The following is a 123,631-nucleotide window of genomic DNA, read 5'->3' on the forward strand; positions in this document are numbered from 1 at the left end:
TGTATAGAGAATGTGATGGAAAATTACTGGCACGTGGTAAAAAAGAAACTGAAAACATTATGCAGCCCATTTGCTGCATAAGAAGAAACAGTAAGTGAAGAGTTTTTATATCCTTCAGTGGTCAGTTTGGTGTATTGAATTAATTCCATATCTTTCTAAGATGACTTCTTTATAAATGTTTTGTACAGGAGAAGAAAATAAATATAACGGTAAAATGTTGTTTGAAAACTACATGCCACTTAGAAACTTTGTAATGCAAATGCTAAAAAATGTCTGGTCAAACAAAGCATGATTTAATGCAGATTTTATAAACACAATGTAACAAGAGGCATGCAACACACTATTGCGGTCCACAATGCACTCTGCTTGTTTAGCAAAGTGCTGAATGGCTGCATCCCTTTGTGTTTGTTGATGAATTAGTTCCTGGTGAGCATGCAGGCAAACAATAAAAAGGCATTGATAAATTGGAGGATATATTAACCATGCATACGAAATTGCTGTGTAGTTGCATAGAAAGGTAACACAAAAGTAAACATGGAAGTGAAACAATTTCAAATGTCATTCTGTTTATATAAAATGTCACATTCCCTAAACTTGAATAAAAAAAGAAGCCCTCATGAAAAACAAATGTCAACACTGTTCTGATAATAGTGAAACCAGTAAACATGCTCATAAGATCAAGCTGGCAAAGATGTATGTTAACCTTTCCGAAATGTCCAGGCGGTCACTGTGATCAAGCAGCATGGTAGCAATACTTCAAAAGTCGTTATGGATGGAGTATGAAAATATAATGCAAATAATAAAAATCTGATGCCATCAATGCAGTTTAAAGTCTTACATCAGTCTCTGTATTCCAGTGTGCTATAAGAAGCATTAATACTGAAATGAACATAATGAGGAGCTGATGGGGGGGAAAAAGAAATTCTGTCTTTTCAAAATAGTGTAGAAATGAGTGCTGTTACTGAGTTAAGTGTAAACTTTTGACCGGTATTCTGTGAACAAGTAACACAGTTTTAACTTATTTTCTTTCTTTTTTGCTAAATGGTATGCTTTCCCTGCAGAGAGAAGGGCTGGATATTTAGGAAAACAGAATTCCTAAAACATAACAAAGAATGAGGCAAATGAAAAATCACACTACTAGGAAGGAAATTACCCAAACCTAGCATACGGAATGCTGCTGCTGAGTCAAGCGTTCTGGCTAACTGTAACTAGAGATGTGCATTTCCAGTCTTGGTTGCTGAGTGATGGAAAATATTTGCTCTGTAGAGAGGGCTTTTCCATTTGAAATTTCTTTTTGAAACTGACTCAAGGAAATACATGGAATTCCTCTCCTCATCTATAGAATTTATTTTTTTGTTTAGATTGACTCATAGAAACTCTTGTTCCCTGTGCATTGTCATGATGAAATTGCAGAATTAAAGATCAGTTTGTCAAGTAGAATTACTTCAAATGCAGATTGGCTGTGTTCTGATCTCACCCAGTCAAAACACATTTCCTGTTTGTTTTTTTTCTTTTGCAGGCAAAACAGTTTCCTTCTCTACTTAGGATTCTGTTGTTACTGTTTATATAAAACATTAATGCAGACCTTGGATTGAAATTATTAAAATCAATCTACACTTTAAATACTGAAAATCTCTCTAAACATTTTGAAACAATGATCACTGTTTTTCAACAGTTTAAGGCTGCCAGAATGCTTTGGGGCAGAGACAGATATGATCCTGAAAGCAGATTATGTCAGCCAAGTTCAAGGACAGGTCAAGAATATGTGTATGCATAGCATTCCAGGTCAGGTTTTTCCAAACATAACTGTATTTTTCCACTCAGAAGTATTCTATTGGGTAGAAGCTGCTGCATTCTGCCTTTCTGAAAGTACTACCCAAGAAGCATGCATGAAACAAGAAGTGAAATAGGACTACATAGTTATTCCATGCATTCAACAATTTTGTTTTGATCTGAAAACATAGTGGCCACAAAGAAACCAGCTGTGTGAGGATAAAAACAATGGCTGGTTAAAAATTAGTGCAGTTTAAGTAGTCTTCTGATAGAGAAGAAAAAATATTTTCTAATTTATTAAATGATTGTATTGTCCTTTCAAGAGCTTTTATGAAGACTCTATCAGTAAATGAGTTTACAAGGGAAGTGGAAGTGGAACAAAGAAAGATCAATACTGTCAGCATCTGCAGAGCAGCCTGCTTTTATATCTGCCCCTGAGCGAGTATCTCCCTTTCACTTGACCTGGCAAGGATGTAGTTAAGAGCAGAACATGTACCTAATAAGTTTAAAATGAAGAAAAACAAATGTATGCAACATTATTCTGTATAAATTAGTTAAAAAATCCTTCTTTTTTTCAATTAGCCGCACTACTTTTTTGACGGTCAATAAAACAGGGGCCATAAGCCATTTCAACACTCAGTTTCTGTGGACGCATTTTCTTGCCTAGCTTTCTGCTCTTCTGTTGCACTGCCAAATGCTACTACTAAGTTAGTTACACTAGTGGCATGTCCTGGTCTGTTTAATTTGTCCTTTATAGACTTGGCTTTCCGAGAATGGCTGTGCAAACTCTTCGATCGTACTGATGGGAACCCAGAAGTCCTTTCTGGCTTTACTGATAACAAGTTCTCTGTCTGAGTTTTGACAGCAGCAGGCATAGAGGCGTAAGAGGCACTAATACCTGCTTCACCAACATCACTGTCATCATCTGTGTCCATTTGTAATTGTTTCTGTTCTGCTTGCCTCTCTGCTTCAGAGATAATACCTGGGTATTCCGGAGGACGTTCTTGAGAAAGTTGCTGCTGAACTTCATATTTCCACTCTGTAGCCCACTGCTCAATTGTTGAAGGGCACACCTGATCCATGATGGTACTATATTCTGTTGTCCAGTTGTTTACCCCTCCAACCAGCTTCCCACCCTGTGCAAATATAAAGCTCCTTGACTTCATCATAGTAGTTTGACAAGCACTGAATGTTTCAGGAGGAAAATAGCGCATTGCTTTAGATTTGTCCAAGGGATAAGAGATGGTTGCCTCTAACTTGGTACGTTCTACTTTCAGCTGAGTGTTCCGAAAATCTGATCTTGGTACCGATTGTCTGTTCATAACAACATCCATCTGGTTTAAACTTTGAGGAGCCATTTCATCCTTCTTGAAAATTCCTTGGTTTTCATCCCCTAAACCACCTGAGCCAGAATGGGGACTGGAAATATTCTGTGCAATATCTAATGCAGATCTACTGCAATCTGCTGGGGTCACTGCATTAGCATTAGAGGTATAATGGAGACTGGTATGGTGCTCTGGAACCAGCATCCTTGGGTCTGCTCCATCTTCTTTTGTACCAACAGAATGAGCTTTTTTACGTGATCCTATGGCTGGTGACATTGGAGCTGTGCTGTCATCATATGCTAACTCATCGCCACCAACATGATATCTGTACATGCTGTAGCCATCCGAGCTGTTGACACTGCTTTGCCTTAGGAGATACGCAGCATCACATTCAGATGAAGCCCGTGAACGTGTATACGTTAGCTCAGATTTGTCAACACCTGCCAGCTTCTCAAGAGCATTCACCATCCGACCAGATAGTTCTTCTAACTGAGAGAGTCGAAGGTCAACTGTTTGAAGAGAAGCTTTCATGAAATGTTCTCTTTCATTCACTTCTTCTAGCCTCATTGACATATTTTCAACTCTGTTGGATATAAAAGAGGAAGCATAAAACACACAATGGGGTGGTGCAGTAACCCATTATAGACACCAGCTACCAATTTCTTCTTATGGCAGAAATCTGTGCTATGTATAACTCATTACTTGTTCCTGTTTGTAGCACAGTGCTTGTGCATTTACTTTTTACCTGTGCTTTCCTCACACTATATTGGAGGGCTATTGGAGGGCACTTTGCCTTTATTTACATGCCAGGACAGTACAAGAGTTGCAGCCCTTTGTTAGAGCCTACTATTAAATTCCTCTCTGAGTGTGCCACCTGCTTCACATTCAGTTATCCTCTTTCACTGTGAAGCACCAGTTAATAATATGGAAAATACTTCTAAAGGCATGTTCACAGGATGACTTAAAATAGCATCAAGGCATGTTGTAAAGCAGGTTTTGTGGCTGTACAAAGAGAACACACGCTACTGTTTACAGAATTACTTTATGCCTTGAAATACCTTCCAATTACGGATCAGAGCAAAGGGGAGCAGAATTTATTTTCTTTTCCTTTATTTATTTTATCATTTAGTTCGTAATGGACTTGATGGTACTAGAAGAATGCATATAAAAGCCAGGCATTAGGATGTGACTTAGAGAACATACAGTACTAAATCAACTGTGGAAATTAAATTAACATTCTTTCTCTCTCGCACACAAAAGATGATGATGCATTTGGAGCAAGAAGCCATGAGAATTATGCAAATCTGGTTTGTGGCTACAAGATCATAGTGAATCAGTGAGGCTTACCAACCTTGCTTTATTCTCTCATACAATACCTAGGATTTTGACAAATTACCATAGATAGCGTAATAGAAATGAGTTGATGACACATAGCAGATTTCATTTACTTCTCTGTTCTCAAACTCCACATATAATATTGCAAGATGTTTACTGCTTCCCTTCAACAGAAAGATATTTATCTGCTTGGGAATTGAACGGCTTATGGAACAGCCTCATTAGAAATGTTAAAAGGAAGTGAGATACGTACATAGAGAGTGGTTCATAATTAAAGAAGAATACTGCAAGGAAGATTAAGGCAAAAATGTTTGAACTATCTACCATTTCCATTATAGGTATAGGAGAATTATGGGAGAATTATAAGGAGAATTATTCATCATTTCAAGGAGGTGATAAGAGACCTCATCTCCTGAGTTACCAGAATAGGCAGAGCCTTTGGGAACAGTTCTGCCAAATCATATGACACAAAAGTGCTGCTGCCATTGTAACTATTTGATTTCACATCAATATGCAAACATTACCCAGTCCTCAGAATAGGATTATCCCTCATTATTTGCACTTGACTATTCCCTGTCTTTTAGATGAGGAAGTCCATATAGAAAAGCTCAATGCCTTGTTCAGATCTTCTAAGAGACTATCTGGCAGAGGATCAAATTTGGCTGTTCTGAATGCTGGACTGTAGTCTGAATCATAGGTATCAGTGAAGAACTCCCAGTACTTTTGTTATTAAGCTCCACCATGTTTATTACAATTGAATGAGCTGCTGGAATCTGAACATGTACTGTTTTGCTCAAGCAGATAAGCAGCATAACTGTGATCTTAGCTGGGTGAGAGGGAAAAAATAACTCTGAACAAAAATGTTCTTACACCGAAGATACCCAAACCAGCAGCCTTAGTGGTATGCCATCAGGAGCAACAAAAAGCTTGATTTTGTGAGAGATGCATCTGCACTGACATTTACCTGGGATTATGATTCTGAAATAGTGGTGGTTTTCTTAAAGATCTGAAGCCATTTGCACTTTAGGTGAACTTTGCTTATAACGAGGTTCAAAAAAGCAATATATTGTTCCAGACACGGTCGGGCTTTTTGTTTGTTTGTTTGTTTTAAATAGGTACCTTTCAGAGGTAACTCTGATGCGTTCATCATTAGATGATTGCTGCTCATCCTCTTTTTCCTGAAAGTATTCTTCTACACACTGCTCTTCAAACTCGTACAGCTTTTTTAGCTCTTCATCATTTAGAAATAACTCTGTGAAACAGAAGAAAAAAATACTAATTTTCTTTTCCTGAAAATCTGTCAGTCAATTTAAATCCAATGTAATTGGCTATTTCAGACAGATGGATACTGCAGGTTCCACTCCTGCACTAACTGAATAGGTGATTTTGTAGATATGAAATGAGTACTTGGCCAAAATGGCTGTGGCTCTGAAAGCAGTGTGATGCATTGTGACTATAATCTTCTTCTATGACCATCCACTCTGCTATATTTTCTCACAGACCTTTGAACTGTTTAATAGTAGTGCTACATTTTGAACAAACTGAGCAGATTTTACTGGGTAAGGCAATCTTTGCCAGCTTGATTGTTCCTTAATTCAAATATTGCTCATAAAGCATGCCAGTTACAGGCAAAAGATAATCCGATGTAACAGTTTCCCAGACATTCTTTGGATAAGACATTCAAAAAGTTAAAATTGAGTTAAGAAAATCCAAGGGAAACATAAGCTCTTAGGAACATTTTATCCTTGTCTTGGATTAGTCTCTTTTTATTTGTAGGAACTGTTATATTTACATTTCTTTCCTCAGTTTTTTTCCCTTTTTTAAAACCAAAAGCATATTGTGCAAACATATAATTAATTACAAGGTGTATTTCCTGTGAAATGCAGAAATATAGGAGTCATTGTGAGCGTCTGATTATCTCAATGAGGTACATAATGAAAAAACAATAATTGCAGAGAATGTTAGCAGTAGAATGCTCACATCCTCACAGTTCTGTGAAATGACAGATAAGTCTGTAATATGGAGAAATGAAAGTGGTGCTACACAGATTGCTCACAATCACAAGGTTGAATGTAGAGATGACATTTGAAACTGTGGCCTCTTCTTTTCAGGTTCCTATTTGCCTCCTACGGTGTATGAACTTTACAAGCACTTGTTGAAAATGGATTAAGTGGCTGCCATGTCATTATTGAAAAGAAAGTGTTCATTAGCAGCACAGCATCACATATACCTAAGGAAGAGGTCAACAGCTGTTAACCTGATATAAAAATTGTCCCATGCTTCCTCTGCAAATACATCGGAGCATAAATGTGAAGGAAATTAATACTTGTCATTGGAATAGCTACTCCTTTCTGCTATCATGTGCAAAAAGCTCTATTCAGAGAAGATTCACTGCATACTCAGCCCCCTGTCACGCTCATCCTGGTCTCCTTCACGCTTCTTGCAGCGACAGCAGACTCGCTTGATGATTATGTAGAGGTGGCTGAAGATAATCATTGGTGGTGGGAGGACAGGTCTGTCATGGAATGTCATGATCAGCTGGTACCGCTGGAACTTCCAGACTTGGTTGGATATTGATTTTACTTCAAAGAAGGTATTGCTGAAAGAGGACAGGTGTAATTTCCATTAGGCCTCCAAGTTTACTTAACATTTAACAAGAACTACATTGAAAAAAGAAGAAAGTAAATAGCAAAATGATGCCACACAACTTGCTTGGTTCAACTCTTCGTCAAGGCAGCTGAACTTGCTGAAGATTAAGCTAAACTCATTATTTTACTACTCCTTTTGAAGGCAGCACAGCAGGTGCTCCGCATCCCTTATGCACCACCCAAAAGAGTCCTCTTCATTTTCTTCTACCATATAAAGCATTTTAGCTGTCAGTTAAGACAAACATGCACAATTTATAGTCAGATAACTAGTATTTTGGAGCTTGGTTATAAAGTACTTCTTCTATTAATATATACTCATATTTGATATCACAGAAAGTATTAAATCCATGAAAGATATTTTCCACTCTAAACCCAGAAGAGTCATATCTTTTTCTTTTAACATGTTAATCTGCTTGACCTATACAAAACACTTCTCAAGTTTTTAAACAAAATGCCCTAAATTTAAACTTTGTTCATTTAGACTTCTAATTTGAAAATATTGCATATTCTTTTAAAAGGAGTTGTTTGTGGGAGTTACAGTTTCATCATTTCTACATCAGAATGAGTTTTACTATAAAGACAACCTATTAGCAATTCAGTGAAGGAATAGAGAACTGCATCCAATCCAGAGACAACAATATTCAACGTTACAAAATGCAAACTAAGAAAATTTGGAAGTTCTGTCTTAGATAATGTTTTTCAAGCTATTTTAAAATATGCTAGGACAGTTCTCTTCTATGATGATTCTGACACTTCCTCTTCTTATCTTTTCTATTTCTTTTCTAACTTTCTGTGCTTTGGAATATTCACAAAACCAGACATGACACTTCTTCAAAAACGGAGAATTCTTGATTGCACAAAGCACTCCATTTCTTTTGGCTAAGAATATGAGATAACTTACACTGATAAATGACAATCTGACTTCATTATGTGTCTCCTGCACAGCAAGAATTCCCCAGCTCCAAGTCGCCCCGCTGCAACCGTGCTAGGATAGCAGGAGTTAACAGCATGACCTACTTCTCAAACTGCTGATTCCTTCCTCTCTTCAGCCAATAATAGTTACCATTGTAAGATGCTTCCCCTTCCCCCTAGCAATGTGACTGGCATTTGGGTACTTTAAAATTCATGACCTTTTAAGCTAAATACATCAAATGAAAGACAGGCTTTGTGAGCTGTAGCTTTCTGGGCACAAAATGAACTATTTTTGTGGTTGTGATGCCCATTACCTATGCCAGCAAGCCCTGCAACGCTGCATATTTATGGGAATCAAAATGGAATCACCTGCTTTTCTCAATAGGTGTTTTGGGAAAATTTTACTAGCAAAGAGATGTATTAATTGTTCCTATTTGTATTTTCCAGTACCTAGGTCATTATAGGAAATGCATGTGGCATAACTGTTGCATATAACTGTTGGCAGAAAGTACAAGCAGTAGCAATGCATTTAGGTTTACTCCAGAAAATTCTAAGCATGGATTTATGGAATGATGTTATGAATTTGCACAGTTGCACGTTGGTTGCACTGCCATAAATGCAGCCACAGATTTTGGTAAAATGTACCTATCTTTTCTCTTGGTTCCAGGTAATATACACTCCTTTCCTGGGAGATATAGGAACTCTGCAAGGCTTTCATTTCTTTTTCTCTAAATTAGAAGCAAAGTAAGAAGAAAACAAAGGAAAAGAAGCAGATGATGCATGGATGCAGCGGAAACATCTCTTATTTTTTATGTTCAGATTTTCATTCTGCAGATCTACGGTAGAATCATGTTTGCCTGTGGTTGCAAGAGTTCTATCACATATGTAGGTTTAGTGGATTCAGTTTCATCTTTACAAAACAATCTTGAAGCCTGTCAGTAACCATTAGACCCTAATTGTAAGTACTCATTCTCTCATACACATCACTGCAAATCTGTACCAAATTTTCTTCTGCTCTTTCAGAGTGTGTAGACCATTCCAAATATTTACTAGTCATGTTCATAGAGAAATTTTGAGTGTGAATGCAAGGCATTGCAAAATTAGTTGACGGACTCTCATCGAAACTTTATCTTGACAATAAGAAATTAGTGCATGATTTACATACTTGAAGACTGCAATCAGCAGGTTTACCAGCAGAATATTTGCTACCAAGAGGTAACAAGCCATAATAGCGGGAGTGAGCCAGGCCCCTGGTATGCACGGAGGGAGACGTTTACCATCCTCATCGTAAAGATTGTCTCCACAAGGAGCTGAAAAAAGAGAGGAAAGGTATTTACATTTCCTGACACTTGAGAACAGACTCACTTACTGATGACGCACATGTAAAGTCTACCAAACCAAATAAATTTTGTCAGTTTATTTCCACTGGAGAGTATGTATAATTTCTAGTCCAAATTCTGCTTCTAACAACACCATGCAAAAATTATTTCACATAATAATGAATGGTTACATGGCTTGAGATTTAGCGCACAATGTATCTTCCTCTTCAAATTGACAAGGCTTTTTTTTTTCCACAGTGACATTATAGGACAAGATCTTGATGTGCACATGTATAATTTCATACCAGCATTTTAAAAACATCTCCGACTAAACTTGCGTGCGTATCTTTTCAAATGCATAAATGGATTTATTTTGTGGTTCAAGATTGCTGAATGTGTATCAGGCCTTCATCAGAGCTCTGAGTGTTTAAGTAGGCCCTAACTACCCTAAACAGCTTCTCTGAGGTCTACACCTACACGCCCTACACATATCTGTCCTTGCCCAAGCTGCATCAGATGTGCAGGCATCAGATTTTTCTCATGGATGGACTTTGGACCTATACTTGTCTCCTGGATAAAACCTTTTGTTTCAACCCTGTCTTCTCTCACTGCAACCTGAACTCCCTACCGAGGCCCTGGATTATTACTTGCCTCATCTTGTTAGCAATTAGCAGCAGTCATCTCTGAGAGACCAGGTCGCCCTGGAGAGGGCATTGCTCACCCTGGGTCCCTGCTCTTTCTTACCTTAGGGCCAGCCCTGCTCCTGTTGCTTCCTGGCAGATCTAAGCTGCAAATCTGCCCTGAATACCGAGTACTGCTACACAGACAGAAATTGTTTATGATTAAAAAACCCTTTATTTTTTCACTTGAAAAAAGTCGTGAAGTTGTATGCAGTTATTAACTTGTTCTTGAGTAGAAAACCTCAGTTTCTCATCTTTTTATGCCCACTTTCTTTATTATTCACAATCATAATTTTATCTTAAGGAGAGTATAAAAGGGAAGTCAAATGAATCATAATATTACTCATGTGGACCAATGAAAGTAATACTAAAAAGCCACCAATACAATACCTGGATAACCGGAAGGAATTATTTATAACATGACAATCATGCATGATAATTTTTAAAAATGATTACCTTACTGGCAATCCACTAGAAACAAATCATAGCAATCACATAAGCTTGACTAAAACTTTTGATGTGCAACATATATTACGACAGTTTTCCCCTTCTTTTCAGATAAAACTATTTTGGTAGCAAAACAACTCACACATGAATATCAGATGAATCCTATAATTAAAATGTCTAGTGAAGATCTAGCATCTAGTGAAAAGATTAATGAACACATTCAGCTAAATGAGATAATCAGCTCCCCAAATAGACTTACGATTGATTTCCATGGCATAGACTGAATTGCAGCATTCCAATGGAAGAAATGAAAAAGGAAGCAAGGAGAGAAAGAAAACAATAGAATAATATAGGGGGGAAAAAAAAAAAAGAAAAAAAAAACAACAAAGAAGATGATTGAAAATATAGTTTTGCTGCCAAGAAAGTATAAAAAACTCAAATGTCAAAACAGTAGAGACATATATTTAGAAAGAATGTCTATGTTAAAACTACCTGTATATTGTAATTTCCTTTTCATTTTGTGTTCCCCAAATGTTACACATGGCAGCAAATTCATGACATTAAAATAAACCACAAAATGCTGATGGCAGATGATCATTTAAACACACAAAATATTTCAGGCAACCAAACAAAATTGATAGTCACCACAAACACAAAACAACTCAAAGTTACCACATGAAAACATTGTTTCAGCTATTAAGGAAACATTTCTCACTTTTATTATTGTTATTTGAAGGACCATCTTAGCTTTGAGTTCATTAGCTGTTTCTGTTGAATAGCTAAGTTTCCATTAATAGTCATGAAACTGATGTCATTACAGTACAATATCGCTAAAGCTCATTTAGATGGCAGTATGGATACTTGCTCCCCAGCCCCTAAATAGTGACTGTAAAAAGAATCACAGCATTCGAAGACTCCCAACTCAGAATATGTTGCTGTTGAATAACACTAACTTGTTGATCATGGACATCTTCTGAATGGAGTGAATCAGACTGAAGGCAGCATTAAGAAAAGCATTACCAGCAAGTGGAGGGAGGTAGTTAGTCCCCTCTATCTACCTTGGTGAAACCACATCCATACTAGCATATGGACATTACAAAGAATGTAGAGAATATCCTGTGTACACTGTTCAGAATATACGCAGCTCATTGAAACAGTGCTGGAATTGCAGCTTGTATTGTTTCAGATAAAGTGCAAAGTGCATTATGCACACTAAAGAAGGCCACCTGCATGTCTGAGTGTACAAATTTCAAACACTAACACAGAACTATCAGTAACATGACAGTGGCAATGTCCATCTCCTCAAAAACAGACCTTTTTTTTTCTTTTTAAACTGTGCAGCTTTTGTACATAAAATGCTATTTCCACAGCTGAAGCTGATCAAGCTGATTATTTATTTATTTATTTATTCTCTTCCACAGAGAAACATGATTGATTTGTGAAACTGAAACATTTCTGGAAAAATTGGTACATGTACCCATGCTAATACAATTGTGGACTCTCATTGCTTGTGCTACCAGCTGGAGATGAAAAACCATGTTACCTATTTATCATATCTGTTTTTGGCTCCTGTGCAAGGTATTCATTTTTTTCATTTTAGGTGGGAACAGTTTCTTAGTAAAATATTAGTTCAAGAGAAAGTTTAAGAATGATCTCTGCTTATTTCTGCAAGTAAACAGAACATTTAATACTGTTGCCCACCAGATAGGCAAATATTCCAGACTATATCACATTCAGTGTGAACTGAACTGGAATTTTTGGTTAGAGGCAGGACATGCATGTGGGAAATAAAAAATTCATTAGTCTCTGGAGTCTGTCACAAGAAAACCCTCAAATGGACAAATACACTCTAATTCCAAATTAAAAGCAAACATTAATTTGGGTCTGATCATCTGCCTCATAAACAGGAAACAGAATCTTACTATGAATTCTACTCTTACGGTCTATCTGGTCTGCGAACACCTCTCCATAGATCATCCAGTAGGGCATATAGAAGATGTTCCGAGCTAGTCTCCAAGAAGGCTCCTCATCTGGGTGCAGGATTGCTTGGCGTGCTACTCCAAAACTCATCAGAACCACAAGCATGATGACCACAAAGTAGAGCATGTCAATCATCTGCACAAAGAGACCATACAGATGTTCCTATCATCACCAGTTAGTACAGCGACATCAACGTATCTGTTTGCCAAAGTGCTGTAAAGTGAGCAAGAAAAGTATCACACATTTTCCTGGATAATTTTCCTGATGTTGATCTTCAAATTTAACTACTGCTCATGAGATAAAAATACGTAAGAAGGCAAAAAGAAGTCATTTAAAGAAATAAAGGTTCTGTATTTTTATAAAAGACTTAACAAGGTAAAAAAAATTTGTTATCCCTATTCTCTTTTCTATCAAGTGCACTTTGCTCTGCTTTCAGCACAGTTTTTCTGTGGTGATAAGGAGGTGGCAGTCTTTGCTGTATAATTTACTAACCATCTTTCCAATCATCATGACGTAAGGTCCCAGATATTTGTTCACACCGAAGATATCTAGTACTCTAATGTACCAGAAAATTATATCTACACAGTAAATTACTCTTCCATAACCCATGTAAGGCTGGTTCTGTAGGCGAAGAACTGCTCCTATCATAAATACTGAAATAGCCACCAGATCAGTAATATTCCAGTATTCCTGGAGCCAAACTTTCACTTTTTGACTCAGCTTTCCAGGCTCTGACATGAGAATCTGAAATAAAAATTAAGAAAGACATAATTAAGAAAAATGTGAAATAACATTTCTGAAGTCATAAAAAAAAAATAAAAAATCAATCAATCTTGTCACATTCTTCTCTGTCATTAGAGACCTCCCCTATTTGCAGCAAAATTTGCCTTATTCTGAAAAGAATCCTCCAGAGGGCTACAAAGACAACTAGAGGTGTGGAGGATCTCCCTTATGAGGAAAGGCTGAGATATCTGGAACTGTTTATGCCAGAGAAGAGAAGACAGAGAAGATCTTATTAACACTTAAATATCTAAAGGGCAGGAGACAAGTGCATTGGGCCAGACCATTTTCAGTGGTGCCCAGAAAGAGAAGGGGCAATGGGCACAAACTGGAACACAAGAAGTTCCATTTGAACATGAGAAAAAGTCGTCAATTTGGGGGTTACAGAGCACTGGAAAAAGCTGCCCAGAGAGGTGGTGAAGTCTCTGGAGATATTCAAAACTCACATGGACTATTTCCTGTGAAACCTACTGTAGGGATCCTGCTTTAGCAAGGGTGTTGGACTGGATAATTCTTTTCAAGGACTAAGAGATGTAAGTATGACTATACTTTACCTCTCTTACTTTCTCTAAAGCCAATGTCACAATGTAGGAGATGACAATCCATTCCTGGACAGATGGCCACCGTTCCATCCGCACCAGGATGATATAGTTAAATAGCATCAAGTAACCCAGGTATGATATCTATAAAAAAGAAATCCTTTTTAGACTTTTGTGGCATCCACATGAACGCATAGGCTATGCATGACAGTTTCAGGTGCTGAAGGCCTACTTGTGAAAGGAAAAAGTTTTTCTTCTCTGAAGAAAGCGTGCTTACTGCAGTGCTCTTGCTACTACAGCTGGCATGCAAACTGGTAGAGGCCATGGGCCTCCAGCAGCGTGGTATGATTCAGGCAGCTGCTTATTCGTTGAAATAAGCAGTACAATGCCAAAACATTCTAAATCAGGCCCCTTTTCCCTGGGGCATTTTTGATATACTACAATGTAATTTCTTTACTCCATGAAATCGTGTTTAATACTTTCATTTGAAATTCAGTAGGAATTTATATTTTGAATTATTATCACTGACTTCAGAAAAATAGATAATTATTCAGTGTGCTAAAACAAAAGAACCCGTACATAATACAATGACATACAAGATACCACAAGTGCTAACTTAGCATAAAATGAAAACAGTATCCTTCATGTAGGGCACACACAAAATTCAGCAGTAGCAAGAATATTTAGTTTTTATTAAAATGGAAATATTTCTTGATGTGCTAAAAAGAAAATGAGATGATTGTAGTTCAGATTGGCTTTAATTACTTAAACAGGAGAAAAGAATTCATTAAGCCTTAGGGACCTAAGGCTAAGTGCTTCCATCAAGATTGTATTTGACAGAGTGAATGGCAAGCACTGATACTGCAGCATTGTTTGTTGGGTTCTACAGTATATTTTAAAGCAGAACAGGATCCAAAGCCTTTAGAAAGCAAGAGGATCTAAACTAGCTTGGAGTGAGTGACTGAACCGTGCAGCCTCCTTTAAAGTGTGTTAGAGCTTTAGGAGCTGACAGCATAAGCTACAGTTATTTGTTCTATTTCACTCTATTTTTCTCTAAATAAAGAGAGTGCTTTACTCATCAGATTCCATGAAAATCACTGTTATTTATGTTTTATGTGGTTATTATTTCTACATCGCTATTAAAACTTTAACTTTCATAGGCGTGAGAAAAGTGATCACTATCAGTTTAATCACCAGACTTACTGTGTAGAACCAAAATTTGACAATAGGAGCATTATAGAATTCATAGATCTTTGTTCCAATTGGAAGGCTGTTTTGCTTTTTATTTGCATTCTCTTCATCCCCTTTCCGGGAACCTGTGTCCACGTTTGCATCCTAGAAGACCACAGTTGTCAGTTTACACCAATACACACATCAAACACAGTAGCTTTTCTCATTTATAATATCAACCACTAATTACCAAATGCTTCCTCTGAGCAACAGATCTCCTGTTGACTTTTTAAAAATACAAAAACTATGAACTATAGTAAATCTGCAAATATGCAGATAATTTGCACCCTGGGAATCCAACCTATATACTCTTTGCAGAACCAGTTGACATTTTATCCAAAATGACCCACAGCACAGAGAAACTTAGGAAACTTAGCATTCTTACAACCAGGAGTTACAACCTCCTGATAAACTCCAGTACTGACCACATTTTCCTCCTCCTTTTCTTTGCCTTCTTCATTTTCTCGTGATGTCTGGTAAGAATAATCATCATAACTGCGGAACTCTAGGAAAAGGATGGTTGGAGGGAAGAGAATCCCCATTATAACCTGTTCAATAAGAAAGAATTCAACTCAGACTGCAATATTTATTTAAAAACTAATAGATTTCACAAAAAGGCAAATCTGATAACCAATTTTTTCTTTTGCATAGCATTCAAGATACTCTCCTATCTCCAAACCTACAAAAATAACATAGGTAGTAGCAGTAGTTAAGAAGCATAATCAATAACCTGTCAATTGAAAGACTCCATTTTCATGAATCCACTGCACATAAGAAATTGTGCTCCAGAATTAGAGTTGACCAGAGAAATGAAACAGTAGCAGTTGACAAAACGTTTCATGTTTCTTACTGGACTTCACAGTTACTTTAGTCAACTGCTGTAATCATAATTTTTAAAGGTAAAAAAACTTGTGAAAGTATAAGGAGCTGTGCAGATAGCACCCAGAGAGTTCTACTTTATGAGAACAGAGATATAAAAACACAGGCATAATTACAGAAAAAGAGTTAAAGAACAGAGGAATGCAGGTAACAAAACTAGAACATCAGCAGATGATAGCACTGTCATGGTAGGTCTTTACCAGGATGACAGCAGCTACCTTATAGAACAAAGAAGAGTATATTCACATACAAAGTCTCACACATAACAAACACTGCTCTGCTTCCATAACAATGGCTCACTCATATTTGTATTTTGTGACAGACTTCTCATATTACTCTTTTCTAAATTTTTTCTGCAGATCCACTGATCAGGAAATACAAAAATCAGTACAAGGTGCAAAGTAATTGAATCACAGAAGAGAATAAAAATCACACGATTTCACACATCGTGATTTCACACATTTCATTCTTATCAAAACTGAATCTTAATTTTGGTCTTCTGGAGCAATATTAAGCAACACTCAGAAGAATCTGTCCAAGTACAGATTCTTTTCTCTCTAACCCCACTGTGCATATCCATAGAGACGATACTTTTGCTTCTACTAATTAATTTTTAATTAGTTTCATGTTTTTAATGAACAGATTTTATCATTCATTGAAAGCTACAACTTTGCTTTCAGATCCAATCATATTAAGCTTTTCATAGATCTTTTTCATAGGTCATTTTCCTTTGTCCTGGTATGTTGTTCCTTAGACTTCCTGAGCTTGGGAAAAAAAAAAAAAAAAAAAAAAAAAAAAAAAAAAAAGGAGATTCAAAACAGAAAAGATTCTTAAAGCACCTTTAATTAATAAGCCATTTTTTCTATGCATACACTATATATAATATAGCGTTAAGTGCAACAAAGTGTGTCTTTGAAAGTAAATGCAGAACAGAAATACCTTAAGGCCTGGGTTTTTTCGCATACGTAGTCGCCCCATCCACATATCTGTTAAGAGCATCTGGCTGCACGTGTGAGCAATGAAGTCCCTGTGTTTAGCTGCCACAGCCAGCTTCAGGCAGGTAGAATTACTCCAGTTTTTTAGTTCGTAGGTCAGTAGTTTCATGGCAATCTGCTCATCGTGTTTGTAGGACTGATCCAAGAGTTCAACAGCTAGCTGGCCAAAATCTCTGTAACATGCAAGATAAGTCGGTGAAGTTTGATTTGGAAATCTGTGTTTGCTTACAGTTGGGATTTTCATTCCGTTCATATGGGGTTATGTTTTTCTGTACACAAGGACAAGAGCAATAGAATCTCAGGCTTGATTTGGGATAGTTTACAAAAGTTCCAAACAAATTTGGAACTAGAGAGAATTAGCTTAGACCAAACAACATCTTAAGACCAGTTTACCTAGATCATCAGATGGCCCTTAATTCATATGAGCACACCCTCAAAATAACATCGTGAAGTAAAACTAGCTAGTTTTATAGAGAGAAAAGGTGAAGAAAGAATATGCACTGCCAGAAAAACACAACACAAATCTTCTTGCTAGCATTACCTTTAGACACTGAGCCAAAAGTTTGGTTTGTTTACTGTTGATAAACATGCTCCAGACTGCATTCTTTGAACCTGCAGTCTGGAAATTAACTGTAATCTACTAAAAATCAAGCTTCTCAGCAGGTCAGACCATTTCCTGTGTCAGGTAGACATGTACTCTGTACTCTGTACTCTGTAACTACTAACTTTGAGTTGTTGTCCAGATCCTGAGAGATGTCATCCACCAGTTCACTTTCAGAAGACTCATGCGCCATAGATTTGTACAGCTTACAAGCAACAAGTGCTTTGGCCATAGTTTCCTCCCCTCGTTGCCAAAGGAAGAGTGCCATCTTTTGCCTTTTCATCAGCACGGCCCATAACATCAGTTCATGAAATGGATACTGAAAGCGGCTCACTTCTGGGTCGTCCACATCAATATCAATCTCTTCCTCTTTTTTCTTCTTCTTCTTCTTTCCTTTCATAGGAGGCTCATCATCCTGGGAAGAAAACAAGAAAAATTCTTAATACCAATCTTTATCATCTGATTTGATGACACCATGGACTAAATGCATATCGAGAGGTTATGACATTAATAGTTGCGCCTTTTTTGTTGCTTGCTTTTATGCCAGTGGAAATAAAAATATGACAAACATGTGACCAAGCATACTTAACACAGGTTAATGTTTTATTCAGAGAACCATTTTTTACAGACTTAATTAGAAGTTACTTCTCCTAGATACGTACAGTAGAACTTTATTGTTCTGAAGCCTTCACTTCACACTGCATTGCAAGCGGATCTCTACTGCATGTGTAATTGCATCAGTGGAGTGATAAGGAATTAGTATTTAATGAATTCTTCTGCAGTGCAAATGGAGCTTTACCAAACCTGAATTCACTATAAAGGTTCTACTCTTAAGTTTTTATTTGATATATCTGTATCCATTCTTGAAGAATAGTTCTGCATATCTTACAGGTATCAAAGCAGTATTCAGACTGACACGCAGGTAGAGAGAGTGGTTAACATGCAAAGGGAAAAAGGCAGGCAGACAGCATTCTTAAGAACAACAAGATACTTAAGGGAGTGTTCACCTTTGAATAAGCAATCTCCTCTTATGTATGCTGTGCAAACAGAAGGTAAAGTATCCTGTTTCTTAAAGGGATAGAGAGGATGGGCCATTACTACAGGAACCAACATGGGAGTAACTGAAGGGAAGTACTGACAATGAAGCAGGATCCTGAAGGGAGAAAAACCATGATTGGGTAAGTAAGGGTTTAAATTATGTAGGAAGAACATTGCATTTATAGGTGTAGAGAGAGAGCTGATCACCATTGTAGGCCTTGATTCTGATCTCAGAAGAGGACTGCAATTAAATCCCATCCTACAGAACTAGATGATCTTAAAGATCCCTTCCAACCCAAACCATTCTTCAATTCTACAATTCTATGGATCAGTTTTTGTTCATATAAGTAATCTCAGCCTAATAGTCTCAGCACTGTTTTATTACAACGAACAAACTTAAACCCAAATTTAGGCTTCAGCCTTACTCCTCTGGTTTCCGAACAAAACTCTTCAGCTCAACATTTAAATAAGCGTTTCTCTTTCAGCATTTCTAAGAACTGCAAATGTTGACCTCTATTTCTTACAAAAAATTTAGGGGGTCCTAAACTGCATGCAAGTGAATAAAGTGAAGAAGAACAGAACATAAAATCTCAAATGAAGGGCCAAAAATGAGGTCCTCCCCACACTAGGAATATCAAGTCAAAAGGAAACCCTGGGTGGGAAGGACAAAGTACTAATGAGTCTAAACTTCCTGTTTTAAAGCTTTTAACTCTGGAACCAAAAAACAAAAAAATGGAGATGCATCAAATTACTGACCTCTTCAACAACAGAAAAATTGATTTTTCATTTCAACTTTTCTTCCTCTTGGAAGAAGGGAGTAAGCTACACCCACTATCAAATGGAGAGAGTGCTTCAATTTGTGCCATATACAGTATTGCCCACTGGAAGAAACAGGAAAAATCAAAATGTGCCTTTAGGGAAGCACTAAGTAGCCTACTTGTGATCAATACTAATCAAACAGGTCTGCACTACAGAGGTGCTGAGCTTTTGACTTTCATCTGTCAGACAATAGGAAGTTGATCACAGAGATTAAATACAGCTTGGACTTTGTAGAGAAGAAAGCTGCTTATCTGCTTGGGGAAATAGAGGCTTTTGTGTGCAGGTAGAGTACATGTTGAAGGTAACACAAGCAGTATGTACATATATTGAGTTCAAACGCTATGAAAGCATTAATATATGCTTTATGTGCTGTATACTTCATAGAGAAAAGTCCCTGGACTCTGTATGCAAGTACCCTCCCACTGTATATTAATACATTTTTCAGAAAAAATAGAAGCATCTGCCTCGGTGATGAGCTTTGAGGCATCATCTCAGAGTTGATCTTGATCAATTCAAAATTTCTGCAGGCACACAGGTAATTGAGGCAGGGTTTTGGTTCAGTTCCATCTCATATTTGCAAAGCACAGTGCCATCACTGCTAGCAAAGACCTTTTTTTAGTGGAAAAGAGCATTTAACATGCTACAACACAACACACAACTTTTTTTTTTTTTACTCCACTTAAATGTTGTCTCTATGATAAAACCTCATTTGTGTATTAATTATTACTTCGTGGTTAAAGGAGATTTGCCTACAGATAGTACTGCTGGGAAATACTCTTCCTTCAATTTCACCAATGTTCATGTTTGAATTGTTTAATCTACAGTACATTCCAGCAAATAACGTGTTATTATATAATAGTGCTGAAAACTGCCTACAGATTACTAAGCAAAGCTTTAAGCAGCTCTGAGGACCATACCAACAAAAAAAAGTCAGAAATACTTCATAGGCTGCTTGCAAAACAGCTCCTCTCTAGCTGCAATTTACTTTAAGCCACAGCAACACTGAAGAAGCTAAGAGCAAGAGCACAATTGTACCAAGAAACACACTGATAAAACCAGTATTTTACAATAAAACCAACTTACCTCCATCCCTAGTAGTTTAAGAGCTTTTGGCTAAATATTAAAATAGAAAAGAAAATTAGTTAGGAGGGAAAATTCAAAGACTAAAAAATGCAAAGGAAAAACACATTTTGATTAAACTTACTATTCTAAATAACTGTATCAATAATGGTACAATTAACTAATCTTCTCCTTAATTGTATTTGCTGGAAGACAATGGGTTAGAAATTTTTTTCCATCCTGCACTCAGTTGAAATCTTTTGATTAAGTTGGAAGAGTTAAATGAGAACAGAAGTCATTAAATTTTCACAAAAAGTAAAAAATAAAATAAAAATGATGCTTCTGAACAGGGTAAATGTACTCATGGGAAACATGAAAAAAAAAAAGAAAAATACAACACATCTTCAAATCTTTTCCATAAAAATATTTCCTCTGTTCTATAATGGAATCTCTGATTTACATTTTCCGTAAAAGGCTTAATTGTATGGTCAATTAGGTAGTACTATATATATACATATATATATATACACACATACAGTATTCTGACTACAGAATAGATTACTTTGGGGTTTGAGTAGCCTTCTGATCATTTCAAGCAGTTGCTTTTTGTAAGCAAGCTTCACTTGATCTCCAAAAACCCCCAATTCAAACAAAAAAAAAAATTAAGTAAGTTAATGAAGAGAATTATTCTAATTGCATAGAATAAAATGTTTAACAAGGGTCCATGCTTGGTATTCTCATAATTGGTCTATGACTCTGAAATGTTTACTGAGATTGCAGTGGTTTCTGTAGAATAAGGTTTATGTTCATAGCAGTTCCTTATAGGGACTTACTTAATTATTTGGAAAACAAACCTGATGCAACCAATAGAATTTACAGTTCAAGTTATAACATCAAGCTACAACTTAAAGAAGGAAGAAGTAAATACACAGGCAAGGCGGTTAGAAATAGTTGGGTAGTAAACTACTTAAATAGAAGGCAGTTCACCTCCAGATCAAAGTATTTACCATCTGCTGGCTGCTTCTATTAACTAAAGTGTTTTATGGGATCCTTACATAACTGTACTACTAGAAGTTCAACATCAGTCTTACAGCATTTCTTTAGCATTGGACATGTAGTATTTCACAATCATGAAGGAACAGAGCACTGGTTGTTTTTACCATCAGCATGATGGCCACATCCAGAATTAACTCATTCTTACCCTCTTTGGTCCAAATAAATTATTATAAAGAGTCCGAAAACTTTTTCTAGTATAGTTGCAGCGATAAGCTCCACCCATGAGATATTCAAGTACAAGACCAATATCTATTAGGCTGATATGATAATCTGGTGGAAGATTGCCCTACCAAGAGCAAGGAAACAAACAAAAGAACAAAATAAGAATTTAGAGCAAGAAAAAATAACATACATGAAATTTATATTGGTGCAGCAGTAATATTTATAGATACTTGTCTCAGTCTCTGATTATTTATACAAAATTAATGAGAACCAATTCAAATGATAGATGTTTGGGGAACAGATTGAATTTTTGGAAGTATTTATAATTGAGGACAATTTTTCATTTGTAATTTACTTGTACATTGTATCAGTATCAATACATGTCCCAGTTGTTTGCAAGAGCTAAGAGATTGGTGAAGTCAATCTTTATGTCACTCTTTATACTGACCATTATTAATCCAACATAAAAGTATGATTTGCTTAATTTCATAATGAAGATCAGACACACTCTACAATTTATAAAAATTTGCATTTTGCCACAATATTACCTACAGAGTTAAGAATACAATTCAGATAATGATTTAGATTTATACGTAGCCCAGAATTAAAGAGAAAAGCCTGTAACTTCCACAATCACGTATAAGAGCTAGATAGTTGCATTAACTCTTCTAGAAGCATAAGCTGAAAACTGCTTTGTTGTTTGATCTATATCCTACAACAGGAACTCATTCTACAACACCACTGAGCAGTAGCTACAATGAAAGAACCATATCCTAAGCAAACACATCACCTCCATGTTAACCCAACTGAATCCCCGAGACTGCCGCTGAATGAGTGAGCCATGAAAATGCAGTGAAGAGACAGACAGAAAGCAGAATGCAGAAAAGCATTAGTGACAATCAAAAAGACAAACACCAAATGAGGTAAGTTTAACTGTGTAGTGTGTCAATACGAATTATGCATCAACTCAGTACTGCATTGATTCCCACATTTAAATCTCCATGGATAAATGGGAGTTTCCTTTCAAAAAAAAAAAAAAAAAAAAGGAAGACTATTCCTTGCAGTTAAATTTTATGAAATAAAAGCTCCAAAACCTCAATGAGAGTAAATATATAATCCTGTCATAGATAATGAACTAATGAGCATGTAGTGGAAACAAACAACATATTTAGGTTTTGTAGCACTGAGACAAGACAGTTTTTCCCAAGTAAAAGTAGGATTGCTCGGGAGCAAACTAAAAAACATGCAATGCAACATACAAAAGGGAAGAAATTCTTTGCTGGGGAGTGCAGCTTCTACTAAACCTAGCAGGTCTTTCAGTTCTCCTTTGTAGTACTCAATTTGGAGTCTACTGTGAAGAAGAAATAATATCTAAATCTTAAATAATACAACACACTACTAGCAGCTTTTCAACTACAAAAATTAGACTGATATCATTATTTACCTCAAGTGAAAAGTCATTTGACTTTCCTGTTTTTAATAACTATCATCTAATTTCACTCATGCTGTGCTTGCTTTTATTGTTGACTCATATTATTAGTGCAATAATGCAAATGCAGCTTTTAAGCTTACCTTTTTCACATCTCTGACTAGCAAATGCAGTGTATTTGGAGGACCCAATCTCTGAAACAAAAATTATTTACTGTCCATTAGAACTTCAATAATTCATATTTTACACAAACAAAAATGACACTGCAAGAATTTAAGGCATCTACGTGCCATTACGTTCTACAGGGTTGAAAATAAGGAACTAGGCTACAGTGACATGCATAGTGTTAATCAAGAGTTGCATAGTCCTTTTCTTACAGCCCTTTATGTGGTAGTTCAGGAGCCTTGATTCAAGTCACAGCTGCTGCAAGCCTAGTCATCAGGAATGTGCATATGTAGGGAAACATCAGGACACTCGTATGATAGCAGTGGCTCCCTCTAATGCTATTCACCTTCTATTTACCTTTAAGGCTCAAAGCTTTTTAGAAACCAAATCATTTCAGAAGCATATATCAGAAGGAAGAGAAGAAAAAGGTCATTCCTATACAGTAGAAAAGATATCACAGGGCATTTTTTACTTCTACTCACTCACAGTATTATAAAGTTCTTCCAGTCGAGGAATAGTGAGGAAATGTTGCATGTTAACTCCATTCTCAATGAGTAGTTTAACAAAGTCCACTCGATCCAGAACCAGTGCATCCAGCATAGCCTGCTCCAGCGAATTCACCTGAAACACAGAACAGAGAACGTGAGATCACACAAGCACAGAAGATGTGTCTGACCAACAACTATTACTATTTTCATTACTTTAGAGATGCCCAGTTTCCAAATATGCTGATGATGACTAATCATTCATTAAGGATCACTTTCCCCTCTTTCACCAACTCACCTAATGGTTTTCAAAAATGTTGGTCACAAAGTCTAATGGATCATCTCTTAATATTGTCTAAAGGGTTAGAATGCAGTGATAAAGGTGGAAAGGCCTTGAGCAGCAGCCCTTTTGATGCATGATCCCGATTTCAGACAACAAAACACCAATCTACTGCAAATGGAAGGTGAAACACATAGACAAGGTGAAACTTAAGTTTTCTTCACTTGATAAATATTTTTATAGAGGGAGGACGAAGATGTTCACTAGCGTGCTTATTTTGTGCTGATAAACATAGGCAAAAAGAGGCAGCAGATAGGCACTGACTTGCACTGTTGTGGTACAGCTGCATGTAGTGCATGTAGGATGAGAAACATTCCTGGCTCAAAGACTGAACAGCAGCACTCCTGCAGAATTCTAATGTCAGTCCTCTGGAAACGTGCAAATGAGCATTCTGTAGAGTGAAAATGCAGGTTGCCCTCGCTCTTTGTTTTCAAGGATGGCTTAATCACTTTGGTTGAGTGATCTGAAAGCAGTTAACTCCTGCACAGAAAATGGATTTGTTGAATGGAATATAAAAGTGAGACTGGAAACTACTAAAACCCTACAAGGAATTAAAAGTGAGACTATCTAAAATCTCCTTTCATATGGATACAGGTATAGATATCTCTCCTATAGATGGTAGAATACCATTTGCACCATTTTGCAAGACACTTAAAAACTAGTACTGTCCAGATAATTCAGTCTCCCATACAGTTTCACAGAAGGGTAAAAGCCCACCTTTGCAAACTAATAGATAGGCATACAGAGAGAGGGGGAAAAAAAAAAGCAAACAAACTTTTCAACAGTTCATTACAAGTACATTCACCTCACCCAGTTCAAGAGTTCAAGCTTCCTTGGATCTGTTTCTTCTTCTGGCTCTTCTTTTACTTTTCCTCCTTTTTTCTTCCCCTTTCCTTTCGCTCTGGCTGCTTTAGTCTGAACTGCTGGAGATTTCTTTTCCTTCTCAGGGGCTGTGCCATCACTAGCTGTAAGGCTTCCTAAAGGCTTAATTTAATAATGCACAAGTATTAGAAATCTACTTAATTGTACTACCACTGTTTTATGAATACACTGCTATTGAACTTGTTTTTCAGTCACCACTTCACACATGCAATCTACTTAAAATTACCATTTCCTTAGGTATGTGAAACTTTTTGGTTTACTCATTTAAAAAAAACAAAAACAAAAACTCCAAGCTGTTATCTCTAATAGAATCAATAACACTGAAAGTCAAGTAGTGAAGTAGGCAGCCTGTGGTGGGATTCAACATAGAGGCTTTCTCTCCCAAAATTCAGTGCAAGAGGTCTGGGAAAAGACACTGCTTGATTATGTGACTCTTCAGCTTCTTTCCTCTCAGGAAAAGTTACAGCTGTCAAAAAAAACCCAAAAACAATAGCAACAAGCAGGACAAAGTGTTTAACAAGGATCTTGCATAATGCCAAATTGCATCTATACTGCAGAAGCAGAAAGAAGAAGAAAAGAGGGCTCCTGACTAGTTAATTTAGGCTCTGCAGACAATATTTGTGTTTATAGCTCTTCAGGCATATCTAGACTCTTCTGACTCCTTCCCCTTCTAAGCTATCTACCCAAAACAGGAAAGCACACGTGCAAGTATCTTGACATTACTTGTCTGTGCTATGGAGGCTTAAATTACACCAGCTAACACTTAGGTTATATAACCCCCATGTGCAGCGTACAACCATCTGTGCGCTGCCCAGAAAACTAGAGAACAAAGCCTGCTATATTTTTTGTTTGTTTTTAATGTTTAACAAGGCTTGTTTTCTCTTTTTTTTTCTCCACTTTAAAAAATCTTCTCTTTCTGGCCATCATGAAACATTTGTAAGCCTGGACAAAACTGCATCTGTCAATTCACAGAACATAAGGGCTGAATCCTCCTGACCAAAAAACATTCTTCATGGATTAGAAATTACAGTGTACCACAATTAGCTGACAGCAGATCCACAGATTGTTGCAGAGAATGATTATGAAATAGGAGAGACAATAGATGGATTCAGTTGCCAGGTGGTACATCTGAATTTAAGAGCAATGCTAGGGAGACTGGGACATTCATTTGAACAAAATCTTTTATACAAATAATATTTTATAATATTTAGGATCATGTAATTCTTTCCTTGTGAGCATTCCAATGACCTTTGAAAACATTACTATAAGTAAAGGAATAAAGCAATATCTGCAGCACCATTCATTAGAATTTTAATTACACAGGCTTCTAAATGAAATAAATCTTAGCATTACATAAAGCACATACGTGAATAGTGTTCATTTTATGGTGTAGTTTCAGGAAAGACGTCTAACTTTAAAAAAATAAGAATCCTTGGAGTCAACTTTATCTAGTTCAGGCTGATTTCTTCATAACACCATGGTAATTCAACACCAGATAGTTCGAACAGTAAAGCAAAAATCATCAATACAGAGAAATAGAAGTGGCTTAAATAGAGTATTTTAGTTATACTGATAAACAAAGGCACCACAGTGATTCACCATTGATTTGAAATAGTGTAGCACCACATTCTAAAATTTTGAGAAGGAAAATTTCACTGCAGAAACTAAAGCTTTACTAAAGAACTGTTTCTAAGTTCACTTAGCACAGCACTACCAGAGGAGTTTTCAGCAGCAGTTTCCTTTGGTTGTCTACATTTTTGCTCCATTAATCCAAACTGACATTTTCAAAGCTATAAAGGAAGCAAGATATGCAATTACTTCAAAGCATCTCCATGAAATTCAGCCTTGAACAGGTAGTTGGAGACTTCAGCAACTACTAGCATGTGTCAAAGAGATAAAAAGCAAAGTTGCTTTCCTTTTTTCAGAATTGAGTTTTTGCAAGTGGCAGCCTAAGTAAATTTCAAAACAAACAGGTCGTTCTTAATTAATGAAATGCCCTCCATCAGCTCATCATAAACAATAATTCAATAATATTCCTCCTGCCAACAAAATCCAGGGAGTTAATATTTGACAACTTATTTTCCATTTTTAGCAAATAACATGGTCTTACTGGCCAGTGGTGTCCAAAGACAAATATTTGGCTGCGTGCAATGTCTACACGGTTCCAGGCTAAAGCCAAGCTGAGCTGGTCTGGAGCAGATGCATTGGTACCTAAACAGAAACACATGCCAATATTTGGTATTTCGTGCATGATGAAACATCACAGAACAACCTTCTGCAATTCCCTTTCCCAAGAATTAAAAGCCAGCAAGCTCATTATCACAAGAATAATTCTACTACAAAGCAGTGCATGCACCAAACCAATTTCCAGCATCTTCCATTTGACCTCATAATCCTAATTTCAAAAGGATTAAGCAGACTGTCTCTCTATTTCCCTTAGAGCTCCCAGATTGACTTTATATTCTGTAGCTAAAGATAGACATAAAACTGTTCTAAAAGGCTCCTTCGCACAGCTCCCTTGGCTGATGCTGTAGATATGAGCACAATAATTCCTCTCTTAATCTCTTACTTAGCATTAGGGACTCCAGCGTTCTCATACTGAGCCTGCTATCAACTATAAATATTCAGACAGAAAACAGATGTTGTTCCAGCAAACATAACACTCTCCAAATAAACTGAGAACTGATCCTAAGTTTCGCCCTAAGGCTTAAAGAATACAATCTGAGCCCTGGAAAAAGCCAGTCTTCTAATCTTCCTACTACTTCTTCTATCTTTATTAATATGTGCAAAGACTGCGATAAAATGTGCTGAAATATCAGGATAGCTGTTGGCAGCATTTCCATTCCAGGCTCTCAGGTGAGGAAAGTGACACAAAAACTTCAGTCTAGATTTTACACTTTGAGCTGATCTGAGTTGCAATCAAGTATTTTCAAGTTAGTACTTTGAATAAAAGAAAATAAACCAAAAATTTAAATATTTAGAGTGAACTTCAGGCAGTGTGTAGACTTGACCTTTTAGGAATCACAGTATACATCCTTCCTTGCAAAACCCACCTTTGAGGAGAGCAGTTAGGATAGACATCTCAATGTCCTGTTGCCCTTCAGACCCCATACGGAACACAGTAATCTAAAAGACAGCATTAAACCAAAACACAGAATTGCCATAGATGAAAGATGGACACTAAATTACAGATAGGAAAAAAATAAAAATAAAGATAAAAATAAAAATAAAGATAAAAGTAAAAATAAAAATAAAAATAGAGCAGAATGGTAAAGGTTTATTTTCTAAGGCTTAAAATTTTTCAAAACGTCCAGTTCCACTATTTTTTTCTTTTTGAAATTACAATTTCACAAAAACTCTGATTTATACTTTTTCAGAAGACTTATCCTAACTAACCCCTACACAGTTAAATATGATAAACTTGCTGAAATTCTTCACCAAATCCCAGAATTTTCACGAACAGAGACAAAACTGTCATGGCAAACTGATAATTTTCTCATATTTTGCAGTAATAAGAGAAATGCCAACTTGGAAAAAGGAAACACTAACTATCTGAAATAACTACGATAGCTTTAATGCTATTGGCCATAGCACTCAAATATTTCAAAGTGATGTGGTTTGCCACATAATGACCAGCAAAACAGATACAATTAATTTAAAAATCAGATACTTCTAGTCATAGTTGCTTAACTGAGCCCATTCCAATTCTCTGCCTTTAAGAACTGCAATTCCTGCAAAGCTTAGCCATTAAAGGAGCTACATATTAAACAATGAATAATATTCAAAAGTGTATTCTATATTAATGATATTCTTTCTGAATAGAGATTAAAAAAAACAACAATCTTTCACTTTCCAAAAACATCTCTGCATAGTAGATGTCAGCATTAAGTAGTGGGAATGGCAATTTTTTCAACATTTTGAATAGATTTTACTTCTATACAAAGATAAATGTTTGCCACAAGACATGAAAGAATTAAAGGAAAAGTTGTATTACAGAACAAGAAAGCAGACAAAATTATAATCAAATGCAGTTTGTAAGCCTGCTTAGGTTGGGCAGTCAGCATTTGAATTTTGCTGTGATAGTCATTTTTAAATCTGAAGCAGTTTGGCTAAGGCAGCAGTCAGTTCTTTTTTCTCTATTAGTTCTTCTAGAGAGGCTGACTTATAATCAACTTATTGTAGTTACAACCAACTTGACTTCTGATGAAAGCAAAGTACAGAATTCATCTTGGCACTATAGGCACATAAAAGCATCCATAGTACACTGATATTACTGGAATCGTAGAATCATATAATGGTTTGGGTTGGAAGAGATCTTAGATGCTATCTTGTTCCAGCCCCACTGCTATGGGTAAGGACACCTCCCACTAGACCAAGCTGCTCACAGCCTTGTCCAGTCTGGCCTTCAGTGCTTCCATGGAGGGGGCATCCACAGCCTCTCTGGGCAACCTGTTCCAGTGTCTCACCACTCTCACAGTAAAGAATTTATTCCTAATATCTAGTCTAAATCTGCCCTCTTCCAGTTTAAAACCATTTCCTAAAAAGTCCCTCCCCAGCCTTCCTGTAGGCTCCTTTCAGGTACTGGAAAGCTGCTATAAGGTTCCCCAGGAGCTTTCTCTAGAAAAGACTTCATATAATAATAAGCTGAGTATGCTACTTTATGCAGAAGTAAAATACAAACAGATGGGTATCTATCTGACTGCAACACAGAGTTGCAATATTAGAAAATACAGAGTTTGTTGAATTTTGTTCCAAGTAGCATTGGCAGATGGATGAGTCCCTAGAGAATTTAGTTCTGACAAAAGTATTTAAATATATGCAGCAAAATTGAAATCTGGCCTTTATGACCTCAAGAACTAAGTAGTATCAGAATATGACTGAAATAAAAAAAACAGAGATAAAACTCAAAATAGTCCTTCTCTTCTTGCAGGAATCCCCCAGATTTAATGAACAATGGTGAGAAGAACATCGGAGAGAATATGGGAAAGAAGAAAACACAATTAGGAGAACAGACTGCTATTATATTGTACAGGACATGAAAAAGCAAGTATTCCTTGGCAGCTGAGATGAGCATTATGTAGAAAAGCTGGAAGCATGAGCCAATACCAAGCATAATCTCAGGAGAAGAGCAGCTTTTTGGAGAATGTGGAGAATATGAAGCTAAGAGAAACACTGCAAGGAACTTAGTGAGTGCCTCACACAGATGTCCATGCTCCAATCCTATCTCAGTTATCTTAGGACTCCTTCCTGAAAGGGGTCAGAAATGGCTTTATAGATAAATCCTCAGAATCACTGGGCATATTCTTTCATGCATTTTTTGACTCAGCCAAAATCTCCTAGCGACACTAATTAGTACAGGCTTCATGCATGAAAAGGTAGGCTCCTAATGGTAAGTCTACAGATAATACATTGGCATCATACCTTAAGAAGTGATTTGACTTACTGTTTGAAAATTTTCAAAACAATTTTAGTGTTCATATTTCCAAAGCAGAAGAAATAAAAGATAGCAAACATCATTAAGCTTCTTCACAACTTAAATGTTCTTTATATTTCAAAATACTTGCTTGTTGCCTTTTTATTTATATGGGAATTAAAGAGTGTTGAGCAATAGATCTGCACATCTCAGAGAATCAGATTACATCCAGAGGAGATGATTACATAGATTTCTGGAGGATGCGTACACTTTTCTTCGCCGGGGCACCAGGCATGATTCTAATCTGATAGAAGTTATTTCCTAAATTTCAATCACTTAATTGCTCAAGAAAAATGTAAAAATAATGCCTGGTTGGAACCTTCATCACTGTGGAGCTGCCCATATGAAATGAGGACCAGCATAAAGCCTGATGTACCAATTTTGGGAAGTTTATTTGTATTATGATGAGAATCATAGCGCGAAGTTTAGCACCAGCTGATGCCTTATGCAGTATCGTCATGTTAAGTAACAAGCTGTTGTGGTTTAACCCAGCAGGTGGCTGAGCACCACAAAGTCAATTACTCACTCCTCCCCCTTCCCAGTGAGACGTAGGAGAATATCAGGAAAAAAAAAGTAGAACATGTGGTTGAGATAAAACTATTTACTAAGATAGAGACAAGGAAAAGGATGATAGTTAGGACTATCCATAGACATATGAATGTACATAACAGGTAATGGACAAGCAATTGCTTACCACCCCCTGACCAATGTCCAGTTGGCCCCCCTGAGCAGCAGAAGAGAAAAAGATCAACTGCCACCCCCTTCAAAAATCCTGTATGACTCCAGATGGTATGGAATGTCCCTTTGGACAATTTAATTCAGCTGTTCTAATTCTGTTCCCTCCCAGCTCCTTGGGCCTTTGCTGAGAATGGCCTTGGCTCTGTACCACACTGCTTAGCAGCAACTATAAACATCAGTGTGTTATCAGTGTTGTTTTCCTCCTAGAACCAAACACATAGCATCATACCAGACACTCCAAAAAAACTATTCCATCCTAGCTGAAATTAAGATACAAGCAAATACTGCACAGAAAATACTGTTTTTTCTTCCCTCCATATATCTTTGGTTAATATAGCAGGATTTACAGTTTTTCACTGAACAATTAAACAATTACTTCTATCAAACAGAACTATACTCCCCAGCTGTAAGGAATACTGTTTACTGTTTATTTAAAATTCTAAGGAGGAAGTTACAGATCAGTTTATTGTGTGCTGTATTAAGCTTGGGAAGAAATTAGATAATGATTTGCCTCTAAGCTGACCAGAGGCAGAAAATGTGCACTCTGCAGAAGGACAATGCACTTAGTATTGAGGGAATATGAAACATAATTTTCCTAAGAAATTAAAAAACTTTCTTTTCTCAGCTTCAGGGTTAAAATGTTCTCTTTACCAATGCCTGTGTTACAGCCATCACTTCCCTAGTGATAGAATTAGGCAACCCAAAGAATCATGGTCTGAGGAGAAAGATGTGCTAATTCTCTTGCTTCTATCTATAGAAATATGCAACTTAAGCAAAAAAATATAAAAATGTCAGCTATATCTGTTCCAGTTGTAATTTGAAAACCATATAAAAATGTATTAAACTGTTTGTGTGCTATTAAAAAGCAGTTGCTTAAGACAAAAGAATGAAATGGAATTCTATCAAAACTCACAGAAAAGATCATATTTACAGAAATTCACCAGGACAATTAGTCAGAAGAAACCACTCAAAAACTGCACAGGTACAGTGAACACAATTTCAAGACTTCTTTCTCAACAGACATGAATGCTGAAGATTTTTTTTTCCTGAGCACACTTTTTCTGCAGCTGAGTTATGGTAGACAGGCATTAATCATATTGAGTGGTACAGTGCATAGAACAGGCCTGTTTTAAATCAGGATCATGCACAACTGGGATCATCAAGAACTCGGTGTCTTGTAGAAAAAGACTCTTTATCTTCTTACACAGGAGAAGAATCTGAAGCTGGTTTTAGAGGCTTTCCAGAAGACAAAATCTCTGTTTCTAGGAGCCTAGGTTTATGAATGCATCATTATGTATACTTACAGGTCTTAAGAAAGAAAAAAAAAAGTTGAACTGTAACCCTGGGCTTCAAAGTACTTGCAAAAGTCTGTTCATAGCAATTATCTTCATGAAATACTTTTAGGACACTTACAAGTTCCTTTTTTTTCATGCATTCCATCAGAATGATAAACAGCTGATGAGCTTGACTCCTGCTGTAATTGAAGGTTTTCTGGATAGTTACTAGAAGCTGGTCCCTGAGAGATTCACTTATTATCCTAAATGATAAAGGAGACACAAAACAAGACGTTGTTGGAATTAATATATATGTAAGGAAAGTCTGCTGCTTGAGAAACATAATTTTTCATGCACCAGAACAGTGATTTTATTTGAAAATAAATAAAGACACACAACATTTTCGCATTCAATATGGAAAGGTTGTGAAGTTTACAAAGTAATAACAGTAATCAGGAGATTTGTACCCAGACTGGCTCTTGTGCATCTCAGCCCTTCAATAAAGATTTAAAAACTGGCAAGGACTTTCAACTATTCTTTTGCCCTGGAAAGGAATCTCCATACTACAAGATGGCTCTTATTTTTTCTGTGAATGTGTATATATACTCTTGTTAAGTTCAGCCTTCAGAATTTCAGTAGTACAACTTACTGGATATGCATCTTTGCCTCTAAATGTTGCAAGGTTCTTTGCATGTAATCAAAAACCCTAAAATATTTCACACTACCAGTATGTCACCTTGGTTATCTTTTACCTCTTCAACAGAATTTAGTTGCTGGACCATATGAAACCTCAAAATACACACTGGAGAAACACAAAAACCAAAGATGACCTAAGAAAAAATGAGATTGAAAACACTTCAGCGAAGATCAGAAACGTCTGATCTCTCAAAGCAGTCTGAAACAGAGGCCATCCATTTTGGCTGTTTTCCTAATAAAATACATGTATTTTCAGGTAGCAGCAAACATTACCAGCAGACAATCAAATCAGTGAGACAGCTGAGCTTGCCAAGTGCAGTAAAATCCAAAGTTCATTGTGAGAAAATTATTCTTTGTAATCTGACAGCAGGGATGCCAGAAATTTCTCACTACAGACCTGTGTTACCAGGTGAACACATTTATCTCATCAGCATTATTGGAAAGGAAAACTGGACAGTGTAACATGCGCACTGGGGAAGAGAGTCATGCAGCAAGCAGATATCAAACAGATTGATCCTTATAAGCTCCTTCAGTTTCTGTGCGCTGATAAAGAGGGATGGATGAGAAAGAAAGAAAAGAAAGTTTGATCTAATCTAAGGAGGCTTGTTCAATGCAAAGAAAGATGTCACATCATAAATTCTATTGGTAGCATTAAAGCTGTAGTATATGTAAACCCAAAAATCCAGCATCAGAGCTGCTTTCCCACTTCAAGCACATAACATCTGCACTGTTTGAGAATAACAGTTATTTAATTCAATTTAAGCTCCAACTTCAGCCATGGAAACAAACTATTTCTTCAGTGAAAAGAGGGTGTGATGTAGCCTAATGAAAACCATACACATTTTTCCTGATTCTGTATTAACAATCGGTATGGAGAAGACGTTGTTTGATTGGGAGGAGCAGCATTTGAAATAGAAAATGCACTACTCTGCTTCCATTTGGAGTATCTATCAGGAGAGATCGTATACTCTGCAGAGAAGATGAGCTTTATTCTATATGTTTTGTACCTTTGAACAAATTGCACTCTCTACCAACAGAAACAGAAGACAACCAACTGTAAAAATCACAAATTCCACAAAAAAGGGTTCATTTGGGCAGTGAAGCAGAATGCTTCAGACAAATATTTGGCTCTGGTCATGGCAGCACTGCTCTGAAGAAATATCAAAGACACAAGAAAAAGCAAAAGAAGAAAGCCTGACATTTATTCAACCTGGCACTCTTGGAGCACAAATGTCATTCATAGAGCGCATTAGATGCAGGCAGTACATATTCTGCAAATACATGAACTATTAAAACTCAGCTCTGACCTGAGAAAAGGAGTAATTCTGGGAACCACTTGTTCCTTACTTCTAAAGCATCCAACTCAGCATCAAGTATCATGCAACAAACTTTGATGGATCTTATATGACAGTGTGCTGCACTGAGACCAAGCTTATGTTAATAGGCTGTCAAATACATTTGAAGCAGTAACAATTACTACTCATTAACACTAAGGAAAAGATCAAACAGGCAACAAAATCTGACAGCAGAATACCTCTGTTAGGAACATTTTGTATCTGAGCTTTTTTTCCAGGAAAATGAGGCGTAATCCCTCATCGTCTCCCCTGAGCAAGACACAGCTTTAGTGAAAGTCTCATAGTCTTACCCTCCTTCTTCTGAATACTTGTGTGCAAATGACAGAATATCAGATGCTCGTCCACTACCATCACAAATCACTACAGGGAGAGGAGGTTCTTCTCGTAGGCACTCCAAAACAATGGAGATAACATTGGGACCACCTTCCACAATAAGCCCAACTACAGGAACACCCTGTCCCAGCCCTGAAAAAAAAATAGAAGAGCAGAAACAGAAAAGAAGTGTAATTGAAACTGAGCTTAAGAGGTTGATATGTTATGAAGGGATGCGATTTTCTGTGTTACAGCATCACTTAAAACCAGAACAGTTAGGAAAAATTATGATTATTTCACAGCCAGTGTCAAGGAAGGTGTCTGTATACTGTTTCAAAGTCTCAGATAGAAAACAGCAAGTCTCTTTTCAGTTATGATGTGGTTTAATCCACAGTAGGAAGCTGTGCTCCACATATCTGTTGGCTTGCTTCTCTGCCACAGTGGGATGGGGAAAGAATTGGGGAAAAAAAAGAAAACTCGGGAAAAAAAAAAAGAAGAGAATACAAAAACTGATACACAACACAGTTGAATTGCTCACCACCAGACAAATGGTGAACTGTTCGTAATCTCTTGCAGTAGACACCATGCACAGACAAACCAGCTGAACACGATCCTACTATCACTTCATTATCTCCACTGTTACTTGAATGGCTCCCTGCTGCTGTGTCTTTTATGCTTTAACTGTTCCTTGGTTATCTACAGGAAGTCTTCAGTAAGGTGACATATGCCTATGCTTTCTCCTAAGATAGAAGTATGAATTTGGTGTCTTTATCATGAGACTGAGATGGCTGGCCGATGGAAGAGACGACAGCTGAGCATCCCTTTGCTGTCCCTGCCTCACTGTGATCTCCAGGCATAGGATGACAAAGGGAAGCCCACAGGTCACACAATCTCAGTAGTCTCAGTCACAACGGGGAAATGAAGGACAAAACATTACCTGAAGGCTGACCAATCCCCCCCACTATAAGCATTTGAATTCAATTCTTAATCTGTAAAATGACCAGCGTTCCATAAGTGAGATGCACTTTCTTTTGTACAGTTGACTTCATGTTTTCAGTCCTCTCTGAAGAATGGGAACAGCATGGATAGTAACAGCAAAAGCTTCCTGACATCCTCCTGTCAGCATACCCCAGCTCTGATAAGGAGCAGTCACAGAGCATTGGCTGGCCTCTGTGTCCATGAAATCCTCAGTGACTACCATTGAAATTTCCAGAAGAGGCGCTAGTGCTCGAGTGCTTGAAGTGATTAAAAACAAACAGAACAACTCTCTGTACCTTTTTACTAGTAAATGTACTGCAAAGCTTTACAGAATTCAAATATCCTATATGTATTCCCAACTTTGCCCCTCGTGTGAAAAATCTCTTACTTAAATCAGAACAAATATCCCCAGCCCAAAGTGGTATCAAAGGAAATAACACAAAACATCTTGCCTCTGGGCCCTGACTTCCTTATCTTCCAAGCCAGTGCTCTCTTTAATAATGTTACAACACTCCCAGCACTTCTGCAGAAGACAAAGATGTTAAAAGCATAGCCATGTTAGCTGTCTCAAATGTCTGTCTGGGGGCAACAGTGTGTGATAGTGTCTCCATGCTCAAAGGCAAGAAGCATAGTTTTGGTGAGTTAACTTTCTGCAGCTAACTGGAGGTTAAAAAGAGTGTGTAAAGACTTTCCAGAACACTTAGATATCTTTTGGCAGATCTCTACATGTATCTTTAGTCTTACCCAGCACTCTATTTCATTTTTCTGCTCTACTGTAAAGATAACTTAAACCCTATTGGAAACTTTTGTACAGTTCAATGCAATTAGTATCTTGAATGCTTTCTTTTTCTTATTTTTATAGGCCTACACAGTTTCTGAAGGCATTTCTCATAAATCAGAAAGGCAGCTGGTAGAACTGATGCCTATTTGCCTGCAACTTTTAATTCAAGCATGGAATCTAAGACTGATAAATTTCTCTTTATCATTTCTGATTTACTTTAACTTACTAGAAAGCCATCATTACTAGCATTTCTTATTTATTTCATCTCTAATTTTTTCAGTAAAAAATGTCATTTTAAATGCATTTTTCTTAAATAATGATGAAAGCAAATCTAGAAAATTGTTTTAGAGAGGACGTTAACTGACAAATTTTAAAACTACATGAAACTCAAAATATAATAACACCAATGTGAAAAGTAAAAATGCTGAGCTATGTCGGGAAGATCACATAATTTTAAAGGCAATATTTCAAATGAAACCAATCCATATAGAAGAAAAAAAAAAAAAACCTTTTGTAACAACACCTGGAATCAGAAGCCACAGAGATACAGAGGATTCCCATAAGTGGGATGTGCAGCAAATCATCTCATTCTGTGTGTTTACTGATGCTTAAGAATTCTTTCCAGAAATGCATAATATTTTATGTGTTCCTTTCTTTAAATTCTTACTGCTTTGAACCTTCATCTCACTATTATTTTTTAATCTTTTCATCCTCCTTTTATGTCATTTTCTTTCACTTTCCTGGCTTTTCTATGACGTTAGATATGGGCTCTTCCATCACTGTTCAGACAGCGTATGTCTAGCTTAGTCTCACAGTCCTGATCAAACTCCTGCTACGAAGAGTGGTAGAAACACTTAATTTCAATACCATGAAGTATTTCTAGCCTCTCTCCCTTCCCTTCCCTTCCCTTAATGTGCTATGTTTACAACTTGCCCCTCTGTACTTACGTGTATTAATTTTCTGGAGAGAAATGTGTTTTTCCAACTGACGTCGTAACTTCACTTCAGCTCCATATTTACCTAGAGTACCATTGTCTGCCAGAATGAAGTGGGTGTGGGAACTGTTGAGCACAGAAAGCTTGCTTAGAGGGTTTGACATTGTCTGGTAAACACGTGTTACCTGTCAAAAATCAGGTGCACGGAGATTAGAACTATGAAATAAACATGAAAATCCTCCAGTGTTCAACAAAAGCACACACCTTATGAGGAAACAAATCAACCAGATGTTTATAATTGAAAACATAGGAGAATTAGAAAAGAACTTGTCTTTATACTCAAAGCTCAAACTTTTCACAGCACTGTTTTCATTGGAGGATAACAGTCGTGTTTGTACATTCTTTTACATTTTCACCTATTCTCATTGATGTACAGCCCTTGATCACACCCTTTCTTACTCTCACTGCTTTAGGAATTACATTCCTGCCTGGAGTCAGCAGAAATTAATGTACCACTGCTGAGTACCTTTCTATAATAAACGCAAGTCTTGTACACGTAAAAGCACTTAAATGATTTATGGAGCACTCAGCATAGACATGGTGAAGGCAGAACCTAAAACAAACTTTTGCCAGAGAGAACTTTAACACTGAAAGTAATGTAAACCTCACTACCTCTGGGTATATTTGCTTAGTTGTATATAGAATATGGATAGAATACTGTCAAATATGTTTGAACAACAGCTTTTCTTTAAGGAGATTTCTAATTTCAGCAATGCTTTAGAAACTGTGAAAATTAATGCTCCAAATAGATGAGCTGCCTATTTCATTACTTTAATTACATGTTAATTCCTTAAAGACTTACATCTTTTCCTATCAGATCTTCCTTGTTTTCTACAATGCCCCATGGTGCAATTCCTATGGCACAGATTCGTCCTCTGGATTTTGAAGAATGGTCTTTCAAGGCATCTCCCACATGACGAATGACACCTATAGATAAATCTCACTGAATTAAATCTTGTCCCTCTTGAGAGAGATTACCAAACATTGAATTTTTCCTCTTCTCACTGAGATCCCTGTTTTTCTGGGCTGCATTCACTATGTAAACTGGTATCTATTTAAAATAGAGCATGCAATGCAGACAAACCCATGCTTGTATTTTGCAATTGCATGTAAACCTGAGTGGCTTGTTTTTTTCATATCCTTATTCTGAATTCACTCATGTCTTGGACAGACTTACCCAGTTACTTAATTACACAGCATTCTTTGAAGATCTATTGTATAATCAATATTAACACAAAATGAATTTTAAAAAATAACACCTGTGAAAACCCCAACAGTGAGAGGCTAATCAACCACTGAAAAAAATGTACCATATCTGGTGGTAGATTCCTTGCTACTAAAATCAAAGACAATAACCTTTTTCAGAGGAAACACTGTGTAATGCAAATCAACACTGACGCAGGAATATTTTACTGTCTGGGTTGGGTAGATTAATGAAAATCATTACAGTTCTATTTTTTTAGTCTAGTGGCTAATAATTCATTCATGAAGACTTAAATCTTACTCCTTTGGGAAAGAATAGTAACTGCAAATCAGTGAATTCTCAGGTAAACTAGAAGTGCTGGTAATTGTTTACCTGTACTAACACCTCCAGTGAAAATCCAGGCTCCGGTGGTCATGGCAGCCTTTATCAGACCTTTTCCAAATACTTGTTTCAGTTTCGGCTGCATTTCAAAGTTCTGGAGGCCTCCATGGACAGAGATTAAGAGTTTGGGCAATTCTAGTTGCCAGTCTTTCACCATGAGATGCAGCAGAGAATCTGGTTTGGTGTCATACGACACACGGATATACTGAAAAGATCAATGCAAGATATTATCTCTCTATTCTGTAAATTGTCCATTGACTAAGCACAGAATGATTGTATTAAACCCCCAATTTCTAAAGAAGAATTTTACAAATTTTAATCAATTTAAGGTTAATTTTATCTGCTCTTTAGTAGAAATAGGTTGAAATGCTTTGCTATTGGGAATTTACTGGCAACAGATGAATTTAAAAGAACCGCTTTCTTCTCCCTTCCTTCAAAACTGACTATGAGCAAGCTCTTATAACAAACCTACACTGTTGGAGGCTAGCTGTTCTAAATGACTGGAAGTTGCTTTTTTATCTTTCCTAAAATCTTGGTTTGACTGCTAGAGACCCAGTGATCATTATGAGAAATAAGAGGCCTATGGTCCGGTTATCCCATTCACTGTGGATATAAGTATTCGATATCTGAAAGAACAGTTTCTACTACTCACAGTTCAATTCTGCCTTTGTGATACCTTTTCAACTACTACTCTATGAAACAAAACCACGGAATAAACTAGTGCTTATTTCTGCTTTAAAAACAAACCAATCAGCGCTAACAAAAATCAAGCCCTCCTATATATTTTAGACAAGTTTTTGCAGTGAGTTGTTTCAACTGGCAGTCTTGGCAGAGAGATATGGAAGCAAATATAGAGAATAAATAATCCAGGTCTGAATCTGAGTGGCAAGACAGAAAGAGATTTTTTGTGGAAACTTGAATGCTGTTACTTCCACTGCTCAGAAAATTTAAAGGTCCATTTTCCAGCTCCAAGAAGCTTCCATCTTTCAGGAAAGCTAGACTCATTTCTATTTCTATTAGATGTTGAACCTTAAAAAAAATGCATATCCAGCCGGGGTTATTTGGCCCACAGTCTAACAAGCGTAGTACAGACAGAATCACCGGCACTACATGACTTCCCAGATGATATTTACTAACAGTAACTTTAGTGAAGCTGTTTCTTCAAGATATTTTAAGGTGCTTTCTAGGTAGTTATTATTTTTTTGTTCTCACTTCTCTCTTGCTTATTCTTTTTCATCATCCTCTCTACATCTTTCTTAGGAAGTGAATTCCTTTGGTTTCAACAAACTATGTATTGTGCAAGCTGAAATCTTGGCAAGTTTCTATTGATCTAGCATATGAAATGAGTGTCACAGAGTTGGCTATGGCCTTACCATGGCCTTATTTGAATGTCCTCCTCCCTGGAATTCAAGATTTCCATAGGCATCAGTTGGGTACGTTTGGGTGTGTTTGCTGATGGACCACTTCTCTGGCTGAGCTTCCACTTGCTTTGTTTCTTCTCCATTTTTATTAGCTGTTGTACTTGGAGGAGGTGGAATATGCTGGTTAATGAGCTGGCCACAGCAGCACCTAAAAGTTAAAATTTTAAGTAAAATTGAATACAGTATCTTCAGTATCATTTTGTGATTAAAAAAAAATCATATATGTGATATTCAGCTGACCATGCCTGGCTCTACATGGATCACAGAAACATCTCTAGGTCATATCTGCCACATTTACATACACACAAATGCCAGATTTACTAGCCTGCAAGTGTTTCCTTACAAGCAAGGACTATACATTTCACTTCACTTGTATAATAATCAGGATGGAATTTCTATGCTAAAAGACAGGAGAAGAGTGCAAAACAGGAGCAGTGACTGTTTCATGCTCAGAGGGGACAGTTAGCATGGAACAGTTACATTGTCCAAACATCTTGGACTGCAATTTAGATAGCTCACATAACAGCACTTATTGTTTGAACTAAGAAATCCATTCCTCCCTGCATAGTATTGTTATTGGTGATGCTGTCATCCAAACCTGTGAAGAACAGTATCATTTACATCACAACACACAATAGCACGTTCTTGCTTTCAAAATTCAGTATGACATTAAACTCTCATTTGCAATACTAAGAACTAACAGCTCACTGCCCCTCCTGCACAACTCTATAATCTCTGTATGCTACATCCCACAGCTCCATACAGACTAGGGTGAAATTATGCCTTGCACTTTTGTTGTCTATCAGTCTCACCTTAAGGGCAACAAGTAAACTTGGTCCCACTTTCACCTGTCTAAACACAAATATAGTCCAGTTTCATCGTTATTAACTTTTCAGTCAAAGGCAAAAATTTCAAATGTTACCTGCTAATGTCTTTGTTGTTGGCAATTACATAAATGCATTCTCTTTTTGAAAAGGTCTTCTCTATCCAAGCCTTCTGACCCTTAAAGAGAGAAAAAAATAAAAGGAAAAGTAATTAAACATTCCTGCGACAAATACAGTAACATTTCCATTCTATTTTTAAATACAAGCATTGAATTCAGTAAATCAGCTCTAAACACAACATACATCTACCCATGAAGCAAGTAGGTGATGTAAGTTTTCTATGACTTGGATAAAATTCAAACCTTGAACGTGTGTAAAAATCTCTAAACCCAAACATATTCACTTGATGGCACAAAGGTATCCAAAGCTCTTCCAAAAATGCAGTTGCTCCTTTCTAATTTAGTAATTAGTAAACGGACTGAAAGTAGTACAGAAATAATACAGCCAAGCTGTGACATAAAAAAAACTGACAGCATTTAACCCAAACAATAATTTAGTAATATTATTTGTACAAAGAAATTGCTTCCCAAAAACTTTCTCTAATTTGATTAATAGTCTCTTATTTTCCTCTTTAAAATAAAGTTCTAGTTATTCCTAAAGTCATTCCTAACTCAGCAATAGCATATGTCTGGGGAGTAAGAAAGTGAATGAACATTTGACAGAAAAAAACACAAACTCTGCAGCTACGGTGACAACTGTGACACAAAATGAGGAAAACAATCTTGAAGACAAAATAAAATTTCCATTTTTGGTGTGTTTGTAAATTAGATTAAATTAGACCAATCTCACAACCATTTAAAAAGCATAAAGTGTAGGCAGCCTAGAACAGAACCTGTGCAGTGAATCTGTGCAATGAGGCTAGAAAGCCTACAGCAGAACTGCAGTGCAGTTAGGTCTGGGAATGCTGAAGGCTGTGGGTTTAGAAATGGCTGCAGGCCAGTTTCCCATACTTTTGGGCTTGTCCATCCATCATCAGTAAGGCAAAGTACCATTATGACTGGCATACTAAACGAATTTCATAAAGAAAACTCAAAAGGAACTTTTAAACTAAAAAGGTTATTAAATTAAAAATGTTAAAGCACTCATAATTTTATGATGTGAATAGACTTGCCTTGCTGCTTCTGAGTTTGAATTAAGGAACTAGTATCAATGCATTTTTCAAGTAGTAAGCAAAAGCCACGTGTTTTAGTTTCCCCTACGGAAACGAAATTTTTGCAGAGACAAAACACTAAAAATTACGTGAACTTTCAGCGCTTCGTCATTAAAAAAATGGGACTTCCCTAGAAAAGTAGTAAAATCCTCACCTGATTTCCTGAATAAAGTGAATGGCAGATGTCTGTTAGAAGAAAGCTCTGACAGTCTGTCTGGTAATAGCTTAGAAAGCAGAGTAGCCCCCTAAGTGCTGCACAGCCTACAGCATGATGAATAAACGAATCCCAAACCACAAAGCCTCCAAACTCACTGCCCTTTTACCATTACATTCAGTGGTGTTGGTGTTACACGTGCTTTTGTGTACCATACTAACTTACAGAATGTTAAGGTTATAAAACAAGCTTAACAGGATCCTTATACAATTGGTCACATCCACTTTTTTTTTTAATTTGCCTTGTTAAATAAGAACCTGGTTTTTTTTGTCTGAATAAATTTTTGCATTGGTGTGCAAATCATTGATCAATTGACAGAAATGCCCAAATCAGTTTACAGGGTGGGTTGCATTCTCCACTACACAGCTGGCAACAGATGTTTCATGTTTAACTCTTCTGTAGAGAACACTGGAGAATCTAAGCTATGATATCACAACAACTTGGATTTTCACACCATGTCATTGATTATTGCTTTACCTCATAGCTTGCCAAAGAACAAATTTTTCTATTTCGTGTACTTCACATGAAAATAACTACTTAGCTGCTGAATTAAATCATAGATCTAATATTTGTGTTTGGACAGAAGCTTTTGCATCTTGGTATCTAAAATGAAAATATTGTATTTTCACACCTAAAAACCCCACTAGAGTTCAGTCACTATAGGAACTACAGTTGGACAACACATTATGCTCCACTGGTTTATTTTTTCAGTGCTAACGAGAGGAAGGCAAAAGCAGGCATTACAGATCACGAGAAATAAAAACTCAGCACATTCAGTCAGCCTTTGAAGTTTCACTGCTTTTGTCTGCTTAATCTGCTTAACCAAAGCTTGATTATAATCCAGTGCAAATACTTGAGCAGATATTCAGTGTCAGAAAACGGGTAATTTCCCCACTTGTTTGATACAGATTCTGTACATGCCTATGTCTGGATTGAAATGAGAAAAAATGCAAGGACGTACACTGTCCCTTATGAGTTTTTAAAAAATTAAGCACTTTTTAAAAGCCTTGGAATGGATAGGTTCTGAAAGAACTCTGGCTGATCAGCTACAGTTTTTAGACTAGTTTTTAGAAACAGGAGTGTTGGGTTGCAAGAGAAATAAATGCTACTAGCAAGACAGAGGCAACCAAAAACACTGCAGGTTTTCCACAGACCTCTGAGAAACAACTTAAAATAACAGCAAGACCCCAACTTGCTGATAGTAATCAAGTTCAATCCTATTTATTATTGCAAATTCCGGATGTACCTATCAGCACCTGATCTTGGAAAAATCACGCTTTAGATGCTCAATAACGTTTGTTCTCTTCTATGAAAACTGACTACAGGTCTCCTAAGTTATAATCAAAACCAAATCAAACCACTTCAAATTCTTGCTTGTCATGGATTTTTTTCGGTCCCAATAGCACTGAAAGAGGGCTTTCAGAGAAGACTGTTAGTTTGTACATAAGTTAACTATTGAGTTAACAAAACTAAGATTCAAAAGAATATCTCCTTTAGAGCATGAGCATTAATAAACACAAGAATTAGTTCTACAAAGATCAGTTGTTCCTGTAATATCATAAGTGAACTCCACTGTTTGCTGGTAGGTGAAAAAATGTTGAGGGGAAGGAGGGCAGAGATGAAGGTTACAGTGTCATTGAAGCACATTCAAAACCCAAACTCAACCAGACCTAAAAGCAGTGTGATCAGACCTCTCAACTGTAACGTTCTCCAAAAAATGATGCTCCATGCAATATGGACCTGCTTTTGCTGGACAGGCTGGCAAGCCTGGCAGGCTGGGCACGGGATGGGATGAAGCTTTGCCCCTGTTGTGCAGTCAGACAGCATTCATTGTAGGACATCTCTTTGGCACCTGAGGCCCTTCTGTAAGAGCAAATGCTCCCAGCTGCTGTGCTCCAGTGAAGCTCTGTCATGCTGGGCACAGCTGGGCAGCAGAGAAGCCAGCCCACAGACAGCAGCACCTGGTGCACAGAGCCATGGATAGATGCAATGAGGGAGGAGACAAGAGGCCAAAAAAGTGTTAGGCGAAAAACAGGCTAAAGTAAACACAGAATAATATAAAAATGGAGTTGGCTGGGCAGCAGTTTATTTTGATGAGAAAGAAAGAAATAACCAGAAGTGGAATGAAATTCAGACTGTGAACATGTGTGGTGTAAGCATAAGTCCATTTGTTGTGTGAACAAGTCTGCAGACTTCTATAAATACCATTCAGGTAATCAAATTCCACTGCTGTTATCTGAGGGGGAAATAAAACCCACAACAACTCTGCCCAATAATCAATTAGGAAAAAAGAAATCACTGTATCAGCAGAATCTCTATTGTCTGGAACTTCAAAATCAATACTAGAGGGATTTCTACTTTGAGCTGCTTTGAATGACAACTTCCCAGTTATACTGTCTAATAGCAGGTCCTTTTCAGGGGGTCATAAATGGGACATCTGGAAGCACCAGTGTACATGCTGTGTCACGGTACACAGCTTCTCAGCTTTAGAGCAGAGTCATGTCTGGCCAGCAGTTCTTGTGCTTTTTCTCATTTACAAGCATTGAAGCACCATTCCTAGATAAGTACTTCTCTAGTTTTGCTTTCTTCCAGAAATAAGCACCTTCATTTCTCTGCAGCTGAAGAACATGCAAGTGGCTATATGTGAGGTGCATTTCCAAACGACCTATCCTTTTACCTCAAATCCACTACAGATATCTGTGGATCCCTTCTACATATCCAGTTTGCACAGGTTTATGCTGAATTTGCAATAGACTCTGCTTTCCAAGACTGGTGGGGTTAGTTCCCTTTACTACTCCAATGCTCACTGGGATATTACTGAGAATGTGAAATATTAAATAATATTTGCAACAAGGAGGATCTCCTATGTTGTTTGTTAATGAGCATCAAAAAGGGAGTAAAGATAGTTATAAGATTCCTTCAAATGAAAGTCTTTTTCATCAAAACAATTCTTGTTCTCATCCCAAGGTAAGTTTCATATGATTCAAATTGACCCTGTGTTCTTCCAGCAAGGTAACCAGGGAACCATTTGGTCCGTGAACAAAGCAAACAACACAGGCAAGATAGCAGTGCCAGTTAGCAGTACTGTTATCACAGAAAAAACATGACATCTGAATTATCTCAAACTCAGCCAGAAATCACTCCTGCTGATGATGTGGAAGCCAATAAACAGTGTTCCATGCCTTCATTATGCTTTGTGTTCTGGACTGGCTGGTGAGGCAGGCAGCAAGCATCTGCCAAAACAATAGGAATCATTTCCTGTCCACTTGAATTAGTTTGTGGATACAGGATACAGAAAGGAAATAATAGGCTCTCCTTTCCCAAATTTACGCAATCCTACCACATCTTGTGGAGATTCTGCTTTCCCAGAAGCTATGGAAAAGTGAGCAATGACTGTAGCCTCAACACCACAGCAGAGCTGGCTTGCTCTGCCATGGTTGTGTACATCCAGCTCTGGCACAGTCTGTGAAGGCGCATTAGTAAAGTGTGCTGGCTGAGCTCGGATGCCCAACATAAAAGCACATAAAGCTGCTTGGGTACAGCTCAGCATCAATGTAAGGACACAGCTGGCATAGCAAAAACAAAGCAACTCAACAACCATTTGGAGAACAGAGCTGAAAAACCAGTCTATTCTAACCTGAAATAGAGAAATGCTATTATCGAAGAATATTTCTATGCTTCTGTATCCTCAAATTTCACTTTGTGAAACCAATCAATACTCATGAAATCATAAGCATAACAAAATACTTCTCTCATTACAATACTAAGCCAATGAATAGTTCTAACTAAAGCTGTCCATTTACTTAAGTCTCCAGTTTATTTGTGGCTTAGAAAACTGTGGCAATAGAAGTTAATTATACATGCCATCAAAGACTAACTTGCACTTTGTTATGCAGATGCAAAAACCATGGACTTGAACTCAAATTACAACTCAATCTGATAGCAATCTGGGCCATTTCTGTCCACATGATTAAGCATTGGAGCTTTTGAGCTATTTGAGCAAAAATTATTTAAAATGTTTTGTTAGGTTAAGAGGTTAAAAACGTAAGCACTCCCTTGTTGTAAGAGGTACAAGTTACAAATTCCGAGATAACTACCATAAAACTTCTGATAAGCCAGTTAATAGTGATGATTTGTCACGAGTGATACAATGATACAGCTTGAAACCTTATTATTTTTCTCTATGAAATACTGGTAATCATGAGTAGAAATACGCGTTTTGTGAAATACTGCATCTGTGACGAGTTTGTTCTTAAGTGCACAGTTCTAATTACTTTAAGTGCACAGCACACAAAACATGTACACATGGATAATTTATTATATTCACATTTTCAAGATATGGTAAAAGAAAGCCATTGTTTAAGGTTAACAGCTAAACACGTGAACAAAATACTTTAAAATTACTGTGAAGTAAAAATTCTGTAATAACAATATAATACAATATATACGTATCCCAGAAGTCCCTAAAATCTGGACATAATAAATATTTACTTATCTTTTTTACTTTTTGTGACTACACATGCTCTTCTCTCAAATATATATATATATAACGTAATAGATAATCAGTTCACCCTTTAGGAAATTATCATCATTTTGTAGTACATACAGTTTTCCTGAAAGCAAGATTCTTCAGGTAGAATTCTGTTAAACAGTTTGAGCTGTTGAAAAATTGCAACTTGCTGTGGGTAATTTTACACTCAGTAAAGCAATTACTTTCTGAGCGTCAGCTAATACGTAAGCTTTAGAAAATACGCCACAATGCAATCAGCCACATTCTGTACCCTGCTGCTTTCTGTCATTTTCAAAAAGGAATGTATTTCCAGGTCATTTAACTTTTGGGCTGCAGGATTTGTACAGAAATATTCTTTTTAATCTTTTAGAAATCACTATGGAAGAATTGGAATTCAAGAATTAAATTACTCCCTAGAGAGAATAACTAAATATGTTTAAAATACTCTTTGTATTAAATAGAACTAAGAGTTGCCAACATTCACTGGGAACCTTCTGAAAGTGTGAGTGCTCTAGGACAGAAAAAAATCACAAAGGGCAAAAGAGAAATGGGAGACTTCAAGTGAGTTTATAGTTGTCCATAGATAAGAACAGCTTTCAGAAAACTGGGTCTATTTTCTCTTCAGCCCTTATCCCCTGTACAAAACCCCTGAATCCATGAGTGGAAAAAAGTAGTAGATACCCTGCAACCTAAAACTACCTCCAGACATGTTTCACATAGTGTTTTTCTCTAAACAGAAAGGAGACCTGAACTGCCTTCAACAGAGCAGATTACAACCCAGAAAACAGCGCAGAAGATGCTCTGCCTTTAATGACATGAAGTATTGTTCAATGTTCAACTATTATGCATAACTTAGCAACGTATTTGACTTTAAATTGTTAGCTGCAATGTACCACTTGAATTAAATTGAAACTATTATAAAATTTCAGACTTGATTATGGATGTATTTATTACCTTCCATAAATATATCTTAGAATTTTGAAGTTCAGGTCTAAAATTTTCTAAAAAGACTCCTACATTTTAAATGTTTTGAGGGAGAAACTTGATAAACTTATATGCACCTACATGTCATTATGTCACAAACGTATTTTGAATGGTGTCAAGAAATACATAATGAGGCCAAAAAGTAGTTTCTTAGCATGGGTCATATTGGTATCAAATGCAGAGTGAAGTGTCCATGATATGCAGGGTTAAATTTGACTCTCTGCTCCTGAGGTAGGGAAAAAATACAGAGTCCACAGCACTTGAATGGAGAAGAAGATTTTTAAAGGCTGAATTAGGGGCATTATGGGACACTCACATGGGCAGGAGTTCTGTAGTTGCTTCTTGCCCCATAAGGGAATACAAGGATAGGTCCTCTTGAAATAACTGTTACCCTGAGATGTCTATCCACAAATCCCCAAGTGTGCTTCAGCCAAATGATTGGATTGCCGGAGGAGTGGATGGAGCACTATCCTACAGAATGATTTGAAGAGTTGGGGGTAACAAGTGTCAAAAGCTCCTTGGCTCCCCTTCAGATGAACAACTGGTATGTGAATACCCAGGGACAGCATGTAGGTTGAATTTTGGTGAGGGAGCACTCAGAGACTTTTGATCTTTGAGCCCAATATGCTTTAGAGCAAAACAGCACTGCTTCAAATGACAGCTGCATTGTTGATACAAATGTGATGGTGTTGCTGTTGTTACAGATCTTTCACAGGTAAAACCTCTTTACTGAGAACCCTTGCTGGTGTGAGAAAAAACACCACAAATAATGCCCTACTCTGTTCCAAAATTTCAATAATTCCTGACCTAACACTGGCCCATGATAAATCAAATTAAAAACAAATGCTCACAGAAAGAGGTTTGTTTATCAGAAGGCTTGTCACCAACAGTGAGTTTTACTGACAAATTTTGATATCTAAAGAACACTGAAAAAACGCTAAAGAACAAAACAAAGATTCAACCTTTAAAACAAATAAACAAGAAATCCACCTCTTTTTCTGCAGATTAGCATTCAAAGCAACAAAATATGTAACATTTCCACTCAATCTCACTTTCTCAGCATTTCTACTTATTATAGTCATACTTGAGTAATTTTCTACTTCTGAAATGCTTTGAAAAACCTAATTTTGAGCTTGAAAATTCATTTTGTCTTCTTGCAATTAGTGCTTTGAGTTCCATGCCTTTCAAGACAAAGAGTGAGAAATCTAGGAAGTAGTCTAGTCAAAGTACTACTATTTCAACTAAATTATTTTTCCCCAATCAAACGTAAGTTACCTAAACATTTCTTCAGCATAATTGCAAATTATGCATATTGATGCTAAAGAAGTTAGCAAAGCTGAAGATGATCAGGAATGAAACAAACAAAAAATATTTAAAATGTTGTCCTACCTGCTTGTCATTGGAAGTGTTTCAGAGTTTGGAAAGATTATTTATATCTAGAATAAATAAAATGCATTAACTCTGAGCTTCTGTCCCATTTATTGTTCAGAGTTCTCATTCATCTTACTGGTAGGACTTCCTGTCTCTCTGAAGTTCATGAGAATTCCCAAGAAGATGGGTTTCCACCACTTTAAGAAGAGAATCTCATATGATAAGCATGTGAGCCGCTTCTTTGTTCAAACCAATCCCATGACTCCCTTTGAAGGTAATCCTTTAGAAGTCTCATGACCCATCTCCCTGCCCAGAGGGTATTTTCATCTCATGGTGGAACAAGGCACAACAAATCTACTTTGATAGTGCCCAAATCTCCAATTTGTTAAACCTCCTTTCCTCTCTTCAAACAGTGGATATACTCACTGTAAAAACGCCAACACTGCAGAAAGGCTAGAGCAGGAACAGAAACTTTTAATTTGAAGTAACCCCTCCCTTCTGCTAAAATATCAATGTAATTTGCATAATTGAGACAATTGGACATAATAGTCCTTTCAGGGGTCCTCATTAGATGTACGGCTCTACATTCTTTGAAAAGAAGAAAAAAGGAGGTCATACAGCATTAATTATATCTAATCCTCTTTGGAACAATTTGAAGTTAGGCAAAACGCTGTACTAAAACAGCCAAAGCTGTAAATAAGCCATTCATTTTGTAACTTTACATATCACATGCATTTTCATACTCTGCTGCTTTTGCCGATTTAATGAATTCCTTCGCTATGAAGGGCTTCTGCACCTTTTCTGCACTCATACTTTAGAACTACCAATATAGCAAAGGACAATAATGAGTTACAGATAGTTACTAATTTTGATCAAAACTTCAAAAATCTACCTTGCTGTGCTGGGTGCCAACAATGAAACATTTAAGGATCACAGCTAGGAATTATATTATTTAGAGGTTAATGATAGTAAATAAATAAACAAATTTTAACTCCTTGCTTCTGCTGCAACATGCTTTCAATCAAGAAATCTGCTATACTGACCTTATTTCATTGTTCCTACTTCTGTTTGCCAACGCAAAAACCATATGTCCATTTGTGCTTAACAGAGAAATGTTTTAAAGGCATAATCTCAACTTCTGACTTGCCCTAAGCGCCAAAGCATGCAACTGAAATAGCTGTATTTTAGAACTAGACCTTGGTCTTCCTAAAGAGACAAAAGCTCCTTCAGGCTGCAGGAAGGAAGTGATAGGAGTATAAAAGAATTAGACAAACATATGGAAAACTACAGTGTAAAATGAATTTTGGATTTCATTTCTGTCTGAGGAAACACTTTAAGAAAGCAACAGGCACTAACAAGAGTATGAACTCAAAGAAAGCAAGCACAGAAGTCTGTGTGGGGTACAGCACTCTGTAAATATTGGAAGTACACAGTATTTCACTATTTAGAGAATTTTCTGCTTAAAGCCTTCATACCAAGTTCACTAAATATAACAGATGACTATCAGTGCTGTTCAGTAGACAACATAACAGGGCATATCACAACTGTACTCCACTGTTGCATGAGTTTCACAATCAACTTGTCAGTTCTGACCTCTGAAATCACATCAGGCTTAAGTTCCTGTTGTTCCAAAATCTGCCTGTAATCCTGTTCAGGCGATGGGGGAGGCTCACCACCTCACCACTCTCAAAATCTCAGCACTGAAATGGAGAGTATATGTTGAAGTCAACAGGCGTTTCTTTTTCCAGTGAAAATCACATTTCAGACTTAGCGACCATTATGGATGCCTCCTCTATCTGGAACACGTTGTCCTCTTTGAGACAGAAAAGGTTGATACACTGAGAGGCAGGAAGAATTATTACCAGAAACATCTAAGGCAGAAAATCTATTTAAAAATGTTAATTGAGCACTTGAATCACAACTGAAACTGGAAAATGGACTATGCAGTGTGGTTCGCCTTGGAAAGACTTTATGGAAGAATGTGAGCTGTATCTGTATGTAACTGCGTTTGGAAGACAAAACACAGTTTAACAATCAATACTGGAAATACCACACCTGTGTCGTTCATTTCTTAGCTCAAACTGAAATAACAAATATACACACAGAAAGAACAATATTTAAAAAGTTGAAGTGCAACTATCACTGAACCTTCCCTCAATGTAAATGGGATCGTTTTACAGTACTATAAACTGCTCTGGCACTTCAGCTTAAGTAACACGACTGACAACTTGACAAAAGAAAAAAAATGCAGCTTTTAAGCATGATCAAAGGTTACTGACATCAAAGATATCATTTACAGACAGTATTTTCCTCACAAACAAAAATTTTGTTTTGAGACACAGATTTTATATTGGATGTTTTTAACAAAGTTGAAGCTTGACAGGATGCCTACAGTCTAATGAAAATATTCTGAATACTATTTCAGATAACACAAGATGTGACTATATACATCCACACATAGCATAATAATAGCGCAACAACTGATTTGTTTCTGGTGTGTGTATGTGTGGGAAACAGTCACGTAGAAGCAAAGAAATGGAACTTAGATGAAGTGTGTATTAAATAAAGCACAATTGAGTTGGCTAAAAACCTCATAACACTTTTAGTGCAAAGAGTAAGCAGTCTCTTTGCTGCATTTGCCATCTGAAACGCCTATGATCAAATTCTCTATGACAAGAAGAAGAAACCACTGACTTTTAATTTCAAATATATAATTCTGTCAACTTCAGCTGAAGTGCTCATTCAGAGTTCAAAGGAATAATACATGAGTGAAAAAATGACGTTCTCAGAGAAAATGCCACTACACAAAAGACAGTTTTCATGGATGCCTGCACTCATACCATGGGAAGGCTCACAGCACTTGGAGTTTGTTTTGTGACATGGCTTGATATAAATGCACTGTGAAGGAAAGGGATAAAGATATGCATCTCTTTGCTGTCCTCACTGTGACTGTCTCGGAAAAAAGTTCCCTTGATTACCAGTAGCACTGGGTAACCACATGTTTGGATGGAGTAAGTAGGAATGATGAACAAATTGATTAATCTTCCAAAAGCAACACATTCTGTATTGTTACAACTGATGTAAGTCTAGATCTATCAGAGTAATCAGTTACACTTATGTGTGAATAATTGACAACTTAGTAAACGTAACAATGTACACTTAGGCTGGAAGACTTGATAGCTCACACACTTTATGTAACCAATAGCATTGCCATACATGAAGATAGATGAACTGTAGCACAAAGAATCCTCTCTGTTTTTTCATCGCTGTATTGGAACTTAACCAGTATTTCACAGAATGCGACATTACCAAAAGACTGAAACTTGTCATGAGTATTAATACAAACCTCACATACACAGATGTCAGAATAGATGAGAAATAGCATGACAGCAATCTGCCCAAGAGGAAACGTAAGCTTTGTCCATCAGGCTGGGATGGATAAAGATGAAAGGATAGACTGCTCATGACAAGCTTGTTCACATGAAAATGAAATAGGATTGTTTATTCATAACCTTCCTGATAGTACTGCTCTGTAGCAGTAAAATTCATCACCATTCATTGCTCCAACTGGTGACAAAATTAATCCTGCAAAGCAGTAGGCACATATGAAAAGACAAAATCAACTACATAATTGCAGATCTCTTCATTATTCAAAAATTTAATCATTTTTTAAAAGTGAATGACCCAAGAGATTCTGATTCAATAGATACCACCTGATGCCACTGCCAAATCTGTAACTGGACTGTAAGCGGACTGTTTGGAAAAGTCAAAGGCAAAAAAAATAGATGTGTACCTTGGTGTCTGGGGCTTAGATTGGTCCTGTGTGCAGGACTGAATTGTTAAACTACACTCAAAGTATCTCTAACTACACTCTCACTATACTTTCAGGGAGGCAATGGACAGTATTTGGTCAAAAGTTTTCAAGTGGAATCAATCGACAGTGTAATCCATGAAAAAAGGCTTATTCCAATAAAGATACTGGTTTTGAAATGCACTAAGTCCTATACAAAAAGGGTGTGGATATGAAAAGGAATTACCTGCTTAGTCTGAAATACAGGCTATCATCCCCAGCAAATTTGTTATGATCTTGAGTCAGACCTGACAAAACCACAAAGTGCAGAGGCAATAAAAAGCATTTCCCTTACTCTCTCTTTCATAGAAGTTCTCAATCTGCATTCCACTGAAAACACAGAGTTCCTTTAAAAAAAGAATATATTGCCTTTTACGCTGGGAATGAGTGCTTTTCTATGGACAGAATTGTAAAATAATTTTGACAGCTTTCTTCCTACTTTCAAATATTACCACTGCACTTTTTCTCCGGATGACACAGGTGTATAAATGACTAAAAAACATCCTTCTGTATTGCCCAGGTTCAACTCTGAACGCATCTGTAGCACCCCTCTAGCTTGTCAAGTACTCAGAATTGGAAAGAATATCTTTAAAGAAGAACAGAAGAAAACTGACACAGCTTATATTATCTGTTGATAATTCAACATCTGCTGCAGTCTGTGAGAAGCATGAGGGAAATGGGTTATTTTTGGCAGAAATTCACTGGTAAGTGTTGTTGTAATTCGGTAACCTGTTGTAAGCATGACTTACAGAAACACTTCTAAATTTTGCATTGCAACAGTGAATGCTACAGATGTTTCACAGTCCTCCCTCTCTCCTTTATTTTTGCATGTGTTTGAAGTTTTACACAGCAAAAATAGCATCAAATTTTACTTAAGTACAACTGACATTAAAGGCAAGCTGTAACAATGAGAAAAAAAGTGCTGATGACCCAGGGCAAGAGCAGACCATTACCAATTCCATGTCAGCCCTACCACCTCGTGCTGATCGCTTGAGCTCCTCTCCCACCTAGACTACTCACACCCAGCCTTTAACATGAAGGCATTTGCTTAACTCTTGATTCTGACTGCACAATTTACAGCGATAAATAGCCCCTCTGATGTCCTGGAAACCGTACTGTACACAGAAAGCTGTCCAAGTCAATGAGACTGAAATTCAGTATGCATACTTAGCACACAACTAGAGTTTTAAAATGCTGCAAAGTGTTCTCTACAATAAATAGGATGAATATTCTGTGTTCACCTGAAAAGTTTAAGGCACAGACATGGATTATCCAACTTTGTCTTACACAGTAAATCACTATTTACCTGCTCATTAAAAAATGTGTGAAGTCAGTCCTATTCCCAAGCCTGTTTGTAGGTGTTCTGAATTCATGTAATATTTGAATAGAAATCTATTGTTATAAATGGGGGCCCCTGCTGATCAGTCTAGGGATTGAGATAAATTAAAACCCCAGTAAGTTGCTGAAGCAGTATGAGGCACTGCAGCTTTCAGCTTTGTCAAACTTGTTATGTTCCTCTAACTAATTAAAACATAAATGCAAGCAAGCAGTAAATACACTTCAGAGAGATTCCGAAGTTAATAATTCTTCTAAGAATTACTAGAAAAGAAAAAATCTCATATCGTATTTACTTCTTTAGCTGCATAACAGCTAAAACACAATTTAGGAATTTTCTCCCCAGTATATTTTGTTTTGAATTTTTACGCAAATAAAGAACATACAGAAAGTACAGAACAGACACAGTAAAGAACACACTGCTAACAACAGCATGGTAGTGACTGAACAAAAGGAAATGTTTCTGACCAGGTGCTCCTTTTCACCATATGCCATGAGACACGTGTGAACAAATCATCCTAACTTGCACTAACATTTAGATAAAAGAAACACAGGGCTTACAATGCCATAATTTCACCTTGAAAAGTTGTAGAATTTGAAAACTCATCATGAAAATGTATACAAGGGATGTTCTATTTCTGTATTCAAGCTAATATTACAGAGCTCTTTCTGACAGAGGGAAACCCACATTTCAAAAACGGCAGCCCCCAACTTTCCTTTTGGAAAGAGTGCAATTTAATGCACTTGGTGATTCTGTCCAGTATCAAAAGGTAGCAAAGCACATCAAGATGGGGCCCTGGAAGCACAAAACACTTATGTCTACATAAGGATCAGTTAGAATGGAAATTCAAAACTTACTAATTAAGCAGCAGCATCTGAGAATAATTGCAAAGTTCTCCAAGTAGCACTGCCTTGGTCTGCAGAAAATCAGCTCGCAGGTTTTGCTGCAAATTATTTACAAATGAGGGAGCCCACGCAACTGAGATTTGTTGGAATGTATCTCTCATTTCACTAATACTGTTAGGATACAACTGAGGTTTATTTTTACATTTTGCATGATAACTGTGACATTGCAGCACCTGCTGATAGATTCATCTACTGTATAGGTGCCATACAATAGTTATTTTCTTGACAGGCATAAATCAAAATTTTAACTGGAATAACAAAAGAGTGATACAGAAACTGCCCTGCCTTACAGTCAAGGTATAGGCTTAGACCTGTAAAGCATCTCTTTCTCTAATGTCAGAGATGAGTTTTTGATAGCAGAAACAGTAGGTGCACTCTCCTGCTCCAGGCCTCTCAGCTCAATGACAAAAAATAGTGATTTTCAGATTTGTGACAACCTGTCACTGGCTGCTGCTTACCAGGCATATTTCTGAGTTTAGAAGAAATGGTGGCTAGCAAGTGTTCTTAAACAAAAGAAATTACACAGAGTATTTTAGCTTTCAGAAAAGATATTCATTATGATAAGGCACAAATTTATCAAAAGAAAAATTGCCATGAACTGGCACAGAGAGAAGAAGGGCACCATCTGTTTTCTCACACAGATGCCAGGAAAATTAATATCAAGCCATGAAGCTTAAATATTCTGCTGTAAAACTAAACCGATAAACATATTCTTAATAAAATAGAAGAAAAAACGTTTACACTCAGTGCTGTGTATTTGGATTCTGAGTGAGTTCCACTCAAACCGAAACAACTTTTATAAAGAGGAGGCTGTTATCCAACTCTAATTTTTTTAAGGATCATTTACTACCTTAAATTGATATTGAACAAATGAGTATTTTGCTATAAATCAGATCTACTCTCAATGGAAGATTTTTTCTGCATAGTTGAAATGTTTCTCTTTGTGAAAGAAAAAGAAAGTGATTTTAAAGAGCAGACTTTTCCCACTTATTGTCGTAGTGCTACTGACACATCTGTTACAGGACTGTGCTTTTACAACTTGTCTAGCATGTGAGGGAAGTTCGTTACTACAGCTTTAGAATACAGCAGAAGTTCTGAAATTTGAAATGAATTTAAAAGAAATAAACAGTGTTGCTAACAATAGCTCTGTAACATTCATTATATAGAAAGACTTAACCATATCTCTGTAGAGGTGTCCATGCTGACCCTTATAATCTCACCTGGAAATACTGTAAGGGCTCCAGAGCCCCTCCAAAAAGGTCTACTGCCTTACAGGACCCAGTGTGAGGATATGAACACTAAAAACATGGAAGCACAAAATACATGACCAAAACTATCAATCTCCACTTCCAATCATTCACTGGTATTGAAACTGAAAACTTGTTAAGATAAGGTGTTTTTTTTTCCAGTTTGTAAAGAGCAAAGCATAAAGAAGCACCTTATATATATATGAATTAAAGTACATGTACAATACATTATAAACAACTTTTAAAAACGTATGAAAACTTCTGGTCATATAGCTGTAACAATCAAATCTCTGCTGCTTTCATGTAGTAGACTGGAATCTGGGGCTTTATCTTCTTTCCAAGATCTATGCTGTAATAATCCTACTGGAATGTACGGCATGTATCAACCCTCATAGTCTGCCTTATAAGAGTGAATGCTCCTCATTTTTCACCAAAGCTATATCAGAACAAGTTACACTTATGAAATTGCAATGTTGTGGTTAATCAAGTTATTTGGAGCACATTTCTGTCACATAATTACCTTCTTTGGCTGGAAATCGTGGATATTCCTGCTAGATGGCTTTTTAAAATCTCTTTCCTTGAAAAGTAAAGAAGGAAAAACCCTAATGTTGATCTAATCTTTCTGGTTCCTGAGCCTGCATAGAACTCATCTCTTCACCAATAAGACATGGGTTATCTTTTACTGAAAGTTATGTATAAGTTCTATATTGAGTTCTGGCTAGACTTGACAAATACAGGTTGCCTTGAGTGAGCAAGAGAGGTTTCTTAGCTTGCAACTATGAGAAACAAAAAGGATGTGAAATGTACTTCTATACATCCCACTGCATTTCTCTCAACATCCTCTGAAGAGCCTGTAACTGCTTTCTAGCTTGCCTGGTATTAAGACTGGCTTGGGAGATGCAGGTTGGTGTCCCTTTTTATCTTGAATCTTCCACTAGCCCTAAACTATTCCATGCAGTTATATTGAAACTATGCCAAAAGTTGTGGGTTTTTTTTTTTGGTTTTTTTTTTTTTTTTATTATTAAAAAAAAAGCTTCTCAGGAGACATTAAAAAGAATCAGCGTAGGTAATTTATTGGATTTGACCACTGGACGTTCCCATGAAAGACTAAGTAAGATGATTTGCCTTTTAGTTCAAAAGCTCAAGCTAAGCTGGATGCACTCAGGACATATTCTCAGCACTGTCAACTGCTGAATGTGCAGTTCCACAAAGCTCTGACTACTACAGAATTACAGCTTGCTGCCATAAAGCATTAGCGTGAGATTACACTTTTTCCTCACATGGCTGTCAGTTGAGAAAGGCACAGGGGAAGGAAAACAGCATTATGAACAGCATTCTAAAACAAATATGACATAGAAAACAGATGTATGTTGTTTAAAACACTGACAGCAACCTTCATTTTATTTTAGAACAGTACTATTTCAGATCTATCAGTGAAAAAAACTTATGCACAACAGCATGGGTTTGTTTTGACAGGGAAAAAGAAAAATAAAACATTCAGAATTTTGCTGTATTGTTGTTGTTGTTTTTTTTAACTGTAAAATGACACATGCTTGATTTAATTACATGCTGTAGGTGTCCTCAAAAAGGAGCGGTGTATGAGAAATGTTTTTAAGTGCTGAAATGCAAGACTTTATAAAGCAGAAGTAGAACCCAAAGCCATAAGCAAAAGTTGTTGAAAGAGCATTGTAATTTAATATGCTATGCTACACAACTAAATTACAGATACTGGACATCTCCTTCACTTTATCAACATGGAACGTTGGGATTCGAAACTTCTCAGGATCTTTGCCTGTGAATGGCTTTAAACATCCAAGCCATGATGTGCTCCTCTGGCATTTTCCATTCTGCATGCGGTTTACTTTCAAAGACTGCCAGAGTTCCTAGATTGCATTGATGTAGTTGGCAAGAGGAGTACAAGTGAACTGTGGAGTGAAGAATCAGTTGAATATGAAACTACGTTTACTATCAAAGTGTACTCTTTCCTGATTTCTACAGGGAAATCTGACAGATCAAATTGACAGTATCAAAATGAGCAACATACTGTAATCAATTATCTGCCTATTGGTTTACATAGTAATTGCCCTTTAAGGAGTTACCAAGAAAACCTTCTAAGAAATCCACATTTTTGTGACAGTAAAAATACTTATAAACCAGTATGAAGTAAAATATACAATTAAGCACTGTTATTCTGAATTTCTTTTGGCAGTTGATATCAGTCTCCTTTCAGAAAAAAAAAAAAAAAAAAAAAAAAAGAAAAAAAAAGTTCTATTTTCTGATGAAGATAGATAATTTATAAACTGTAGTTTACAATATAGTATTGTCTTGTGAATTCGAAGACCGAAAAGCAAGAGAATCAAGTGTTAACTGCAAGGAAGGCCACTCTGCATGCTAAGCTGTGATATGGAACATTCAGACAGGAGAACTAAGCAGATGATAATCACACCACTTCGACAAATTTTCACATACCATTTCCAGGAGAGCTTACAACGCTTTCCAGTTGCTTGCCAGCCACTCATATTTGGGGCCTGTTATCACTGTAGGGCTCACAGTTGTCCAAGGGTTCAACATTTCTGCATGCATGCCTCCTCACGTTGCTCATCTCATTATATTTTAGCTCTTTTTTTTTTTTCCCAAAAAAACCTCAAAGAGTTTATTTTGAGAGTATTTTACATTCTTTTCTTTAGATGCCATTCCATTTACATTCAAAACATAAACTGAAAGAGTAGCCGAGTCCTGCAAGTCAAACTCCAACACCCCTGTCTGGAACTGTTTTTGAAAAATAATAATAAAGGAGATTTTTGGCTAAAGAATAAATTAAAATAGTCATCATGCTTCTCTATTAAAGGTGTTAATTATGTTGAATGTTTCTCAAGATACAAGGTAGCTGCCAGTCATTACCTAAACATACATTGAATCAGTTTGCATATAATCCAGAACAGCTCAAGACCTATTTGCAGCAGGGTTCGTCTTCCTTTTGTTGATCACAATCTCAAATACCTGCAGACAGAAAGATCAGCTCTCTGTCCCAGAGATGAGCTCTGAGGCTGCTACAGCAGACTGACTTAGTGGGATTCTCCCTGTGAGAATTGTTTTCCCTCAGGTTTCCTGAGCAGTAAGATGCAGCCTCAAAGACTGGTATCTAGCCTGACAATGAGTCTTCCTTTTACATTTGAAGTTGTGACATTAACAGATAAGAGAGAAAAATCAATCCAGATAAACAGAAAATTGATCCCTATCTGAGAAGATGTAGGATGTGCTTTTTGATAGAAGCTATGCGCAAGAATCTGAATAAAAATGCATCTGCTTCCAGTCCTGCAGAGCTTATCAAGCTCATGCTCACACCTTGCTTCTTAGTGAAAGAGATGAAGGATTCACATCTTCTAACAAAAACATGTTCTTTAAACAGGTTTCTCTAAAAGGATTTAAAAGCTTAGATGCAACTCACTTTGAAAATAGAATCATTAGAAGCACAATCTAGCTGTGTAGTCATATACCATACACTGTAACTGTAAGCCTTGTAACGATCTACGTTTCAAAAACACGCTACTGTGTGCCATCTTCTTGCAAAGATCATTAGCACTTTAGACAGATAGTCTAGGGAACTAGACTCCTTAAACATGGAAAAGCATTAACTTGGTAAATTAAGAACATTTGTTTAAATTCTCTTTTTGAACGAGAACAAATCTCCAGAAAAAAAAAAAGGGGGGGGGGGGGGGGGGGAGGGAAGAGCAAAGGGGAGGCAGAGGAGAAGAGAAAAAGAAGAAGGATTTATTCAGAGAAGGGCATTAAAAAAGAAAAAAAAAAGTGCCAAAACCACTTGGCAGGAGGAATATACCAGCTGCACCTCACTAATCTATGGCTGATCCTTAGAGAGAATCACAAATCCACTCAATCAGCAAGCTGAATGCCATTTTACTCACAAGAATTGAGAACAAAATGGAATCAAATAAATAGTCATAATGCCGGCTATTAAAAACTTTGCTTGTACCTGATAAAAACGAAGAGGTCTTAAGACATACCTCAGCTACAGAAAATGAAAGTAAAAACAGAGAAAGTAAATATAGGAATTTTTATAAAAATGCTTCATTATTACAGCCTTATTTCTCTACGACGTAGACACGCTATACTGGACTCAAGTATTGCACTTTGGAACTATTTCATGACAGCTAAGAGCTGAACATGTCACTAAGAAATATCCAGAGGTATTTACTTCCATTCATTGACAGAACAAAATAATCTGAACTGTCTGTGCTATGCCTGTACCTGCTGAGAGCTACAGCACAGCTCTGGAAAGCATGTGGGGAATTCTGCTGTGTGTTTTGGGGGATCCACACATTTACCACTTCCCTATAACTCCTACTCATCTTTGTCTGAATTATACTGTATTCTGAAAATCCTTGGATTTGGCATAGCTTTTGCTCAGTACAACTCTGGCAAACAAAATCCTAAGCAGTCTAAAGGCCAACCTCATCATTATTTGTTTTGCTACTGAGCTTTTATAATCAACTCTTCTCTAGTACTAATCAAAAGTAAATTTCCTACTATAAATGAGTATAGCAGTAAAGGAGAATCCAGAAATCATGAAATAGAACAATCTTCCTTTAGATCAGAGTTACGTTAGATACTAGATTTAATTCCTTTTCCTTATGGTTATGACTCTGACTGATACTGATACTGATATGAATGCTGGTCAGCACCAGAGAGGCAAAACAAAAGAGAAAAAAAAGCTTATAAAATTTTCACTTCTCAGGTTCTCATTCACAGGGATGAGAAATAATTCTGTGATGAATGCTTGATTAAAAATTAATTGTTGTGGCAATTTAAAGATAGAGCTTATTTAATAATTAATATATAGGATCTACACTGGACTGTTCACTGAAGATTTACTATGAGGTATACTCAGAAAAGTGTTCATGATCCTCATTGTCTAATTAAAGGGCAAGTTTTATGTTAATGGAGAAAAATATCTTCCTTATCATATTTGTCTTATGCAACAATTAAGCCTTATTTTGCCTCTGTCCTACAGAAAACGTGACTTTCAGGGTAAAACTTCATAGAGAGGCACATTCTATTTAACATAGCTCTATCTAGTGGTTGATTAATACAAGTGCATCTAATTAGAGAAAACCAAATCATGAGTTCGATGAATACCAACAAAACCTTAGGAAGGTGGCACTTGTATTCCAATCTAGACACCTTGTGTAAACCTGAAAATACGTCAGGACAGGTTGTACTGCTAGCCAAATGCTACCTTTACATACACAGTTGAGTGATTCCATGCAACGTTCTTCTTGCAATTAACTCTTTCTCTGAAGTGATTTGTAGGAACAAGGGCTCCCAATCCTTATTCGTGTAAGGTTCCTAAATACTGACATGAGAGCTAATATTGCTGGCATTGAGATTAGGCCATTCTGATTACCAAAGTTTCAGCTGTAAACTACGTATCAAAGGCATCCTCCCCGATCCATCCGTCACCAGCATCTCACAGGCTCTACAGAAGACCTCTTCAGGAGCTAGAGCCCAGATGGGCTGGGAAATTGCAACAACTGCTTTCATTCAAGTACCCCACTAGTGCCCTTCTGTGTTTCCATTAATAATGCTTTCCCAGAGGAAAAGGTTCTGTTACAGAAAACAGAGATAACATGACTCTCCGTCAGTGCTAGGAAAAATGGCTTCTGAACATTGCAACTGAAAGTAAAACTGACATTCAGCTGGTAACTTAGGAAAACACACCAACCTTCCACTTTTAAAGCCCCCTGTTTAAACCTAGGTCTGACAATTACCATGAGCAAACATCAAAACAAGTACAGAAGTATTCTCAATCTTGGATGGATATTAGTTTTGAGTAAAGAGAGCTTACTGAAACATAAAAAAAACTTATTAAAACTAATAAGCCCAAGCTGGCTTCTGTACTTGCAGCTACACTGTAGAACAACTGGTACAGGATGTTGAGATACTAAAAAGCAACAATGTAATTTCATCACATTACTTCTGGTCCAGACAATCGTTACTTTAAGACTTGCTGGCATGAGGAGCCAACTCTGTGTTGGAGAAAATGGCATCTTTCTCCTGTTCTTACATCGCTCCCTAGACAGCGCTGTCAATACGGTGGATAACAGCTCTCTGTCTGACCTAGTAGGGCTGCTCTTAGCCATCATGCCTTACCTCCGGATTTATTAGGGCATCTAATAGAAAAGGCTCATAAGCAGTATGCCTGATTCCTACCTGGATTTTTGATTGCCAGTTTTATGGAGATGAATTTGCTCATAATTGGAAAAGATTTGGGAGAATTGAACTTCAATAGAACCCAGGCCAATTACTAAGTGATAAAGATGTAACTTCAAAACAGCATGCACTCTTCCATGAGCACTGGCCCAGTTAATCATGCGCTGATTAATGTTTTCATAAAGCTTCGAAATTTACCTTTTGCTCACCAGTTCCATACACATCAAGTTTTTGTTTTTCTATAACATAATACTAAAATCTCTACCAAAATCATAGCAACAGATGTAGATATTTACTAGATAATGTGAACATCAAGGCAAAAAACTAAAGCATTAATCTTGACCTGTGAATTAATGTACAACACATTAATAAATGAATAAATGAATACAGGTAATGATTTACTGCTTACATATGTTATGAATAGTTTTGAGTACTTCGCATAAGAAACGAGAGGATGAGCCACTGAACAAATATTGTAATAAACATTTGTAATACATGACCTGTGAAAGAAAAATTGGCAAGGGGCAGAAATAAAAATCAGCCAGAAAACCTAGAAAAGTTAAAGAAAGAACATTTCACTTTTAAATTTCTGTTCTGTTAAAAGAAAGTTACAAATAATACATTTATTAGAGCTTAGTAACCACTGTTTGCTTTCTGCTGGTAGAGGCTTAAGCCATACAGCTATTAATCACATGAAAGCAGATATTAAGGAATATTAATCCATACCAGCTGTTACATCTTCTACTGTGCTATTATTAGATTAATCTTTATACAACAAGGCTGCCTTTTCATGTCATTTCCAAGAGGACATCATACAAGCTGATACTGTTTCACAACACATCTGCAGAAAGAAGGTAGAAGAAAGGAGGAGATGGTGAAATTACCTTCATTTTTATCCTTCAAATCTGATGCACTTACGTTAAGCAAAGATGCTCCCTATCACAGTAGTCAACTGATTAGTTAGTTTTTGTTGTGACTGTAAAAAACACTTTTCCAATTTGTAATTTACTTCAGAAGAAAAGGACATCCACTGATAATAAGTGCTCTCTCATGGAAAGTCCAAGGCCAAGTAATTTCCTTTCTCTTGCAGCAGGGAATGAACCAGCTAAAAACAGCTAACATGGTCTAGTTGACGGAGCACGTGAGGATTATTTAGGATTGTAACAGAATTTTAACAAAACACAATCAACACTGAACATAATATTTTCCAATGCAATATAACAACCCTGTTAGGTGAGCCAAGATTTTAGGGGAGGAATTGTTTGCACTGTTGGATACGTTTCACAGCCAAATGCTTCTGCAGATTCTATAGAAAGTCCCATTGAATCAAATGTCAGTGGAATGTTATTAAAATCACAGCAAGTGTTACTCTGCACAGAAATAGTTAGACTGCTGGCAGAAAAGGCCAGAACTATCCTTTGAAGAGTACAAAATCATCATTAAAAATAAGCTTCTAATCAGTTTCTTGAGTTTTGGAAGAGACTGTACTAGCTACCCTTGGGAAATCAGTTGACATTGTCACAAAAAACTTGACGTCCTCTATACCTGCAGTCTCCTCATATTGTTAAATGTGAAGTTCATTCAGCTTCCTCACTATTATATTACATCTGTACATCAGGGAACCTTTGTTTCTCACTCTCTTGGACTGCAGTTAAGTCTTAGAGAACATACATGTGCTAGTTTTATAGCACAACCTAAATGGTGAAGGAAGAATCTCATTAGTCTGGGGTTGCATGATTCACTGTTCTCCCACTCTTCCTTGCAATTTGCACATTGCCTCCTTTGCAGCCACTGCTTTTACTCTCTCCTGAAATTTGCAAGTTCTCAGTGGCTTTCTTTTCCTCATTCTGCCTATACCTCACCTGGGGAGCCTGATCTGCTCAGCTGCTCAGCTGCCTCCATGCTTCCCAAACCTGCCTGTATCTTTGACAGTATGGCACATACAATTTTCTTTCACAGACTCCGCTACTTGTTCTAACACTCTCCACCTTCATCTTTATTTGCTGATGAACATTAGTTTTCACTCCTTGTTACTTTTACTCCTCCCAAAGAAAAGTTTCCTTAAAATGTGATTATTTCACCTTTCTCTTCTTGTCACTTCCCAGCACAAGCCAGCTTTCTTATTTGACCCTGCTACTGACTATCTGCAGGATTCTTCCTATCTCTAAAACAGATGGGCTAACCTGACAGTGACACTTCCATGCTTCGTGTCAAGAATCTTCTTGTTAACAACTAGCAAAAGGAAAGAGAAGATAGAGGTATTCACAGCACAAAAAATTATCCACATATTAGGCAGTAAAACTGGGGCAAAAAACAAGCCTCTAAGCAGTTCATCTCATTGATAATTTTTAATTAAATGAAGAGGATGGGTTTCATCTTTTTATTTTGTTTCGTTTGGCCCACAACTAGATCATAGAATCACAAGGTTGGAAACGACCTATAAGATCATCCAGTCCAACCATCTCCTCATCTCCACTGCCACCACAAGCACTAAACCACATCACGCAGCACATCATCCAGACACCTCTTGAAGGCTGCCAGGGACGGCGACTCCCCACCTCCCTGGGCAATCATTCCAGCGCCTGACCACTTGCTGAGAGAAAAAGTTCTTCTTTATGTCTAATCTAAACCTCCTCTGATACAACTTGTGGCCATTTCTGTGTGTCCTGCTCATTGCCTGGGAGCCAAATCCCTCTTCACCACAACCTCCCTTCAGGAAGTTGTAAATCTTCAATTGTAAAGGATAAAGCATGAGAATAATCAGTTGTTTTTACTGCCAAGATGGTCAGACAGTTAGCTGGTTTCATAAAAGACTGCAACCTACGTAAAATCTTCCATTTGGCCTTTATACATCTCTGCTCCAAAGGTTGTTGCAGTGAATCCTCGAGTTATATACATTATGAATGTACTTAAGATTCTCATTTGTATTCTTCTCTATCTTGTATATGAGCAAATTATTTTGACTGGAAAGCCTCAGTTTATCTATTGGGTAATTAAAATCTATTTAAAATTTTGGACAGTATTTATTCAATTTTCTGGAAAGCTTGTAAAACATACGTAGTTACCAAAATACGCAAGTTAGGGATGTACTCAACGAAATACGCAAAGCGGAGGCTGTCAAGGTCACCAGGCGTAACCAGGCGCAATCTGTGTGGGCCCCTTGCGTGGTTAGCGAATACGTGAAAGGGGGGCTGTGACAGTCATCAGGCTCTGCGGGGGCTCCTTGACTCATGAGAAACCATGATGAGACATGGCAAGACAAGACATGCCACACGTCTATTGGGCACAGATAACCATAACATGGGTGATTGGTAGCACTGTGATATAAGGGACAACTATAAGAAGAGTGTGTTGCTTGCAATAAATGCCATTTGCTGCTCACCACATTGGTGTCATAAAAGCGTGTGATTTGGCCGGGGCCGTCTGAGCACTTTACAAAGAGACATTATTCAGGGGTTGCCAAAGTGAAGGCAAACAGGATTAAAATGTGCCCTTGCACCTTCTCACCTTGTGGAAGAATGTTCTTTTGCATGTTGTGTTCTAGGAAAAAAATGACACTCTCTTCTCCCTCTTCCATGCTGATGTTTGGAGATTTTGCTTTTCACTGTTTTTCTAGCTCATCTATTTTGACTTTCTCTTTTTATCCTGTTGGATGGCCATGGCTTAATTTAGCTTAAGTTTCCATTTTTCGAAATGAGAAAGAGTATCTTTATTGCAGGCACATATATCAAGCAAAAAAAATAAAAATAAAAAAATAATAATAATAATTAAAAAAAAAAATCGATGTTTAGCAACCCTGGAGTCTGCATGAGCAAACTACCACCACAGATACATGACCAGAAGAACCACTCACTAGCTCCCCAGAAAAAAAAGGCTACTTTTATCCAGCTCCAGCTTTTCCATTGTTGTATACCAAGGAAGCTGCAATAGAAACTGCAATCCACATGCAACTGAAAATATTTCTGCAAAGTGGACAAGAGACATAGGATAGAACAGGAAGCAGAGGGAAAGCGAGTTGCCCCATTTGACAGAGTTGAGTGGATGGCAAAGCTAGTAACAAAACTGAGTTTAAGCTGCTGATTCTGGTCTACAATCTGTCTCTTTTTCAATGCTCTCACTCATTGCTCCAATACTCCATTGTTTATGTTTTTCATCTGAGTATTAAGGATTGACTAAATTACAAGAATCTTCATCCCTTTTGGTACATGCTGCAAATGCAGAGACTGAAATTAAAAAAAAAGAACAACAACAACAAAAAACAACCAAAAACCAGAAAAGTCCTATTTGTGAAAACAATGATTGTTTAAACTAACCAGGAGAACAGAAATCACCATAACCTATGCCATTACAAGGTCAATTAACCTACAGTCACTGCATGATACACAAACTGATGCTGTTTTTCTGCAAAACCCTTTCTCTTTACCTACACTGTTTGTAGATAAAACCAAGGGTAATCACCTAGGGCAGGATATCACTTCACACTCTATCTCTCCTGCTACTTTAAATTCCCTCTCCATCTCAGAAGCATTCTTAAATAACTTCTGGCTACTCTTTACATTTTGAAGTCAGAAAGCTCTGCAGCACATGAGCGTTTGTTTCACTTTTTAATCGGGTAGACATGACAGTATTCTTCTATAAAACTACTTTCAAAACAAACAATAACTCTTGAGCTATTCTGCTCTGATTTTCTCTAGTCAGAACTAAAGCTTATTTGCAGGTTTTCAGTGACAGGGCTCAGGGGGAGATGCACTGGCAAAAGGTGAAGTGTGAACCAAGCTCTACAGCAGGGCTGGTGTTCTAATCAGAATTGGAGTACTTTCTGCTGGGAAGCTGTCAGCGAAGCACGCTTGTGTAGAAGTACATGAATCCTACAGTTGCCAGTGAGGCATATAAACAGCTAGTCAGAGTACCACAAATTGCTAAAAATCAGACATCACTGACAGGGAAATTCTGACATCCAGTACATGCCATGTGACTTCTGGGGGAGGATTCTGTTCTTTCCACTAGTTTCATCAATATCAATTATTCATGTTCAAAGTCCAGCATTAGGGAATATTTCAAACCAATCATTCCTTAAAATTGACTCTATTCATGCGCAGTATGAAAAAGGAAAAGCTCTCCAACTGTTCCCTTGTCAGCTTCATGGTTTTTTCCTAACACTTTGGAATCCTGGTACTAAATTCTTACTTTCACTGCCATGGCTACTAAAACAGTCCAGAAATGCTTCTTATTTGCCTTGCAATCACAGTCTGCCAACCTACATTGGCTCAGCAATTTTATTGTCTCTAAAAAACTCTCTCCTGGCCCTAGCCACTTGCAGCAGGCTAATAACATACTGTTCTTCAGAGATGCATTTCTGTATACATTATTCACATGCTGTTCAAATTTTAAAAGGGGGTGAGAAGTGTTAGATATGAAAATGATTGTCATGTTAAGTGCTAGATCCCAAACCTACCGTTACACTTGCAGTTCTTAATCTCACTGGACAGTCTGCATTTGCCAGAAATTCTGGGGTTTACATGGTAGTTAGCCAGGCATACCAGTGTAAAATGTCCAGCAAAATCTATGACATTCTTACTGCTGGAAGACAAACACAGTAGTTGTACATAGGCAGTGTTTTGGATAGAAGTACACAAAGTTTTAACACCTAATGCAGCGCAAGTGTTATCTCTGATTCCATGCTGACAGCCTGTCCTGAACAGCAAGCTTCCACGCCTTTGCAGTAACCTTTCCTTCATGCTACGGATCACATATTTCTTGCCGTATGCACACACCATCTGCTCCTGCAGATCGTCTGCAGTACATTGACTTGTGGAGAAGTTGCTTACTGCAGTATCACATGCCTAGCCACACTGCGACTCGTATCTGCAGAACACAGATTCAACTCCTTGTGAACAATTCCAGGCAACAAATAAGAGATTCCTAAAACCTGTACCTTAAAGTCTTGAGAAGGACAGCAGTTCCTAGCAGAACTGTATTTCAAACTGGATAAATCCTCCACAGTACTGATATTCTTCCTTTGTACTGTGTGTCACAGCAAAACAAAAGCTCTATAATTCCCTTGGCCAATTGTGTATCCTGGTTAGAGGGTTAAAGGATTTATTTCCAACTCCTGCTGAGATCAGCTGGCACTGATCTCACTTCTCTAACATCCTCTATTACAGCCTGTTTCTTGCAATGCACTCATCCAATTTGTTGTAGAACATTAAGACACCAAATCAACTCTAAACTGATCCATTGTTGATTCAGCAACATGGTTCAGTAAAAGAGCCAGGAGCTTCCTCCTTCTAAGACAATGCAAACTGCCTTCTCACCTCCATCAGTCATCCGACTCCCTAAACTGAAATAAAAACAACACAGCAATTATCTCCTGAGCCAATGAGACAGTGGCTAAAATGTGTGTGGAAGGAGAACTTCTTAGTCACAGCAGAAATTCTGGAGAAAAAAAGAGGTTTGAAATACTGTAAGGGAATGCTTGTGAAAATGATGCCACTGTTGTCATGTGATCTATATCATCATAACTGTAATATTAAGCAGTTGCATACAACAATTCCAAGTAAACCCATTAACTAAACTTTTATAAACAATCAGAAGGTATGCTAATTTGAAGGAAATCACAGTTACTTTATAAGGAGTTCAGGAACAGAATGTAAATTCATCCTATTGATCTTTTTTTTTCCAACTGGAAGTTAGATATTAACATAAGCAAGGAAACAAAGCATGGATGTAAGATTAACATGTGCAACTAATTTCAAGGGATTTATATTATCTACAAAACATATGACAGATTATTTGTCTTAGTCTGAAGGTCTAAGAACCCTCCCCCCTTTGTAGTTCACAAAAGCTTTTCTTGTAATTCACTGGGTAATACTGTCATACCTTTGAAATAGGAATAACAGCAATTATATTATTTTCTGAGCTGAGTTTTTAAACATACAAAACTAAATATATGAATATATAACGTTATTAGACACAGCATTTAAAATTGAAAAGAAATAAAATCCTACAATTGTGTTCAGACTTTTTTTTTCCTTGCACTGCAGTTGACAGCCGGGAAGAGGATAACCATGCGAGCAATAAAGCAACTAAAAATACATTAGTGTCTCTATAAAAGCTTATATCTGAGCATCTGGAAATCTTGTACTAAGTTGATCCTGAAACAGATAGTTGCAGAGAATTTACAAGCATACAAAAATTAAATGCAAACAGAAATAACAAGCAGAGCTGCTGCCATAAAACGTTTCTCTATTCAGAAGAACAGAAAATGAATCGTTGTAGGTACATATTGTCAACAGCTTTGATCACTGAGGTACAGAATAATGCCTTTAATGGCAGAGCAAGCAGCAACTGCGAAGCAGGCACTTCTGCAAAACTGCTCAATAATGCCATCTTCCTCTGGAGCACTGCCATCGAAATCAGGGGAACACGTGGGAAAGCTAAGCAGAGTAGAGATGGACATTTTAATTACTCTTGCTATTCAGCCCTATTGCAGTAAAAATGGCATCAAAATCATGCACCAGGGCCACACTGTTACACACTCATCAGGAAAACATCCACTCGTGTTAAAAGGGAAAAACAGGTGAAATTATCATTACAAATCTGAATGTTTAGCCACATTGTATAGATATAACTATTTCCTCTCTGAGTTTTCTCTGATGGATCAAAAAAGCACTAAATCCCTGTAAAACACACACATTCCAGACTAGTTTCATTCCTTGTTGTCAGCTATACCATTAGCAAAACTTCACATTTGCTGCAAAATGTTCTCCCTGAGCACAAAAAAACCCAAATTTCCATCTACAACATAGTTGTTCCCAGAGATGATGGCTTCCACTTGCATGTATGCTGGCAGTGCAAAATTAATCTCAGAGCCAACAGACATTACTTATCAGAAGAATCATTCCCAGCCCGTTATACAACAACAACAACAAAAATCCATTATCAACTATAAATAATGTTTTTTTGTTTTGTTTTGTTTTTTCTCACAGAAGTTGCATGTTTTCCTTCTGGAAATGAGCATGAAGGAAAACAGAATCACAGAATCTCAGAATGGTTTAGGTTGGAAGGGAGCTTTAAGATTATCTTGTTCCAACCTCTCTGCTGTAGGCAGGGACATCTAGCCCAGCTGCTCACAGCCCTATCCAGCCTGGCCTTGAATGCTTCCAGGGAGGGGGGCATCCACAACCCCTCTGGGCAACCTGTTCTGGTGTCTCACTACCCTCACAGTAAGGAATTTCTTCCTGATATCTTGTCTAAAGAAACAACAAAAGAATTAGAAAGACTGTAACAAGTAAGACATGAAGGGAATTTGCAGCTTTTGAAAAATGACTTTAATAACCCACACATATCTAGCCTCATTATGAAAAATAAAAACTGCACGGTGTTCCTTCTGTCCTTCCTTGTCTAGCCTTACCCATTGGAGTAAAGGGACAAGATTAAGCAACTTTCATGTTGGTTTCTCATTCTGACTTTATTCCATTCAGGAAACAATAGTCTATATTCTTGGCAGATAGGCTTGTGAACATGAAAAAAGATGACTGCACCTGGAGCACTATGCATGCATTATGGACTTTCTACTATATGACCTGTGACAATGAATAAAGAAAAGAACATTTTAAAAAAGAGATTCCAATCTTTCATTTTCTTTATAATTGTTGCTTTGTATTACTCAATAAAGTTAACAGCCTGAGAACTACTGTTAATGTCTGAAGTTGGCAAAGCAAGCAGTATACAGTTGTTCATGAGAACGGAAGTGTCTTGGAGGACAGCCTGTTTTTTCAGTCTTTACACAGCCACTAGATATCTGAAGAAGTAATGGTGCAAGTAATGCAACTCTTTAGCTAAGTATTAGCTGACACTGTAACCTCCACTGTGCTTTTAAGCTTATCAGCAGAGAAAAAAAAACAAACCCATTGGAAATGCTTAGAGCTTTTTCTGCATCTTTTAAGTGTGCTGGGGGCCTGGGAACAAGGAAACATAAGGATTCAACTGAAATACCAATTCTTTTTCTAGCACTCAGCATCTGTAATATGGCCTATATTATGGATGTTACATGCAAAAGGATGACAGTCTCTTCAGCAGACTGAAGAGATATGGTCCTAGTTATTTTATAAAGACCATTACAGTGATTTCATCCCTACTCATCACTTACTGATGGTCATGGGCATCACAAGATGAACAATCTCTGCTGAAAAAGTCTCCACAGACCAGACATAGCTATTTTTGCAGTAATAGAACGGCCAATGTTTCATATTGTATAGAAGAATTTGTTTTCAACATTTTTACAGATAATTAGTTGCTAGTGTCAGTAACATTCCTCCCAGGATGCTGCTAGACATTTCCTTCCCTCAATTTTACTCTTTCAAACTTACTTTCACCTTCCTAATTAGAATCTGTCACATTAACATCATGATGATCAGCAGAAATTAAAGGCAAGGGGTCTGGAGGGGTTAGAAGAGAAGATGAATCTATTTCTCATTATTTGAATGGAGTCAGTTTGAGAAAGGTCAGTTGAAATGCAATTTACATAATCCTGAGTTAAAGTTAAGTCTACATTTGTTCCAAATGAATCCATCAATCCATGGTCAAAAGATATATTCAAAATCCCTTCACAGCTAAAATTTGAGTGGTTCATTGGTTACCAAAAAGCCTCAATATTCTTTTACAACTAGTAAGCTTATGACAAGAACAGAGTGAAAGTACATATTATAAAGCATTCATCTGTCTTTTTCCTTCCTTGACTTTTTTTTTCATATACTGCAAAGCGCACGATCCAACCACAAACTGTTTTTGGTATAGTCTATCTGCTGCAGATGTTCAGTGAATCACATCAAAACCCTTTTATACACCCTATCAGATTTCTCACTGATTGCATCTAAACTTAGCGTAAGCAGCAAATACCAGAAATTAAAATACTTTTTTGCCTGGGAATAATTAGGCTGCTCCTATTTGGTGATATTTATCACAAAGATCCTTAATGCAGCGTGCACTTGTGAATGAACTCCCATAGTAAGGATAAGATCCATTGTCAGAACCAAAGCAATGAACACGACAAATACCTCTGGAACTTAAAAAACAGCACAGAAGGAAAGAAAATCATTCTCATTTAAAGTGACACCAGCTATTAAAAAAAAACAAAGGGAAAACAAACAGCGTGTCTCCAGCTGCTTCCCTCACCTTGTGCTATTTGGGTAATTGCAGGCTTACCTTTTGTGATCCAGATGTTGAGCCCTTAAATGAAGTGCGTTTGAAGGAGCTGCTCATCCTCCGTAAGGAACCTGTGAACTTTCCTCCTCTTCCCTTCATAGTCCCCTGGCCCTTACCCTCCATAAGGAATCTAGTACCCCACCACCAAAGAAAACTCTGATTTTAGTCATACAGTCTGAGCGGTCTTTTTCAAGACCAACAATCATTAAGTTACATCTTAAATAAAAAGAGTCGTGGATGCATAAAACAAATTCAAAGCCAAGAAATGAGACTCCTGTTCTGACATGCACCCTATCACAAATGTTACCAGCCACTAGACAAGTAGAAAAACAAGGCAATGTACCGCTGTTCCCCTCCCTCTTCTCTCTACCGTCTCTATAATCAGGCTTAATGCACGCAGCTTCTGCAAGCTATGGTTTTTAATGGACAGAGATTTAATAAATGGTGATTGAAGGTAAATCTACTTTAGAAGCAGCAGCCCAAAAGGTTTTTATTTGTGCAAAGTGCAGAGCAGTCAGATGGAAATTATTTTGGTATCAGTAGAAAGGCACATGAAAAGAGCAGATGGTCCTCAGCAGACTATAGGTTACAGGCTTTGTGCGATGCTAAAGGGTAACTGCTGACAGAGAGTGTGCCTACAGTAGATCTAAGGTTTTAAAAGAAAGCAACCCATAAGATCACAAGTTAGATTTTAGACAATTAGATCGTATGGATTGTGACAAACAAGGTGTGCTGTGTATTATATTTGTATTATATTTATGGATTTCTGTGAATAGCTCCATTCATATATTTAGTACTATTATGTCTAAATATGCAGAGCGAAAGCAAAAGGAGGCAGTTATTAAAGAATAAACAAGAAATGAGAATGAGGCAAGGTGCTTTAAAAGACCAGTGGAATTATTATCAACTAGTATTTATCTAATTGACTCCAAAAGGACTTGTTTTCTCAAAGTAAGGAATCTGTGAGAGAGTTTGCTTTAAAGAATATGGACAACAGCACAGAGAATCAAGAGGGACATTTCAGAAATATACGCATGGAATGCTTATCTGACTGGTTGTGTCTGTAAGGAAATATCAATAACACCAAGGAGATGCACAATCCTACTGTTCATTTACTTAGGGTTTTCAGCTTCAACCACTTTGTACCTCTGCAAAGACAGTGTGGGTGCCAGGCACACTGCTTCCACACTTAGTAGCAAAGCATTGCAATTACTTTCTAGTCTTCTACACTGTTATCATTGAGGAATTCCATTTACACCAGAACTTGATTTATCCAATCCTGCATTTTTCATCCACAAAAGTTTACTTTTGATTACTACATTCTGAATCATATTCTCAGATTGTGGTTAAATGTCACAGCAGTGAGTCCGATCAGCTGTAACAGGTTTCATGAGCTGACAATACATCCTCCTGATCTAGCATCTTATTTGCTAATAAAACTGAAAAGTATTCAGATAATAGCTATGCTTGAAGTCATATTAGGGAGAGCACTTTTGTTTTGTAATGTAGTTTAAACAAATCCACTATGAATGCTGTCAAGGAGTAAAAAAAAAAAATTCAAAACTCTTTTAGCTCTTGTGCAAAATTTTTTAAATTTTTTTAAATTTTTTAAATTTTTGGCACTAAACATGCCCAGCTGCAATGAATGAAGCTGAGGTGCATCCTTGTCCCTGTTTGTGATGTTACCTCGCAAACTGGCATCATATTCCAGCAGCACAATTTCCTGCACTGATACTGGACTGCATTACTCAGGAGATGACAGATGGCATTTTGCTAAAAGACAAAAATGAGCACATGCTGACTGAAGATTAAATGATTCTTACTTAGCAATTCTCATGCAGCAATCTGAATCTTGCTGCACGAGAATTCCATTTTCTCTAAGGTCCAGAACTTCAGCTGGCTTAAACACAAAGGTTGCCCAGCAAACACTGAACAGAGAAGAGAGATTTTGGGGCTTTTAAAAACTTTATTTTATTTAAGTAGAATTAGTCCTTAGACATTTTGCATAGAAATAGTAAAAATATCTGTCCTGAGATAGGCAACGTGTGTTATGCTCTAATGTACAAGAATGTGATCTCAGTGCTGTAGCATGAGGACTGTGCTCCTTTCTGTTTTTCTCACTTGGAAAAACAAAAGATGAAGCAGTTGGAGCAATTCATTTCAGTTCTGTAAGTGGGTATGCCAGCTTGACTGTAAAAAGCTTATCTTCAACTCCCATCTTCAGAGAGCTGCCAGCTCTCAAATAAACAATCCTGTTATAACCAGTAGCAGGTAGCTACCTACAGATGCCTAGAATGAAACAAAAGAAAACCAAAACTATTGGATAGGAAAAAGGAAGTTAAAGCTGATTTTTGTTACCAATTTCTTTCATTTCTCAGCTTCTCTTCGTTTCGTCTTTACTTTCACATGTTGCATTTTAAGAAAACTCTCAACACTGAAGTTAAAATCCACAGGGCCATTTTTGCCACAGGAAGACATCATGGGTGTCAAAATCGCTTTTAAGCCTTTTACTTAATCAGTTGGTGTTCTTCCATTTTCTCTCAGAATGTAGAAATTCAGAATATGATTCTCTTCTCCAGGATACAATGTAAAATGCGAATAACAAATTCATTCACATTTTTGTCTTGGATCTGCAATTCTAGGACTTTTTTTTCCAAAGCTCCCTGTGCACCTTTTTAATATATTTTAAGGATTATGCTGGATTTTCACAAGTCATCAGCAGCAGGAGACCTTCCAAGAGCCTGGTGAAAGCCCATCAACAGTCAATGAAACAGAAGCTGCTAAATACTAACCCCAGCTGAAAAATCAGGCAACTGAGTTTTGCTGGTGTTCTCGCACCCGCTGTGCTTATTTAACACTGTGGGGGTGGATCCCACTTTGCTAAAGGAATGGAAACATGCACCACGCTGGCATTTTCATCAGCTCTCGTGATTTAGAAGCACGTTTAATCGATTTTCCAAAACAGCCTGTAGTTTTAGGACTGGTCTCACGTTAGCAATCCCTCTAAACAAACACTGTTGCTGAAGGTTCCTGTTTCTCCTTGGAGTTTTCCACTTCATCAGTTGAGCTGATTTAACAGCTTGCGTGGTCTAAATCAGATCTGTATAATGATCTGGTTTAAATTAGCACTGGAGGAGGAAAGAGTGGTAATCTCTTGGAACAGGATGTGGCTGGCAATGGATGAGAATCTGGCACAGCAGAGAAGTGAAAGACCTTTACACTGGTTCTGTATCTAAACAACCTGTGACATGAAAGTGCACACCTGTCAGTCACCTTCAGTATACTGGAAAAAAAAACCATATCAATTGGCAAATAAATTATGAAAAACCCAAAACTATGAATACCCATAAAAGAGCAACTAAAGTGCAAAAATAATCTCACTGTTAGCAAGATACTTCAATTTCAAAGTCTGTGACCAAAGTATCTGGAGAAGCATCCCAACAAGCAAATCAATTTTCTACTTCATCAGGAGTTTTCCTGCAGGAGGACATGTATGCCAATGTAGTCTAAAATCACTGTGGTGCTGCAAACTACTCATTATTAAAGACATTCAAATCTTCAGAAACCCACCTGCTTTTCAGTTACTGGCAGGATGAACCTGCTACTCTCCCAGTCTGAAAATAAATGGAAACATCAAAACGACTGTCCAAGAATATTTAATCCTATGAATCCCATTTATATACTCCCTATGAGTAGGCTGGCTTCAGAGCCAGTTCATTATTTTACATATTTTTTACTTTCAAAAATCCAGCCTCTTCCAATTTTTTTTTTCTTTTCAGTTGCTCCTCATTATAGTATGCATAAAAAGCTGCAGGGAAACTTCTTACATTTTCTCTGCAGTAGAAGATGGAGGGTCCATTTGAAATGAGATGAAGCAGAAAGTGAAGAACATTCTATCATCAATTTAAAGGAAAGAAGCAAGAAACTCATCTGATCAATCCATTTGATTTCCAAATCAGACATTTTGCCACAGTAAATTAACTTTTGAAAAACGAACAAGAGAACAAACCTAGGTACTAGCACACCTTGTTCTGGAGCCTTGAGCACTTCAAACAGTGACAATCTTTTTAACGTTTGAAAGAACATCGTTATTTAGTTACACAAGCTTCTCAGTGGTCCAATAAACAGCATTATCCTACTTTTCTCATTTCCTCAGACTGTAACATTTTTTCAGCCTTCTCCATTCCCAACATCTACATATTGTGATTCACTGACTGGGAGTCACATAGATCAAAGAAGTAGTGCATTACTTTTATGTACTAAAACCAGAAAGCCATGAACTGCTAGGTCCCATTATTAGCCAAAAGAAGCAAAACGTCCCGCTGCAAAACCACAGTTCATTATGAATCTACTGTATTTAGAAAAAAAACACACTTCTCTGGATTTTTTTTTTTTAACTAAAATTTTTTGTTTACTAAAAATGAAATAATTAGGCCTTAATTTTTTCTTTTTTGTTCTTTTGAATGCTTATGCATTTGTGCTATAGCTACTTTTCTGTCTTATCTAATACATAAAGAACGAGGGAAGAAAGGGAAGGATACAGAGAAATAGAGAATCTATTAACTAAACACAGCACTGTCCAACAGAAATGCAGAACAGTCGGGGTAATGCTCCACAGCATGGTACAGTGACTTAATACCAAACTACAGAGAAAGATGTACATAGAAAGAGCTCCAGATGATGAGAGAGACACTAGGGGATGAAAAAAGACCCCACAACCTTGAATAATTGATTATTATCATACAGCTCTACTACTACAACTATTGCCATTCAGTTTCAAAATCTCTTTCTTTCTTTCTGGTCAGTTGATGACATTAGGTTCAGAATTATAAAACCCATTTTTTCACACTATAGGCAGGCCTATTATTTCTCATCTTAATGTTAACCTGAATAAGACTTAAATAAGGAGCAAGTTTACAGAGTTCAGGGATAGAGGGGAACTAGCAACCAAACCAGACAAACAAAAAATTCCAAAGTTATACAACCCTAAATGCAATAGACAAAATACAGAAATTCTGAATTTTCATGTTATGAAGATACTTAAGAAATTCATGAAATTATAGTGTTTTTCCTTGGAAGCATGATGGTTTGCTAGCCAAAGTGCACTTATTATTTGCAAAAAAAACAAAAAAAATACATAATTTTTTAACACAGAGCTTGGCATCTTTCTTAGCTCTGAGTAACTGCAACTGAAATAAGGTACACGTAGAAAGTTTTACATCAAGTTCTATAAAAATCCTATGTACCTTCCAGTGCAGAACAAAACTCACAGTGAGAACACCATGTCCTCAACTCCCTTCAAGAGTTCACACAGCCCAGTTTTATACTAATGTACCTGTTTTCTCTCATTTGTAGGTATCAGCCATTACAAATTTCAACCGCTCTTCTTTGGTTTCTATCCCTGAAATGAAGTATAGGCAGAACACTGTTCAGCAGTTACCTACCATCAGAATGAGTACACTGAAGGTTGCTGGGGACTGGTATCTGCTGGGTGAAGAAAAGTTGATGTCTTTTTCTGTAAACTACATATCTTCAAAACAATGCCGTTGTAACCTAGGCAAAAATATATACATATATATATTTGGACTTTAAATGTCACTTAATTAGACAACAAAATTCAGACAACTGACATGTAACATCTTATTTCTGTTTTCAAAAAGGTGGAAACCAGACAGTGGATTCCTTCCCTACTGCATCATGTTCAATTTCCAATCCAAATGACAGAGCTGGTGGCACACATATAATCACCTTGGGAGCGCTCTGAGGAATCACTTGTCACATCCTGGCAGTCTGTGACTGGTTAGGTCTTCCAGCTGGGGAAAGAAAAATGCATTTGTTGTCTTTTGTTTTTTTTAAAACACATGTGGCTACATAGATAATTAAAAAAAGATTTTTTATGCAAATTAGACTTTACAGCTGTGAAGAGACAACTGAGTGACACTAAAACAAAATAAGCAAAGCCCTACAGGAAAAGAAAATAAAGACAGCAGCAATCCAGTTTGAATGCTGAGTTCAGATGCCAGGTTACTAGAGATTAAATGTAAATGTTCTGCAGAGTTCACAAATTATTTTGTGGGCAGACGATGGGGAAAAGGAAATTTGAAATTTTTTTCCATGTTTATTTATTTCTTTGATATGTGTACGAAAAAGTACAAGTACCAGGAGAGGGAAAACAATCTCTGTCTACACACAGTGCTTGGTTCTACTGGCTTGTGCCCTAGGCACTGAACTAGTACCAAGCTTTCTACCAGTTGGCACAGTGAGTACTTTGCTACTAGCTGCTCTTCCAAATTTAAAATGCGACATCAAGTGTGCAGTTCAGATAAGAAAACAGTGCTAAATAATCCCTCACAGAAACACATCTGTGGCTTACAAGAATGCTGTCATTTTGTCCCTTTCCTCAAAACTTTTCTAAAGATATCAGAGCTGATATTTGGAGGCTTATTTAAACACAGTTACTGTTAAACATTTCCTTCTGGATAAAGTAACACCTTTTATCTAAAGCCTACTTTACTCATCAGTTCTCCAACCAGTGACATAGGTAAAGCATTTCCACATAGAAATGAGGAATGGAGACAGATCCTCATTAAAATCAATTGGTGTTAGTTACAGGGCAAATACTGGAAATTTAAGGTTTGGGATTTAATGCAAGTACTAATGGAACTAAACCCAGACACAGTTAGTTTCTTACAAACTTGAGAATACAGTAGAACTGGTTGAACTGACTGCCAAAAAGAAATGGGTTTATGATGCAATATGCAGATATAATCCTGTACAAAAAAAATTCATTTCCTATAAAAGTAGCATTTCTGGTGAAACTATTGGGGTTCAGTTTTGTGAGGAAAATAAGAATGTTTCCAAAAAAAGGTTTCAATAAATACAGAATTTCCCGGAGGAAAAAAAATAAAAATAAAGTTGTGATTAAGAATAATAATTCTGTACTAACTTGCAAAATCAGTGATTTAAAACTCATGTAGGTGAGCTATAAGTAAATAGTTCACAGACTCTCAGTCATTGCAGGAAGCAAAGCAGTTCACTATTTGTTTTGTATTCAAAGCCCATTTTAACATGCTACTAAACTGTTCATAACAGGAGCTGATGGAAAGAGATGAAAAATGTCACCATGTCTTGAACAGTAACCTGATGTGAATAATCACACAACAGGACTTACAATTGGAAATGACTGGAATGTTATAAGTAGGAGTAAAAAAAGCTCCTTCTCCTGCATGTATAATTTACCTCTGAATCTGATTAAGTCATGACTGTATCTGTCCAGTTCCTCTGAAACGAGCATGGGCAGTTTTTCTCCTACATATGAGACAAGGTTTAAGCATTCTATACATTATCATAGTCACTTAAATTCTGTAATAAGAATTGAATGATAGCCCTTTTATTGTAAAACAAACAGGAGCTAGATGGAAGCACCAGGAATCCATTGTGAGTGCAAGCTGTGATCCTATATCCAAGGCTCAAAAAGACTGATTTCAAAAGCAGAATTGTTGAACATTGGTGGTAGGCTTCCATTATGAAAGTTACATACTGTATAAACACAGGCAGCAGTCAGTTTCAGCATCGCAATCTTAAAACCAAACGGAGTTTTTACACAGATTTAAATGAGCATTGGATTTCATGACAGTAACCTTAAGATTTTTCTATTGCATTTTAGCTGAGCAAAAAATTGTCATCATGTAAGTATCCAGTATATCACTTTTTGCAATGCTATACTGGAGTTTCAAACAAAGCTAGTTAGATATACTCACAATGTTTCATTGTCCACCAGCAACCAAAATAAAGACTGACAGAATCTCTCTTACTCACTTAGTAACTGAGGACTTGAAAAGACAGCAAAGGAGAGAGATGGAAAAATCAAACCAGAGAAAAAAAATTAAACATAAGTAAGTTTTGAAGTTGTATCATCAGATATCAGTCCACAAAACTCCACTGATTTCAGGATTGAGTGAAAGAACCCATAAACCTGGAAACAAACGCTGACTTCTGCTCCCCATCTCAAGACAACACCTACAACAGGTAACAGAAGTCCACTCCTTACCCTGGGAAACAAGAGAGGACTAAGCAACAGGAGAGCTGGAAACCTGCTTACTTGCAACGTGCTAAACAGTGAAACAAGGCCATCTACTGTACTCCACCTGAAAGTTCCTGAAATTAAGGAAGAAACTATTGGATGGTAATTTAATTGCTCCCAATTCTGCGTTGGGAAAGTTTTGCCTTCCATTAGACGCTAGGCTATCAGTTCTCTTATGCATAGAATTATGTTTCATTGTGAAATGCCAAACAAATATTTAGACGTACCACATCCACTTGGTATATTCAATAATGAGTACTTTTTAACTCCACCTGGCTAACTTGCAACTTCTGTCTCACCAGAATCTTTTTTTTTTTTTTTTTCCTTTTTTTTTTTTTTGTTTTGTTTTCGCTTTTAAAGCATCATGAGCTCCATCTGGTGGATGTTCTGTAGAACACATTTTCTGGAATGTGAAGCACTGTGTTTTCTAATACTATTTTGTTTTTCCTCCTTCGGGAAATATAAGAATTAAAAAGTCTAACATTTAACATCGAATTAAATTAACCTTTTACATTATACTAGCTTGATAAAAAGGTTACAGATCTGCTGAAATGCCCATCTTTGTTTGAAAGACGAAGAAACAAACAAACCCAAACCCTATGCTTCTAAGGAAAGGAATTTAATTGCTTCATGACTTTTCCTAAATCATAATGTACTGGTATCACACACAATCATGTCGGCACTGACTGTGAAAACAGCTTTTCAAATGAGTAAATTAAATATATACATAACATAAATTTGATCTAAGTAATGTCAATTGTTATTAGAGAAGTTCTGGAGGGATAAGCAATTTTCCAAGAAGGAAATGCAGATCAGCCGCAAGTCAGAATTAAACATAAAACACAGTTGTAAATATCTGATTCTGCCCCTCTCGTCCTGGCCGTGATATCCTGTGGGGTCAACGTGCAAGTTTCTCCATTGGAATAAAGGAAGCAAACATTTAAATCTCTGTAAATACTCTTAACTCCCTGATAATTGTAAAATCACTTGGAGCTCTTGGACACATGGAAGTATGCTATTTGTGTGCAAAATACTTGCGCAAACAGTCCTTACATTTTCACAAGAGCATTCTCAACTGAATTGACAATTCCACGAGTTCTTCATAGTAACGAGTTTTAGAATGTTGACAAATTTGATATCAAGTGCTTTGCCAACATTTTTGAAGCTTACTAAAATAAAAAGATGGTGTTGGCTGGGAACATCATCTCCCCAACTGCTAATGGAGCGCTCACTTACGAGGGTCAGTAGTAGTTCAGAGTTCACATATCAGCAGGGTTAAGAACAAAGGAAGATGAATATAAATCCAATAGGATTGATCCCGCTCCTGCATTCTATCTCTAGAATTGAAAGGCCTGTTTACTGCTAAATTTACTTGTCTCAGATGATAGTTAGGTAACGCAGCTCTGTGATCTCTCACACATCAGTAAGTAATGAATCAGCATCTCCTAGATGGTCTCTCAACCAGAGCTTAGCACCTCCCGTTGGATTGCTGATCCTCATTTATTCTCATTGCTTAGCTCACTGAGGCCTGTGACAGTACACCAAGTTTTAGCTTTTCACTGGATGAATTCTGATCACAATTCTTTGCTCTGTGTTGACAGAAATTTGTTTGAAAAAGAAAAGTGCTTCAAAGTAGTGGAAAGTAATTGAATTAACGAAGATACTAAGAAACCAGTTAGTAGAAAAATCCATTACACTCATCTGTCTACTGAACACTAGATAATAAATGTGATTGTGCTGACAATCTCTACAGAAGAGCAGAACAAAACCCTTGATCTTTTGTCTTGATTTCCTGGGGACAGCTGAAGGCAGACAATATTATACATTCCCACAGGCACCTCACCCTCTTATCAGCTCATTAGAAAATTAGATTCCACTCACGCTCAAAGGTGAGAGGCGCCATTGATCACTGGAAACAAAAAGATTCTAATCAGCTATAGATCACTACCAGCAAGACCTAAACATAACAGCTACCAGCCTAGCATGCTGTCTTACACTAAGAACCAAATGGAAACTAGCTGCAGTAGACACACAACCCAGCCCTCCATCTAGCAGCCATTTTCCACCTTACCAAGTTCCTTCAGTTACATGTTACCTGTTTCCACTAGGAACACTTATCACAATAATGTGGCCAACTCATGTTACACAAATCTCTAGAAATCTGACAGATGATGGCGGAATTTCTTTGCTACTTCCTACATTTTAATGTTACATTGATAAAGGGATAACATAATGGGGAAGAGGTTTCTGTCTTTCTTTTTATATTACCCTTTAATTGCCCATCTCCTTACATTTTTGTGGTTGGGATTGTTTCTCCTTCTCCTGACTACAAAGTCTCAGAGGCACGGGTAAAGAAAAAAAAAAAAACAACTACAAACCACCCAGGTCAAATGAGCAAAACTAGACAATCAAACACTAGTAAAATCCCACCTGACCTTGCAGTAATAGGATCACATCAAGATTAGTCTGTGTCATAGATTAAGCCCTCAGATGTAAACTAATCTTTCTCCAGTCAGCTAGGACTGTATATTTACTCACTAACCTGGGAAAAACTCGCATGTGCAAAACTTGTATCTGTTGAACAGGCCATCCAGGTCATGGCTACATCAACAACTGGTGCATTTTCTGCTGCACACTGAATTGACCTGAAAGTGGCTTCATAAAGCAAGAGCTCTATAAGCAGGTTTCTAAACTACACTGCATACACTCATGGGAAAAATAAATAAATAAATAAACAAATATTTATTTATTTATTTATTACATTATATATATATTATACAATATATAATATAATAATATTATTATTGTATTTATATATATATACATATATATATATTGAATTTTATATATATTATTTTGTATATATATATATATATATATATATATATATATATATATAAAAGACAGCAGAACACTGTTACACTAAAGATTCTTACAGACTCTTTGAGTTCACCTTCTGTCTGAGCAAAGCAGTGCAGACAGCTTCCAGAAGAGAGAAATTCTGCATGTCAGCACAAAGATGCTTTGCTGGCGGTGGGACATCCTCCCTTTGGCTGGCAGAGAAATACTGTGGTCAGACTGCAAGCAACTGGAAGCTCTAAACTGGGGCAACTCTGAGAAGGAACAGCATACTCACTGTGCTTCCCTGCACATGAATACAGCAGCTGGTGACTCTGCTTAACTGCAAATGTAACTCGTTTATTGCTCTCCTCCTGGTAGTCTCTTTGCACTGCAGTCACCAGATCACCACACTACAAAATGGGCCCCTGCTCAGTATCATCAAACTACTTCTTTCCCAGTCAGTGGCTTCTGACCATCTGCATCTGGGGAATCAAGTACACCCGGGAACATTTTCTTCCCCATAAAAATGTCCTCTTTAGTGCATTCTTTCCTAGGAGTGTCTGCATGTCTCTGGGAGCTGCCCATTTCACCATCTCAGTTAAGTCACTATCTTCTCTCCTTCTTCTCTAATTAATTGAAATGTATTAATGTTTTAATCAAAACATCAGCATCTGACTGAAAAGTGGAAGAGGGAAATTTAAGACAGAAATATATGTATATTGATGTTTCCTCACATGCCTGCAGGTTGTTACTAACAAAAATGATCACAGCCCAGTCTCTCCAGATTATAAGTCTAACAGATACACCTGTGGAAACACACTAACCAAGGTGCTGAGTTGACAACAGTGATAACGTTTTACTGAAAACATACTGCAAGAGGCACCAAAAGGAGAACGTGCAAACCTCTGCAAAGGCACCACTGCAAAAGTGCCAGAAGAGGACCCTGCATGGGAAAGTAACTGATCCTCCCTGGGCCACCACACTTCTGCTTCCTCCTTAACTTAACAAGCTGATGTACTCAATTCTTAAAGAGCTCTTGATCAAGAAGAGATAAAGCATGAAAGTGAAAAAGAATACATTCAGTTCGTGCTTGCACACATTCAAACACACATCTAGTCAATAAATTCCTTCTTACTGATCTACTCAAAACACTTTTCATCACCTGAGAAATTTCATATGCAACAGGACAATAGAAGTGCACTGAAAAAAAGTCTTCAATATTCTACAATTTGACAGAATTTTCAGAGCAAATTTTAAGAAGTCCAATTCTAGTTTGAATTCTAGTTTCATCTAGAAGATGAAGAAAATACCAGAAGAAATTTTAGATCACCAAGATGTACTGTGTTCTGTGCTATGCAACAGAACACATTACTTCTTTCTTTTTCCCTTAGCAACTACTGGCAGCTGTCTTGGCCCAATCCTACAGAACTTACAAGTGTGGAATTCCCCAGGTCAGATTTACCAGAGCTCACAAACAAAAGCACTTCATGTTTTAGGACTTAGAGAAGAGTTCAGCATAGGCTGGCATTATGCCAGTCCTCTGCAGTAGGCTGAATTCCACCTTTAATGAAGTTGGCATGAACAAGGCTTTTCCAGAACCCAGAGGATTGGGCCCATTGTCAGATTACAAACCGTTGTTATAGTGATTCATTGCAGCTAATTCTCAGCATATGTGCATTTTAACAGGAGAATTAGAATTGACAAAAGGACAAAGTAATGCAGTTATGACATGGTTGTCAACTGTAACAACCACATTATGATTGATCCAGTCTAAGGATTCCATTTAGCTCTTTGATTGCGCTTAAATAGATCATCTCTTGTACTGTGTTTGATTAGTACCTTGTTCAACAGGGTCCACATCCAAGCCTTCTGGGATCATGCCAACAATTATTACAGTGGTGCTATCATAAAGTGAAATTGTGGTTTTGTTGTTATTGTTCTTTTTTTAAATGAAATTAACTTGCAAATTCAGTGGACATTACTATCTGACTTCCCACAAGATTTTGCTGAAAATATTGGTATTTAAAGGAAAAAAAACATATTTAAGGCAGTAATCATATTTCTGACTCCATAAACAAGAGTCAAGTTCCCCAATGAGACCCAGGAAACTCAACACCAAAGGCATACTTCATCAGGACACATCTAGTTAAAATTGCAAATGAAAAAAATCCCAAACTGAAACACACTGAAAAGGAAACATTACTCATCAGTATTTTTGCAGTTATAAATTGGCCTTAGATTGATGGAAGAGGTTTTCAACTGCCTGTGATGGAAGCCTGACAACCAGATTGAAGTGGGAACAAGACTGAAAGCAAGCACTCGTAGCTCTGAACATGTACACATGCAATTACTCCTGATGACTGCACTCCTGACCGACCCCATTTGCAGATACCTACCCCGAAGATGAGTGACTCTTTTGACCTTTGCTTAATCCTCATTGTACCCCAGCTGTCCATGCAGATGGGTTGTTGCTAGAACTATGTTTGCCCACATCTTACTTTCGAGCTTTTGATTTTCAAACGTGACTATCTGAGGAAAGAGTGAACGCACATAACAATATTCTTCAAATTGGTGCTATTATCAGAAAACTGTATATCAACTGAGAAATTAACAAGAGGCTACAAGTAGAAAGAAGATTTGAAGACTTCCCCTTCAGCTCACATGAAATTAATAGCTAGTGCTATAGAGAGAATGCCTGAGCTGTATTAGTTAGAACACATCAATTCCCAGCAAAAAGTCTTCACAGTTGAAGCAGATGCAACCACAATAGACTGAGGTTTTATTGCTGCCACTGATCTGTTCAATTTCTATGCATGCTGACAAGTATGAAGCTGGCAAGGCCATTCACTTCCTGACTGCTGGTCACTGAGTTATGCAAAGCTTCCAATTTCTCACACCTCAGGAGCACCAATGAGGTGCAGGCTCTTTCTCATCCTTGAGGCATTCAAAGCCTACTAGCAGCTAAGCCAGCTGCCAAGCTCCAGTTCAGCAGCAACATAACCAACACACGTTCAAGGGAATCTATTGTGTGGGTATCATTTGGCTTTCCGTTACATGCTCATTTTAGATTGTGACAATCTATTCCTTCAATCTGTTCAACTAAAACGACATTCAAGATATTTGTCCTGACATAAGTATGACTAACTTTCCTTTTTCTTTGTTTAGGACAGGAAGTCCCTTAGAATTTCTAGGGATGAGTTAGAAGGATCATTGCTAACATTTATTTATTTATTTATTAAGTGACCAGAATAGAGAAAGTTTGCATTTTTAAGAAAAGCTGTTTTGCAACTAATCATTTTAAGCAGCTGAGTGACATTTAAATCCCTGTTTACTGTGAGATACTGGAACAATAAAAGATTTTAGATGAAACTTCTAGAAGATAAAGAGTTTGAAATCTGGAGATTGGCAGTGATGTGATCTGTATCACCTTCAGCAATTTGCCCTGCTGAGACATTTCCAAGCACAAACTGACCCCCAAACCTCATAATGAACACACTGGAGAATTTCAGAGTTCTTCTCTGTTTCAAAATTATTTGACTACAGAATCTCAGTGTGGCTGATAAAGCGAGATGAACTGCAGGTGTTATGAAATGTATTCCTTTGGTTCAGGTCAATGAAGACTGAAGAGATCAACACAACAGCTCAATAGAGCAAACACCAGGTCGATGTAGTTAGTCCATTTCAAATCTTGTAGCATATAGCAAAACATATATCGAAAGATACATACACTGCTCCCTCAAGCATATTTTGGATACTAAAAATTCATCTTCATTATTCATTTTAAAACCCTGAAAAAGAGTACCTCTCTTCTTCTAATAAATTTTAAAAATACAGAGAATGCGTTTATTTAGTTAATGAATTCCAGGAAAGTAACATGTTACTGAATTAAAAGAATACCTCTAATTTAAACTGCTTAAGATGAATTCAAGTTCAAGTTTCTGAAGATATACTGAAGAGTGCTTAGCATTCTATCACTTAGATAAAAAAACAGGTAGTGCTCAGCTCACTTAAATGAAGAATGAGCGCATTTAGTATCCCACTTCACAAAAGACCTTTGAGTCAAGCAAACGGTTACTGAAACAACAGAGGAAGAGAGTATCACGATTCTTTTCTCAGTGGCATACAACCTGTTCATTTTACCTTACTGTTTTCCTTAAAATAGAAAAACGAGAAGCACCTACCTTGACAGACTTGGAGAAAGTGCCATTGCTTGTGCTGCTTGCTAGCGATGTCAAGATAACATTTAACTCAAAAGCAAAGTCTTCTCCATAGCTCTTAGAATGCAGAGTTCTTTTAGCCCTGTAAAGGATGTTCAAACGACTACTCAGGGTATTAGAAAAGGCTAATTCTTAATTCCTTCTGCTAAGCTTGCTTGCTGCTATGGACTACTACAGGCTTTATTCCTATTAGAGACTTACTGGTTGCCCAAGGTGACGGTGTTGTGTCACAGGTAAGTAAGAAAGCAATAAAGCAAAGGGTTTCTAAAACTCTAGCTTTGAGTAAAAAGATTAAATGATTGTGTTTGCAGACTTTTAAGCCTAAAATAATGCATAGCTGTGCTTTACTTTTCTAGCACTGGCTAACTCACAATAACATCTCACTCTCTTTGCATTCACAAATTTTTGCCACAGTTTGTCATTCATAGAATCAATGGCAATCTAAAAGATTAGAGAAGGCTGATACTAACCCTCATATAGTAGCAATTATAAAAAGGGAAGAAGGTCAAGCCATGTCAGAAAAAGGAACATGCTCATGCTCATTTTTAGATTTTGGGTGTAGGCCAGTAAGTCTTTTCTAATCACTTGACTTAGAACTTAAAACCAGGCTGATTACTAAACAATAGAACAAATACTAAGAGGGGTCAATGCCTGCAACTTCCACCTGCTTCAGGAACAAGAACAATGATATCTCTTGGAGACATTTTGGTTTGTCTTTCTTGCTAGTTGGAAAAGAAACAAATGTCTAGAAACATAACTGTAATCACAATCACAACTCTGGCTAAACAGCAAAAAATGTCATTATTTACCAAGGCATTTCCCGAAGCATATTTGAGCACAGACACGGAATTTAATGGTATTCTGCAACAAAGTCATTTGAATTTCTGCAAGGGTTCTGGGGTATTTTAAATATGTTTTGACAAATATTTAAAGAGAGCATTTTAGGTTTAGTTGTATGTTCACTAAGCTGAAATATGTTATTTAAACAAACTATGTTGAGACATTTGGTATCAGATAAGGTTGACTTACCTGGGCTCACCCAAGCTGCTCCTTCTCCTCTGGGGAGTTGCAGTTGTCTGTCTGCCTATTCTCCTTGGTTGTGCTTAGCATCTCACAAAATATAGTTTCTCATATGGTTGAACTGACAAGATGCTTTCTCAAAGTCACAAAACCACAGTGTGACAGTGTGACATGACTTCCCCAGGAATCTTGTTCTGGAGAGCAGGTATGTAGAAAGTTCTTCATTCCATGTCAAACTTCACTACAGCTCTGAACTCCCACAAAATAATTTCTTGAACTGATTGTTTACAGTGCTTCACATTTCTGCATCTAACAGCCTGTTTGGGGATCTTAATGCTGCCAGTTGGTCCAAGTCTTCACAGTTCTCTGGTTTCTTTCCCTCATCTCTCTGTAATAGACTGATAGGTTTCTAATTCCATTTTCTGGTATATGGTTCAGACAGACTGTTTTTTATACGTAATGAGATCTTAGTCCCTCTCTCGTGCTTTTGTAATATTTGATTACAAATGGAAATCATAATTAAAATATTCCAGCTAGCCATAATTGCATCATCGACTCAGGAAATAATTCTATTTAGGAAACGTTTCTCTTCAACTTCAGAAACCAGCTGTTACTACATCTTCCATAAAATTAAAAGAACGTGAGACATCCCTACAGTAAAACCTGTAATTTGCAATCAACTACCATCAGGTAGTCCACAGCATTAACTATTTACTCTTAGATGTTCTAACTACCAGATTGTGCAGCAATTCTATGCATTGAGGCGAATCTTCACATATTCCCCTGGTAGCTGTATTCCCTATGGTTTCATTAAAGAATATGCTCGCGTGACGGAGAATCTCGGAATCACAAAATTTTTTAGAACTTTCTTTCCAGTCATTCCAAGAATTTGTGCAACCATGGCAGAAGAGAGAGCAAGGAAAGCAAATATTTTCTCATCTTAGTCACTGTTTCCATGGCTTCTCAATTTGTTCTGTCCGGTTTTAGAACACTGAAACGCTCTCAGATATAGAGACAGCTGTGTCACAACAGCAGCAAAGGCCCTTTTCAGTGGGAAGTACCACCACTCCCATGAAACACACTTCTTGTTTCTTTTCCCCAAAATGATGTCCCACAATAACTTTGTTAAAAACATGAACTTTCTCAAATGTATCAAGCATCTGAGGCAGAAAAATCACATTCTTAACTGTAGGTATGTGACTACTTGAAGAAAGTAATCTGTGCAGGACACAGTACCCAATAAGAAGCTTCCTTGTAAATTTATTTTTACCTTTTCTGTGAAAAGGAGATGAATTTAGGGGACAGTGGAACTTTAGTAAGTGTAATAAGACAGTGGAAAGTCCTCAAAGTCCAGCAGGTGTGGCTCGGTCATCAGCCATTGAGTTGTTGGCTGGAATGCATGAATAACACATGTTCTAAAAGTCTGAAATTATCCTCCATGGTCTGCTACTTCAGAAGCAACCCTTTTGTTTCTGTATCTGGGAAAACATTTAGAGTTTCATGCATAATTCATTAACTGTGTATTAATCAGACTGAGATAAACTATTTCAAGGTCTCATTTCCTATACACCAGCACATGACAAAGTAAAAGCCAACATTATATGGATGTGTTCTCTTGTAAATTTGATTGGTTTGGGTTGTTCTCGGCATCCCAAAACAACTAGAAAAGCCGTAATGAATGCAACTCCAAATCATTATCTTCACACTTATGCATTCTGGGGACGGATGTTCCCATCTCTTTTCTCAAGGTTTCCATGACACGCATGGAGTGCTTCAGTTTCAGACGTGTTTGTTCCGTGTGAGTCCAGCCAAGCTTCACAGTATGGTTCACATCATCAGGGTCCAGCAGATGGAGCCAGCAAGACACTTGTTTGGCTTAGACGCAAGGGAAAGAGGCGTTAGGCGGAGTCATTAGACCTTATCACTATTTACTTACCAGTGCTAAGAAACTAGCTGATAATAGCTTATCTTGCACAAATCAAATATTCTACCACCACTTGCTTTCGCCAGAGCAAAATACAAAGTAGCTTCTTCTCCACTCTCCTTTCAAAATAAGCTTTCAAAATCAGAACACTTCTTGTCAGCACCCCGGAACAAGACTCAAAGAAGAAAAAAATATTATGGGAGAACTCTGGGGGATCCTTGCAGAATGTGACAAAGCTTCTACCGTTAGAATTTGCAGAGAATGTGCTGCTTCATCTCTATTTCCCTGGCTGTATCCTAGCTACATTAATCACTTACATAAGGATGCTGGTTAATAGTACAGTATGTTTCAAAGCAATGGTAGCATCACCTAAACTGGTCTTCCACAGAGCCTTTATTAAAGATCATACACTGGAGAAAAACAAACAAACAAACCAACAAACCTGCTGCAACACTGGCCTTTAAAGTGAATCTCTGCAAATGGGAGCTACGAGCCTTAAAAAAAAAAAAAAAAAAAAATTCCCCTTCCCTAACACAAGTAGAATTAAGGCTGTATGATAGGTTCAAACAGATAATGTGACCTAAAAAGATTAATTTCTATCTCCCCATGCAGGTCTGACTGTAGCTCTGTTCTTCACACAGTTGAGTCTTATTCCCCTCTTTGATCTATTAGGTCATGCACCTAGCCAGCAATGCCAAAGTGCAATTGTACTAACGACGGCTGGAGGGTGCAGAGCAAGGATACATGCTACACAGCCAACTGACCACATTATTTGACTCAGTAACTCTTTTTGATACATATGGACAAAGGCAGATGATAAATTTGTTTTTCTCAGAATCAGATAGTTAAAGGAATTCCTGGAGATTTTGTTTAGAATCACTTTAAAATGTAACGTTTTGGTAACCGTAATTTTAATATAAGTAGATTTTTATCAGCTGGTGGAAGAATCACTACACTAACTGAAACAAGAGCAATATAATTGTTATCAGTTGAAGCAGAGGTTTTGTAGATTCATCTATTTGAACTGTATGCTGTAAGGCAGTCACAATGTAAGAGGAACTGATGTAGCAAAATCTCGATTCTTACAAATGAGGAAAGCAGGTAAATATTTTTGAGAACAGGTCCCTTGTCCAACAAAATTACCCAAACAAGAATCATGGCTATCTTCACTATCCCTTTATGGGGCCTGAGGCAAAGAAAACTGCTGAAGCCAGAATAACAACATCATCAGTATCTCGTTAGAAAATTGGACTTAAAGGTGTAATAAGAGACTCATAGAAATATTAATATTATTACATTAGCTCCTGGAAAATACATAAGTAGATCTATAGCTACCATAAAAAGAAGTCTGCTTCACTGCTATTGTAAGTAGTACCCAAAACAAGCATTAAATAATACTGAAGTAGAGCAAAGCTAAGGAATTCAAGATTTTGGTTGAGGATTTGCTTTTAACTAGTTCTACTAAAAACATATATTCTAAAAAATTGTCTTCGTTGCTTGTTTCAGTTAGTGTTCACAGATGCAAGCAGTGTTCAGGCACTGCTCGGGATGCTGGATTAAAAGGCAAGTCAGATTAACTCAGGTTAAAGATCCCTAGGTCCTCAAACTTCTCCCAGAGCATCTACCAATTCCCAGTAAAGCATTTGGAATGTTCCTATCCCCTTCCTACACCTGCAACCTTGCCCTCCCGCCAGCTATTCTTTCTCCTTAACAGAAGGGAAAGCAGGTGCTTCACTGCATTTGAACACAGTTGGAGAAAGAAACAGGCAATTCCTAAGCCAAGAGCGTATCTATAAGAAAACCTTATGGCATAACCACTTATTTCTGAAACCCAGGCCTACCTTTTACTCAGCTAGCCCATGGACTGGCTGTACTGCTTTGTGCTTTTGTTCTTAAGCTTGTGTAGGGAAGAATTTTTAAGTCACTGCATTCCTCATGTGCAGGAACAGCTTGGCTCCTATCTGCTGTAAACAGACGGTGCTGCGGTCTGTGCTGGATCCGGGTGTTCCAAGCAGAAGGCTGTCAGAGCATGTAGAGTTCCTAACACCTCCACAGAGGCCCCTGTTAGAGCCCAGGCTGACAGATACACTGCAGAGAGCTATTATCTTTTCTAAGAAACATTAGAAATAAAATTTGTGGTGTCCTCCTGGAAAGGGTCTTCCCAAGGGACAGATTCCAAGTGCCTACCCTTTTATGTTGCCAACAGAGCACGGAGGGACCACACTTCAAACGAAAGTTCATCTCAGGCATTTTCAACTATATTTGTGTTTTTGCAGGCAATGTACTGAGGTGGGACTGAGATGTCTGCAAGAGGTTTGCTGGACCTGGGCAATGACTTTGTCCTTTTTGCAAAGCTTCAAGAGTTATTTGAACAGCAACAGGGTGGCTCCTTCTGCAGTGAGGTGATACAAGAAACATGGAAACACGGGAACATGGAAACACACTAAAGGCATTATTTGCTCCTCTTCCTCCCGAGAGGATCCCTCCCAATCACCCTGTATGCCATCACTGCAGGGCAGTTTTACCTTCTGTCCTGAGCACAGTTCAGCATTGCAAACAAGTCATATGGGACATACGTGGCAGTACTCATCTTCATTCCCTCTAGCATACTGTTTGTAACTGTGCTCAATATTAAGAGAATAAAGTAAAGAGGAAAAAATAGCTCCAACTCCTACACATTAATTAGTTTTCAGATTTCTACAGAGCATCTGTTCTGACATCTCCAGAGGGTTTTATCTATGCTAGGAACTAATTAAAGTTATGAGAAAAGATTCTTACCCATACCTTAGAACACTTACCAAAGATAAGGGGGCCTGAAAATCCTCTGAAGTCACACTGAGAGCAACATGCTGGCCATTTCCCAGGATCCCAGGGACAGTTCAGGTCTAAGAGGCGTGCCAGGAAGAGGACATGGGGCACAACACTGATGGCTTGTCATACACAAGATACTGTCTACATCCTTTAAATCTCCCCAGACTCAGAAGCTGTCTAGAATCAGAAAAGCAGAAAAAATAGGGAAATCATCATCCTCCCTGTTAGGCTGCATGTTTTGCTCTGCTTCTTACAGCTGTCACTGTATGACCAAACCTGATTTTCTAAAAAACACAACTATCAACTAAAAGGCAGACTGATTCTTATAACAGAGAGGAACAAAAAAAACCACTAGCAGTTGGATTCCCAAGCTGACATCTTTGCTCAATAGTGCTAAGCAGAAGCTATTGTAATAAAGAAATGCACAGTGATTATTACTGGAATTACTAATAATAGAGTCAGAAGGAAAAAAAAAGGCACCCTCATTGAAGTAGTTATTTTCTCTGCTTTATGATATTAGCTACAAAACCATCAGTTGGAGCTTAAATGGGACATTATCAGTGCTGGCAGACCCACAGGCAAAGGAAACAGACTTCTGCATCTCTTTCTATAGAGCTCATAACCCAGAAATGAACAGATGATCACACCATACTAGATCTGCTTCTCCTGATCTAACTCTGATGTCTCGGGTCCAAAAGCAATATTTCCTTAATTCAAATTCCTGAAACAGCAGCCTACTTTCCACACTTATATTCAGAACTAAAAATCTGGAATAAACACAAAAATATTGCACAGCAGGTGTACAGACCAAGATCTTTTTTCCTGCTAAGATAGGTGGGGCTTTGTGTTTTAATTGTGCCGTTAAGAAATTAACATGACTCATTGCCTCTCCTTTTTCCTGCCTTTCTAATGGCCTTGTACTGTACAAACAGGGGTGTGTTTGAAGGAGGGTGGGGGGAGGTAGTAGAAGGAAACTTAAAAAGGCACTGATGTACCTGGTAACGTTTCTGATCTTGATTTAGAGCAACAACACCAAGCATTTACATTGTTAACAACGGCAGTAAGAGAGAAAATCCATGACAGTAATGAACCCCAGGGAATCTAAACTATGAGCCGAACAAAAAGCACCCAAGCTAATCTTTTCTGATGTTGGCACTTCAGCAGTTACCTGATAGCCAAGGCAGAATAATAATAAGCCAAAATAATAATAAGCCAAAAGAAATCTCTTAGGAGAGGGAGGCGGGAAGGGAATGCAAGTTGTCTTTGTGGAATGTTATCAGATGAGAATTCAAATTCCAGTTTCTACTGAGGCTGCTTCTGGAATGCACAAAACACTGGGTGCATTCCCTTCATACACACATCCATTTTGTGCTTTATCTTTCCATGCAGTGCTGCTTAAAGGTTTATAGGCTTCTCGGCAACCTTGGTATATGGTCATTGTCCGAATTTGCACTGCTCAGCCTCAGATGAAATAGAAGCCATTTCACCCAGGAGCAAGAGAAATCTGAAGGTCCACACTGGAACTTCAAGGGGTGATCCTGAGGTTTAGTTCATATCCTGCCCACCAAAGGCTTCTCAAACACGCTAACAAAGAACGCTTAACAAAACTTTAGTGGTCAGCAGTGGGACAGCATGAGACCTGACAAAGCTCTCATTTCATTTTCAGGTTATAATTTGGCCTATGCTGTTAAAATCAACCGTTAATACTCATCACCTCTCTTATCACTGATGGCAGTTGTTATCCAGTGCACTTACCTGTCATAAACAGTAGAATACTTTTTGCAGGTTTTGAAGCAGAAGCGAGGGAAGAGGGCAGTTTTCTTCCCAAGGTAGTTCCTTAGAAAATGTAATCTGAACCCCACAGACAAGAAAGGCCTGTAGAGAGGACAAACACATCTCTTCAGCACAGGAGTGCTCCACAGTTCACATCAGATTTAGATAAACAAACTTCCAACAAACAAACAAGCTATGCACTCATTGTGGAAAATACAAAATACCACTGAGTGATAATTAGTCACAGAATCTCAGAATACCCCGAGTTGGAAGGGATCCACAAGGATCATTGAGTCCAATTCCCCTGAAGTCCTGGACATTTTACAGAGTAATCAAATGCAGTGTAAGCTTTAAGGACAACATTTTTAAGCTTCTTTCCATCAGTTCTATAGAATGGACTGAAGACTCAAATCAGATGCCAGTCACTGCCTCTTTACAGTTCATTCCCGCCAAAGACAACAGCAAACTTCCAAGACATGCATAAAAGGAGAATTGGAGCTGGATTTGTTGAAGAACTTTTTGAACAGATATTTTACAATGTAGACAATGCTTCAGAAAATGCCACTGCGTACCTAATTCTCATTTCCGCTGCTGAAGATGAGTGAGATTTACAATTCTGAAAACTTCACTAAACAGCATCTGAATTTCTAGGAGCTTAAACAACGCTGAAAATATCCATTCACATGGCATTCATCCTCTACAGGAGCAAGAGAACTTTAACAACTCCCTTGGGAGCTAAGGTATGTTAAGGTCTTTTGTTGTGAGCAGGGAATCTCACATTCACTTTCATCATTTATTTTTCTTAGAAGTGTCAACAAAACTGCTCATATTTTTCTTAAACAACCCTGTTATTTAAAAAGCTCCTTATTAAACCTCAAGCTATACAAGCTCATAGATGTGAAATCTTTTTTGTCACAGCCTGCAAGCCTGATTCTCCACTTTTGCATTACCTGATTACTCCTTCTTTTCCCACTGAAGACGGTACAAGTTTTTTCTGTTGCTTTGGATCAGATCTTTGCAAAAATACAAGACCTCAATTTAAGAAAAATGAATCTTGATCTACGTTAACAAAAATGAAAGAAGAATACAGACTACAATTGGATCTAAATAAAGAATAGAGATTTCACCAAGTATGAAAAAGGAGCTTTAGCAATACTCACATCTACATCTATTATCAGCATGTCTTACAGCTATATTGTTCAGTGCAGTGACGAATGTCAGGCACATCTGTTCATGATTTAAAACCAGTGTAATTGACAACATTCTATTACTCTGCTTCTCACTAATATTTAAATGCATGTAACCTCCACTTCCCTTAATTAAAGCAGCATAGAGAAAATTAACTCACAGATGAAATAGCACACTTCAAGTCAGGGTAAGATTACACGGTTGCAAAACCACTTGATCACAGATGTGACCCACTCCAATTACTGCCTCAGCTACACTAAAAACAAAAACCAACCCACAGTATGAGGCCAAGCTTTCCAAACTTATGCAATTAGTTTTATAAAAGAAAAAGATCATGAGAAAAAAAATGTACTATCTACTACGCAAAACCTATTTATCCTATGCAAACGATCGTCTACCCAGGCAAAACAGGTTAAATGCTAACAGGGAATTTTAATGTATTCCCTTCTGTGGTAATAGGCATGTTTGAAAAAGCAGTCTAACGCAGATATTTAACTACCTCCAGGCTGGGATTAAAAGTGAAAGGACACATGGCTCTCTTACTCTCATCAGTGAATTCTCAACCTCAATAGTTTTCTCTCAGCTATAAACTTCTCTCTTTTTTGTTGTTGTTGTTTGTTTGTTTTTAAACTCTTCATACCTATGAAGAAATTTTGAGGTTGCTAAAGCTTCTACATCATAAGCTTCAAATGTAATGTGAATGTAAATTGATAAGTAAATATTTGAAGTGAAAAACCCATGTAACATCTGATGAGGAAAAAGGATTTTTTTTTTGTATGCTCCCATCCAATCCAGTGAGGCCACTTGGTTGAATAAGGATCAGTATGACAGATAAGTCTGAGTGATGATTATCCTTTAGATTGTCTGCTATTTGGAGTGTGAAACTTGTCTAAGTGACATCTAGATGTTTTGATAGTATGGAAAGTCAAATGGTCCAAAAGCAAAATATACAAAGTGAATCCAAGAACAAAAGGTGAGAGCTTCCGCATTTGAAAGTGCAAAGCACCAAAAAAAATAGGCCTTTTCTGAAGGGTCACAATTTTTGTACTGTGTTTACACTGCTAGCACACTTTATTAAGTGCTTTGGTGTGATGGCAGGATAGGTACTTCTCATTCACATCCTGTTGCACAGCTAGATTGTATGTGAGTAACAATCCCAGAGAGTTACCCATACAAACAGGCCAGTCCTCACGCGAGGCTCTGACGCCGTAGAGTCAGCAGACAAACCTAAGAGACCAGAGTTCTGTCTGCCAGCCAAAATGTTGTGACTGTGCAGGAAGTATCCCAAACTTCCCTTGCAGTGTGGCTCCAAGAGACAGCTGTAATAAGTCCTAAAAAACAATGTGCTGTAAATAGTGAGCAAAAAGCAGGGGAAAGCAGAAGATGCGTCCTCTTCAGCAGCCTCTCATGGTATATGATATTTAGAGTGCCTAAGTAAAACATGCTGTTGAACTCAGAGGCAGAATGGGGGTATGTAAAGAGCTGATAGATCTAACAGTCATCCAGCACAGATATTTGCACTGTAACCTGAGGTTGACCTAAGCAGCTAAACTCTTTACATTCAGGACCATGATTTTGTATTTCAGTTTTGCAACAGACAGACAACAAACTTCAGACTATAACTGCCTATGCTTCAAGACGTCAGCAGAGAAATCCTCTCTGGCAGCCTCCTGAGATGATTAGTCTCAGTACAGCAACTGATGCCACACAGCAAATGAAGGTCTGTGGACACATGAACCTAGATTTTATTAGGTTCAGCTATGTTCAATTTGTTAACTATTCACAGAAAAGATGGCACTCCAGAACATGTATACTCAAGAAAGGCTATACTCAAGAAAGGTTTTCATGACTTCCTCACTGTTCATTTAAAGACATAAGACACTTAACCTTCTCACCAGTTTCAAACAACATTGATCTTTTCATTTGTCCTCAGAACAAATGTACTTTTGTGTGTGTGGCTTGAGAGACCTTTATTTATCAGAACAAATCCTGTCACAAGATACCGTTTGTCCATGATTATTTAATATGTTGTGGTAGAAGCCCATACTGTAATGCAATGGGTATTTACTAGAGGACACCTTTGAAAAATAACATAATGCCAGAGCCTCATGAGATTCATAAGGTATTTGCAGAGCAAATCACCCCTCCAAAGAGCAAAGGGCAAAAGCATTACTAATGTGCACTTGAGACTCCTGTTCTAAGGCTGTGGTTTAAAGTGCTGAGGGCGTTCCTGCACTTAAGAGATTACTTTTGCTCTCTTCACCTCAGATGCCCCCGAGGTAAACTCTCCCTGCCACTGGCCGATTTGTTATAAATTAAAGGAGCTGGGAGATGGTAGCAATGCATTTGTTCTGAAAAGCAAGAAAATCCGCTAATACCTGGTCAAGTTATAAATGGAATGTCTCAAGGACACTCCCAACTCCAACTCAGTGACTCACATTCATTTTCTGTAACACGGCTTTGTTGGCACAGGCTATAAAACAACAGGCCCTATTTTCAATGTACGTCATTCCCTGGGCTGTTGCTGATCAGAGATAGTAGCAGTGCTGGGAGCAGCTGGATGGCAAAGTGCGTGCAGCCATGCTGCAGGGTGCAGGAAGGGGGAAGCTGATGGACATGGCGGAAGCAATCTGCTGCTTTTTGGATGAAAACCGTAGGAGAGAAGCAAAATCAAATGCATCCAACATGGACACACATCCTACACACGGCAGCTGCAAGAATTGCTTAGGAGACAGGCAACGTGAAAGCCACTGGGGAGAGCGGTGGTGTTGCCACACTGTAACAGAACTTGAAACAAAGAAAGTCATTTTGTAACAACTAACGGGAGCATTTCTCATTGTACAGAAATAAAAGGCAAACAGATATTAATTCAAGTTCCAGGGAACAGGCGAAGGACTGAAATAGACACTCCAGGGCTTCTAAAGGAAGTCAAGAAAAGAGGAGTTGCACGTTCCCTTCCTCTGCAATGTCTTTCTCCAGCTAGGCTCACGCAAGAAACTCAAACAGACGGCTCCCATCCAGCACAGCCTCTCTTTTTCCCTTGATGCCAGGGACACGCAAGTGTGTCACGCTGTTACACGGTCCTTCCAGGGAGACAAAGGCTTTTCACTGCTTTCACAAAGTACGGTTTGTGCGCGGTAAACGATCCCCCTCAGTGGAAGGAAAGCGCTCCATTCCTTTCCCCTCAGCTCAGAGCGTGGGCAGGCCGCTGCCAGAACACACGTCGGCGTTCTCGCACGTCTCCCATTCAGCACTCAGAAGGGGGGACCGCCATCGCCGCGGGAGCAGGTGGCGGAGCGGTGCCAGGGCTCAGACGCACGCAGGCCCGCCCGGCCCTGCAACCCACGCGCGGCCACCGCCCGTCGCGAGGAGAGGGCGGGACTCGGCGCAGCGCCCGCCGCGGCCACGCGCGTCCCTGTGGGCGGGGGCCGCGGAGCCGCGCATCGCGTGTTAGGGGCGCCCCGCCCGCGGCCCGCTATAAATAGCGCGCTGGCGGCTGCGGGCCGGCCGCGCGGGGCACCCGAGGACAACGGCGGCGCCCGCTTAAAAGGGCAACGGCGCCGCCACGCTGGTGGGGCCCGCCGCCAGCTCCCGCGGGGAAGCGGTTCCGGCTCCCTCCACCAGGCTCAGCGCCTCCGAAGCGGGTAGTCGCGGGCTCGGCCGGGCCGCAGCGCGCCGCCGGCCTGAACCACGCGCGGCGGGGGCTGTGCGCAACCCTCCGAGAGCAGAGGCCAGGCTGCGGGCGCTCCGTCCGCGGGGGGAGCGTCTCTCGGACCCCCCAGTCCTGCATGCTCTGTCGTGTGCGTAGTCGGCCCCAGTCCCGCCCGGCAAAGCAGGACAGACTGGAAATGGAAATCAAGTGCACCCAAATTAGCGTTTCAAAGTCAGACGCTATTAGCGGCCAAAACATGAGAAGCAGTGAAACAATGCCCCGCCATCCCTACAGCTGAAAAAGTGGGATAGCAGGGCACAAGCAGACAGCCCAAGTAGGCGCTAGGAGGCATTTCCCATCTGTCCTCTTTCACGTTGCTGCTACCAGAAATGGGAAGGTAGCCGGAGACCAAGAAATGGAAGTTTCTCTGGTTGCCTTTTCTATACAAGTACTTCTGCCAGAACTCACGAGGAGCCACCCCTGACCACCACTGAGCATCCCGAGGGCATCAGCCCCAGAAATGGAATCAGCCAAAGAAATTTCCATTTGACGTTGTGTTAGTTTTGTCAGGAAGAATGTGGATGGGGTGAAGAGCTTGCCCTCTCACGTACCTTCACCGTAATTAAGAAGCAGCATTTTGATACGACCTGCTGATGGCTGCCCCTTCCCTGTGCTCTGGCCCAGCTATGTGGATGAGCCAAAACAAGAAAGTCCACTAGCTGGCGGGTTTTTTTTTGTTTTTTGTCTTTTTAAATTATTATCATTATTTACTTTTTGTTTTCTGTTTTTGTTATTGCTGTTTAAACTATAGGTAGAGTAAAATGCTTTGTTCTGACCAACTCCTCACTGGATATTGCCTCTCATAATACCTAGCGTTCTATCATCTTTTTCCACCATGTCCTTGGATGCTGCCTTCACTGTTTCAGGGGACTTTACACACTTAGCACAAACCCTCATTTTGATGGATCAAACCCTTATCTCAACATGAGCCAATACCCACCTCGGATTCATGCTTACAGAAGCAGGTATGATGCTTCCCTTCCCCCAGCCCTCGCAGAGCACTCGCCACAATACCCTGAGAGCAGACAACATAGTTGAGTAACCCTGTTTATCACATGATGGTTTTCTGACAAGTTTGGAACATTTAGTAAACCAGCACTGGAACCAATACCGTTGATCTCCCAGTTTTGTGTACCATGTGGCACATACACCTGAGCTGGAATGCTCTACATCCAGTTTTTGAATGAATGTGAACCTTCCTTTCTCAGGTATAGAGTGATACCCAGCGGGCCAGGACAGCAGAGACAGCAGTTGATCTGTACAAGCCTCTACAAAGAAGAGATTGAGTAGGGTCTGTTTGGAGCCACGCACACTTCGTTTGAAATTATCTGAACCCGTTGTTTCTCTTGTAATTATAAAAAGCTGCTTACTCTGGCCAACATTCTTTTTAAGAGGTCTTTGCCAAGTTATGAACAATGCCTCATCAAAACACAGGGTTGTGCAGAGCGTGTAAACATAAGCCATAAAGGTTAAGCTGGTATTCTTTCCAGCCTCAGACCACCCTTGTTTTCCTAGAGATGTTTCGAGAGGAACATCTAATTCAATTAATATGATTTTCTCATTTCTGAAATCACTTGTGTGCATACTTTTCAGATGCATCACCAAAGTTTAATTTCCAACATGCATGCTGAAAATAATGCACCGAAGTTCACAGTGTGAAGTTAGATGCAGATCAATTACGTATTCCTGGTGAACAAAGCAGTGAATAGGCCGACTACTGAGAGAGGAAGTCTAAAACAAGACAGAAAACAATACAAGCAACTTTGTTCAAGCAAGCTAAGAGAGAAACTAACCTCCCAACTCTGGGCTAACACGATATTTTTGCCTACTAAACTTACTCATGCACATATGAATGGAGAGTGCTAACAGAAAAGGAGAGAGAATCCTTAAAGAGGAACAAAAAAGAAAAGTTCAGCTCTGCATTCCAAAGTGGGGCTAGAGGAGAACTGCAGCAATAGGACTGCTGCACTACTTGTGCCTGAGGACACTACCCTGCATAGTTCGTTGTTGGCAAAACTTTCTGGGTTAATGTAAAGACAACAAATAGAATCCTAAGTCATTCAGCTTGGCTGTACTTACACCACTGTGCCAGAATGCTCCTGCTGGGAGACTAAGCTATACTCCATGTTGGAGCTGGAACATCTCATCCGCACGTCTTTGGTACAGTCCTAACCACACGAACACAAGATGGGATACATTTGGGACTGCTCTTCCCGTAGCTTTTGATGCAGCCCCAGAAAGCAGGCCACATACACTTGCAGCTCTCAGATCTCTCCTAGGAAGGATACTGCATGCAATAACACCTCTCTGCCTTACATCTTCTGGCCTAAAAATGCTCCCACATGGTCCGAAAGCAAAGTGCGCAGCGCTATGCTCAGAGGAAGCAGCACTGAAGGCTGAACAGCAGAAGGTCAGCTATCAAGGTAACCTTTTGGACCACTGCAATCATAGCTTACTATAACCACTGGAAGCTGTTAACTCAGTAGCACATCCACTGCTCAGACAGTACAGAGACAGATGATATCACATGCTTTTAGGTGGCCGTGAATCACCAGTTGCCACAACACTCTATTCAGCTTTTCTAATATCTGAATGTGTCACAAACTCTTTCAATTATAATGTCAGTTGAACCGCTGCAAGGCTGCGTACAAGGAAGCCAAGTCAATTTTTTTGCTGAATCCCAAGAAACAACTAGTTCCTCACATAGAGGTTTACATATCACTTTTACTTGTCCCACTCTCCTTTAGAAATAGGTGCTTGTGCCTGCATCATCACAGTCATCATTCTAGCCAAGCATCAGAAAGGCAGAGGTACCGCCTGCCTCTTTGGAAATGAGGAGGCCTCAGCTCTGGTCTGAGGTACTCTTGGAAGACAACACACACACAGTTTGTTTTGGTGCCAGATGATTCTGGCAAACCCATGTACTTTTGTAAACAACTGTTCCTCCTGGCAACAACGGCAGTTGGCCTACACAGAGCAAGGGTACACCTGAGCCCCTCCCACTCTCTGGGTAACAGCCTCAAACCTCTTCCTCCTTAACCTATACAGATGGGATTCTTGTTTAGATTGGTAAGGAAAGACTCCTTGAGTTGCCTCCAAGGGTATTCTATGGAAATTTTTATATGCAGATCATGAGAACCATGGAGCATGCATTTACTCACCTGATTATCTGTATAACCCTACAAATCACTTGATGCAGTGCCAAGTTATTCCAAGGAGCATCTACTAACTTACCATGACTTAACACTGAAAAGCGTCGAGTTTGAAAAGACAAAACATAGTTAACAAAAATGAGCAACCTTCTTTTTCATCTGACATCAGTGCAAAGGTTAAGACACAGGGGCGCTGTACAGCACTGAACCTTCCTCACTATGCTTCTGCAAGACAATAAGTTGGGGTAATTTTAGGATCTCCTATCACTTGTCCTCTATTTCCCTGAAACATCCAGGCAGAAAAACTTACCAACAAATGGCTGTGTGGCTGCCTGGCTGAACAGGTATTGGGCTAGGAACAGATCACTGTTCGCAACACAGCAAACCCCACATCATCAACAAGATTCATACCTGCATCCTAAACCCAATCTCAGACATAAGGAAGATGCCTCTGAAAACACCTGGAAGACATTCTTGCCATGAAGGCTAAATTCCAGCTCTCACAGATATGTCTTCAGGATTCTGCACAGCAGAGGTTAAGCCACTAGAGAGCTATCTAGTTGCTAAATTTAAAATAGAGTAGTTTTGTTTTACTTGCAGCTTTTTGATTCTAGAGGATTTATTCAGTACTTCTCTTTGTTTTACTGACTACCCTTTTTTGGGATTTGGGACAAAGCAAATCAAGGTGAAACAAAGGGTAACATGACTTCAAGCAGTTCAGTTCATAGGCACACTGGGGGAATCTGTAGCACAAGTCATACCTAAAGGGATCCAAGGCCTGAACGTTGTTTACTTTTGCACTACACAGACTGATACTACTGAGGAAAAGCTCTCAAGATTAACTCCCTTCAACAAGCCCAAACCAGTATGTGTGCTGTGAGAAAAACAGCTCAGAATTGCAGACAAACCCCGAGCCATGGGCATTGACTCAGGTTCTGTATTTCTCCTGGGCATTATACAGGTAGAGATTACAAGATTACAAAGACACGAGAGGATAGCCTTACTATTTCTCAATCAGTCCAGTGAGCTCCATACTTTGTGATATTACAGTTGCTGACAAACAAACAAACCCTAGATGGGATCCTAATTAGGGTTTTTACACATCCTGTGCTATGAAACCTTTGGAGGAACATGCACACTAAACCAAATTATTTTCTGTAATACACAACTTCTTTCCCACAAACTCCATGTCCCACAGGGGTTAAACTGTACAGCAACCAAGTTAAAATAGGCGCAGGAAGGAGCATGAGACTTAAAAATAGATGAGGAATCCAGGAGGCAAAGTCACAGGAAGAGGTCTCTAATACAGGCAGCAACAAGCTTGCAAAGGGCTTTTAGAAAAGCACATTAAATACTTCGCCTCATTTAAGAGGATGCAGTTTTTGCCAACACCTTTTTACTGAACCAGTACTTGTTGATCCAAAGACATCGAACTCTGCTTCCATCATCATGTGAATGAAAAGCCAGTGTTGTGGGAGATGGTGACAGTCACACACACTGCACTGTTGATGTGGAGTTTAGAGTGTGGTGGCTCCTGAAAGGCATAGACTGGCTTCAAGCCTTACACAATGAAGTCTGATACCTTCTAAATGAAAGCGTGAAGATACACCTTCATTCTGTGGGGACACAAGCACCTCCATCTCTACTCCCCATAATTATGTTAAGGGAAGGCAAAACTGGATGAGGCTGTTTCTAGGCTTAAAACTATTGAAGTTATTCACTGACATACCTAACGCAACACAGCAGCAGGCTATTTAAGGGCTAAGGTAGTATAATACATGCTTACACACAAAGAATATTGAGCCTAAATACACAGGGGAATTTTCATGAATTTTGCAGTGAAGTTTTGCAGGCTGTTTAACCTATAACACACAAGTGTCTGAATGTAAAAGAAATAACAGTAATCATTATATGTTGTAGTAGCAATTCCTCAAACACGTATTTGCGTGTTGACACTTCTGAAAGGAGGGCTGTTGAGCAGCTATGCTGGGAAATGAAACATTGCCTAAGCCTGAAGAGTAAACCACAAGAACAGAAAAACAAGTGTTTCTGCAGCTGGTTTCTTCCTCCCACAGCCCAAGTCTCTGATTACTGAAATAGAAAGATTAAAAGTCACCTGAGGATTCAGCTGGTATTCAAGTAACTTTCTTCAAGCTATACAGAGCTTGCAGCTCAAACATTTAGCAATGACTTTCATCCTGTTAGCTTCCACCCTTCCAAGAAGTTTGGCTAGCAGCAAGATAAAGTATGTTCTCTCTCAAAAACTCTAAGGTGCAAGGAGACAAGTTCGGTTCTTCAGGTTTAGCCATGAACTTGTCTAATGAGGACACTGGTGACAACATTAGCTTAACTTATCTCTCCAGAAAGGAGTAATATATTGGACATTTCAGGCAAGGAAGAAGAGAAGGAAACCTATTGAAAGAGATGGCATTCTTCCTTTTGCACAAGTTCCCATCAAGTAGTAGGACATACAGGTGGGAGAGGCTGAATTACTATGCTGCTGTTGCCTAGCCTCCTTCACCAACAAAGCCGTATCTGATCTTGTGGGCTGGTTTACTCCTTCAAAAAGCAGATCAGTGTAACTCATTCTCCACTGCAGTTTGCTAGCTCCACAGCAGCTACAGAGTTCCTTACACAGACTACATTTACAGTCACAAATTGATCACTGACCAAGTACACACTAATATTTATTCAGCTGGATCAGAAAGTTAGTCAAACCCAAAAAGTTTTCAAATGTGGGTATGATCTCACCACAGCCAAACAGAAATGATTGCTTATTCTAATATTTGGGTTGAGGAGCCTGGTAGACACAAGGGCCAAGCCAGAAATGGATGGCATCTGAAATTGATCCAGTAAACACTGGTGAAAATCATGGAATTTTGTTTTTTCCCCCCAGAGAAAACCACTAAAGGTTCTGCTAGCCACCATTCTAACCACTGGGATATTACATTGGAAGATATGCGGTGCTGGCTTGAGAGATGGGGGACAGAAATGACAGACTCCTCTCTCCTTGCCCTGATTTTTTTATTTTTTTTTTTCCTCCTTTCTCCAAATGTTGGGCTCTGTTTGGCTTTTCTTTTTCAGTCTGGTGAGCAATATCATAAGAATCACCTTCCTTGATAAGACAACAGATAGCTAAGAAGCATCATGAACCAACTAATTTTGCTATCCACAAATCATATATGAGAAAGTGTAGAAAGACTGGATTCATGGCAAATGTGTGACACTAGAACATTTTTGTTTGAAATTCCTGACTGGGAATAATGTAACAAAATTATCCCTGAGGAACTCACTTCCACTTGAATGTCATATAGGCTCTTTGGATGAAAGATTCCCCTTTCATCAAGACAGAAAATGAGATGGCATAGTTAAGATTCACCAGATCAAGTTTTTAACAATAAAAACTGTAGCAAAAACAAGCCATGGGCTGAGCAGCTCCTCTTTCATTTATAGCTCTACATTTCTTCTAGGGAGAAGAATCACCTTCCAAGCCTTACCCACAGTTTAAATCTCAACCATCTTCTGGCCAAGAAAAATAAAATCTATTAATATGCCCTCTCCTCCATAGGCTTTTACAATGATTGGATTCATTGAAATCACCATTGTAATACAGTGGCTAGAACAGAAGAACCAAGTTTCTATACTCTGAAATAAAGTCTGCGAAGTTTCCCTATGCTCCTCTACTTTTACAGAGCCTTATACAACAGCAGCAGCTCCAAGCTGACAATTTAGCCTTTAATAATAGTTAATGAATTTCCATTATGCAGCTCATACGTACACATAAGATGTAAGCAACATGAGTGTGACTGACCAGCACACTTCCAAAATTCAGCACACTGAAGAATTACCAGATGCTAATTCAGCAGCGAATATGATCCTACCTAATGTGACTGGCCCAAGGGAGAAAAAGAAATGTAAGAGAGAAAAACTGTGCTGTACTTTCAGATTTCGGCCAGGAGTAAAATTGAAGCAAATGGCAGGAATTGCATCCTTGCTATGAGGCATGAAGCCAGAGCTAAAAGAATTGCCTCTATTCAGTGTCTCAGCCTCAGAAAGAGGGAGTGGATAAACAATTAGACAATGGGCTTGGTGTACAATTTCACTGCACTGAGTCAGAAGCAGTGGGGATGTATAGACTTGTACTTTTGGAGAACCAGTGCTTGCATGAGGATGAGATTCAATACTATCACTTCTGATCCATGAGAGACAAAGAAACCTGGCAGAGATTGAAGAGCATTCCCTCCTCATGCTCTGGATACCACTTACTTCCAAAGCACTCAAACAGTCCAGAATGACTGCTATGGTTCTCCAATGCCGCCGTCACTCTAAACTGAATATTCTAGTAAATACTGGGAAAACACACTATAAAGCCCTTCGATATGTGCTGGAAGTATTTCCATACATTTAGGGCCATGGCAAATACAATCTTCAGCCAGGACTGACTGCAATCAGGGTTTGCTGGTTTATTCTCCTTACTTCTGTAGACACTGGCCCTCCTCCAGATACTGCTGGTGCTTTCCAGCAATACCCCTCGTGTGCCTCCAGCAGCTGTCCCGGGCCCCTGCAACAGCACACTGCCTTGGCTGTGAATGGGCTTGCCGCCCTGCCTGTTACAGCACTGCCAGCTGAGAACCGTTTTACAAAAATGCCATGATTTTGGCCAAAGTCTTTTGTTGCTCCTTGAACAAAACCTCAGCTCCAGGTCTCAAACCCTCAATAGCATGTGTTATAGAAGATAGCAGTCCTTCAATGCTGGGGCTTGCAACACTGTGGCTTACATTTTTATTCTCCAATTTCTAGCTGTGTCACAGTGCAAGTAATGGGAAAAGGCATGTACTGGTAGCACCCACTGCCTAATTAATGTCAGCATCTCTTGTAAGAACAATTTCTGGTTCAAATCTGTTTTTTACCAATGCACGACTGACAGTAATGGATAGATCTACCGCATGACAGAATGCACTTTTGAGTTACAAAGGTCAGCCCACTGCTTCTTCGCAAGCCTTAAAACTGGATATAAATATTTATGTATAATTGTACGCATTTACTTGAGATACTGAATCTTATTTGATTTGCTGCTGCTAATACTCTTTTTAAGCAGTGTTACACAAGAGGATTTCATACAAGATTTCACAGTTTTCTGAATTAGTTCGTGCTGAGATTGGAAGTAGAATATAGGAGAGAAGAATGCAAATACTTGACAAAATGAATTCAAGGTAGCAGAGTCAGGAGCAAGGCATCAGAGCATCCAATTCAATTACAAACTGGAAATCCAAGATCTAAAATCCATTTTCCTTATTTCACAACTTCATTAGAAATTTACTATTGGAGATACTTGCCACTTAATCCCACCTTCGTAAAGGAGGGAATGAAAAAGAAAGAGCAATATTTCATGGCAAAATTGAAAACTCAACTCAACCACTGATCTCCCAAATCCCCACCTTCCTCATAAAAACGCGTGACATTTCCTGCTCTTTATCTCTTGTCTTTTCCGCTATACCTACCCTCACTTCTTCATTTACCTTTCCTGCCGTATCTGGCCATTATCAGAGGCTCTTAAGGATTACTTATTTTTATTCACTTGTAAGAACAGAAAGAAAATACTCAGAGGTAATAGTTCTTTGTTTTACGGTTCCTCTGAAGTTTATGAATCCTAGAAAAAAAAGCTTTTCTTCCTTAAAGAAAACAGCTACCTGCAAGCATTCCTTGCTGAGTGACAGCCTAGGCATTTTCCATCAACGTGAGTAAAAATTGAGTTACTAGTATATAAAGAAGGGACAACAAAGGAATTCGAAGCACAATTCTGCCCTAAGATGACAGACTTCATTTTTCACTCTCTCTTACTCCTCACAAAAATAAAATAAAATAAAAAAAAAAAAAAAAAAAAAAAAAGAGTTTCACATATTCAGCTGCCAGGTCTAAGCAGAACAGTTCCTCAGCTTCCTTCAGGGTCCCAAAACTACCAGAAGAGCCATGTTTTTTAAGGCTGTAATACAGACTCACCCTTTCTATCATCTGGGGCTAAGAGTGTGGCAGAAGGAAAAAAAATTCAGAAAATCCTCAACCTCAGGTTGCTGGTTCACAGAAACATTGTAGAATCATTTTCTATCATTTTCATAGATACACAGATATGCAGAGTATTTGGGCAGAACAATGCCTTAGGAAGAAAAACAAAAGTGTTATGCTATGCTCCACTGTCCTGGTATTTCCAGCAATGCTGTACATTGGTTCAGTCACCAGAAGTTGCTCTAAAGGAGCAACTTCTTAACTTTGAGTTGTTAAGTTTATGTGTGGACTTAGAATCACCAATTGTGGCCAAATCCTTTTTCTCAAACACATAATGTGCAACAGAAGTACAACTCTTTATTAACCCTCATTAAAATTCGCCTAGAACAGGCAATTTTGCAAAATAACAACTTGAGGGTTGTATGACATGGCTTTAAACAGTCTAGTCAGCCTTCCAGATAAGCTGGCTCATTTCAACACCTCACTCCAAGGCTCTCTCTGTAAATGCTTACATTTATCTGAACAATGATCTCTTGAAGGAGCATTTCTCAACCCTAGGAAAAACATTCAAAAAGAGGTACAAGCTGAGGAGCTTAGTGGTCTGTCCTCTGCTTGCATCAGAAACAGTTATGTGCTTTACTCTGTGTTACCATCACTGTTAGGTGCTGGTTACGCTGTTAGGTAGCTGTTACGCATGATTGATTGCAAAGGAACACACAGGACACCACACCCCAAGGCTCTTCATTAATACACATCTACTGCAAGAGAAAGGGCTGAACAGGTTATCATTACTGAATTGTAATTTCTAGGAAATATCATCAGAAAACAACTCAAGACTACATGGTGATCCACATGATTTTGTAGAGAAACAGCAAGCATCTACCAGAGGATGGTAAGCTTTGCTCCTCACCACCGCTCAGTTCTTCGCTTATCTCAACACCATAGTGTTTGCTTCCTAAAATACTCAGGGGAGGTACCATGGCAACAAGAACTCATAACTTCCCCTTCTGTTGCCCTGAGAGATGATCATTTTTCTCTCTTTGAGAGCTACTAGATTAATTAAGTGAAGGGCAATGCCCAGGAGGTGGATGAAATAAAAGATATCAGCTTTTCTGAGCCCTTGCCAAACACATCAGTTCTCACTGGAAATAAGCAAAGCAAAGGTGTTCTTGGTCCTCACTTAACCAGAAGTCCAAAAAGGCTTTTACCCCTTCCTCTTCTTCCTCCACAGCCATCACAGTCACACTCAGCTGCTCATGAGACAGAGCTTTTCTATTGCCTTCTCTCCTGTTTCAACCTGTACCTTAGCACCTGCTGAACTGGAAAACCCCAGTGTCTCTTAATCATTTTAGCAGTGAGATCTGTAGCAGATCAGACTTTCCCACAGCCCCAGGGATTGCCAGCAGTGCACTACTTCCACTATCAGACATCCTATGCTTCCTGCTGGAAACAGCCCTTGCAGTACCTTTATTCAAGATAAGAGCCAAAACTTGTCCAAAAAAGCCCAGCACCTTTTCAAGTAGAGCAATAATGCAAAGTAATATATTGGTTAACTCTATTAGATAGAAATATATTAGCTAAATGTAGCTTAAAAAAAAAAAAAAGAGTAATTTCTTAAAAGAGACCACAGTACTATATAACAGCATAACTTGAAAGAGCTGAGAAAGACCTAAATGTAGTACAAATGTTAATTCATCATACGTTAACTCATCACTGTCGTGAAGACCTGCAAACACTTAATCATATACCATGGTGGAGAAAGAAGATATTCAGGAGTGTTAGATGCGTCCTTGGATACTACCGAAATGGTTTCTCAAAACCTTGATTCAAGAATAAGTAGTCTTACCATGTTAGTGGGTTATCTGTGGCTGTCCTATACAACAGATAGATGGAAAAGAATGTGAACACTCCATTGCGCTGTAAGTGTCCTTCTGTCCCTAGAGCCATGGATTTTACAATAACTTTCTGGAAATATGCATCTCTGTAAATACATATCATGCCTTAATTAAACAGAGTTAAGCAAAAAGGGCAGAGGCATACAGATAAAAGAGAATTGGAGAACGAAGGAAAAGTACATGGCAAGCTTACTCTAGGGTGGCAGGAAGTCAGAGCAGAGACACTCCTAACAGATTGCAACAGAAATGCAAAACTTGTAACAGAATGCAAAACTGCACACCTTCCCTATTCTCCATACCACACAAACCGTGTAGTGGAATTATTCCTTCAAGGTAAACTACAGCATTTGCTTAGGCTAAATTTACAAGTCCAGTTTTAACAGCCCTCCTTCTCCTGGCATCAAAGCACTTCTATTTACAACATGGAGCATGCCAGTCAACAGTGTTACATTTTATCACTCAAATGCTCTCTGAGAAATATTCCATAGGCTTTGCCTGTAATTGTGCCATTTATTTACTACATGTCTTGAAACACACACAAACAGTGCTGCTGGGCTTCCTTTTGCCTAGAGAAAAACCACAGCTGACCTGCCCTTTTACTAAAGGTCTGCTATTAGTTGCCTCAGCATCATCATGCTTGCTGCTTTCTGATCTGATGGGTTTCTCACCCGAGAAATCCCATAGCCCAAAGAAAACCTGTTATTTGATGACAAACTAGGGCATCAACCCTCTCTTTATGCAGTTGCTTAGAAATACAGAGGTACCATCTGCACTTTCCTGGTGCTGCGAGTTCCAACCAGACTGCGCATACATGAAAATCTTTTACCCAAACAATGACATTGTCACATTTCATATTTTTACCAAAACATTTCCATGCCTTAAGCACCATCACACTCCAAGCTGAACTGCCTTTATTATTTCGGAAAGGTATTGCAAGTTACAACTTTCAAAACACACACTATGAAAATAAAATCTGAGTTATTAAATGTGGGTTTCTAACTTATAAACAAGTGCTGTCATGACATTGTGCTAATTAATGCAAGAGGTAATTAAACTTGCATCCTATTTTGCCTGTACAAGATTGCTGTTGCAAGCATCAGCCTTCAGCAGTGTAACTGTAAAACTATGCAGTTATGGAAGAAGGATAGAAGCACAGCTTCAGTAACAGAATATGATTAAATTATAATGTTATTTCCTTTATTTTGTGGCACAATTCTTCACTACAGAATAACTACACAACCGTCAGAAAGGTGGCACCAGAAAAGAGGCTGTGTATGGTCTACTTAGTTCTCCAAAGAACATCCCACGCACTGAAGAGATTTATTATTATTTTCTTTTCCCTATATTTCTTGGAAAATGCATTACATCATTCATTCACTGTGCTTTGTTCAGCATTTGTGCTACACAAAATCATGAAGAACGGTTAAACAGCCAGCACTGCCCCGTGGCGTTTCGTTGTTAGCACAGCGGGACAAGCAATCCCTTGTTCTGGGCTGTTGCTGACCACAGCCATGGTTCAGATGAACCCTGATGTGCTCAGCTGGGCAGAACACTGGCAGCTGAGATGAACGCATGCAATTAGCTAGCACCTGCCTTGCAGGCCCATTCATGACAGTAAGCCATCCTCTGGTAAGCAAGGAGGCTAAAAACAGAATACCCTCATTGGAGATAACTCTATTAGACAAGCAACTGTTGTAGTGTCTGGACATTATTTAGTAAAGCACAATAAAATCCCTCAAATAAGTGCAAATTTTACTAAAGGAAAGAAAATCCATCTTTCCAAACAGATACAGAAAGAACTAACAACAGAGACACTTCGGAGTTCCACTGCAGGCATCTGGCAAGAGATTGCAAGAGTTTGCAGAAGAGCTACTTGCAGAATGCATGCAAAGGTAAGGTGATTGCTAATATACAGTTCAGCTTTCATCCCTTCTGGTTGGTCTCCATAAATGTTCTGCAAGTGCCCACGAATGTCAGTTGGTGTAATGTTTTCCCAGCATGGAAGAATTTAATTCCATACTCCTGTTTCATTCACACTCCCACATCAGATGCCATTTTGTCAGACCATCCCTCCGCTGCCACCTGTCGCACAGCAGACATAAAAGGAAACAGAATATTGGTGGGAAGGTTCAACCTCTACTGCCACACCAACATCTGCCCGTGGCATCATGGGCCAACAGAATAAAATAGGAGGCATTATTTTCAGAACAACACTCGTATATATACATTGCATGCTGAATGTCACTGAACTCATCTCCACACTGACCAAGGTTTTCCCGTTTTTTAAATACACGAACCACCAAAGGAAATCAAGCTTCTCAGACAGGCTATGAATATTCCCACCAGCAAATGTATTCCACCACTCACCTGCAGAGAACAGAAGCCAATCGCCTAGCTGATCTAGCCAGACCACATTTACCACCACATTTTAATTCTTGAGAACTGATGAATGCAAAAAAACAAACATGAGCTTCATTACTCAAGTAAATAAGAATTAAGAGTAAATCAACTAATACACTTAGAAAACTATGTGTTTATATTCTAAAAATACTCTAGTTAGTTCTATGTAAGCCCACATACGTTTGCTTTCCTTGAATACTTAAGTGAACATTGTTGATTCAGAGGAAGAATAAATGCTCAGAAGAGCTAACTTAAACAAACAAACAGGAACTCTAACATTTCCTCAAAGTAAACTCCAGATTACACAATTAACCTACAGCAACACAAGTTGTGCATTAGAACCCTATGTTGCTGGTGCATTCTGATGGCGGTTACACTCAGGAAATGGAAACTGTTGCATGAATTAAGAAACTAACCAATAAAACAAGCTGCAATTTGCACATGAAGAGGAACAGCCATGCAGTATTTATGCAAAACATAAATACTGTTCCGGTGCTCCGAAAGTGAATTGCTGTCCCACAGCTCATTGTAGCACTTACCCCTTCTTTAGAACAAGTTAAACTATTGTTAGGTTGAACAGAAAAACTTACAACCAGGAATTTACAAAATGAGCGTCTAGGGTAAGCAAAACCACATTAGTATCTAAACAAACAACCAGCTTTAAAAAACATCTGTCTGCCCCATTGCTCTAATAAATGAACAGCACTGACAGGATTGCAAAGGGGCATATTGGGAGATAAGGAAATTAGTGGGTCAGCTCCATTATGGCCAGATAGTACAGCTTATGCTCCTAGTGTCACAGGAAATGCACATCCCACTTCTTGAGCTTCCTTGAAGTATCTCTAGGTTCTGTACAACGCTTACTGAGATTCAACATTTCTGCATTTCACTACAAATGAGCTTCCTGGTATTTTGATTATTTATTTCCATGACTGCTCTTCTCTGCTTTAGAGATACAGTAGACATTCTGCATCAGGAACCAATTCAGAGAGGAGAGAATACTATCATTTTAAACAATGCTGTTGCCACCGAGCATCACAAAAGAACTGTCTAAAAGGTGTGTCTTGTGCTTGTTCCACTTAATGGTGTCAGCAAAACCCATCCCCTATACCTGAGCATTTCTGCAAATACATAAATACACAACAGTGTCTCAGTTCTCATCCTAGAGCATTGGGCTCATTCTCATTAACACCAGCTTCCTGCACAGATTTAGTTTGGGAGTAGATGAATCACTAAGGAGTAACTCATTCTGTCCCAGTCAGAATAATCCACACTGTAGACATCTGAAGGGCTGATATTCAGGCTTTAGGAAGCAGGCAGGCATAATGCTGTAATGCTATATAATGCTACATATAACATGATGGAAAGTACAGCAGTAATGACATCGTGACACAACCCTAGGCTGCAGCAAGTGAAAACAAGCCCAAATGCAGCATCCACAGACACAGGGGAAAAAAGGAACAAAAACTGCCTACCTTTAGAAGGCCTCAGGTAGGCAGGGATCTCCAGTGAGATACCCTCACCTCTACTGCCAACCTTTAACTGAGGTTGGGAAGGGGTGGATCCTGGCTCCACTCCTTCCAGTCACTCAGGTGCATTGAATTGCATGCACCTGAGCTCCCCTGAGTTGGTCCTGCCTTCCCACCAGGTGCTCAATCACTGGTGCAAGCTGTGACTTAGTATTTCAGCTACAGTAGGTATTAAAGTTATTGTGAAGATGTAGAGAAATTATAGTACTACCACAAAGGTAAGAGACGCCAGCACAATGGCTGAGGTGCTGGACACATACACCAGAGACAGGTCTGGTACTGGCAGTCTGGACTCAGAGCAAACATGGGCAATAAACAATAATAAAAGGAAAGAAAACCAGATCACAACTTCATAAATAGCTTCTGTTCAGAAGGAACTGTATGAATACTGCATTTAAGCTAGTACATGCATGAAAACATAGGTGAATGCATCCAATGAATCAGCTCAGAGTAATACATGGCAGCAAAGCAGCGCACATTCACAGATGGGAAAGAAAGGTTGGCTTAGCTTCTCAGGCCCTGTGAGCTTTTGTGAGCAGGATTATCTGCTGGATAAATCTCCTCTGCAGAACTGATACTAGTGCCAAAGGAAAAAAACAAAAAACAAACCTCAAGTCAGGCAAATCTCGCATTGTTGTCAAGAAATCCACATCAGAGCAGGAGTCAAGGAATGCCCTGGACTGGACCAGCCAAAATGGAGCACTAAGACAGCCCACAGAAGACAGAATCTGGAGAAGGGCTGTTGATTACCCCAGGTGGCAGCTATGCAACACACAGCTGCTCACTCACTTTCCCCTGGCAGGATGGGGGACAGAACTGGAAGGGCAGAGGTGAGAAACCTCATGGGTTAAGATCAGACAGTTCAACAAAAGGGAAAAATAAAACCAAAGAGAAATAAATAAAACAGTAAATAATGGCTTGCCAAAGAAAGTAGCCATTTTCACACACCTGCTCCACTGGGATGCACAGCTATCAGTATTTTCCCAACTCATTAGGCAACATGAAAGAATTTCTTTTGTTCCCTGCAGGAGCCCAATTTGGAAAAAAGGAAATAGACAACATGACCCCTCTACTCCTGAATTTATTTTGCAATCTAATGCAAACATACATACCAGGTGCCTGAGAGCTGTACCAAAGCTCAGATCATAATGATTCATAATGATTTTATGAAAATAAAACACTGATTTTTGAGCATTGTCCAGTTCAGTAGGTTGATCTGACATTAATCTGCTTCAAAACAGGGCGTTTTGCAATGATATTTCCACCTGCAATGAATTGCTAGCTTGCAAGCATAAACATGAATAAATGTTACACAACATTTGTTGAATAAACTACAAGATCAATTCACTCATCCAAGTGCTTCCTTGTGACATTTGCCAGAATTTTCTGTGGTTTTGAATGAAAAGATGCTTAGCAGAAGTGGCAACATGCAATATTCCAATGGGAATGATCATTCTCAGTGCATGACTATTAGCTTCATCACTTACTGCTTTTATTGGTGGCAAAATCTGAACCAAGTCTCAGACTCCTGCTGAGCAGTCTGAAAATCAAGTAATTCAAGATTTTATGTTTCACCTTTCCCTGTGCACTGAACCTTAGTAATAATATAATAATGTAATTCAATTTGATATTTGATTTGAAATAAGTTTTTGGGGCTTTTTTTTTTTAAACCTGATTCTTTACAGATATGTGCCAGAAGGGAACTGGATTTCATCATTTTCAATTCTATGAAGTTTTCATGGCACAAACGTTGTATTTCCCAATGTTCTTAAGTTTTTACACCAACAATTAGAAGGCCCTTTACTGGTACAGCTGCTGCGTTATTATGATTGGATTTCTCAGAAACACTGGCCACCATGTATTACTCATTCACTCCCATACAACTTTGCCCTCATTGAATTGCTCTCTGGTGATGCATGATAAAAAGCAGCTTTATGAAGGAAGGAGGATGAAAAAGGAATTCAGAAGCAAAACTAGGAATACTTACTTGTGGGTCACAAATTCAGGAGTTTGTACACAGCAGAAAGGCATGCTTGTACGTAGCAAAGAACCAAGGCACACTCACACAGGAACTGTGGAGTTCAGGTGCACTACAGAACAGGCCTGCTTGGAACATTCAGTAATTTATAGGACTCCCTGCTCAACACCACAAGCAACAGGACTGCTGTCTTAGAAAATACCTTTTTGCCTGCTCCATGGTTGCAAAAACAAAATAAAACAAAAGTAGCTGTGAAATAATCACACACAGGCCCAGGTATGATATTTCTTGGTAACAACTCTCAGAAATTGTGTGGAAAAAAGGGGCACAACAGCAGCAGATGTCATCTGTGACCTGTGCTGTATCTGATGCCTGACAGCTGAAGCAGAAACTGCATTTTATCATTCAGTTTGCTTGTCACAAAAAGTGCTTTATTTCTGGCCCAGGGCTTTCCACTGCAGTTACCAGAAGCCACAGAACCTCACAAGTATATAAGCCCTGTGTGAGTAAGAGGCACCTGGATTCCAGCAGTGATGCCAGCTTCCAGGTGAGAGAAATGAGCTATGAAGAGAAAAGCCAGAGGTGTCCATGTGCACCTCTTTATTGATCTATCTAAAAAAGTCACAGGCAAGGCCTGCTTTGTTCTACTGCCAGTCCTGTAAGGAGAATCAAAAAGGCTAACAAAGTGGGAAAAATGGTATTAAGCGTCTTACATTTCAAAACATATCTGTGGTATCTAAGAAATAACAACTGAGGAAGTTATTAAGGAAAAGAACTAATGTTGGATTCCAAACAAAAGCATTGGAATAAAATATTTTCCTGTACAAGCAGCAATGATTTCACTAGGTTCTCCCCCCAAGCCTTTCTCCTCTCAAGAGGAGAATATATACAAACAAATTAATTCAAAGCCCTCGAGCTCCTCCCCCACCCTACAGCCCCTCATCAGTCCAGACACTTAGAAATGTGCAGGCGTAATTTGCACGTATAGCAGCTGTGATGATTATGTGGACAGCCACACTAAGAGTTCTAAGGAATCCACTAAATGCATGCAGCATCACTGCTGAACATCTGTAACATCTAGATTATTATTTCACACCACAATACAGAAAAGGACAGCTGTGCTTCTCTTTGTTTCTCAGCTTTTATCACTTAGAAGATAGATAAACTTTATGTACTATTACTTCACTCAATCCAACGGGAGTCCAGTTAAGACCTCATTTCCCTACCTCTTGCATTGCTAGTGATAGACATACTGGGCACAAAGGTCTGCTACTGTAAATAAAAACAGACACTAAAAACACTATACTGAATTCTATAATCTATTTACTTCTACGTCATACTACTTTTCCCACTGTACACAAGGGAAAACAAATCGCTTTAGTAAAATACAGAAGTATTTTTTATGCCATCTTCCAAAAGAATCAAAATCCTTCTTAGGTGATTTTTTCTTCATAAGTTATTTTCCTAATTGTTAATTATCTGTGCCACACCAATAATGTCCTCAGCTACTTTGTGTGCCGTCACTAATTAAGGCTGTACCTGTCCAGTTTTGGAATGAAGGAAAACAGTATCAAGAAGTTTCTGTGCATCGACAGAAGCCATCAAATTACTCAGGAAGTCACACGGAACATTCTGGAAAAAGCAGCTTCAGGAAAATTTTCAACATGCATGGATTCGACTGAATTGAATTCGGGTACCACAAGAACAGAACACAGCTAGAGAAATCTGCTATTTTAATCTGTTCCTTTTTTTTTTTTTTTTTTTTTTCCTTCTCCTGTTTCTTCCAGGCTTGTGTTGTTTTGCTTTTTGCCAACAGGAAACTACTTATGCAGACAAAATAAAATGAAACTAGGTCTTTCCATCTCATCACTACTGTGCAGGAACTGAAATGGGAAAAGGGACTACATGACTTTTACTACTTTTCCCAGTCTCCTGAACAGCTTCCTGAGGCAATGTAAAGCAACAAACTCCCTGCAGTCTATGGGACTCCAGTGGTTTACACTTCTTGCGAGGGACTCAATAGATCCAAAGTATATGAAAGCAGATTTTTTTTTTTTTTGAGTAAACTCATGAAGGAAAAGTGCTGATCAGATATCTGCTGCTCTAATGTCAAATGCTTAGATGCTTTTCTGTTCTTGGGAATAGGAAATTTTTCTCAGAAAAAATTCGTCATCTTTCCCACTTGTTCCCACTTGTAACATTCCCACTTCAAATTGCCCACACACTAATTTTGCATACTTTCACTGCCACTTCCTTCATAAGCACGCAATGCTATAGCATCCTTGTAATAGGTCTTATACCATTATAGAAAATGTCTTGCCATAGCTAATTTTCTTTTCTTTTCAGCCATGCAAAATTAAGTATGAGCTGATTTAAAGCAGTTCTAGCATTTGTGTAGGTCCTTTCTTATATTCTGTTTACAGTTCTGTTAACAGAGTTCATAAAGCTAGTTTAAATTCACAAAGCATTTCAGAGCTTCTAATTCTTGTAATTTGACACAATAAGCTATTTGGGGAGTGGCAGAACAAGGCAGATTTGATATAAAATTATTTTGCTCCTATGCATTTGTAGCTAAACAAAGCTTTATTTATTAAGAAAACACCAAGTATAAAAAAAACAAAAAACAAAACAAAACAAAAAAACACAAAAATAACAACCAAACAAACCTGTTTTTTTTTTGTTGTTGTTTTGTTTTTTTGTTTTTGTCAAAGCCCAGGCTGAATTATTTCACTATGTGGAAAAGTAGTACCATAATAGAGGGAAAAATTCTCACATCAGTCTACAGGACAGCTGAAAGCACATCAAGGACCATCAAATAAAGAAAACTAAAGAGGAAGATAGAGTGTACTTTTGTTAAATTTCTCAAAATTCAGATCACTTGGTGAGAACAAGTCAGCAGCTGCAGGATATTCAGCAGAGCTGTATTTAGGATTCACTTCTCCACTTGCTCTAATAAATGCACACCACATAACAAAAATGGACATATGGCTGGGGAAATACATTATCATTATAAAAACTTTTTAAAAAAAGAGTTCATAAACAGGCGGAGTATACTGGCTGGTAACTTTAAGACCTTCTTGCACCACTGACCTAATGACTGAAACGTGTTACAAAAGGGACTCCTCACCACTGCCACTTGCACAGAGGCTGTTATTTCACACAGAAGCATCTAACATTTGTAATCCTGCCCTTAAAAACTGCAGGCGAGTTCACTGAGCAGCTGGAATTTTCACATCCATGTGACAAACACACCACACCCACCACGAGACAGCGACTTTCATATCAAGTGTTCAAGAAGGGCAATTTTTTCTCTTCTTGACAGCTATCCTCAAGTCAGAGCCACATTTTCATTCACAGCCCCACTTTAGCAAGGGAATAACACACACCCCCTGGTTACACACATCTTCCAAACATGACTAAGTTTCTTCTCGGATTAAAAAGCCTCTCTGTTGTGAGTAACCTTCACAACATTGCTCTTTTCCAAACGAGGGAAGGCACACCCAAAGAGTTCATCCAAAAAAAAAAAAAAAAAAAAAAAAAATAGAAAAGAAAAAAAAAAGGGCAACTTTTCACAAAAACAAACCTCCTGCTCCACCTGCCCTGAGCACGCAGCCAGCCTCGCAGCTCCACACACAGCAGCCACTCTGCCTCAACGTGCACAGCTACCAGAGAGCCCACTGCAGACTGCATTACGGCTAATAAGTTCGTAAGACAGCCATGGCTATGTAACAGGAGCAGCTATCAGGACAAGGTTTGAAGCTACAAACCTGCTAAAAGAAGAAAGGTAGGACTTCCTCAGCCAGCAGCTGCGTTCAGCCATTACTCCTCACCATCTGGCTGCTGCCAGAGGGTCATGCTGTCACACCACGCAGCACCTCTCTCTTCCGGCCACAGGCTCCTGGGACATGGTGAGCTGTGCTCCATCTGCTCGTGCAATGAACAGGAGCTGTAAGGAGCACAGGATATTGTCCCAGACAGCCCTCTGGGGCAAAGGAGGCTTCCAAACCAACATGGCGCTTCTCCATGTCTTCTCCACAGCAGAAAGTCGCACACAGCATGTAAGGCCTTTCCTGATTGGCCGCTGCCACCTCCTTCTGGAGCCCGCCAGAGCAGGGCAGCCAATCACACCTCCCGGCTCACCAGGGGGTCTCTCCTCCTGGCACCAAATGGCCACCAGCTGATGCTGCCACAATCTGGAGAGCTCCAGCTAGCATCTCTCCTGTGATGAGGGCTGGGCTACACTGCCCCTTCTTGACCATAGGAGGCTCTTGTGGCAGCTGCTGCTTCAAGGACAATGCAGCTGGGACAGGCTGTGGAGAGCACAAGAGGAGACAGCAGTGAGGAGGTGATAGGAGGGTCTGAGGGGCTGTATGGGACAGGGACATGGAGGTACTGGAGTGAAGCAGAAACACCCTGGCAAGCTGGGACAGAGATGATGGTGATGGCAACTGGGATGTCCAGGCCACCCTTTACCTGCCCATTTATTGGTAACATTCCTTGCGAAACAGGTAGGACCTGAACTCTATCCTTTCCTCACTGTTCTGACAATGACCCATGTTCTTCATGGCAGGAGAGCTGTGGGGTTTGTGCTGTGAATCTTCTGCTAATTCCAGAGAGCTGCCAGGCAGGTCTACTTCAGCAGCCCTCCTCCCTTGTGGAGGAATAGGAGCTCAAATTCAAAACTCTTCATTAATTGTTTTCTTTATTAAAATGTGTTTTTTTCTTTTCATAACTACTTTTTCCTTTAGGAATAAATAGTTCCAAAATCAACCTTTTTAGTCGGAAATGTGTAAACATTTCCTGTAGACAGATATGTTCAGCAGAACAAACGGTATGACATGCCTGCATCAGAATGATTTGGCTCAGTTCAGCACGAAACCACATCCTCCTGCACCAGCAGCGTGCCTTATTCCTCCCTGAGCTGCAGTGACTCAAGTCCTGCAGAGCACCACAGGATGCGCTATAAAGGGAGCAGACACTGAGGACAGTGGTAGACGTGGGTTACTCATTGAGCCTGACCTAGAGGGAAATGCTGCATGAGAACCTAAAGCACAGCTTCTATAAAGCACAGCTTCTTTAAAGCACAGCAGTAGCACATTCAATTGCTCCTGAATGAGGCATTTTCATGTGCATGAAACCAACTTTTTACTCAACACTAAAACTATGCGAGTTTTTGTAACAGATGTTCCCTTCCTCCCACACTCCCTCCAACTCCAAAACTTTCCATCCAGAAAGGCTTCCAAAGTAGCCCTCCTGATTTCTGACTGGCTCTGTCTCAGACAAAAGGTCCATCTATACTTCAGGCAAGAATTTCACAAGCATTAGTCTATAGAGAGCATGTTCCAACAAAAGATAAGTACAAACTGACAGCCCTCAGCTCTGAATTCAGATATAGTTTTTTAGTTAGTTACGCACACAGCCCATTTATTCATTCAAGCATTAATCTTTATAAACTGGCTGTGCCATCCTCTGTGAGGTGGGAATAATAATAATAATAATAATAAAGCAACTTTTAAATAATTGAGAGGCAGCATAGTGCTACAGCAAGGAGGGCTTTGACAGAAAGGATGGTGATTTGTACTGTGTATTCCGTGCAAGTCAGTTAAACCTGTCGCAACACATTACAGTCCCCGCTCGAACTCCATCTGCATGGCAGCAGCCCGAACGGTGCAACCTCCCTCCTTTTTTCTGGCACTTCCAACTTCACAACGGTGAAGCCCGGCGCACGTAAAATC

General features: G+C 38.4%; 1 protein-coding gene across 1 annotated transcript; it reads right to left on the bottom strand.

Moving 5' to 3' along the window:
• Positions 1-274: 274 nt before the first annotated feature.
• Positions 275-94,210, bottom strand: TRPM1 (transient receptor potential cation channel subfamily M member 1). Its single transcript, XM_052671832.1, has 31 exons — positions 93,297-94,210; positions 89,541-91,406; positions 88,476-88,593; positions 79,119-79,183; positions 78,815-78,923; positions 73,371-73,500; positions 41,408-41,487; positions 40,438-40,633; positions 39,056-39,269; positions 38,282-38,406; positions 37,433-37,604; positions 34,705-34,879; positions 32,503-32,626; positions 27,932-28,004; positions 26,989-27,089; positions 24,807-24,980; positions 23,658-23,792; positions 23,150-23,200; positions 21,561-21,701; positions 20,384-20,413; positions 17,569-17,858; positions 16,787-17,015; positions 15,394-15,516; positions 14,942-15,073; positions 13,754-13,882; positions 12,912-13,163; positions 12,380-12,554; positions 9,159-9,303; positions 6,833-7,032; positions 5,553-5,685; positions 275-3,681 (listed from the first exon to the last, which is right to left on the bottom strand). Exons 6-31 carry the CDS (start codon positions 73,491-73,493, stop codon positions 2,403-2,405), a joined length of 5,001 nt encoding a protein of 1,666 aa, XP_052527792.1. The 5' UTR covers positions 73,494-73,500; positions 78,815-78,923; positions 79,119-79,183; positions 88,476-88,593; positions 89,541-91,406; positions 93,297-94,210; the 3' UTR covers positions 275-2,402.
• Positions 94,211-123,631: the final 29,421 nt, after the last annotated feature.

This window comes from Tympanuchus pallidicinctus, unplaced genomic scaffold (genome assembly GCF_026119805.1).
Source record: "Tympanuchus pallidicinctus isolate F22 unplaced genomic scaffold, pur_lepc_1.0 scaffold12, whole genome shotgun sequence".
NCBI lineage: Eukaryota > Metazoa > Chordata > Aves > Galliformes > Phasianidae > Tympanuchus > Tympanuchus pallidicinctus.

Excerpts from the sequence above, each read along its gene's own strand:
- TRPM1 (XM_052671832.1), bottom strand. The coding sequence starts at position 73,493 with ATGGAGGGTAAGGGCCAGGGGACTATGAAGGGAAGAGGAGGAAAGTTC. Across the intron at positions 27,090-27,931 it reads CCTAACTGCTCTCCTCAAAG|GTACCAATGCATCTGCTCCA; the intron begins GTGGGTTTTGCA and ends GTTTCTGTTTAG. Across the intron at positions 3,682-5,552 it reads ATCAGAGTTACCTCTGAAAG|AGTTGAAAATATGTCAATGA; the intron begins GTACCTATTTAA and ends TATATCCAACAG.